General features: G+C 44.9%; 1 protein-coding gene across 1 annotated transcript; it reads left to right on the forward strand.

Moving 5' to 3' along the window:
* Positions 1-27,820: 27,820 nt before the first annotated feature.
* LOC144756001 (keratin, type I cytoskeletal 20-like) lies at positions 27,821-101,025 on the forward strand. Its single transcript, XM_078645475.1, has 8 exons — positions 27,821-28,491; positions 62,203-62,285; positions 72,264-72,420; positions 80,049-80,210; positions 81,066-81,191; positions 84,700-84,917; positions 88,424-88,467; positions 100,754-101,025. The coding sequence occupies exons 1-8, from the start codon at positions 28,120-28,122 to the stop codon at positions 100,849-100,851; spliced, it is 1,260 nt and encodes a 419-aa protein (XP_078501601.1). The 5' UTR covers positions 27,821-28,119; the 3' UTR covers positions 100,852-101,025.
* The last annotated feature ends 43,154 nt before the right edge of the window (positions 101,026-144,179 follow it).

Raw genomic sequence — 144,179 nt, forward strand, 5'->3', positions numbered from 1 at the left:
CAAATATTTTGCCTGTTGATATTCCAGCCGATCTCCAAAATCAGCCTTCTGTTAAGGAAAAGGTGTTGTTGCTGAGAAAGGTACACAAGGGGGTGCAGGTGCATTTGAACAAAGCTAAGGAGGTATACAAGAAATGGGAAGACCGTCGCAGGGTAGAGAGTCGCCAATTTGCGGTGGGTGACAAAGTGTGGCTATCGACCAAGAACATTCGTTTTAAGCTGCGCAGTGTTTTCCACCCCAGATACATTGGCCCTTATTCCATTGTGAAACAAGTGAATCCTGTGGCCTACAAGCTGCGGCTGCCGGGTTCGCTGCGTATACACCCGGTGTTTCATGTACAGTTGTTGAAGCCCGCTCTAACATCCCGTAGGGCGGCTCCTCCTCCAGTGGTGTGTGATGGGGGGCTGGAATATGAGGCCAAGTGCATTCGTGACTCTAAGTGGCGCAGGGGAGTGCTCATGTACTTGGTGTCTTGGAAAGGTTACACCGCGGAGGACGATTCTTGGGAGGTTTGTTCTGATGTACATGCTCCCAGTGCGGTGCAGTCTTTTAACAGGAGGTTTCCTGCTAAGCCTGGTCCTAGGAGGCGCTAGGGACGGGGACATACTGTCAGGGTTGCCAGGGCGCCTACCTAATAGGGTTAATGACTACATCTCCCAGAAGTCCTGGATGTGGGAGTATCACTATTTAAAGATGGGTGGGACTGATTATCACTGTTCGTGATTTTGTAACTGACAGTGAGTTGAACTTTGCCACTCGTTCCTGTGAAGCGCTTTTCAGTAGTTCCGTGTGAAGCGCTAGCTGTTTTGGCAATTACTTTCGGCGTGTGGAGGAGCCACGCCTTTGCCCTAATCTGTGTAGGTTTCCATTACTACGGCCGGCAGACTCGGTGCTTCCGGGTCGCGGCAGGGATTCCGGAGCGTCTCTGAAGCTGCAGCGGCTTGCAGCGTGTCCGGGCTGGTGCTGCTTGGTAAAGCGGCTGGAGGAGACATAAGCCTAGGAAAAACGCTTATCCTTGGGAGTGGATCTTTCAGAGAACATCCTAAAGTTCCTGCAAGTTACAGGGAGTGCGTGATTTAACGCGCTGCCTGAGTATTCTCTTGCTGCATTATCAAAGTGTAAAAGAGACAGTTCTCTTAGTATTTTGACATTCACGGCTGTGTTAGTTGTATCGTGTTATTTGGCCATAGAGAGCGGAGCGTAGTGGGGGGGATTCCCTACACGTTACCGCTACAAAGTAAGTCACTAGTGACACTGGATATTAAGTGCCAAAGCGGAAGGTAGTGGGAATCTACACCTTGCCGTGTTTGGAATCAGATCACTTGGGAACCTGTTGTTATTGGCCTAAAGAGCGGAAGACAGTAGTAGGAGGCTACGTCTTGCCGTGTCTGGATTGGAACATTTTTGTTTACTTTAAAGAGACACAGTGCCCATCACCTTTAGTTTTCTTTGGAATCACTTGGGATCTTGGTGTGCAAAAGATTCAACTTATGAATACTACCTGAAACAAGGAGGGGTGCGTTACAGAAGAAAAGATTGAATTCTCATATGTGTTTAAAAGTGTTTCAAGAGTATAACCTGCTTTTTGTATTATTTAGGGACCAGAGGTTCGGATATCTTCTATATGTTACAGGGAAGAGGTGGATCTCACTTGATACATAAAGGTGATTCTTAAGGTTCTATTTAGCGAGAATGAAATGAGTGTAGGTTTACATTGTGGATGTCTTTAACCTGGTGTGTTTTTTTTTTATCTTTCAGCTATCCCTTCCCTGCAGTCCCCTTCCGTCCCCTCCCTTGTTTCTTTATTTTCCCTCACCCTATCACTCGAACACACTGTGTTATATACAACAGTGTGTTGGTGAGGTCGGGTGGTGGAGCCCTATTGCTACAACCGGATCCTGCAGCGTGGAACCTGACAGAAATAGCCATCACATTTGTTTGGGTACCAAGGGTGAATGATCAGAAGGCAAATGAGTCCATCAGTACCAGTACAGATTTAAACTGTTGGAAGAAAGCTATTATATGCAATCCCGTAATAGGAAAGAAAGGAAAACAACTACATAACAATAAGTAAAAACCCTCTGCCTCTACCCCGTTCCTACCCACCCACCTTCCGTGTTCCAAGTCCACCGCCTATCTACATCCAAGCCCACATCACCGCTACTCTGGTTTTGGCTGATCTGTGTCAGAGAGGCGCAATAACCGGAGATATCGAGGACAAGTGACCTCGCGAAATTCTGAGGCCAGCAGGGACAAGAAGGGTTGCCACAGCTCAGCATACTTAGCTCCCTCCCCGGCCATTGTCAGCGATAGCTTCTCCATACCTAGCACTAGCCATAGGTGATGAAGCCAGCCAGTGAATGTAGGGATGTGTGCGGTGTGCCAATGTGTGAGTATATTCTGCATCCCCGAGCCCAACGCAATTGCGATCAAGCGACCTCTGCGAGAGAGTAGCGGGTATGTTAAGGGATTTGGTAGGCCCAACAGGATGTATGAGAGGAAACGTGGGACCTCTGTGTCAAAATGTGCATCCAGCTCATCCAGTATTTGTTTCCAGTAGGCCTGAAGATGGGCGCAATCTGAAAGCAAATGTACTAGCGTGCCCACCTGCCCACAGCCTCGCCAGCATGTTGCCTCCCTGGTGTAATCCATCTCGTGGAAACGTTCGGGGGTATAGTACCAATAGGTCGCAACCTTGGTGAGCGTGTCGGTGAGTCCCATGTGATAGGCAGAATGCCTAGCTCTATAATAAATCCCTTCCCAGTCCCGGTGGCTAAGTGTCCTGCCTAGTTCCCTCTCCCATCTCACCTTACCAGCACTATAAACGTGTGTGTATTTGACCTGCAACATCCTGTATAAATCCGATATTGGTTTTTTATCTGTTTGGCGCGTAATTAACCAATGTTCATAGGGTAAAATATGTCTATCTGCCGTGGGGCGGACTTGCCCGCTAAGCTCTCAGTGTCGCGCTTGCAAGTATCGAAGCCTCTCTGATTCTGGCATCCCATATTCTTGCTTAAAATGAGAGAAGGGGATTATTCCTTCCGCTGTGTACAGATGAAACAGGTAGCAGCACCCCACGGGCCTCCATCTCACGTAGGCCGCCACATCCATTCCGGGAGTAAAACAGAATTGTCCATGATAGGAGTAAGAGGGGACGGGAAGGTGGTGAGTTCATGGTTAACGTTGGTTTGGTCCCAAACTTCCAGGGCGACCCTAGTAATATATGAGGCGTATAAGTTGGGGTGTCTGTGCTGCTTGCGAAGAAATGGAACCTCCTGCAGAGGCCTACCAGCATCAGCCTGATCATGAAATAACCAATGCTTCTCAGACGCCCATCTACTCCACTCCACCAGGAGACGTAGCTGAGCAGCCTGAAAGTAGAGCATCAGGTCCGGAAGACCAATTCCTCCACCCTTCGGGGGAAGCACCTCAATGCAATCAAGAGGAACGCAAGCTTCAGACGTGGTTTGCACCCGTTCCAGATAGGACATGATGCCTTTAAATGCATTGATATGATACATGACCTAATGTCAATGTTGTCTTTATATTAATCTGATCATGGGCATTGATGTCTCCACCACTCAAGACCAACCTATGAACTCCCAAACTCGCTAGACCATTGACGACCCCACTGGCAAAGGCTCAAAAGGTCTTCTGGTAACACATACCCTGATCCAGCAACAATTGCACTTGAAAAACAAGCGGTGCTGGAATCGCTGCCTGGAGAACATGCCAAAACGGAGATCCCCTGAGACTGCTGCGCACACCACAATGGACATCAGCTTTGCAATGGCGGGACCGGGCGGGGGATTTAAAACCACAGAACAGACCCACTCTCTTCGAGCTCCAAAGCACCTTTAAGTTAAACTATCGGTATTGGACTTGCTGCTCTCATCTCTACTGTTGTTAATTCTCTTTTTTGTGTTTCTACTTGGGGAAAGTACTCAATATTGTTACTGGTACATCTTGGATTAGGCATGTTTTCATGGGGGTTGGGAGGGTCCTGGGAGAATGGCAGAACTCTCACAACCAGGACAGTGCCCATTATTATACTTCTCTTATATCGTACACCAATGTAGCCCAGACAAATGTCTGAATTCTCACATGGAATGTAAAGGGCCTTAACAACCCGGTTAGGCACAGAACAGTACTATCCTATCTAGAACAAACAAAAGTAGACATCTGCATGCTCCAGGAGATTCACTTCTTAACGACTGACTGTCATCGGCTCTGATCACGAACTTTCCCCATCAGTTCTTTTCCTTGGCCTCTTCTAAATCAACAGCTGTGGCCATATCAGTAACCCACTCCTTCAAAAGTAGAATAGGGTCTAGTAGCAGAAATAAAAGGCAGGCTCCTAGCTTACAATGTGACCATTGGGGACTGCTGCTTCATAGTTGGTGCCCTTTACACCCACAATAAGGGACAGGAAACCTTCCTGCGAAAAGCTGTGGTAGAGGTCATGTCTACACAAGAGCAGCGGGTTCTTCTGGCAGGTGACCTCAACTTAGTATTCAATATTGACATGTGTAGAACTGCACACAGACATGGCCAAGCACGGATGCTGTCCCTGGGGATCATCAGTGGTTAAGGGAATTGGGACTGCAGGATAAATGGAGGGATCTTCACCCACACACGCTTTTCTCTCACGCCCTAAGACATATGCTCTGCAGATTACTTCCTAGGGACGAAAGATAAATGTACACTGATGGCTGCGTTAGAGATAGAGACCCCTGCTCTTTCAGACCATGCAACGGTCTCTCCTACTTTAAAGCTCTCTCCAATGGAACGTCTCAACCAATTGTGGCAATTACGAGCGAACCTCTCACACCGCCCAGTAGTAGTGAAACAGATTCACCAACCCTTAACCACATACCTAGAATTCAATGAGACTCTAGACGTCTTTATCAGCACACCATTGGAGGCCTTGAAAACAGTCATAAGGGGAGAGATGAAAGCCATTTCAGCTGCGAATAACAAAATTCACAAGGAGATGAGAGATCGCCTATCTCGCCAGGTTAAAGAGTTAGAAAGGATTCATCAACGTACCGGGCCCAAGGAGTTTGCCGCCAATTAACGTCTGTCTGCTCACAGTTAGCGAGTATAGGCTTGGATGGGGCAGAATGAGCTGCACTCCGACTAAAACACTCCTATTATGTAGAGGGGGACAGATGAGGGTGCCTCCTGGCTAATAAGCTCTACGTACAAAGACAAGTAAATGGGGTCCACTCCTTGCGATCAGTGTTTGCAACTATCTGTTTGTCAGTATAACAAATACATAGCATCTACTTTTAGACATAACTACATGGAGCTTTACATTGGGCAAATTCTTGATCCTGTTCACCGCGTTACATATCTTCAAGCGGCAAACATGACACAAATCTCTCTGGCACATGTGACCTTTCTGGATAGTCCTATCCGTCCATAAGAAGCCATCTCGGCTATCGCCCACCAGCAAGCCTTGGGTTCCCAGCTTCCCTCTACAAGACCTTTTGGTAGGTTCTAGCTCCGATTCTAACCAGACTATTTAACTCATTTGCAAGGCCCGGATCAGTACCTGCCTCGATGCTGACAGCAACTATAGTGGTTATCCCTAAGCCAGAAAAATATAAACAGCACTGCAGCTTTTACCCTCCGATATCCCTCTTAAACATAGAAATAAAACTCTTTACTAGCATATTCACCACCAGATTGAGCCCTCATATGTCGCGCATTATCGAACAAGATCAAGCAGGGTTAATTCCCCAAAGACAATGCAGCGACTACACTGAGCACATATTGCAAATCATTGACAAAGCTAATCGCTTTACCAGGAAGATTATGTTGCTGACGATCGATGCCCAGCAGACCTTTGATCGAGTGCACTGGCCATAACTTGAAGCAAATGTAACCAACTTTGGGTTCGGAGAGAGATTCAGAAACTAGACACTGTTGGAGGGGGTGTGGCTCTCATGGCACACTATTGCACATATTGTAGGACTGCCCCAAACCATCGGAGTACTGGACTCAAATACTGGATGAAATAGATTTGCAGCATCTCAACACATAACTCCACAGATTCCTCACTTATATGATCTTGGGGCTACCCAATTCCCTCACTTTCCCATTGTAATCCAGACACAGGAGACAGATAGGATTATCCCTGGGAGCTGCTCTCCAGAATATCCCTACTTACTGGGGAACAAGCCTCATTCCAACACTCCTGGGCTTGCTCCCCCGCCTATGGCACATATTGGTAATGGAAGAGGTCACGCTCTCACTTACGAATCATACCATCTCGTCTGAAGGGCTCTGAAGCCCATTCATTACTCTGCTGTTTAAGGAATTTCAGGAGATCATTTGCCCCAAATATCTATGCATTCTCTACTTGACTGAACCTACGCCCCTAATTCCGTGGACAGATATAACGTAGAGATTCAATATCAGAGTTTCCTCTTTCTTAACATTTGTCTTGTCTTTTACTGAGTACGAGGGTGTGTGGGCGCGGGAGGGAGGTCTTTGTTTGCAAGGGACTGTTGTGTTATAACCTTATGCTAATATATACGACACACCTAATGAGCGCTGCCACGCCGTTGTGTTGCTATACGTTGCATTCAAATTCGAATAAAAAGATTTGAATCATAGAATCTATTTTATGTTGCTTCAGTAACGAAGCACGCAAATAAAAGCATCAACATGTGTTAAACTGTGCTTGGTTACTGCGTCGCATCAGGAAACGACAGGCAAAATGTTCCACAGAAATTTGAGTCCATTGTCAAATGTAATATTTGCCGCTTTTATACATGCCCAAGCTCTGTTGCACTCATGGTCTGCCAAAACTGCCTCTGTACAAGTTTATTTTGTGTTTTTGTGCTGAGCACCCCTGGCCCGCCCTCTTCCAACCCCCGTAATTTAACTCTACATCCCCACCACCCTCCGATGAATGCACCACCCTCTTCCCTCATGTTGTTCACAAAATGCTTTTCGAAGAAAGGGTAAATTGAATGTTGCATGTTTTTTTCATGTTTTTTTTTTCTTCACAGGATTGCACTTCCCCAGGACCTGGCCGCACAATTGAATGATTGTACCAGCATCCCAGATCAGTGTTTTAGGGGTGTTCTCTCACCTGTCAGTCAAATGGGTACCATTGAATTGGATAACTTCGAACAGCTGTTATATTGTGCCAAAAGGGTCTATTGTGGTGAACATGATGGGGCATATTACCAAGGGGGGCGATAGACAATTATCTCCAATTTAGCGGCCGTATTCGGCCGCTAAGCGGCGATAATTCTATCGCCCTATCAGCAAGCTGTCGCTAACTGATGTTAGGGACAGCTTTTAGCCGATAGCGAGCGGTTTGGGGCCCGCTTTGCATGCCAGCGATGTTTATCGCTAATGACATGTAAAGTGGGCGTACCCAACCCGTTAGCGACTGAAAGCAGTCGATAACGTTGCTATCGCCTATTAACAAGGCAGGCGTAGCGTTGGAAATATTCGCGCTAAGCGCGAATATCTCCAAAAACTAACGCCTGCTCAGACCAGTTCTTAGCCATGTTATCCAATGGGAGGTGGATAACACGGCTAAGAGCATTTTGTCACTAATGCGTGAATATCGCTGTATTCTCAGCGATATTCACGCTATCGCCGGAAAATGTATCGCTTTGGAGATAAACGTTGCTAATAGTACGTTCTCAGCGATAATTTCCGGCGATGCTTAGCGATAACAAATTTGTTGCTAAGCCTAGTTAGCCATAAATATCGCTAATCGTTGGTAATATGCCCCGATATTTTTTTATACAATTGCAAAGGTTCTGTTTAAAACCTAATAGGTCGTATTGAACTGTGTTGTATTTTGGTCTCGTTGTAGGCATGCTACTACATTTCAAAAGCTGCGTCTGTCACATCTTTAGCTGTGATCAACTTACATTTTGGTACCCAAAGCTCTGTCATGTTAAATAGTGGCATGAAAGTGGCACGGTAAACCAGTCTGTTACAGCTGATGCTTGTACTTGTGGTTTGCACAGTCCTGTTCTGGTTTCACGCCTCTCTTTTGGAATTTGGTTTCTTTCCCGTCAAAGGTGTTGTGAAAAACAAAAGCGGTTTATCAACTGTGCCTGCGAGAGCTGCAATCTGAGCCTCGCACACCTCGCCACATGCAATTTCCCAGATTCCTTCCTTTTAGATGCATTGTAAAACACACAATAGCCATTACATACATCCATTTCACTCCAAAACCAAGAAGTAAAAAACATTTACATTACAGCGCCAATAGCTTTAATGTAAACAATTGCGAGACCTATTGCGTTGCAAATGAACAAAACTGCCAGCAGAGTGTTCGAGGAGCATCGAGATCGAGCCGGAATGTACGTCTGATCATAGTCTTCATATAGCATGGCTCTTTGGGCCATATGTATCAACATACCCTTTTGCAATTTCTTAATAGCGAATATTAAGGAATCGCTATTTAGAAATCGCAAAATGGTATGTATGTAGAAAATCGCTTTTTTTTTGCGATTCTTAAAATTCCTTAATTGCAATTAGCAAATTGCTAATCGCAATTCAGGAATAATTTCCCATTCATTTCTGTGGGCCAGGAGGCCCATAGGAATGAATGTGAAATTAATCTCAATTTGCGATTCGCAATTTGCTAATCGCAAATTGAGAATAATTTCAAGGGTGCAGGGGTGTCTCAAGAACACCCTGCTGCACCCCTGAAAATGACATGTGTGCGCATATGGCGCACATACATGCCCTAAGGACATGTATGAGCGTCACATGGCACCTTTGGATTTAAAAAAAAATGCTTTTTTAAGAGAATTCGCAACTTACCACCAACTAGAAGTTGGTGGTAATTTGCGATTCCTTAAGGGCATTTTGGAATGTTTTTTCCTTGATACATTGCTTTTAAGGAATCACAAAATTTGAGATTCCTTAAATGCAATCACAAAATAAGGAATGGCAATTTTTGCGATTCCTTATTTTGCACCCAAATTGTTTCATACATACCATTTTGCGAAAATGGGTTGGCAAACGCCGAAATTCTGCGAATTTTGGCATTTGCAAACCCATTTGGCCTTGATACGTATGTCCCTTTCTGGCGAAGGACCCTGTGAGTCAGCGTGAGTCCTTTAAACAGGACTCTCTCCTTGATGGGGAGCTAATGCAGGTCTTTCAGATGCTGCTGGATAGGACTCCTTGTTGGCACTTTCAAAATAAGCCGAGCTTCGGCATTCTGAACTAACTGCTTGCCTTCTTTCTTGTGAATTTTATGCTTCCCAGTGCATTTATTTGTATTTTAAAAAGGGAATAGAGTCATGTAAGAGGTAAAATGGAAAGAGGTGGGAGGTGCCAGAAGGAAAGGGGGAAACAGCAGGAAACAAAAGTAGATTGAGGAGAGAAGAGGAACGTAGGAAAGAAGGAGGTGGTGGCCATTGAGGCTGATCAAAGATACAGATGATGATGAGGAAGATGTGATGTTGGAGAAAGGAAGGACGGAGTAAGAAGGACGGAAATCTGGGTCAAGTGGGGGGGAGAGATCAGGAATGCAATACTGGTGGAAGGGAGATGCAGGTAATGGTAGAAATTAAGATGTTGGTGGAAGGAAAGACATGTTGAGAGAGATAAAGTATACAATTTTGGGACAAATATTTAGCAAAAGCCAGAATGGGGGTGTGAGTAGTGTAAAAGCAATGGAAGATACACCCCCCTACAATGAACTGGTACTTCCCTCCTACACCTATGTACGGTAAGGCAATGGAAGCCTTCCTCCCAGAGAAATGTCTGTGCACTGCTGCTCAGGGGAAGTGCTGAGAATGCGTCCAACTTCTGATTATCCACTTACAGGGGTTTGCTGCTGCTGCTGAGATGGCTGCAAGCGTTTGGAGAGAAAGAATTGGGTCTGCAGAACTTTGAGAGTTGTAGAGAGAAATGATGTGGACAATATTAGCTAGGTGAAGCAAACAAGTTTAGATAATTAGTATTATTGCTTCCTGTGATGTCCCTTCTTGTAATATCGCTTTGGGTCTATGGTGGACATGGGACAGTAAGGGACGGGGGCAAGCAAACTGTACCTTCCTCTAGTGCAGCAAAATCCCAGCACCATTGGTGAAAGAAACTAGTACAGAGCAAATCAAAGATCGTGATGGTGCAAATTCGTGTTTGTAAGGTTTTCTCCAATGTTAAGCGAACACTAGGAAACATTCAATTCAATCCTCAATGGCATTTCCCTGTAAGCTGGTAGTCATATGCAGATGGAAAAAAATGTTTTTTCCCAGCATTGCCACTACCTTTCTTTGAGAGGGCGACCCTGTTGTCTGTCTAGGTGCCCCCTGGCACTCTCTCCTCTGGCTTGAAGGTGACAAGCTTTTTAACCCCCTTTATTAATGATTAATGATGCAAGGAAGTATCGTTAAGATGAGCTTTAGTTAAACTGCAAAAATATAATAGGTTCCATTCAGTTAATTCTCCACTATGTGAAGTGGGGTTTCTTACACAACTGCTTTCAAATGATGTATGGAAAGACCACTGATTACAAATGGTATATAGAAGGACATCTGCTTACAAACGGTATATGGAAGGACCACTGCTTACAAATGGTATATGGAAGGACCTCTGCCTTCAAACAGTATATGAAAAGACCTCTGCTTACAAACGGTATATGAACGACATCTGCTTACAAATGGTATATGAAAGGACATCTGCTTACAAATGGTATATGAAAGGACCTCTGCTTACAAACGGTCTATGAAAGGACCTCTGCTTACAAACGGTATATGAACGACATCTGCTTACAAACTGTATATGAAAGGACCTCTGCTTACAAATGGTCTATGGAAGGACTCTGATTATAAATGGTATATGAAAGGACCTCTGCTTACAAACGGTATATGAAAGGACCTCTGCTTACAAGGTATATGGAAGGACCGCCGCTTACATATGGTATATGAAAGGACTTCTGCTTACAAACGGTCTATGGAAGGACTCTGATTATAAATAGTATATGGAAGGACTTCTGCTTACAAACGGTATATGAAAGGACTTCTGCTTACAAACGGTATATGGAAGGACCACTGCTTACAAACGGTCTATGGAAGGTCCACTGCTTACATACGGTCTATGGAAGGACCACTGCTTATAAACGGTATATGGAAGGACCTCTGTTAAAAAATGGTATATGGAAGTACCTCTGCCTACAAACAGTATATGAAAAGACCTCTGCTTACAAACGGTATATGAACGACATCTGCTTACAAACGGTATATGAAAGGACCTCTGCTTACAAACGGTCTATGGAAGGACTCTGATTATAAATGGTATATGGAAGGATCTTTGCTTACAAACGGTCTATGGAAGGACTCTGATTATAAATGGTATATGAAAGGACTTCCGCTTGCAAACGGTCTATGAAAGGACCTCTGCTTACAAACGGTATATGAAAGGACCTCTGCTTACAAGGTATAAGGAAGGACCACCGCTTATAAATGGTATATGAAAGGACCTCTGCTTACAAATGGTCTATGGAAGGACTCTGATTATAAATGGTATATGGAAGGTCCACTGCTTACAAATGGTCTATCGAAGGACCTCTGCTTGCAAACGATATATGAAAGGACTTCTGCTTACAAACGGTCTATGAAAGGACCTCTGCTTACAAACGGTATATAAAAGGACCTCTGCTTACAAACGGTATATGGAAGGACCGCCGCTTACAAATGGTATATGAGAGGACCTCTGCTTACAAATGGTATATGGAAGGACCTCCACTTACATATGGTATATGAAAGGACCTCCACTTACAAACGGTATATGGAACGACCATTGATTACAATCAGTATATGGAAGAACCTCTGCTTACAAAGGGTATATTGAAGGACCTCTGCATACAAACGTTTTATGGAAGGACAACTGCATCCATATGATATATAAAAGGATAACTGTTCCCAAATAGTATATGGAAGGCACAAAACAATCCGATAACAGAAGTTTCACTTATCATATCTGCTCTTGAAACCTTTGGACGGCTGGAGTACATGTTCTCCTTATTTACGTCCCACTTTTATGTGGTGCTTTACAACTCTGACCATATCAATGAAATATAAAGGACCCATTATTTACTTTGATGGCCACACTGATTTTATGTCTGTCTGTATTAAGATCAAATTCAATAGTTTATTTTGTCACAATCTGGATGACTGAGCTCTACGAAAGCACAGCACTGGATGTAGCGAAACTCAACGACCAAGGAGCAGATATGGAGCCCGTACTTTCTGAAAAAGAAGCAAGGCTCACGCTACATCTAAATACCCATGAATATGGCCTTGAAGAATCCACTGAGCTCTGTCATTTGGGTATAATGTAGCACAATTGAAGAATTCCATCATACATGACCATGAGATGTTAATACATTTGCTGGAAAAGTACCTTCTGACATATATATTTTTTAATTGGCACCCAAATATTGCATCATGCCGGTCACCAAACAGATATTCAAGTCACTCAGTAACAGTTCCAACTATACATTTCTTTAATCAGTGCAGCATGACATAGTCATTTGTAACCTGTCCGAATCAGTATTACACTCTGCAATAAACTATGGGGCACATGCAACAAGCATCTTACCGGTCGCAAATTACCCGATTCACAGAATTGGCCCGTTTGCGACTGGAAAAATGCCTTTTCCGATGCATGTACCTTTTTGCATTCGCAATATAGGTAATTGCAATTTTTTGCGATTACCTAATTTGCAAATGCATTTAGGGAATCGCAATTTGCGATTCCCTATTTGAGATGCATGTAGCATTTCCTAAATGTAAGTTTGCATTTAGAAAAACGCTAATTACCATCAACTTCTAGTTGATGGTAATTTGTGCATGCATTAAAAAATGAACAAAAAATGCACTTTTCAATGCGCTAACTTGTGCACATGTGCATACAAACCTTTTTTAGGGGGTGCCTCAAGGGGGCTTTGACCCCCAGGCACCCTAGGATTTGCATTCACAAATTGCGATTACCAATTTGGTAATCGCAAATTGTGAATGCATTCCCATTCATTCCTATGGGCCTTTAGGCTTTTAGCAATGAATGGGAATGCATTCCCTAATAACAATTCGCAATTTGCGAATCGCTATTAGGGAATGTTAAGGATTCGCAAGAATATATGTGAATCCTTCATGCATGGGCATTTGCGATTACCAAATAGCAAATCCTTAAAATTCGCTATTTGGTAATCGCAAATGATTACCTTGATGCATGTGCCCCAATATGTCTCAAAATTCCATGTCGCTATTATTCAGTCGCCATCAATAACACACAACACAAACGTGAGCTATAAAAGAAACAGGGAGAGAAAGCAAACCTTGAGCCAAATATCCGAATAAACAGAAACCAGTTTGTTCGGAAGCACTGTGTATAATACCCATCACTGAAGAAACGCAGGAAGAAGAAGACAAACTCCACTGTCATGGGCAGGATGTGACGTTGCTCTCTCGAGTGTCCTTCGAGAGTGCCCAAGAAAGGGCATTTCTTCACAGATGACCTGGTGCCACGCTGCACAGAATAATATATGTGGAGGTGAGAAATGTCTCCTTTAAAGGTCACAAACTTACTAGGGTAAAAAACTGTCTTTGGCAACCTGGGTGGATTTTGATTGATGATAAAGATTGCACTGGTGAAATTAGCAAGGTACCAAACTTCTCTTGACAACAACAGGTGGGAGACTAGAGCCAAGCATGATAATATGTCCAGAGTAGATGATCCATACAGAAGTTTAGCCAAAATCTACTGGAGGAAAAATAGTAACAAAATAGCAAATGCTACAATAGAACACACACAAAGGAAAATTCACAAGACATGATACAAATCTGCTTAAAAAAAACTAGGATAAAAATGAAAATCAAGGGGTAGCGAGCATGACAAATAAATCAAAGAATGAAATGCATTGCAATGTAGCATCCCTCTCCTGCTTCGAAATGGGAGCGTTGTTTCCTTCCTTACACCGGAGCACAGCATTTCTTTCGCTTGACACTTTTTTCCAAAATTCAAAAAAATGTATCCATGTACTCCAGGACATTGAAATATTTCACTTATTTACGAGGGTACATCACACGTCAGATGTAATGTATTAAACTGCTTCTCATGCCTCAGATATGCTCATCCAAGCCGTTTTCTGGGCACGCCAGAAAACATAAAACAACTTCAAAAGTGAATCATGTACTCTCAATGCAATTCAAACGCAGATTAGTTCTTCTTCAAGGGTCTCACTATAAATGAAAAAACAAGTATTGATAAATTGTCTCTCCAGACCGCTAAAACGCACATTGTGCATTTGAAATCCATACCATATCTTACACCTAAACCTCTCGCAGAGTTTTCCCTCCAGAACCGTAACTATGCCGCTGACCGAGTGACCCGCAGGGGAACATGGGCGGGGTAGCGCTTTAGTCCCACCCGGCAAAACTCCAGCCGACACTGGTGAGGCGCCCCGCCCCGCGTCCACCATTCACAGGCCAGGGGAGGGCCTACATGTGGGAGGGGCGAACCAGCTATATCTACCGCGGTGGCCAAGGCTCGGCCTCTCTCCACCCCAGTCCTCCCGCGGCTCAAGCGTTGTTCGTCGCAGCGTATTCTCCTGCTAACAGCCAGGTATGTGCTGCTCTCTTCCCTCCCCCCCAGCCTTGTCCCTGGGCATGACCAGGTTGCACGAGACCCCGGTGGCGAACACACGGGGGAGGAAGAGGTGGCCACGCTAGTGTGCGTGCGGGCGGGCGCACCTTAGATGAGCTCGAGATCGGGGCGGCGGGGAGAGGTTCAGCCGTCCCGGCCAAGCATGCACGGCGTCGCACATGATCGGGGTGATCGAGTTCCTGACGGGAAAACGAAAGGACACAGCTTGTTATCTGGTCACAGGTACTTAAGAGAGGCATGCCTTTGATTTTGTTCACTCCATATATAAGTGCAGACACTGTAAGAATGCCAGTTGTCTTTGTCTGTCCCGGTACTTACCCAAATAACAATTTAAATAGCACTAATTTATTTCTTTATAGCACCACGCATCCCAATGCAGGATGGCAGAGCGCTTTTAGGTTTCATGCACATTATACATGGACAATACATTGTGTAAGTGGGTAAATAAAGCAGTATGCATGATGTGTTACATGGGACAGCGGGGGTTACAAGGTACGGAGTCCCATATCCTTCATAGTCCACAGTGGTAGATCAGAAGGATCCCAGTTTGTGAGCTGCAAGTAACAAGCTACAATATACGAATCAGTCATCTGCATGCTACATGATGTGCTTTTCACTGAAGGCATTAACCTTATGCCAGCTACATTCTTAACATTGTGTGAGGTCCGATTGTGCTAGCACAATGCATGTAAAATAGCCATCGTGTCAATCAGCTTTCGGTTGGCGTCCACAGGAAGTGGGGTAACCATAGGCATGTTGCACTATCACGACTGTAGAAACTGTGCCCATCTATTTTCTCCCAGATCCGTGTTTACCAATATCCTGCTAGCACCATAATGATCTTGCAGTGATTTGCCAGGACATTCATTGTCATAATTATTACAGCTACTGTGCTCACGCAGCAAGTAAATAATTCTGTCTACAGGATAACTTTCATAATCCCATCACTTTGCTTTCTTGGACAAGGTAGAGTTAAGTAAACATTTTAGAGCCAGAAAGCGATTTTATGAGTGTTAAATTTCAAACCGGGGTAACCAGAAATACTGACAACCCCTGGAGTAACTGGACCCCAATTATTTGGGGGTAGGCGAAGGGTATGACAGGTTAAAATCCACTCAAACACGCAAAGGTGCAATTTGATCCTGTTTAGACGAGAGCGACATGTAAGATACTGATCACCTGGTGGTGAATTACAGTTAAAACCCTGACAGAAAGGCCATAAGTTATTTCCTATGCACGGTCGCCGAGCTCGACTTTCTGTAAGCTTAAGGAATGGGGATGGTAACTAGTCCTGCGAGAATTGAGACCTGCCCTTGTAGCATAATCAAGGGCATGCAGTGGTTCAGAAGGCCTGGGTTTCATTAGGCAAGTACCAATACGAGAGGAAAACTGAAGGGTACTATGATAAAGACAGGGAACACTTGTCTAGATTGGGAGTGGACACATTCCTCCTGGACGTACAAGATCACGAAACAGCGACGGGAACTAGCTAGGTGGGTGGGGGGCTCTGTCATCGACGGGGGCCTCCTCCAGAGCTGTGGCGGAGTACAGGGCGATCTGGAAGCAGACGGGTACAGTAAGGGTACCTCTGCGGCAGAAGGGTACAGTAAGGGTACCTCTGCCTGGCACAGTAAGGGCGCCCCGTTAGTCCTTCGGGCGGTCGGGAGGCCTGAACCGACCGGGGGTGTGCCACACCAATCCGCCCCGACAGGGGGGGCGGGAGTATAACGAAGTTGGTAATGTGCTGCACCGTCAGAGCATTGACTCGCCGTGCAAGATGGCTCCTTAGGCATGCGGGACAGCGAGGGGCTGCCTGCTTTGGATCACCCGTAAGATGACCCACCTTAAAACGTCATACGTGTGTTGTATGAAATAAACCTGCAGCAGTTCTTTCCCATAAATATGTCTCCAGAGTTTCATTGGGGAGGAATTGTGTATATGTACAGGCGGGTGGGAGTGAATGGCGGTGTGGGCACTATGCCGCTGACCGCGTGACCCGCAGGGGAACATGGGCGGGGTAGCGCTTTAGTCCCACCCGGTAAAACTCCAGCCGACACTGGTGGGGCGCCCCGCCCCGCGTCCACCATTCACAGGCCAGGGGAGGGCCTACATGTGGGAGGGGCGAACCCGCTATATCTACCGCGGTGGCCAAGGCTCGGCCTCTCTCCACCCCAGTCCTCCCGCGGCTCAAGCGCTGTTCCCACCCTGAACCCTGACCCAGCAGCTTGAGCGGCGGCGCGAAGTAATAGAATGTTGTAATGTTCTTCTTTGTATTGCAGGCGGAGTTACAGGGCGATCTGGAAGCAGACGGGCACAGTAAGGGTACCTCTGCGGCAGAAGGGTACAGTAAGGGTACCTCTGCCTGGCACAGTAAGGGTGCCTGAGCCAAGGACCAGGACCCGAAGGAGGTTCCGGGAAACCGCTACGGCGCCCTGTTAGTCCTTTGGGCGGTCGGGGGGCCTGAACCGACCGGGGGTGTGCCACACCGCTCCGCCCCGACAGGGGGGGCGGGAGTATAATGAAGTTGGTAATGTGCTGCACCGTCAGAGCATCGACTCGCCGTGCAAGATGGCTCCTTAGGCATGCGGGACAGCGAGGGGCTGCATGCTTTGGATCGCCCGTAAGATGACCCACCTTAAAACGTCATACGTGTGTTGTATGAAATAAACCTGCAGCAGTTCTTTCCCATAAATATGTCTCCAGAGTTTCATTGGGGAGGAATTGTGTATATGTACAGACGGGCGGGAGTGAATGGCGGTGTGGGCACTATGTGTTACCAACAAAATTGCCTGGATACCCCTTGGTCCGAATCCTTCACCCTACCGCTTCTATGCGGTTGCTTACACCCGCATCAGTTTCAACCCACACTCCTCTCCTGCTACCCGCTGCCTAGACTCCAATTACCATTCTCATATTCACATACCTTCGTATTTCTTTCCATCTGGATGCTTCCACCTGCACATTTCCTATTAAGGCAACGGTCTTCCTGATTTTTCCTTTCTTATAGATTGAGTTACTAGACCCCTCCTCTCTCGTTAGACTAATCATGTTCGACCAACCATTAAACTATCGTCACGGTGACTACACCCCCCACAATTCAATGTGTTCAATATCGCTCTAACACGAAAACCGTAGTTAAATTTGGAAGTCATTATTGAATTGTGTGATGCAGCAAGCAGGTAAGGGTATTTTTTATTTGTATTTGTCCCCTCCGTCCCCTCCTAAATCACCCCTCCCACCCTGCCACTCTGTCAACAGACCGGCCACTACTGTCAGCACATCTTTGCTGTGCCAGGCTTGCTTTGGGTCTTGAACCAATAGCCCTAATGAGGGAAACATTTAAGCTGAGGAGACACCTTGGCTGGGCCTCAGAGACGGAAGAACGGGGATGAATCAAGATGAGGGGGTACTTGATTTTAACAAATGGACGAGGAGCCTGCCTTCTTTGCATGGCAATAGCTATCAGTAGTGAAATAGGTGAAGTGGTACTAGTGCTATGGAGTGTGAGATGACCAGTGCATCACAATTATGATTGTCTTACTCTACGAAGGGGGCTCATTATCCATGCTAGCATCAGGCCAGAGGGCACCCTTGCTGCAAATATTTAGCAACAATTGAGAGCTCCTTTTCTTGAACAGGACAGAAAGCTTGTTTCAGGACTGGAGTCATGCCAGGTATGGTGGGTAAGGAGTGAAAGAGGCCGATTTGACAGGATCCTACTCAGGCTGCAGCTATCATTAGTGGAGTAGGTGCAATTGCATTGAGGCCCAGGCGAGTGATTGGCACGCAGCACCCCAATTATGGAGAGTAGTATTTTTTGGTCTATTTCTATTTTTGTTTTATATATTTGCTCTTTTATAAGTCTCACATTTAGGCAGTGATTCTGAGTTTGGCGGACCGAGCGCCAGATCACCTTTGCAGTGGTCAGAAGTATGCCAGCAAGCCAGTGGCATCCCAATTGCTGCATTACAAGAAAACCACTGGGCTGGCAGTGTTACAGTGGTGGTGCCATGGCGGCAGCATGCTTCAGCTCATAGAGAGCCTCTAGCACATGCTGCCATGTGGCTCCGCCTCTTGCACATCAGTGCACTGTGTACCATGCACCATGTTGTTAATTTTGGTAGTAATAGCTCTCATTCTGTGCACATTGCTGTTAGATGAATTTCTGGTTATTTATTCATTATATTACACCCAGTGGCATAGCCAAGGGGTGTGGGGGAACTGCCCCAGGCAGTACAAGTTTTGGGGTGATGGCGGCAACCCCCAGGCTCTTACCTGCGCTTGTGGGGGGCAGCAAACGATAGGACTGCCACGGGCGGCAAAAGGTCTAGGTACGCTACTAATTTCACCCCATTCATGCGAAAAACATATTTATTTATTTATAAAGTTTTATATAGCGCAAACTTGATCCCGAAGGATATCAGAGCACTTTACAATTTGACGGAAAGGAAGGTAGCCGTTCAGTACATGAGTCAAATGGGAAATCTACATAGGCATTGAATCAAATAGGGCTCACATAGGGCAGACCGTTTACAAACCTGGAGTAAGGGAAGAATGGGCTAGTTGATGAAACATAATGACATAAGGGGAGAAAATACAATAATAATATACAAGATTAACAACAAATTCTGGAGTAAGTCCAATGCGATTAGAGCTGACAGTCGCACATCTTATTAAGGTAAGAACTTATTCATGAGGTCGATTTTAGGAGTGTGTTTCGGGGGAGAAATGAGGAGGAATTCTGTTTTGGAGGTGTTTATCAGGCCGTGGTTTTCAGGTAACCAGTTTGAGTAGTCAGTTGGGTGGAGTTGAGTGAAGTGATGTTATCCGGGGAGGAGATTTTCAGATAGAGTTGGGTGTCGTCTGCATACATATGGAAGAGAATGTCCATGGATTTTAGTACATTAGATAATGGTTCCAGGAACAGATTGACGAGAATGGGAGATAAAGAGGAACCTGGGGGAATGCCCGTGGTGACAGGGGATGTCTGGGAGAGTGAGTGGTTTGCCTTAACTCTTTGGGACCTGTGCTGGAGGAAGGACGAGAACCAATGCAGCACCTTACCAGAGAGGCCCATACTTTGCTCCAGAATGACTAGGAGGTTGTCATGATTGACAGTGTCAAATGCAGAGGAAAGGTCAAGTAGAATAAGGAGGCAGGACTCATTTCGAACAAGCATTATTAAAATGTCATCCATCACGTGAGTTAGAGCCAATTCAGTGCTGGGCCCACTACGAAAGCCAGATTGGTGTTGGTCCAGGAGATGGACATTTTTTGATGTGCGCACATAGTTGTAACTGGACGCATTTTTTAAGGCGTTTGGCAAGTGTGGGGATGCTGGAGATAAGGCGGAAGTTGTTAAGATCTGCACTGTCTGCGGTAGTTTTTTTAAATATATGTGTTACCTGAGCCACTTTTAGGCATTCTGGGATCGTGCCTTGTGACAAGGTTGCATTGGCGATCTTTGTCCAGATGGGAGAGATGGCATCCTTAATTACTTTGAAGATGGAGGGTGGTAACGGGTCACTGAAGTGATTAGATGGGTTGATACTCTGAAGAACCTTTTTGATATCACTGAGGGGGTAAAGGTGTCCCAGGAAGCATTGTTCTTGATACCCCAGCTACTTGGTTCAACCTTGTCTAGTAAGGCCAGGGGGGGTGCAGGTCCATTGGGTAGCAATAGAGCCCACCTGGTTTCTATATCAATGTTAATGAGTCTAGTTTTCTCAGTAAAAAAAGCAGCCAGATCATCACATTAGGGAGGGCTGACTTCTGAAACTGATCTGTTAGGGGCTTCCACCGATTGTTGTTTAACCAGTTCAAACAGTATCATGGGGCGATTTGCTGCTTGGTTAAGTTGGGATCTGAAATATTCCGCCTTAGCTGTCTTGATTTGTTTGTTATGAGAGCTTCTTGCTGATCTAAGGATTTTTAGCTGGTCCGCAGATGGAGTGGATCTCCAGGAACATTCGATGGCCCTTAAAATTGCGATGTTCCGAGTTTTGGTTGCCATTGAACCAAGGTTTGGATATTTTTGTAGGTGCATTTTTTTGTTGGAGTGGAGCCATAAAATCCATGATGCTAGAAATAGAAGAGTTGTAGAAGTCTGTGAGCGCATGGACTTTGTGCATGTCCACTAAGGAGGAGAGGGCACATTTACAGCGGGTTGCTAGGTCAACTGCATTGATATCTCTGAGGTCCCTTTTCCAAATCTTTGGTTTAGTTGTTTGAGCCTGAGTCAGAGACACCTCAGAGTTGATATGGAAGGAAATGATGTGATGGTCCAACCAATCGCAGGGTATGATGGAGTCCATTGTAATGGTGTGTCCTTTGGAGATGATGAGGTCTAGTCTTTCCCCTTTAATATGGGTAGGCTGGTCACAATGTTGAATCAATTCGTGATCATTCACGAAAGAATTGAGGCATGATACTGCTTGTTCATTAGGGTTCGACCAGTGAAGGTTAAAGTCCCCAAGGTAGATGTGGGACTGCACTGAATCCACATTGCCAGAGATGATTCCCATTAATTGTTCGATGAAGGAGAGATTGTCCCCTGAGGGGTGATAGAATGTGTGTAGTTTGCAAACCAGATGATTGTTAGAAGAAATGTTGAGACAAAGGTATTCACACGTTACTGGCGAAGAGGACTCTAAGAGGGGGACCCCGAGCATGCTCCGATGTATATAAGCTAGGCCACCTCCCAGCTTCTTAACTCTGTCTAGACGAATTATGTCATGGGTGCGGGGCACCAAGAGGTCTAGAATAGGAGTGGATGAAGAGTTGAGCCAAGTTTCTGTGAGGATAACGATATCTATCTCATTATGTTGTATGAGGTCGAAGATATCGAAGGCGTGTTTGTTGGCAGACCTACAATTGAGTAGTATGCATTTGTGTGGAGCCGGAGTATGGGGGGGAGGAGTCTGAATGATGTTCACTCTCGTGAGGTTGTCGTTGTTTACGACTCTGAGGTTTTGGTGGGGTTCTTGACATTGATGGTACAAAAAATCTGTTTTTAGGTCAAGCCTAGAGTCAGCGCACATGCAAGACTTGCTGTATTCCTTCTGTGGAGATTGAACAACGCCCACACACGCCTACCATTTTTTTTATTGGTTGCTTCGTCTGCCTTTTCAAATTGCATTGCTCTCATTTGTAAATAGTATATATTTGTCCCGCTTTGTTGTTGGTTTGGTCCTGCTCTGGCTACTGGCCCTGCTACATGATCCTTTCATTAGTAGCTATATGTTTTGCTAGAGAGCGCTACTTTTTTTTTAGCCCTCTTCTCGCTGTTCGCTGGCGCACAACTCTGCTTTCAGTTCACTTAATCCCCTAGTGCCTCCCCCCCACAACACCTCCCACTCTTTGCAGCTTCTTTTCGTAGCCCTCTGGTCGACAGCGCACGGTGATGACTTCACTTAATCTGCCTCCCACCGCCCACAACACCTCCCACCCCTCGCAGCTCCCGCCAATCTAACCCAACAAATAAAACCTCACTGACGCTCCAGATGCTTTTGCCTCAAACTGCAGGCAGAATAACAGTGTTTTGTTGATAAACGGCAGTCTGAGCTGCAGAATTGATTATTCAGCAAGCAGAGGTGAGCGTTGAACTGGAATCCAGCACCTACGGATCAGGAAGTCTGCTTCGAAGTGGGTAAATGTGAGGGAGGGAGGGACAGTCCGACCTTACATTTTCTGAAGGGCGAACCTCCATTGCGCCCTGGGATCTTGCTCTAGTAAGCACTTAGGCTGCAGCCGTGTCGGCCTTCCGGAGAGATCCCGGAAGCCCTCTGGAGAAGAGAGCAGCAGATGTAAGACTGCCGCCAAGCAGGCGCTCCTGCACCAACCACAACCCAACATGGAGACCCTACATCCAGGGCTTTAAGTGGGATGAAAAAATGGGGGGGTCTCTCGTAGGAGCATGGCAGATGAAATTATGGGCGTGGCTTAAAACACTTAAGCTAAAAATCTGTGCTTAGCATAGTGTGCTGCCCCACTGTTATTGTGCTTCTTTATTAGTCATTGCCTCCAGATATATAAAATAAGTGACATTACACCTACAACAAGCCAGGATTATAGGCTTTGTCAATGGTTGTAAGTTGCATAAGATAAATAGGAACCAATTATGTTTTTGTTATATATAATACTGAAAATGCTGCAGTTTTTATGAGCGAGGACGTGGTGTAAGGCTACAGGTGCCAACTTTCTAGCTAAATAAGCAGGTTCGAGCCTTACATTGGCTCAACATTCTATGATTCACATAATGAAAATGTGATTGTGTAATGTAAATGGGATTGTGTAAAGCGCTCAAAGGTTTCACTGTATAAAACTGAAACATGAGTCTCTTTGAAGTTACATCAAAAGCACTGACCGGTGCTACTATTGCAGGGTTACTTTTTTTTCCCTCTGAGGGGAAAAATAGAGAGCCCGATAGGGACCCTTCTCGGCACCTGCTTAAGAACAGCCGGTGTTGAGCAACGGAAAGACCTGGCCCACCTAAAGCTCTGCCTACAGCTGTATTCCTAGGAGACCCAAGGAACCTGGGGAGGTGCTCCTTTCCTTCTCGAATCAAGTACCAGGAACCTTCCACTGCAGGTAACTCAGCTGTCTTACCTACGCCTAGGACTTCCTCAGAGCAGAGATCACGCAAGGACTTGCTGGCTTTACATGTCACACTCAAAGCCACTAACAGACACGTCACTATGCAGAAAGATACAACGCTATGAGGCTACACAAATATTGCCACATGAAAATGGAATCCCACAGAGTTGTCTTTTATGGTCTCCAGCTTTACTCTTGTTTTCTCTCGAACAATCACTGTTTTATGGAGTCACTTGGCGCTTAATAGAGTATCTTGACGCTATACTATTGATCCTAATTGTCAGTGGGTGACATACACTGCTTGAGCAAGTGCTTTCACTTTTTCCAAAGCTTGGTTTACAGTTCAACATAATTGGTCCAGTACCACATTACAGTGGATGTTTTGTTTGCCAATTCCTGATAGTGTGGTCTTGGTATTATATCATTGCTACTTCCTACGCTGATTATCTAATCATGCTACAAGTACTACGTGTCTCGAAATTCATTGGTAATTCAGACCAGATTTAGATGGCTACTGTTTATACAGGTTACGCAGTGTGAAGCAATTATATAGGTCTTCCATTCCAGATGGCACAGCACCCAGGATAATGTGCTGATAGCTAAACACATAAGGTTCCAAATGCGTTACCGAGTGGCTGTGCCAATGCTTGTTATATCCTATGGTATCTGAATTTGGCAGATGGGATACTTGTTACCATTGTGGCGCAGTAACTCATCTGCCAAGATATAAATCAGGCCCTTTGTCATGTGCTATTGCCTTTATCAAGGGTGTGTTTTTTAAAATCTGATCCTGTTGGGTGGTCGGGGGTTTCTAACTGTTGTGGTGATGGGGGGTCACTTGAATGATTCCCTATTTGGTGGCTATTTTTACCGACTGTGGCCGACTATAGGCACAATCTTTGGTCAGACTGCAGTGTAGTCACCCGGCTTTAGGCTGATGTTGCCTCCTTATATACGGAGCATTGCGGACGTGCAGTGGACACATGCAGCGTGTGTGTGCCGCCGGTGCACCCATCTGTGTCTGGATCGCGGATAGCGCCAGCCATGCTGCCTGGGTTCATATTCCTAGTCCGACTCGCTTTAGTGTATTCGGGCCAATAATTGATTGATATTCCTAGTCTGATTACTATTATTCGGGCCAGGAATTGATTGATATTCCTAGTCTGACTACTAGGCTCTCTCTTAGTCTTTCTCACAGAGACTCCCCGAGCTACAATGGTTCCATGCAGTGAAACAAATCCTCTTTAAAAGTTTAGGTATATGTGCCTGGGTCATTGTTAAGACCAGTTCTGTATTTCTCTTGCCTCGTTTCACCCTTCACAGACCTTTCCATTTTCTTTGCCTCACTTCCACACATCTGCTCAAGATACCCCCTATCAGGTGGTTTCAAGTAGGTGCAAGCTTTTTTATTTCTCACAACAAAGAGAATAAACACCGCTTGCTTTCATTCTGCAGCCAAACCTAGCCCTGATTATATTACAGGTAATTAAAGGTTGTAGTGTGACATTTTATGTCGTGAACTATTCTGTTCTTCTCCTTTATTTGCTGCCTAGAGCCAATATAATATCCAAGGTTGCTGTCACACTACATTTATCCAATGTGTATATATGTCAATCATGCGATACTTGTATAGCACGGTTTATCACCCGTGAAGGTATCCAGGTGCTATGTATGTATTTATGTATGTACAGGTCATTTCTATAGTGCAAACCTAAGCAAAAGGCAGCTGAGCACTGTACATGGTCAAAGAGGAGCCTAAAGTCAGTGTGTAACAGGAGGTGAAGCTGAGTTGTGGACGGTTTACCATTGTGAAGACTTATCTTTAAAGAGATAAGTCTTCAACTGTTTCCTAAATTGGAGCACCACTGAGGTCCTCCTGATGGATACATGGATGTTGTTCCAGATCCTGGGAGCATAGATTGAAAAGGTCTGCTGTCTTTTTTCTTCTTTTTTTTACACTTTTTAGTCTACATTCTAATAGGATCCTGGCTATACTGGAACTAATTAGAGATGGTGAGTTTTTCTGCAAGATAAGCATGGGTGCTGGTTGTAATGGCTTTGCAAACCATGCAGCTGGTTTTGGAGATGGTGCAGTCTGGCACTGGGTTGATGGATGGCATTTGTCAATGTGGGGGTAATGTGTTCATAATGCTTCAGGCCCTGGATGAGACATGCTGAGGTGTGTCAGATGCCCCTTAGGGGTGCCAGAGTGGTACCTGGGAGGCCATGGAGTACGGCATTACCACCATTCAGATGCAAGAGTAAAAGGTCTTTAACATCACTTATTTACTTTATTGAAGAAACTGTTTGACTTTCTTTAGAAGAGAGAGCTGGTACCAGGCATTTTTTTTTTTTTGGCAATATGTTCCTTGAGCACACAGTTGGTGTTCAGGGTGAATCCTAGTGATTAGGTATCAGGTGAGAAGTAGAGTTTGAAGCCATCAAGGTTCATGTCGTTGAGGCAGGTTTGTACTGTATCTTGCTTGTTTGTCTGATCAAATAATAGGAATTCTGCCTTGGTCGTGTTGAGTTTCATGTAGGCGCTGGACATCCAGGTCTGGAAATGAGCAAGCGGTGCTTGAGGCACTGGACTCCTAAAGTAGGGGAGACTTTCAATTAGAGCTGTGTATCATTGGCATACGGGTGGATCTTGATGCTGTTATCTGTGAGTAGAATATCAGGTGAGTCCCCGTAGAGTGGGAAGATGACAGGTGACAATATGGAACCCTGGGGGACTCCACATGTGATAGGGATCTTTTGTGACCTGGTGGACCTCACATGAACAATTTGGTGTGATTGGAATGGCAGGAGGAGATGTGAATACACTCATTAACTCATTCAAGCTCATTAGAGGGACACCTAACAGTTCGCAATGGTTTGATCACGTAGCAGAAAAAGTCTTCACAAGAGAATAAGATTAATTTTATAGAACATCAAGTGAGACCAAGTTCAACAAAAGGTAAGGGGAGTTTAATACAGTAATTGCTGTCACAAGGCCTCCCTTTAGCTATGTCAACACCCCAACCATGTTTCCTCTGCAGCATAGGAACACCTGCTGTCTACTGCGTCCCACACACAAAGAAAGCTTTTGTTGCCGGGAACAAGAGAATTGGTCGTCGCCTAAAGCCACTTATTCAACGTAGAAATCTGCCTTAATCCCTGTATAACCCCTGAGCTTCAGTCGAGTTATTTTAATCTAGCTGCATAGATGATGCATGTGACAAAGTCTCAATGTACAGTAAATATTCAGTGCCTTGGGCTAGTGATGGTTTATGTCTGCAGAGCACACAGCTGCCAAATGCTCAGAAGGGTCTTTTATGAGATGCAAAACAAATGTGAGTAGACCACGGGCTAGTGGCGCAAAGCAGCACAATGCATTATACAGTATGCAAAGCTGGGAACGACTTATTTTCATATGTTCACTAGCAGCACCTGTGAACAATAATAATTTGGATATGCAGTGCTTAATTTGTAAATAAAAATGGGCTGGTGCCCAAAACTCTCCTCTGAAACATGTGGCTGCTGTAATTAAATGTACGAGCACCGAATACTTAGGCAACGTAATCCTGAAGCCATCTCAGGCCTGTGAAATGCATTTACAGCCCCTTCAGCTGAATCTTGTAGCGTTATGCTTTCTCCCTTTGTGACGCTTTTCCATCTTTCCCTTCCTCCGTCTTTCAAGATGTGTCTTTTGCTCATAGTAAATACCTGGGGCCTCATTTCTGAAAGCCTTGCGCCACCGATGCGCCACTTTTTCTCATGTTAAAAGTGACGCACTGGCGGCGCAAGGCCTTCATAAATAAGGCCCCTGATGTAGAAAAGTATGTGCCGGCCCGCAAAGATAAGTGCCGGTGCCCTCTACCGGCAACCACCGGCTCGAATTAAGCACAGTATTAGTGCTTTAGTTTGGTTTGATCACACAGGTGCACTATTTGCACTCTGCATTCTGCTATCTTAGAACCACTACTTAGGAACCTCAGCTGGGACGTCCACGGCTACCAGGCACTTGACTTCTATTTTCTTTAAAAACATTAGTGCATAATGCCTCCTCGTTTCGAAAATGGACACGAGGACCCATTTCGCAATAAAATATACCTCTAAATGCCAGTATTTAATTTCTGATCATTATATTTTAGAATCCTTTTTCTAATATTTCACTCAATATCATAAATGCAAATAGCACAATTTTGCACACGCCTGTTTAACAGGAGATAGTATAAAGTGTATTGCTGCACCACACACTGATGATTCACAGTTTGGCAGGGACACTTTCTGCATGCCCTAAGTACGAATCAGTATCCATTCACAAATCAGTTTGAGGATTTCTTCTAAAGTGGCTTTAGTACATTCAAGAAAGCTTTTGAACAATCGCAAACACCGAATGGGAGCATTTGCAACGGATAAATGCTCAGTAGATCTGGCCCAATGTTACCTGCCAGGAAAACTGGCCAGGTTTGTTCTTTACTAAACCATGACATGAAACAGAATTAATCAATAGAGCCATTCATAAACATTAACCAGAAGCGCTATTGATCTATTCTGTTTCCTGGTAAACATCTCCCGCGCCGTGTTTGGCCGGTGAGCTATCCACCTGCTTCATTTTAATGGGTCCATACAGCTTCCACTCCATTGCACCTGTATGTGCCCTGCCTTGCAGGTCATAGGTCAGTTTCACTATGCTCCCTTATCACTTGTACCAGGAAAAGATAATAAAGTGTGGAAATCATACTGGGTGGGGCTGGCTGTAACCAAGCCTGCCCTCTGATATATAAAAACCACAGGTAGCAGTTGTTTCCGTGCATTTCCCTCTCCAGCCAGTACACTCCATCGCTGATCTAGAGTCCACTGCACACCATCGCGATGTCAAACAGGGTAGTCATCAAAAGAAGCATCTCTTCAACCTCGGGCCGGCCCCTTAATCTGACCCCCAGTGTTTATGGGGGTGCTGGGGGCTATGGGACTAAAGTTTCTTCAAGTATGGGCTATGCACCACTCAAGTTCAGCGTCAATCAGTACAGCTCAGGTGACAACTTCTTGATGACGGGCAACGAGAAGATGACCATGCAGAACCTCAACGACCGCCTGGCCACCTACCTTGAGAAGGTGCGATCTCTGGAGAGTGCCAACTCCCAGCTCGAGTTCAAAATCAAGGAGCACTACGGCAAGGTCTCTCCCGCCACTGGCCGCGACTTCAGCAAATACTACCAGACAATCCAGGACCTACAGGGTCAGGTAAGGATGCATGGGCATATGTATGGCTGGTTGCTTCATGAGCAAAGCAATATAGGTCTGTGCACTGGCCATCAACAGGTTAATTGCACAGAAACAGACCACATTGTTTTTTGACTTTCTGTTATTCACAGGAGATAGTCAATGGGTGTAACCACGCATACGGAGGTAGGTTTCTAGAATCCACCAGGGCCATTAAGAAATACTAATATACTACTCCAATGCTACATGACCAAGAGTCTATCAGTAGGGGTGGGTTAGAGAGAATTGCTCCACCATTTCAGAAAATGGGACATTTTAAATTATTTTGTCATCCTGAAAAAGGTGACAGTTTGTTATTGACTGGAATCTGTGTGTCCATTGTCAGAGAATTTTCCATCATCACATAAAAACTGTGAGAGTCGTTGTGCCAACAAACCCCATCATTATGCATGGATATCTTTAACTGTGGCAAAATAAATCAGCATTACACCAAAAATTCTGTGCTTGAGCTAAATATACAATGCCTTTGTCAACAGTTATGCCAGAATATCTCACCTGTGTGCCAGACACATTGTAGAATGGTCACAATTCTAGAATGTTCTATCAGTTCTACAAGAATGGTGCACAAATAACCTGTTGATGTGCCCGAGTATCTGGTCACTACTCTTGCTCTCTCCTACCGTTGTTCTTGCAGTCTATCAACCCATTGTTTAAGACTGTTTGAAAATTTGGTGAGTATATAAAAAACTCTTCAAACAGTGTAGCCTTCCTGCTTACCTGTGGTATTGTAGAAATGGCGGTCAGATTGTGTTGCTTTTCATAATCAAAGGTGCCATGCAGCATTGATAATCCAAGCTTTTTGAATTAGATAAGTCAAAATTAAGAAAAAACCGGTGCATGTGCTATCTTCGGTTCTCCATTACATATGTACTCCATCGACAAGGCTGAGCTTCGAAATGTGAATATATTGCAAAACGGGTTCATAGCCCAGGTGACTTAAGTATGTACATACATACACGCGTGTAAACATACATGCATGCATGCAGGAAAATTTGCCATTTTTAACATATCTGCGGTGTGTGGTCCAGTGGTCAGGACACTGAAACCGAGACCATGAGTTCTAGACACATGTACAAACGGACATGCTATTTTGCTCTTCACTCTCAGAGCATCTGCGAAATTCTTTGTTGTGGAGTAAAATTTCCTGAAAACTAGAAGATATAGGTCAATAAAACCTATGTGTGGGCCACCCCAATGCACAGAAGAGTAAAAAGATCATTAATTATCTGGTACACAAAAAACATTTGCAAACATCCCACACCATTTAAAATATCAGACATCAAATAAAACTATACCTTATGGTTAAAGAGGACATCTGGGGAGTGATGTCACAATGGATCCCAAAATTCATGCAGATGTCATCAAACACAGTGCTGAGTATTGTTGACTGTTGGTGATGAAGAATCGTTAAAGAGAGCGCCTTTCTTCTTTGCTCTGCATGACCCCTTTAATGTAATGTCAGACACAACACTGGGGACATTGGACCTCAACTGTTAAGTCATAATAGGTTCTGATGTTTTTGAGTAAATTGGATTAATGAAGATTATCATGAGTTTAATGACTGATCTTAATATTTGGGTAGATGCAGGTACAGACCTCTCTCCCCCTTTCATTTAAGGCGCTCTTGTGTTACAAAAAGTTAGTTAAAGGGGCTTTGCATACTATAGATCTTACATAGAATGGATATCTATCAGCAGTATTGATGTCCAGAACATTGTTCCCACCTTTGTCATTAATCAATTTCCTTGTCTCTTCTATGGAGCCACATTTACGCATCATTTTATAGAACCACGGCCGGGCATTGGGCTTCTCTTCTGATTCTGTGCAGGATCCGATACATCCTAGAAATGTTTGTGACATGGGCCCATCCGATCCCAATGAATTAACTGCTTTAATATAAGGCCCATAAGCCGATCTCTGGGAGGATGCAGGACTCAATTCAAGATCTTACCTCGTTTCGGGTTTATTAACACTGTGTCCTCCGAATAACTGTCAGAGAACGATCCACCTTTTATCTATTATAAGGCAGAACTATCATAACGTTATGTTATGTTATTTAGTTTTATATATCGCTTGTGTACCCATCTACCAATTGTACCCTGATTTACCAATTGAATAAGGTAACTATTTTCCAAAAGGCTCATATTTTAGCCTCCACCTATGTGTATTATGAACAAATCAGTAGTTTAAGATAAAGCCTTTATTTTTATGCCATCCCACCTGGTGGCGCATAAGATATAGTAATCATAGCCAGGATCTCCGATTACATGGGTAGAATAATGTGTCCTAATAGTTGAATTGCCCCCTTTTTAGGATAAGACAAGACAACATGACATGTGATCCTAGATCATGCGCTCCTTCACCTTCCATAGAGTGCCAAGTTGCAACTTTTAATACCAGACCATATAAGGAGGCCATGTTCAGCTGGTTCTCAAATTGCATGAGCATTATCCAGTCCTTTGAACAATACACCTCATCTGTCATTCCTTGGCGTGACCCAGAGAAGCCCTTCCTGATACCTGCAGTATCTAATCTACACTCCTGGGTTCTGCCCAGGCGTCAGCACTGAAGGCTCAATGATAGAGCATGTTTGGTGCCATGACTACCCAGCAGCAAATGGACTGCAGGGTTTTGCTTCTCCTGCTGTGGCTAGGCATGCAATGTTTACCAGAGCATTAGCGAGCACTCTATGATCCACTTCAATCTTTGGCCATTGTCTACATTGTTCTATCATTCGTTTACTTTCCCATTTCCTCGTAGTTCAGCACAAGCATATCGCATCCGGGTGGGCCTTGCTGCGCCAAAATTGAGAGGAGCAACTCCATTGGTGCAAATTGGGCTACAGTTATGGTTTTTTACTTATTAAGGGCACTGCAGAGGTTTCTTGTGCAAATGTTCACGTAGGCTACACTGTTGAAGACTAGTGTTTTAGATAAAAAGTTGTTTTTTAGATATTTTCTAGAAAGTGGTAGAGAGGATTGTTCTAGAGCTCAAGGGAGCATTCAGGATCCAGATTTACCACGCACTCACGCAGGGCAGTGCAGCAGCCACAAATGCTGTGCTGAACTGCGTGAGAAGGAGAAGGCAGGAGAGTGCCACATTTACTGAAATACGGCTCTCTCCTCCCCTTGCCCTATCACCGGTGATGAAATCAGCTGCCATGCGCCACAGAGACACCTTTGCGCCACACTGCAAGGGTGTCTCCATAATCCTAGCACAGCTTTTGTACTGGAAGAGTACCATTCCAGTACTAAATACTATGCATAGACTGACTTTAATCCTTTTCCCTCTTTGCAGGGTGCTATACAGTGCAGCTCATGTACAAAGTTGAAAAAGGAAGGCGAAATTAAAGCATTTCTCCTTCCCTGCACCTCTTTTAAATGGGCATTGTTTTCTGAACCTAAATCCTGTCTAATTTATTTACTAAATTGGGATTAGCATCAGGAACCTCAGGTGGTTGCATGAGAATGCCCACAGTACACCCCCTTGGTTCTTAGTTAGGCAAAGCAGCGCTATGTGCTGTTTTGCGTTACTATCACATTATTTCCAGCGTTGTTTAGCACTGGAAAGTAAATCAGAAAAAAAGATTTTGCCCCAATTTGCATCACTTTTGTGACAGAAACTTGGTGTAAAATATTAGTAAATCTCCCCCTCAGTGCTTAATGTGAGTCAGTGGTTGAATATGAGGCACAACTGTACTTATGTTTTGGGGACTGGGAGTTATTTCTCCTCAATAGACTTTGATCCAGTGCAAGACAGAGAAAAACACAACAGTAGAAACGAAGGAGAAAGTGTTAGATGGGAAAAATTGACACAGTAATAAAGCAGGGATGAAAAAGAACCTACAAGTGTGAGATACTAAGGAAGGACATAGCTATCACTAAGGCATTAGACCACATTGCCCCAAAACAACAAACCAAATGTCCTAATACTAGGTCTCCCTGGTTTACTCCTGAGTTGAAACTTGCCAAACAGGCTGCCAGGAGCGCAGAGCGCAAATGGCGTAAAACTAATGACTTTACTGATAAACAAAAATACAAGTCCGCACATAAAGAATACATGTGCCAGATAGCTGCAGCAAAAAAAAAGTTACCTGGGAAATAGAATTGAAAAAGCAGGCAATTCCCATAAAGAGCTTTATTCCATACTAAAAGAATTCACCAACCCTACTTCCTGCCAACCTCCCACCATTGAGTCCCAGGAGTGGGCTGACAGGCTCTCAAGCTACTTTAAAGACAAAATAGATATCATACACGAAACCTTTCCTAAAGAAACTCAACTCACTGACGCTAAGGAAAAAAACATCAGTACATCCAAACTGCCTGCCGCCCAATTAACATCTCTGCCTATATCCCTCTCAGAATTTAATACCTTTACAGAGGAAGAAGTTAATGATAAACTTAGGAAAATGAAATCAGGTTCCCCAAGTGATCCAGCATCGGCCCAGATCCTTGCAAAAGTCTCACCTGTCATGACAACTCAAATCACAGAAATCTTTAATCTGTCGATTACCCAAGCCATCTTCCCTGCAACATGGAAAAAAGCAACAGTGAAACCCATCCTTAAAAAGAATAATGCAGATCCTAAACTGTCTATTAACTACCGCCCTATTTCCCTTTTACCATTTTTTGGCAAAGTAATGGAGTCCTTAATAAATAACCAACTGACTAAATATCTAGAAGACAACATGATCTTAGACACCTCCCAATCGGGCTTTAGAGCCTGCCACAGCACTGACACCGCGCTTTTAGAGGTGGTAGACAACATCCGGCTGGCCCTGGATGCCAAACAATCGGCCATCCTGATCCTATTGGATCTGTCAGCGGCCTTCGACACCATTTCCCATAGCGTCTTGTTGAGACGGCTGGCGGAGATCGGTGTCGGAGGCCGCGCACACAGTTGGATCCAGAGCTATCTTGCCGGAAGACAATCTCAGATTAAGATCGGTCCATTCTCGTCTCCCTTTGTGGAAAATGATAAAGGAGTACCGCAGGGCTCCATATTGAGCCCCACTCTATTTAATGTTTATCTATCCCCACTAGCAAAGGTAATCAAAGCACACGGCTTTGATACGATATCCTATGCTGATGACACTCAGATTCTGATAACCTTAGGCCCCAATCCGGCAGATGCCAAAATCAGATTTCAACAGTGCATGATCGACATTCAAAAATGGATGAACAACAATTATTTAATGCTGAATGCTGCAAAAACAGAGATCATGCTATTTGGCATGGCCATAAAATCTGGTCCGACGAATGGTGGCCTACGGCCTTAGGCCCCTGCCCTGTCCCTAAAAACACAGTCAGAAATCTGGGAGTCATCATTGATGATAAACTATCCCTGACCCCACACATAAACAAAATTGTCCATTCAAGTATCGGATTAATGAGAAGTCTTAGAAAAAATTTTAAGTGGCTCCCACTTGCTTCTCGAAAACCCCTCATTCAAGGCCTCATAATCAGTCGTCTTGATTATGGAAATGCGCTATTGGCCGATGTGAACGACAGTGCCCTCACCAAACTCCAGACACTGCAGAATTCAGCGGCAAGGCTGACTCTAGACCTCCCACCCGCACACCTTCAGCCCCCTGTCTGAAGGCGCTCCATTGGCTCCCCATAAGAAAACGTATTTCATTTAAAATCTGCTGCTTGGTGCATAAATCCATCAACGGACACGGACCAAAATACCTGCAGCGGAAACTCCAAGGTTACTGTCCCGGGAGAACCCTGCGCTCTTCTACTAAACATCTTTTAAAGGTCCCCAAGGTCAGGACCGTAAGAAACGGAGACAGGAGCTTCTCCAAAATAGGCCCCACCATCTGGAACACACTACCACTAACCATCAGACTGGACCCCAACCTTAAAACTTTCCGCAAAAACCTTAAAACATGGCTTTTTAGTCGGTAATTAATCCCCTTTGGGTTCTCTTCTCTCCAGTTGTCTCGCAAGCGCTCTGAGACCTATTGGTGAATTATGCGCTATATAAAAATAAATACATAGACATAGACACAAGGGGATGGATTGTCTGTTGGTGGATTAAAAAGGCACCAGGTGGAGTTAAGACCGCCAGCCTGCACGCTTCTGGACAAAGCTTCGTTTCCCGGCACTTATTCTTTTACAAATTAAGCCACAAGAGCATTCCAAAATATCAAAAATGCTTGATTTCCAAAGCTGGCAATTTCGATTTGTGTTACAAAAGATATTTTTTCTAGCTCAAACAGGTTATAAGTTATAAAAAATGTGGTAACGTGCTGCTGCACAGCGGAAGGCTCTTTGCAAAGGTTGACTATCCAGTTTCTGTTGCTTTTTGCTGTATGTGCATGTCAAACTGGTTCAAATGATGTAAATCCTTTGCCCACATAGTGATATACAAGTATAAAAACGACCAAAAAGCTATCTAAAAAATGTGTACATTATGCCATATAATGATCATTTTCTTGCAGCATAATTTTATCAATTATGGTGCATAGTTTGGACCTCTCCTGCTGCATAATTCCAGTGGACCGACTCGCAAATTTCTTCATATGAGAGCCAGTGGAGGTTTTCAGAAACCCTTTCTTCCTTCACTCTCTGGTCCCCTAGAAAGTATTACTAAATAACTTGATGTATTTGTGTTGCCAGATACCTTATAAAAAATTCCCTTCGGTGCAGTCTCTCAATTTCTCCTGCTGCACCAAATAAAACCATAGTTTTTTGTGTGTGTTTCCTATCAGAGCATCCTGGCACTGCATCCCAAAATGGCTGCTCACATCGGCTTCTCCTCTCCATTGCCACTCTACTTCTGACATCCTTTCTCTATTGCATTCCCTATTTGTCCTCCCTCCAGGAAAGAACTTGTTTTCCCTCTCACAGCCTAGGCCTTCCTCCAACCCGGGATACTCAAACCTCGTATGAATTCTCTGGATGGTACCACACTCCTCAGTTCTTCACCCTTCTACCACCTGCTAGCGACTCAGGGACATAGCTTTGGGGGATCTGCACCCCCTCAATAAATGTCTTGTCTGGTAAATATTTGGGTACAGGTTTTTGAGTCAGGTATTGTGAGGTGTCTGTCGGATTTCACCAGGAATTTTTACATACACACAGACAAGAACGCATTCACACTGTCTCCCTCTCTGTTTTTAAAGTCTTCAAAAATGTTGGTAATTTTGCAAAATATTGTGTTTTCTCTCACTTAGTATTTCCATCAATCCACATTTGTCCCCCTTTCCACTGCCCCTTTAGCCCTTCTCTTCTGCCCTGCCTTTTTAGAATGTATTTTAACATTATAGTCGAGCGTGATTGTTTGAAAATCTGAAGCTCACCCGCCCCAGTCTTACTGACTGTTAGAAATGGGATCTCTGGTTGGCTAAGTCTTGCGCCAAAGCCATGCAGAGACCACCACTCTAGTCAGGGCAAGGGAGTCACACGCCAAAGATAACCCCTGCTCACCCCCTTGGTAGCTTGGCAGGAGAAGTCAGGCTTATACCGGAGGCCATGTGTAAAGCATTTGCGCATGCACACAGCAACAACATCCCAGGCACACTACAAAAGGAACTCCACTCAAGGTTATATAAAAATAGCCTTTGTATTCTCATAACACATTAGAAAAGTAAACACATAATATACTGGGTCATATCTACAAGGGATTATATACACCTGACAGGGCCCACTGGACCACTGTCAGAACCATCACAAAGCGAACTTAGTAAAAGTAAAACATAGCATAAACGTGCTGCATGTAACATAAACTACATTAAGCACAATATCACATTAGGCGCAAATTACATTCTGAGCCAACCTCACCCGCATAAACACATTATGCATTCTTCTCATAAGTCTAAACGCATTAGACCCTCACCTCCTAAGCATTACTCACATTAGGGGCGTAAATCACAGTGGAACACAATCTCACTAGCATAAACCATGATATGCATAACAACCTCATAAGAAAAACCACATTTAGAGGTATAATACAGGGTGCGTAAGTCATGCTACATGAATCACATTTCCTAGCACCACATAATCACATTTAGCACCTAGTCTCCTTCAAAGACCATAGTAGAGGCGTTACTCACATTAGTGCCTTGACTTTCTGATTGCACTGTGCTGTGTATTGTCTCAATTTCTGTTTTTTCCAGTGTTCATTTCCGCTTTTTTTCGCAAGCCAGACATCCCCACACCCCCTTTTTCCTCTGTACCCCTGGTTTTACCGCCACTTCCTCCTGAGGCCACGCCCCCTCGCCGCCCCGCTCTTGCCTCCCAGCTGCTCCACTCTCCCTCTCCGCCTCAAAAGGTGCTTGCTGCCGGACGGTCAGGGTGACTTCTGACCTGCTTGCAGGCCGAGCCGCCTCCCCGACCGCCACTCAGCTCCACCTGCTAACGCCTCGCCGCTGCCCCAGCGCGAGTTTGCTTCCACAGTGGCTGCTGCTGCTGCTCTTTTGCCGCTTCTAAAGTTGACTTTCTGATTGCACTGTGCTGTGTATTGTATCAATTTCTGTTTTTTCCAGTGTTCATTTCTGCTTTTTTTGGCAAGCCCGACACCCCCCACCCCTCTTTTTCCTTCTGTACACCTGGTTTTTCCCGCCACCTCCTCCTGAGGCCACGCCCCCTCGCCGCCCCACCTCCCAGCTGCTCTTGCCTCCTTCTCCGCCTTAAATGGCGATCGCAGCCCGGACGCGCAATGGACGTGCGCAGCGGGCGAGCTGGTTGTGGGCCAACGGTGCACCAAAGGCAAGCCTGTCTGTGCCCGTCCGCGCCTGGACCGCGCCCAGTGCCAGAACCCCTGGACCTCGCACATGCCACAACGCCAAACTCCGATACGATGCCAACACCCTCCATGCCCTCAACACTGGCCGAGACCGCCGCTGCTTCCAAACCACCCCGAAACGCACCCACGGACCCTTCTCCTGCCTCACCTGCAACTCCGCATGCGACAGAACCGCCAAACCTCCAAGGACTGGACCCAATCACCTTCGATGCATACTCTTCAACACCCGCTCCGCACGCAAACATGCTGTCGAGCTCTGGGACCTGCTCGACACCTCTGCCCCAGACGTGGCCTTCCTCACCGAGACATGGTGGAATGACTCCTTGGCACCAGACATCACCACAGCCATCCCTAATGGCTACAAGATCTCCCGCAAAGACCGCACCAATGGAATCAGAGGAGGAATACCCATCGTCCACAAGTCCACCCTCCAGGTCCACACCTGTGCAGACGACTCCCTCAACTCCGCCGAACACCTCCACTTCCGGATCCACACCGATCCCAACACCACCCTCAGAGGAACACTTGTCTACAGACCTCCCAGGCCCTGTTCAGCGACTCCATCACCGACCTCACCAGCACCCACGCACTCGCCTCCACGGACGACATCCTCCTCGGGGATATGAACTTCCACCTCGAGAACACCAACAAGGCCAACTCCGCCACCCTGATCGACAACCTCGCCAACCTCAGCCTCCGACAACTCATCACCGAACCCACCCATGCCACCGGCCACACGCTCGACCCCGTCCTCTCCACAAGCACCCACGACGCCTTCAACAACACCACCGAACTCCACTGGACCGACCACCATTGCATCCACTTCACTTTCAAGAAACCAACCACGCACCACCGCACCCAACAGCTGCCTCGCCGCTGCTGGAGCAAAGTCACCGAGGACCAGCTGACCTCCACCCTTGCCCAGAACCCGCCCACCGACCCCACCGACCCAGACGCCGCCACCCGTAACCTTAGACAGTGGATCGAATACTGCACCAACACTCTCGCCCGCTAAAGAAACCCTCCATCAACCACCCCAGCAAGAAAGCCGCCTGGTTCACTGAAGAACTCCAGACCTCCAAACACACATGCCGGAAGCTGGAGAAGAAATGGCTCCACGACCGCACGCCAGACAGCCACGCAGCCCACAAGGACGCCATCCACAGACACCATCACCTAATCAGAACAACCAAGCGATCTTCCTTCAAAGCCCGGATAACAACACACACAACAGCAAAGAGCTTTTCAGCATAGTAAAGGAACTCTCCAACCCCAGCGCCAACACCAACGACATCCCGCCCTCGCAAAGACTGTGCGACTCACTGGCCACCTTCTTCCATCGTAAGATCGCCGACATCCATGACAGTTTCAACACCCCGTCTGCCCTGACCACGAAAGACCCCACCCCGAACACCACCTGCACCAACCAGCTGACCTCTTGGACCCACGTCAACAACGACAAGACACGCAAGATCATGAACTCCATCCGCTCAGGATCGCCAGCAGATCCCTGCCCGCACCACTTGTTCAACAAAGCAGACGCTACCATCGCACCCCAACTACGGAAGGTCATCAACATCTCCTTCGACACAGCAACATTCCTGGAAAGCTGGAAGCACGCCGAAATCAACGCCCTCCTCAAAAAGACCAAGGCTGACCCCAAGGACCTCAAGAACTTCCGGCCCATCTCCCTGCTCCCCTTCCCGGTGAATGTCATCGAGAAAATCGCCTACACTCAGCTGACCCGCCATCTTGAGGACAACAACATCCTAGACCCATCGCACTCCGGATTCAGATGGAACCACAGCACCAGCACCGAGACAGCCCTCATCGCCGCCACAGACGACATCTGGCGCCAACTAGACAACGGCGAAACTTCAACCCTCATCCTCCTGAACCTGTCAGCCGCCTTCGACACGGTCTGGCACCGCAAACTAACAAACACGCCTCCAAAAAGCCAGAATCCAGGAGAAGGCCCTAGACTGGACCACGTCCTTCCTCTCTGACAGAACCCAGAGAGTCCGCCTCCCCCCTACCGATCCGAAGCTACTGACCTCATCTGCTGCGTACCCCAGGGCTCATCCCTCAGCCCGACCCTGTTCAACGTCTACATGGCCCCCCTCGCACAAGTGGCCCGCCAGCACGACCTGAACATCATCTCCTATGCCGACGACACCCAGTTCATCCTCTCCCTCACCAAGTACCCGCACACCGCCAAACCACCACAAGGGAATGAAGGCCGTAGCCGAGTGGATGAGGAGCAGCCGCCTGAAGCTAGACTCGGACAAGACAGAAGTCCTCATCCTATGCCCCACCCCTTCGGCCTGGGACAACTCCAGGTGGCCGACCACACTAGGAACAGCACCGACACTCACGGACAACGCACGCAAACAAGGATTCATCCTCGACTCCTCCCTCTCCATGTCGAAGCAGGTCAACGCTGTCTACTCCTCTTGCTACAACACCCTCCGCATGCTCCGCAGGATCTACAAGTGGATCCCAAACGAATCCAGAAGAACGGTGACCCTAAGCCTTCGTCAGCAGCAGGCTGGACTACGGCAACGCACTCTACGCAGGAATCCTGACCAAACACCTACAGCGACTGCAACACATCCAGAACGCCTCTGCCCACCTGATCCTCAACATCTCTCGATGCAGCCACATTACCTCCCACCTAAGAGACCTGCACTGGCTCCCCGTCAACAAGAGGATCACCTTCAAGCTCCTCACCCACGCACACAAAGCACTCCACAACACCAGACCAGACTACTTCAACAAAAGACTCAACTTCTACAACCCCGCCCGCCAGCTCTGCTCCGCCAGCCTCACCCTCGCCGTCGTACCGCGCATCCACGAACAACCTCCGGCGGCAGATCCTTCTCCTTCCTCGCTGCCAAGACCTGGAACACCCTCCCCACCCACCTGAGGCAGACCCAGGATCTGCTCACTTTCGGGAAGCCCCTCAAGACCTGGCTCTTCGAGCAGTAGCAGCAGCCCCTCCCCTCAGCGCCTTGAGACCCTCACGGGTAAGTAGTGCGCTTTACAAATTCTTGATTGACTGATTGATTAATTGATTCCCTCCCAACCAGCTGCAGCTCAGCGCTGCAGTGAAACGTAAAATAAAGCGCTTCCAGAATAAAAAAAGCGCTCTCAAGGCCCCAGTACAGCAAAAGGTCCAGTAGGAAAAGGAGTAAATCCAGCAGAACGTTCCTGTAGAGAGTTAAGTGCAATGCAGGGCCCAGCGAGGCATGCCCTCCTGGCAGCCCCCCCTAGGCTGCACGCCGGGTCAGGAACAAATGCAGAACACTGCCTGATCAAAATCAGTTTTTCCACCAGTTTTTAGATAGAAGATATTACTTCAAGATATTAAATTGTAAACATTTATTGACAAATTTAGTAGTGTTTACACCACTTCTATGTAGTCTCTCTTCACTACACAGGGCCGGACTGGCAGTAGAGGGTATCAGGCATTTCCCCAGGAGGCTGTAAGAGTGAAGGCAAGTTTTGCAGTGGTGGGGAGGGTTTTGTTACTGGAGGCCGTGGTGTTGTAATATCGGTCCCCAGTAACAAAAGCAGCAGTATTTCACACTTGCACGCCCCCTTCCACTCCAAGAGGTTGTCTGACAAAATTGGCAGGGCTGCTTTGGATTCCCAGTGCGGCCCTGGGCATACACCACCAGAAAATCCTTGGAAATGTATGGATGCTGGGAATTTCATGATAGTTTTTACACAAGGATAGCATCATTAACTGCTCAACACTTCGGAGCACAAATAGGTGGCTAGTATCCCCTCATAAAGGGGTTTTCCTGTTCTTCAAAACATGACTCCTGGTGTAACCCCCACCACACTATAGTTACTAGTCTAGAAAACATCTTAGGCAACTGCACGTGTCATGTCATCTCCAGCACTCTGCAGGGCATGAAAGACATATAACAGAAGTTTCCTAAGAGGACAGTGCTTCCAAAAGGATGGGCATGCGGGCACAGTGCCACATGCATGGCGAGCTTAAATGTCAAATTCCTGACTTTGTATAGGCCCTCAGGTCTCTGACACAGTCGAATATGCACATTTTCCAAATCCCATAGGTCACTGGGCTCCTAGGGAAAGGGAACCACAACTCCATTATGTGGGACTCATCACCTCTCTGTTCTGGTTCCAAGCACAAAACAGTAATAAGCCAGTTCTCCTGGGTGTATAGAACATATTTGCAAGGATGGTAACTTTGCTGCTGCTCATAGAAATGCTGTATTCTGTGGATTTAAAGAAAACCTTTTTCTATCATGTATGCTACTATCATCTAAAGCTTCCTGTATTAAAGTTGTACAGATTGACTGGACATAGTTGGAATGGTTAGTAAAGACAGCCACAGAAAAAGTTACAGGTACTATCTTCAGCTTGGTTTGCCTACAGTAGATTTTTTTCCAGGCAGGTTAGACTTTTGAACCGGATGGCCAAAGAATTTTGGGCCAGATGTATTAAGATCAAGAATTGCGGTTCCCAAATTGTGATTCTAACCAAATCGCAATTTGGACATTGCAATTCCTAATGTATTAAAGTTTTATTTTTTTAAAAGTGATTCCCAGTGGTGAAAAAATCGACCTACCTCATGAATATTGAGGTAGGTCGCAATTTGCAACCCACAAGGAGTCGTAGTCTTCACAGGGGTGGTGGCCTCCTGGGGTCAGCAGACAACAATGTCTGCAACTGCTCTTAATAAAAGAGTCTTTTTAGGTTTCGCCTGGGGCACGGAGCTTTAGCTCCGCCCCCAGGAGAAATCTGTAGTCTTCAGTAAGGGACACTTGAATCCGCCCTCTGTTCCATTGGCTAGCTCCATAAATGGAGGCTAGCCATTGGAACAGAGATCTGTCCGTCAAGGCCGGACCAGATTCCGGGGCGTTCCCGAGAATTTTTCGCTCTCCACCCTTTTTGCATCGTCATTGGGCGGTGGGCGGAGTTTCGTTTTTTTTTATTGGGTGTTTGTTTTCCTCATTTCATGCTGACCACGGCCGCTGGAAGAAGTTCAGGTGAGTGCGTCCCCCCCCTCCCGCTGTCTGTGTCTTTCCCGCCCCCCCCCCGTGTCTTTCCCACCGGTCATGTAAACCTTTATGGTTTCTGACGCTGTGGAAAAAGTGGCGTTAATATTTAATTTCAAAATCTTCCCCTTATTTCATTTATGGCCTCCACAGCTCCGCGCGTGTCAGTTTAACGGCGTGAAAGATATTCCTCTGGAGCCAGTAGACCTGTGGACTGCATTAGGTGCCTCCGGTGAATAGTCAAACTGAAGACTGTGATCCAGGCCTTGAAGGCGGAGCAATTATGGTGTTCTATTTAGGGGACACAGGCGGCATCTAAGGTTCAGTGATCTAATGATTTAAACTCTGCATGAGGCAGGAAACGTGCCCACTCTCCTTTAACCCCTTGCCCTCCCACAGACTGCAGCCCACGGGGACAGACGACCCGGGGTCTGACCCAAGCAGCACCAGCGAAAGGCCACGAAGAAACGAACAAAAATACCCATCTCGCCTGTCCATGAGGAATCAAGGGCTGAACAGAGAAAATGTATTATACCGCCCTCCCCAGCCCCAGAGTGAGAGAGCCGTGAATCGGGGTGAGTCAGTAGCAGGCTTTTCAAAAGCAGGCTGCTGGGCTCGATTGCTATTCAAGGCACAGGGCCCCTCTCCCCACACCATCAATGCATGGGAGAGGTGCCTGCTCAGAAAAGCAAACAAGGAATTCGAGGGAAAGGGATTTCTTTTACCAGATTCTGAAAGGGGGTAGGAACCATTCTTCCCTGAACTGTAACAACCTCCTCCTGCCAAACTGGCGACTTTAGACGTTAAAAGAGCGTATTGCATACAGTATTATTACTCCCGCTGTCCTATGCTACTGCCCATGCCACACATGTCCTGCGCGTGAGAAACCTGTGCAGCGTGTGTTCTGTCTGCAGACCGTACACTGCCCCTTCTGTGTGTGACGGAAGCTTGTTTTTCTGTTTTTGTTGCACGCTTCTCCTTGGCAGGGGAGCGAGGAGGTGGGAGGGGCTGAGCTGTAAATCCACACTCGCTGCGAGTCACAGGGTCTTAGACATCAAAGGGTAGGGTGGTCAGATGCAGGAAATGGATATTAAGGGGACAGAAAGAGTTTGGAGTGACTTTCTAAAAACACAATGGCAGACTGTGCAGTTCGGCAAACCATTGGAGAGAACAACTCGCTGAGGCTGGTCCGTGTGAGGTAAAGGACAGGGAGTGGGGACCCGGCGGGCCCGCTTTAACCTATTATTGGAGAGGGTGCTGACCACAGCGAGCAGCACTGCCGGGTGAGAGGCACGCAGCTTGCCATTTATTCGAGAGACAGGGACATTGTAGCCGCCCACTGCATGCAATATAGGGAATAGCGTTACTGAAAGGCGGTTGCACCCCCTTGCCCCGCCCCTTCACAACAGCGACCTTCCTCCAGCTCCCTGCTATGGATGCTTTAAGTCAGAACTGCATTTAAACAAACGAGCAGGGCTCTTATTTAATAAGTAACTCGCTCAGTTGTAGCCTGCAGCTGCCGCCCTTCACACACACAGCTCGTCACCCCTGCAGCCATTTCACGCAGACATGCACACCGATTCAGATCTTTAGGTAAACAACTTGCACATTCCTACAGTCGATTGTAAGCACCATTGCACATCCGTTTCCACAGCCCTTTGCCCAAAGTCAAGACGATAGGTATAGCCATGTCCAACTGGGTTGCGCACTCCTACAGCCTTTTGCACAAATTTTTTGAGCCCTTTGGTACACTTATTAACATTTCTTAAGCCCCTTACACACACTTATAATAATCTATTAATTAACCCTTTACTCAAAAAGACATGCACTTCTACATTGTTTCACACACCTTAGTCCTTAATCGCGTACCCCTAGCCATTTGCTCACGCATGCACATCTAAGCCACCACCTCCCCGTAGGTATATACACATGCTCTTTACTTTTAAACAGTGGCAGCTGTACACTGGCATACCTACTACCCTCCCTTAACCCACCTTTCTCGTTTTCGCTCGCAGCTTTTCTCCCCTACATTACTTACGTTTCTGTAAAACCCCAGTTCTTGCCCCCCCACACCCTTCCTTCCCGATGTCCCATCTCCCGCACTCGCGCACCCATCAATCATGTACCATCCACACCCCTCCTATGCACGCACATCCTTCATCCCTGCTGCCAAGGCATTCCATCACACAGCAGGGAGCAGCACTTAGACCTCTCAGGTGGTGCAGGACCCTCTGCAAACCCCCGAGCACAGGAGTTATGTACCCCTCGCAACTGCCCCCAACTACAGAAGAAACAGACAACGTATACTTTCTCACACAGCACAGTGTTGCCTCAAGGTTCCTAACAGCAACACAAATGCTGTACCAGAGTCCTTTGCACAGGATAAGCTCGTGGACACAATGTATCTCCTAGTATGGCACGTACAGACCCCAAGTTACAGGGCTCACTGCTTCCCATAAGCAATCCACTGACACACAATGGAGGCACAAGCACTAATCTGCTCCAAGACAGTAAATTGATATTTGTGCACAACACCCTCTGTTAACCGTGTTCCCCACATTTTATATATGCTGTGGTCTCTTGGCACATGCCCAGCAGTCCTGTCCCGAATGTACACACAGGCACCACACTGATCGCTGTGCAGTACTCACCCTTTAGGTTACAAGCTTACAACAGTTCGCCACCATGTACTGTATGTACAGATCACACGCCTCCGCAGCTGCCCTCCTTTCTGTAAATTAGGTGTCAGTGCCGGCTACTCCAACACTTTCCCTGAATGTTCCACGCAAAAAAGCCACGGTGGTACACAGCCTATGGGTTACACCATGTATACGCACATGCAGTGCTACGTTCTACATGTTTGCATACAATACCCTCACAGTTTAACTGTTCTTCTAGATGTATGCTACATTAAATCGTGGTGTGCACTCCATATTTCTGTGTAAAGTAAAACACATCAACGTTTTACACATAATTCAAAGAAGTTAGAAAAGACCATTTGTCAAAAGCAATACCAAAAACTCAAACTTTAACAAAGGCGAAACCATTGCATTGTAAATGCTTGTTTTCTAAATGCTGCCTGCAGCTCGTTTTCCATCAAGAAAATGGGAATGCGTTTAAAAATAAAAGTGTCTTTCTTTTGTTTTTTGTTTGCATAAGAAGACACCGAGCTTCCACTAAACCCAACACTTTTTGAACATTCACAGAGGGGAAGGTGTCCTTTTGGGACCCTTTCCTGTTTGCTAATGCATTAGCACTACACTGCTACACTCCGTAAACTACTAATGTTTTGTGAAAGAACTCGGTTGGAAAACATTTAGGGCCATATGTATCAACATTCCGTTTTGCGATTCCTAAATAGCGATTTTTAAGGAATCGCTATTTAGAAATCGCAAAATGGTATGTATGTAGAATTTGGCTTCTTTTTAGCGATTTCTTAAAATTCCTTAATTGCGATTAAAAAATTGCTAATCGCAATTAAAGAATAATTTCCCATTCATTTCTATGGGCCAGGAGGCCCATAGGAATGAAGGGGAAATGTGCGAATCGCAATTTGCTAATCGCAAATTGTGAATATTTTCAAGGGTGCAGGGGTGTCCAAAGGACACCTTGTTGCACCCCTGAAATCTGCAAGGGTGCACATGTGGTGCACATACATGCCCTAAGGGCATGTATGTGCGTCACATGGCACTTTGAAAAATGAAAAAATATGCATTTTGAAAGGAATTCTCAACTTACCACCAACTAGAAGTTGGTGGTAATTTGCGATTCCTTGAGGCCAATTTGCTATTTTTTATAGCTTCTTACATTGCATTTAAGGAATCGCAAAATTTGCGATTCCTTAAATGCAATCGCAAGATAAGGAATCGCATATTTTGCGATTCCTTATTTCTCAAGCAGATTTCCTTGATGCATACATTAGTCCAAATTGCATTCGCAAACGCCGAAATTCTGCGAATTTCGGCGTTTGCGAAGTCAATTTGGCTTGATACATATGGCCCTTAGACATAACACTGCAATTCGCTATTTGGAAGAGACGCCCTAAGCACGCTGTTTCGAAATACCGAATTACAAACCCAAATTGTGATTCCGTAACTTGTTACGAAATTGCAATTTGGTATTTGTACATTGGTAAAAGCTGTTTTTCTATCACATACGGCCTGATTCACAAATTCTTTGTGCATTGGGTCTTTAATCTCCTCTTGTTATTGCAATGTGCAAACTTCAGCTGGTCCAAATGTCATAGTATGGCTAGCCAGAGGGTGGATGGGCCACATTTTTAGTATGTTGGGTTGGTGGTCCACTGTACAGGACTGTGCAAAGGGTATTTTCGCCCATTAGTTTTAAAATTCGATGTTCCTTGACCCTTGAAAACTGTGCAAAGTTTTAATTTTACCATCGCCATCACTCATGCCATCCTTTCCATTCCAATAAAGCTCAGACAACATGGAACTGTATGTAGAATTTGTCTCTACAAGTTAAAACTGAGCAACGCTTTTGTATTTAAAAAGGCAATTCTCAGAAGAACATTGGGGCATATTATCAAGAACGGCATTGAAAATTATTGCCGGTTTAGCGCCAGAAAACTGCAGCTAAAGTGGCGATAATGGGCTTGATGATATATGCCCTTGACAATTCCAATAGAAGTCCATGTTCTAGTGTGAACATAAGGTTCTATTGGAATTCTCCAGGGCATACTATCAAGCCCATTATTGCCGCTTTAACTGCAGTTTTCTGCCACTAAACCAGCGATAATTTTAACATCCTTCTTGATAATATGCCCCACTATTTTTATTTTTATAAAGTGTAAGATATTCAGAAGCATTTTTAAGTTAAATGTGGCTACAGGAATTACTGTCCCACAAAGAAATTGGTCGAAAAGTAATGATTTTCACGTCGATGTGTAAAGTGAAAAGCTTGTAAAAATCTGTTAACGTGTAAAATACTCCGTAAGTCTATGCACGTTACAAAGAAACAGCTGCTTACACACCTCGGCTACTAGATGCATATGGCTTCTAAAATTCATAGTCGTATTCTCGTCAAATTACTACAATCAGTAAAGGTGATGTCTATTTATTTTGCTGTTTACAAAATTGGGCACAGAAAATAACTGCTTAAATCTATTCATTAATTTACTCAATCATTTATTCTCTCATTCATTTATTCAAGAGGCATATTTTTATGCTATGGTTCTCCAATGCCATGGTTTTTTAAATAATTGAGTTCTAGCCTAGAAATAAGCCTTCTGTTTTTAAATGAACCCATAATAATAATAATACATACAAATATACATACTTAGAAGGATTTTTGGCCAGCCTTCTTCATCCATTGGCCTGTTTAGATTTCATTCACATTTTCCTTCATGCCACAACAGTTTACAGCCAATGGCAGTGTTTTTTCCCATCTTCGTCTACGACTGCATTTTGGCTCATGGCAACTGCATAGCAGCATGAGACTCTTTACATATTTTTCTTTGCAAATATAGGCCTATCACCTTTTGACAGCAGCATTTTTTACTTTCACATTTTTTATTTCTATTTCAAATGATTGGAACAAGGAACTAAATAAATTAGACATGGCACACTTCCGAAGGCGATACTTATTGGCTTTGCCAATGCATGTTTTATCACTGGTGCTAATCGTTGATGGAGTGTTATCAGCAATGTAGGTAAATGGTTACCCGGGGAGCGCTGTAAATGTTTTTACCAGTGCGTGCACACCACAGTGAACTTTGAAAGACAAACAGTGGATACAGTTGTAAAATGTCGGACTCACACAGTACTTATGTGATGGGCAAGACAAGGTCAGGTGTTTACGAGCATGTGACAAATTCTCTGGGTGTCGTGTGCGATGTACACTGAAGGGCAAAGAGATATCTTTTTCAAGAGAAATGGTACAGGCTCGTAAAAGAAGCATTATAGGGATGGGCTGGTTAATGATTGCATCAGTCTTCTTCATTCAGGCTGTGGTGTCGTGGGAGAATGGCCTGACTACTTACGGTAATCTTCATTAGTCCAGGTTCTACTTGTGTCATTGTTACCCTGTGAATGCCAGTTTCGCCCTGGAGACAGACAACTCTTTTGCTAACCCAGAACTAAAAGTTTTACCTCCAAAGTCAAACAAGTCACACAGTGCAATGAAGGAGGACGAAAATGAATGCAGGAGGAGTGAAGGAATGAGGTGAGGAAGAACCTGGTAGAGGAATAATGAAGTTTATAATCAAATAGTTGGGCCATTCCACTCACTTCATTTTTCCTCACCCTCACTTTCTGAGGATGTCAGCAGAAACCAGAAATCATGAAGCAGAAAGCACAGGCATCCCAAATCATCTAAAGTAAAAGTACGGAAGAGAGATCCCAAGGAGGGTTGACCAACCAAACCCCAAACAGGTCAAGGAGAAGCCACAGGAGCGAATTACACCTGGTAAAATCACAGGGGTGCCTGAACAAACTTTACGCAACCCAGTGCTGTATAGACTAGACGCTGACCAATGGAGTGGGAATAGACTCCAAGCTGACCGGTGGGAATGGAGGAGCAGTAGAAGCAAAAAAGCAGCTGGGAAGGATGACACTATGGCCCAGAACAAACTGCAAGGCTAGGTGATCAAAGAACTGTTGCTTTATGACACATGCAAGAAAACCCCAAAGAAGAAAGAAGTCAAAAAATCATCAAGATGGAGGGATGGACCCAACACAGATCACAACCGGGATCAGATGACGGCACAGCTGAATGGTGAACTTCTAAGTGACTGAATTACCCCACCATAAATCACACGAGACCCCAGTAAAAAAAATACCCCAAGGAGCCACATTAATGGCCATTACAAGCACCAGGTTGACACATGTGCCCTAAAATGTAGGGAGGCCGGTGGACTGACCCAGGGCCGGACTGGGAACCAAAACAGGCCTTGGCAAAGTGCTCGGCCAGCCCCCCCACTCCCTCTCCCCCAGGGGTTGGGGGTGCCGCCGAGCTCTTTGCCAGGGCCGGTTTTAAGCCGATTTTGTTACAGGGATGATTTTGCAACTATGCTGCAAAAACGGCCCTGTAACATAAACAGCCCCCAGGGGCCCAACACCGGCCCCCCACCCGTGCGGCGCACCGGGGGATTGCCCGATGCCCGCAACGGCCAGTCCGGCTCTGGACCGACCTCAAAGCAGATCAATGGTTGAAGGACAGCGGAGATGAACGGCCTCTAGCATTGGCACGCTTCAGCTACCCAGTGCCAAGCTGACAAAGAGAAGAGGGGGTGGGGGGAGGTGGCTAAAATGCAAAAAGATGAGTCAGAGGCCCAAAAGTCATAGACTGCAAGAGGTGTTCTTAAGGAGGGGCACTCCCCCAGGAATTAGGCAGTGGATGAAATGGGGCCAAGGCCCCCCGACATGGGAAAAACGCCAAAGAAGCTGAAGGAGGCATGGAGGTGATGGTGCCCAAACTCACCCTCAACACCACCAGCCCAGCCAAGCAGCCACGAGACATGTCAGCAAGAGGAGTGAACCACTAACATGGGCCCTCCAGCCCAGGCTCAGGCAGGGCCAGACTGGGAACCAAAACAGGCCCTGGCAAAGTGTTCGGCCGCCCCCCGAGGGGTTGGGGGAGCAGCCGATCTATTTGCCTGGGCCGGTCTAGGCCGATTTTGTTACAGGGGCGATATTGCAGCTACGCTGCAAAAACGGCCCCCAGGGGCCCTAAACCGGCCCCACCCTTACGGCCCACTAGAGAAATGCCCGGTGGTCGCTGCGGCCAGCCTGGCCCTGAGCTAAGGGCTTGCAAAATACTGGCCCCTGAGCAGCCACAACAGTGCAGGGCAAGTCACAGCTCTGGAAGGGCATGCTAACAGTCCTGCATAAGGAACCCAAAACACAAGGAGAAAGGTGCATCTTTAAGGCCAAGAGACTTCTTGAAATCAAGGTACACCAAGCACCAGCTAGAACCAAGCTAAGCCAAGACAGAACAAGTGCAGGCTAGAACCAAGCTAAGCCCAGACAGAGCAAGCGTATGCTCGAGCCAAGGTAAGCCAAGACAGAAAAAGTGCAGGCTAGGGCCTAGCTAAGCCAAAATAGAGCAAGCACAGGCTCAAGCCAAGGTAAGTCAACAGAGAACAAGCGCAGGCTAGGGCCAAACTAAGCCAACACAGAGCAAACACAGGCTAGAGCCAAGCTAAGCCAAGAATGAACAAGCGCAGGCAAGAACCAATCTAAGTCAAAACAGAACAAGCGCAAGCTATGGCCGAGCTAAGCCAAAACAGAGCAAGCGCAGACTCCAGTCAAGGTAAGCCAAGACAACAAGCGCAGGCTAGAACTAAGCTAAGCCAACACAGAACAAGTGAAGGCTAGAACCAAGCTAAGCCCAGACAGAACAAGCGCAGGCTCGAGCCAAGGTAAGCCAAGACAGAACATGTGCACGCTAGGGCCAAACTAAGCAAACACAGAGCAAACGCAGGCGAGAGCCACACTAAGCCAAGACAGTGCAAGTGCAGGCTAGAGCCAAGCTAAGCCAGCACAGGGCAAGTGCAGGTTAGAGCCAAGCTCAGCCAAGACAGAACAAGCACATGCCAGAGTCAAGCTAAGCCCAAATAGAACAAGCAGAGGCCAGAGTCAAGCCATGGAGCTTCAAGGACACCCTTAGGCAGGTACGCCTGCCAGCTGCAGCAGGGTCATATGAAAGGTAAGAAAACACCTACCGTAGAAACTGACATACCATACCATGAGAAGAAGTAGCTTGCCTTCAAATGTAGATAGCCACAGCAGGATGTGCTGGGGTGTAGTGCCCGTATGTAGCAGAGGCGCAAAGAATAAAATATTTTATGGGGGATTGTAAAGTATGGGTATGCCACTCAGATGACATTCTGGTTCATAAACTAAGAAATAGGATGGGAATGAAGTCAAAGGTAAAGAGGGATTCATCCATTAAGAAACTTTTGGAAACAATGGGCCAAATAGTGTAGTTATCAGCAGAATTTTCTATATGTAAGTTGGGGTGGGTGAAATGTAAATAATTAGCTTTTTTTTAGTTATGCAAAAATTCAACAAAATTAGGAGAAATTGCACAAAATGCAAATCCTTATTCTAGCACTATATTTTAGCGTTAAATGGACCCTACCATCAATTTTTGACGCTGGCATGCATTTTACACAAAAAAGTGCAAACTAATGGTGTGTTCGCAGTGAATTTTGACTACGAATAGGGCAAAATTCTGCAAAGTGCGTGAAGTGGTGTAATAGCATAATCTGGGGCATTTCACATAACACAAAATTTCCCAAATTATAATCTATATTTCGCTATGACTTAATATTAATGCCATATGCCTGGAAAAGGTGCATATACTGGGAAAACATCCCAAGTATAAAAGCTATACACTTGAAGCCCTGCATCACATTTGCGCCGCAATTTTGTCACTTTTTGTGATGCTGCGGCGGTTTAAATAATGTGCCACGTTGCTTCATATTCATGAAGTGACGCATCCAGGTAGATGCATCACTTCGTAAACCCCTGCGCTACATTAAACCTGCGTCAGGTATAACACAAATATTTATATCGACATTTTGTATCAGGATATAAATGGGAGGATCATGTACATAACAACGTGTTACAATAACAATTAACTGAAGTGTCATTAATCCACTATAAAGTATAAAGCATGTAAAGTTAATCAGTAACAAAGCGGTACAAAAGGGGGTGGTGATGGACGGAGCATCTGAACCAATCAAACACTCACACCCAGTCAACAGATCTGGGTTTAATCCATCACCATTCTTTAGCCCACTCTGCCACCCCAGTTCAGACATGGCCATATGCAAATCAGTCTGACCCTGTGCCTCATGGGAACAGTCCAGCCCGAACTGCCAAGCCATGCCTTTCCTGGACCGGAAACAAGCTTCCTAGGACCGGTTTCTGGCATTACAGCCGTCTTCAGCCAGGCTTGCTTGAATCCAGTGGCAAAGTGAGCAAGGGACTCACGTCTGAGTATACCCTGCCGACTTATGGCGAAGAAAGAGGTACAAAAGGGGGTGGTGATGGTGATGGTGATAAATCAGTAACTGCAGAGTCCATATTACCACAATCTGTATATCCCACCACATAGCAGCTATGTTCAAATCAATCTGTTGTTGGATCAGGATTCAGAATAGACTCTAAGCAAATCTCCTGGAAGTCTGCCCTTCTCTTCCATATCTTAGGATGTTTCGGAGTGCAGCCCCGAGCAGCAAAGATAAGTATCTCCAGCCCCATGGAGAAATCCAGGCCCTTTTTCCAAACCCCAAGAGAGGGTGGGGAGGTGCCTTCCAGGCTTTTGCAATGTCTCGCTTTGCGAGTGGTAGGCCCAACAACAGTAGGTGGCATTTGTAGATGTTCTCCCCAATTAGATCAGTCCTATGGATGAGGGTCAGTCTGGGTGAGTGAGGGACGTCCCAACCCAAAATTGGCGTCAGACCTATAATAATGCCATGCTAGAACTTTGAAAGTGAAATACATGACCACACTGTGTGGAAGAAGCTACCTTCGGCCACACTGCATCTCAATGAAATCTATAAGATTTTAGTGCGCCACTTCTAGAACGCAGGCCCTTGAACATGAGGGTTGCCCCATGTGAAAGACACATTGCTGGAGTAGCGTCTGTTTTCAGACACACCCCAGCAATGTGTCACTTTTACGCCTTCAGGTACGTCAGTAATACTGACGTATCTGTTACTCCTTGCCACATGATGCGCTGTACACTTCTCATAAATATGGCCCATTGCATTGAGCAGCACCATTTAGGCATGTGGAAATCCCCATGCTTTATAGACCTTTCTGTGGGGGAGGGGGGGGAGGTAATGATGATATATTCTAATGTTCACGTGTCTGCTAAAGTATCCAAACTTCTCTGCAGCGAGAAATGAGGAATGTGCCCAGGGTCGGATTGGGACAGAAGATAGGCCAAGGCACCATAATAAAAGTGTCCTCATTACTGAATTATACAGTACAAAAAGTGTCCCTAGTTTGTAATTTGGGGCAGTTTTGAACTTTAAAGACATGCTTTATAAGTGCTTTGCAAGGTATGGAGAATTCACAGATTTTATCTTGCTGCAGACAATGTTTGGTTTAATATCAGGCAAATCAACAGTAAAAAATGGCCCTGAAGAGCATAAAACAGACCCACCAAAAGCCAAAAAAATGACCCACATAGTGAACAGTCAGACCAGCCCCGCCGGCACTGCCTGATTGCCCAATAGGACAGTCCGACCCTTGAGCGTGTCTATGAGAAGCATGCAGAATTGGGAAAAAACTGGATTAAAGTATTTCAGCACTTTTAGAAGAGTTCCTATTATAAGCCAATACAAAGAGATCGAGAACTATTTTAAAATCCAGTCAGATCAAACCACAATGATTGACCCTATGCCAGACAAAACCCATTAAAATTTCAATGCCAAACATGAAGCACATTACAAACTGGCACTGTCACATGCCACTTTGCTGCCATCTTATGCCCTTTACGTGCAGTTTTATCCAGGTTTTCTAGTGTGATTATTTAATTACACTGTGACCTGTCAGTGTTGCTGCTGAAATGTGCATCAGTTTCCCTTAATATGCCAGTCCACCGCAGGTGGTTGTTAATGCTTGCATAGGTTGCTCATTGTGCCAAGGGGTTTCTCACTGTGCGAGGGCTAATGGTCTGGTTGTTAGGAATGGTAAACATTACTTACCACTTCAGATTACTAAAACTATGGGGGCAGGCGTGACTTAATTGAATTAGCCTAATTTCTACAGCTAATACCATTATATACACTCACATTTCCTGGGGGCTCATTTACTAAACTTTCACGCAACACACGGCATCAAGCAAAGTTGCTGTGCTGAATTGTGTGAAAGGGAGAGAGCAGAAATGCTCCACATTTACAAAGATATGGAGGAAATGTTCTGCTCTACTGTTGCGCTGGCACATTGTGTTCTGCCTTGCGCCAATGCAGGCCCCCTTGCATGGTAGTGCAAGGGTGAATGCCTTACAGGCGCAATTGTTTTTGTGCAGGAAGGGCAACTTCCTGCAGAAAACAATCCGTAGAGCCATTTTCCTCTTTTCCTGTTCACTGCAGAATGCAGTACATGTCGAAAGAGGAAATAACGAAGAGAAATACAGATTTACACCTTGTTGCACCTTATTTGGGAAAGCATTTAGGGCGAAGGAGCGTTGCCCCGCCTGCTGCTACATTATTAAGTTGTGCGTGACACTGACCAGTATGAAGGTAGGGCTGGGTGGCTCTCTGATCAGCAGAGCAGCAGCAGGGTTGACACGTAAAGTGCGGAGTGCACATGTAGGATTGGCTGGCTTTCTGCCGATGACCAGCCCGACATGCGCACAGTGCCCCACACTTATCCAGCAGCTGTATTAATCAACAGCAAGGGACTGCACAGGTCTCCAGTTTCAAAAGGAGTGCTGGGTTAGGCTACTCCATCCAATCCTGATGCTGCTCTCATGCTGTTTTCAGCTGCAGGACTGGTTAGATTTGCATTGGCCTGAGCCAGAAGTTTCATCTGACCATGACCAGGCTGCAGCCACGGAGGCCAGGTAGAACCGTTGTTGGAAAGCATAGCATTTTGATGCATTCCCAGGTTCACAAATCTTTAAAAATCTGGGAGTTCAATTAGATCCATGGGTGGATGCATGGGAACAAGCATGCTCCACCAATGGAATGCCTCCCTAGTTGAATTGTAACATAACTCAGCGCAAGCAGCTGCCTTGCGTTACAATGCTTTACAACGCCATGCAAATCAGGCCTTGCATGGCTTTGTAAATATTACTGAAGCCTTTGCGTTTTCGTTGCATCGCCTGTATGACACAAGGACAACATAAAGTTTTCATAAGTAAGGGCCTGGGTATCTAAAGCACACATTGGGATGCCTGATATCATAGGCATGTATGTACATGGTTATTTATTAAGGGCTAAACTAGCCAAAAGGCAGTGGAGGGATGTACAGTGCCAATCAATCAATCAATCAATTTGTAAAGCGCGCTACTCACCCGTGAGGGCCTCAATGCGCTGAAGGGAGGGGGGGGTGCTGCTACTGCTCGAATAGCCAGGTCTTGAGGTGTTTCCTGAAGGTGAGATGACCCTGGTCAGTCGTAGGTGTGCGGGGAGGGAGTTCCATGTCTTGGCTGCCAGGTAGGAGAATGATCTTCCTCCCGTGGTGGTTCTCCGAATCCGAGGGACGGTGGCGAGGGCGAGGCTGGTGGAGCGGAGCTGGCGGGTGGGAGTGTAGAACAACAGGCGGTTGTTGAGGTATTCGGGGCCCGAGTCGTGGAGCGCTTTGTGTGTGTGGGTGAGCAGCCTGAATGTGATCCTCTTGCTGACGTGGAGCCAGTGCAGGTTTCTCAGGTGGGCAGATATGTGGCTGTGGCGTGGGATGTCGAGGATGAGTCGTGCAGAGGCGTTCTGTATGCGTTGAAGGCGTTTCTGAAGTTTGGCTGTGGTTCCTGCGTACAGGGCGTATCTTTGGCCAAAAGCCAACGATACCAGATTGTCGTCCAGTATGCAGATCCCAATTGCTAAGAACTATCCTGCCACCCCCACCCAACATGTAAAATACCATTGCCATGTAGTAATCCACGTTGACACCCAAGTGAATCCCAATTGCCAGGGAAGTGTGTACATGTGTTTACCAGCATGCAAAGGACAACTGTTCTGCAGTTATCTTCATTGCCCACCCCTTTTCACAAATGTCTCTTTGCCACTAGTCGCATTCGCAGTTGAGCCATGGTGAGGTAAGCAGATACAACTAGGTCAAGAGGATGCTGGGGGTTGCCTGTGTCTCAGGTGGACTCTCCAGCTGTCTCCAGCCCTCCATAATGCTGAACGCCATGCACAACCATTTGCAATCACTCAGCACTTCTACTGCTTGTCAACGTTCTCACGTGCATGCACTGCAGAGGAATCAGCTTTGTTTCATGCTGTTTGTGTGAACCGCAGCTGCTTGACACACTGCAGCCCTGGTGCATGGACTGAAGGTGCACCACCATGGAGCGGGTATCAGGTTCCCTCCAATGACATCCGGCAATGAACCAAAGGCCATGCCTTATGTAGTGCTTTTTCTCAAAGCAGGGGTGTATCTGAGGGTCATCAAGGAATGGAAATATGACCCCTGGATCTCAGTGTTAAATTATCCTTCCTTTGCTTTTCTGTCCACTCCTGATACCAGATGGTTTGGTTGCACATAATTACACTCTATGTGATGGCATTGGCTAGTCAAAGAAAGTTTAAGGTCACTTCCACTTCCGCCGTAAATTTGGTGAAATGAAGCCAGTGGACAGATAGTGTGGCTTTTAATGGCTCGGTTATGGTTCATTAATGCTCTGGATGCTGCAAGGGACTGGGTGCTTGTGTACGTTCACCAGTTGTGAGTATACTCTTCCTTCTTACATTGTACTTGCATCCTCGACAAAATCTCCCTTTCACCCATACTCTACATTTCTCTCCATTTCCTTGTCTAACAATGGAAAGTGCAAGAAATGCCCCATATTATATTCCCTATTAAATAAAGTAAAGCATTTAAAAGATATTTTTGCCGCAAAACAAATGTATTTACTTATATATCTTAGAAGCCAAAAATGTGAAGTGGTATTCCAATAGGGCATTTTAGCTCAATCGATTAATTTCCATGTAAGTGTACGCTAAATTAAACAAATATGTATAGCTGCTAATCCGATCAGTTGAAGGCTTGTAATTGCTCCTACTCTACAGGAAAAAAAAACTAGGACTTAACAGATGGAAATTAATTAACATGTTATCACAAAAAATGTAGACCAAAACACGGTGGGGTTTAAACACCAACACACATGGCACACACGCCTTCCCAGGTACCAACATCAATTTCTTAAAGACCATTTTGACATAACACCACCCCATGCATCTACACCACCCCATGCCTTGAGACCCTCCGGATGAGTAGTGCGCTATACAAATGTTCTGATTGATTGATTGACTCAAAGCTTTACTATTAAACCCTACTACAAATTACTACACTTCTCCCTCTTTCTGCTATCGAAGAGACAAGACATGCCGTTGATGCTGCAGCGAGAAGGATACAGATCTGCAGAAACACACTTTGCAGATGAATTTGTCCATTTGTGTACACTGATCTTCAGTTTTTCACTGTTATTGCATATAGATGCAATGGAAGCCCTAGGAACTTGCAGAAACCAACAGCAGAAATCCCCTCAAAAGGAACCCCGGGCATAGTGTGCGTAGCGGGGCTGCGAGGAGGTTCACAGAATTGAAAACAAACACCGTGGAACTCTGCTGCGCCACCCGCCTCCACCCCCCAATTATAAAAAGTAATTAAACATGATTAAAAAATAAATTAAAACCCACTTACCTGGCATGCGGCGTCCCTGGGTTGCCCTCCTCCTCTTCTTTGCCGTCTCGCTACTCCTTGTGAGAAATGCGCATGCGCGGGCATGCGCGCATGCGCAGTTTTCACAAGGATTACCGATAGGGTGAAAAAGAGGAGGAGGTCAGTCTGGGGACGCCGCATGCCTGGTAGGTGGTTTTTAAGTTAATTTTTAATCACGTATAATTACTTTTTATAATTGGAGGGTGGAGGCAGGTGCTGGCCAACTCCGCTCCGCTGCTGAGTGTCCTCTTATTCACCTTCTCCGCAGAACGCGGAGAGGGCAAATCTCTGCACACTCCACGGACGAAGCGGAGGTCTCTGCCCAGGGTTACTTAAAATGTTAATTTAGCTTTATCACATGACTAAAAAAATGCAAATAGTCAAGGGATGTAAATAGCTGTATCCCACACAAACAGAAACATCTTAACAAATATTGGTGAAAATAGTAAAATGTGAAAAGGGATAAGAGATAAAGATAATTAGAGAAAAATCTGGGCAAACAAAAAGAATCTGAAAAATAAGAACAAAAACGAAGAATTAAGAACTAGACATACAAATAATTAATCTCAATATTCTAGTTGTAAATTGCGACCAGTAAATAATTATATGAAACAACATAGGTACTATGAGGTTAGTTCCTGAAATTGCAAATTGTAGTGGATTTTAATATAACCTAAATCATGAATAATAACGAGGTGGTAGCAAATTGTGACACACTGTGACTGGAGCCCATGACACTAATGGTGGCCTGCTGGGTCAGCTTACCACCATATCTGTAATCTCTTTTAAATAAAGCATTTTTTTTCCCTAAATGAAGTCCATTTCCATATAGGCGGCAGGGCTGGGTTTATAGGAACGTTTTTTCATATTTGTTTGAGAGTTTGCAACTGGTCCCTTGGCCCGCTGCCTATTCCAAAAACAACTCTTTTTTTAAATTTGGATTAAAAACTTTTAAGGCCACCCCATTAGTTTTCAAATGGGTTTCCACCTCCTTTCAGGCCTCAGTTACTTTTCAATTTTTTGTGACTAAATTTCAGTCATAAAACATTGACTCATTGTAGATTTCTCTTCCCTCGATGCCCCCATCTCCGAAACAGAAATTCTTACGGCTCTTTCTCTTCTCCCTAAAGATAAGACGCCTGGCCCAGATGGCTTTACGGTACGGTTCTTTCTCCACTTCAAAACTGTTTTGGTTCCTTATTTGCTCCAATTAATTAATCATTTTCTTGCTACCGGTGAATCTAAAGGCTCTTTTACGCAAGCTATGCTTGTCCTTCTCCCCAAAAAATATAAGGATCCTTCCCTGTGTAAAAATTATAGGCCAATCTCCTTTATCAACACCGATTGTAAGATATATGCCAAACTATTAGCTCTACGCATCAACTCCGTTGTTCCTGATTTAGTCAATATTTATCAGTCCGGTTTTGTCAAAGGTAGATCTATCACTGATAACTCGAGGACCCTTCTCAATATTATGCACCTTTCTGCTAAAATGGATACTCCAATAGCGGCTATTACCCTTGATGCTGAGAAAACTTTCGATCGTGTTAATTGGGATTTTATGTTTGGTGCACTTCGTTGGCACGGTTTTAGCCCCACTATCCTCAAATACATTAAATTGCTCTATTCTGTTCCCACTACTTCCATTTGGGTTAACGGTTCTCAATCTCCTTATTTTCCCCTCCACAGAGGCACTAGACAAGGTTGTCCGCTGTCCCCTCTCTTTTTTATTTTGGCATTGGAACCTTTTTTGGAGAAAATTCGACAATCCCCTGCCTATTCCGGTTTAATTTACAAAGATGTAGAAATCAAATACACGGCTTACGCAGATGATATCTTGCTTTATATTTCAAATCCTATTGTTGCCCTTCCCGCTTTTTTTTCTTTACTACGGGATTACTCTTCGGTCTCCAGTTATAAGTTAAATATCGATAAGTCAGAGGTCCTTCCTCTTAACAAACACTGTCTTCCTCATATGTTTCATGGCTCAGGCTTTGAGTGGAATCCCGGATATATTAAATGTCTTGGTGTCTTATATGCTAGTACCATTAGAGAAACCATTAAACTGAACCATTCTGATGTTCTTAAGAAACTCTCCTCACTCATTGTTTGTTGGTCCCCTGTCTTCCTTTCATGGTGGGGTCGTCTTTCCACCATCAAAATGATGCTCCTTCCTATAGTTAACTTCTGCCTTTCCATGCTTCCTGTCTCCCTTCCCCATTTCTTCTTTAAATCTATCAATGGACTCTTCTCTAAATTCCTCTGGAACAAGCGCAAAGCCAGGGTATCTCTACTTCGCCTCCAACAACCTAAACATCTTGGTGGTGTTAACTTCCCCAATATCTCCCGCTTTCACTCTGCCTTTTCCCTCAAAAAGATTTGGCCCTTTCTCCAAGACTCTTCTCCCCCACCTACCATGGCTTGGAGCTCTTTGGAATTGGCTCAACTTCTACCCTTCTCGTTTTTCACTGCTACCAATCTTACCCAGCCACCTCAGAAGTCTGTATCTCCTATCTTTAAACACTCTAAAGCTTTGACTCTTGCTCTCTTTCGTTCTTTCTCTTCATCTTCTGACCTTCATTTCAACACTCCACTCTGGTACAACAAATCTCTTAAACTCCGCAATCGGGCACTTTTCTGGAAGGAATGGATCGATAAAGGAATTCTCACTTATAGACATCTCCTTTTTAATAGCTCTTTACTAACCTTTCAGGAACTCCAGGATTCCTTTGGTATTTCCACTAAATATCTCTCGTCCTTTAATACACTTCTTCCCTCATTATTCTCTCTTATTCTTCAGGATGTCCCATCATTCCCTTCTCCCCCTTTACTTGCCTCCCCACCAAACTTCCATATCCCTTTTAAGGCCTCGGCCATCTACAAGTTATTATCTCCCTCTCCCACAGATAGGCCCAAAACCCGCCTTGAACGTAGATAGGAATCAGACCTCGGCCACACCTTTTCCACGCTCACCTGGGACTCCATTTGGTCTAAAATTCACTCTGTATCTCGCTCTGCCAGCACCACACAGACCTTTTACTTTTTGTACAATCGACTCTATTATACCCCTAATGACCTGTACAAATTCAAATTAATTGACTCCAGAAAATGTTGGTCTTGTTCTTGTTCTACTAGTGATTTGTTTCACATGTTTTTTCTCTGCCCTACAGTTAAATTATTGTGGTCCAGGGTTTGGTCCACACTAACAAAGTTCTGTCCACTGTTGTTCCTTTCGATATTGTTACCATTTTTTTGGGTGGCTTAGCCCCAGTTTGGAATGTTCCGCAGCATACACGCAAATTCATTGACCTTTCTATTGCCACTTCTCTTCAAGTTATCACTGCTAATTGGAAAGACACTACTAATGTTGCTTATAATGCTTGGTGGAATCTACTCTGTCACCATCATAGATTGGACCGTGCATGTGGATGTATGACGGTACGACGCGTACCGTCACAACGCATCCCTTTACACCGCGTCCCTTACAACGCAAGTCGTTACCACGACTTGCGTTGGGGGCGCGGATTTTGAATAGTATAATTTACTATTCTAACACCAGTCCCCGTGGACACTAGGGAAGGTGTTGGGATAGTAAATTTACTATTTTTAATCCTTTCGCGCCCTCCAGCGCAAGTCGTGGTAACGACTTGCGTTGTAAGGGATGCGTTGTAAAGGCCACGCGGAGTAAAATCAGCGTGGTAAAGGTTGTTTCCTGTGCATGTGCTCCGTCAATTCCACTATTGATAAAACGTGATTTATTATGGTCTCCTTTAACAGAATTTTTGTCCAGACACTCCTCATGATCATCCGCAGTTGTTATTTCTCTTATTTTTTTGCTATTGTTTTTCGCCTAATTATTGCTATGAAATGATGTTTTCCCTTTGCACCTCTCCCCCCTCCTTTCCCCTTAATCCCTCTTTTCTTTTTTGTTTTTCCTCATCCCCCCTAAAATTGAAAAGTTATAAAAGCATTTCTTATTGGTACATTTTTTAACTTTTCTTGGGGTTTATTATTCCATTTGCAATGTTTTCGATCATTTTTAATTTATCTTATGTTGTTTCCTTCCTTGCTATTGTACTCATGTTTTACATTGTTTTAATCTAATCAATAAAGCTTTTCAAACTTAAAAAAAAACATTGACTCATCACACACTGATTTGGTATTTGAAAGGGACGCCAACAGCACATTACTTACAGATAAGCTTTCTGACTCCTAAAATTTGTTTAGTGCATTTAAAAAAAAATGTATGTCATAAATAGCAAATCGGAGAGTTTGAGGTTTTATTTGACTTACTTCTTGTTTGGATAACATTAAAAAAAAAAGAAAGGACAACTTTACATTAGACGGAAGCAACCAAAAATTAGTTTTTAAATATCAGAGGTGCAGGGAAATAGGATCCCAGATCCTTTTTATAATCTTTCATTGTGTTTTACTCTGATATACTCACAACAATTCTACCATTTTATAATCTTTCATTGTGTTTTACTCTGATATACTCACAACAATTTTACCATTTTGATCTACAGATCCAGAATGCTACGCAAGAAAATGGCCGACTTTTGCTGCAGGTGGACAATGCAAGACTGGCAGCTGATGACTTTAGGATGAAGTAAGTTTTGCTGTAGGAGCCACAGTTGATGTTCTAGAGCCTACCATGAATGTTCAAATGTACAGATCAATGGTCAAGAACAAAGGTCCATGAGGACGAATTAAAAAACTCGATTTTTAGCATATCAGCTATGTGAATGATTTAAATCACTGTTAACCTGACTGTATTTGCTGTAGCAGGTAAACACTTATGCTGTATGAAAAAAGTATTCATTGGGTGCTGTAAACATTTTCAAATCTGAGTTTTTCCTAGTGGAAATGAAGAATTGCATGTAGAATTTGGTGCCAATTTTGGTCTCGGAACTTACCATGCATTCTTGGCCTAAAAAAATTCACCAATTGTGTAGGGTGCTGTTATCGTACAACTCACAATTCATAATTATGATTCCTGCATAAGCAGAAGTTTGTACACAGATCAGAACTGAAAAGCATATCAATAGCTTGAGCCTGTATGTACATTTATCTTACGTAGGTATGCTGAAAGTCTGGCATGGATCCAGCCCTCGTAAATGATCTCCCCAGGCATAGAACTTAGCTAATGATATTCCTCAGCATGCAGTTAGGTGCATTTTGCACTGGAGTGGGAAACACTGTAATACATATCAATTATGCTCAAAGTTAGCTGTACATTCTAAGTGAGGAAGAGGAATGTATTCATGTAGTGTTTCTTTATGGGGTATATAGCAAGATGAGGATGAATCACATTGTTAAGTCTGGATTTGTTCTGCTAATGTTCCTATTTACTATTTCTTCATACAAATATCTCATGCCGCTGTATCAAAGGTGACTTTTTCCCAAAGGTTTCATGGCGCTGCTCTGTTATCTAGACAAGTGTTCTTTATACAACTGTTGGAAAATGCAGATTGTACAAAAACGAATTAAGTTTGTATGACATCAGTAAGCCTCAATATATAAATATTGAACCAGCTCATCAACCCAATTATATAGTTTCCATATTAAACGATGTAAATTAAAGATGTGAAAATGAAGACAATGATTTAATGTGTTGTTAAATAACTATTTCTAACAATGTATGTGGACCCCAAGAGCCACATACATAGTGGCTGTTTCCAGGTACTCTCTGTGTTCATCTAGGTGCCACTTACTGGACATATCTCCTTTCATGCAATGCCAATCTGCCTATATAAATAGGAATACACCTAAGCAGAAGTAACCCTCTAACATTAAATTACTGGTACTGGCTCATCTAAACACATAGAGGACTATTTATAAAGGTAAACTTAGATGTTATCAAATCTAAACAAGTCATTTACTCTTTTGCTTTGTGGTAAATGTATTACTTTTCATTATTCACTATTTAGAAGTGTAAATGTACTACATAGTGTAGGTTTACATGTGCTCAACACCTGAAAACAGGGAGTGAGCCTAATTTATGAGTACAAAGTTACTACAGGGAACCTTTCTCACATAGACGCATACCTATGCTACCGGTATAGAGATCTCCCTATCCTACAGTAGAGGGAAAAATGTTAAAGTTTATCAAACGTAAAAAAATACTAAAAATATTTTAGATTAAATATTAATGTAAATGAATGTAATATATTTATTTTAAATGTAGAGCAAAATAAAAAGTTACACAACACTATTATCTTAACTTTGAAATAAATGTTTAACCATATTAAATATACTAATTTCATTGAAATTGATTTGAGGTTTTTTACATGTGCTCAACACCTGAAAACAGGGAGTGAGCCTAATTTATGAGTACAAAGTTACTACAGGGAACCTTTCTCACATAGACGCATACCTATGCTACCGGTATAGAGATCTCCCTATCCTACAGTAGAGGGAAAAATGTTAAAGTTTATCAAACGTAAAAAAAGACTAAAAATATTTTAGATTAAATATTAATGTAAATGAATGTAATATATTTATTTTAAATGTAGAGCAAAATAAAAAGTTACACAACACTATTTTCTTAACTTTGACATAAAAGTTTAACCATATTAAATATACTAATTTCATTGAAATTGATTTGAGGTTTTATTAAAAAACACCTAAAGTAAAATGCTCATTTGTTATTATGTAGTAAAAAGTTATGTGCAGTTAATTTAAATTAATGTAAGTATTTTTTACAAACATTACATTTCTGTTTTCTTTTAAATTAAAAAAAATCTAGTAACTTTAGACTTGAAGTTTGTGAATACCAACGGGCACATTTATTTTGAGTGGGTGAATGTTCCACCCCAAACCTCTCCCCTCCCTAGCCCTTCTTTAATTCTTCCTTACCCCTCCCTCATCCCCGCCCGCTTAGTAGTAAGTAGTCCACGTTTTCAAGCCACTGCGCCCTGTCCCTCCCATAATTACTACAGTTACTCCTAAAATGTATGCACAAGTGTGTAGATATCTCTGCAGTCAGGGCAGTGATTTCTTTTCAGAAAAGTTGGGAGAGGTGGAAATCTTCACATGTAGGTTTGTGAATATCATTTTGGAGTATGTGAGTGGAACTATTGTAGCACTACTAAAGTTTATACAAAATTCAGTTTGTGAAAAGGACCGAAATATATGATTTAAATTCACCCTCCATTGTAAACTTCTTTCTGTCTTTATAATTCATTAAGATTTTTTCTTCAGATATTACAAGAAAAATTGAAAATTTTTTAGAAACATCCCAGTAAAATCTCCCTATATTTAGACCACATATTCCCTGGACATTCCCCTCCAGGATTTCAACTGCATCTCATACATGTGTATTTATTTATAAAAAAATAAAACACATCTAACATCTTGCTTTGTCTTAACTGAACACACCTGTTTATATTTCCCAGTTGTCTAATTGGGTATCAATTCTAGTTTGCATAGATTCAATTTAGAAATGAGGTATAGTAGCCTTTAAAAGGCATGAATTCATTTCTACACAATATATTCATACCTGATGAAATAATTTAGTTACTTTCTGTCTGTACCTATCATTCTGGTTCATCTACAGTATCACAATAATAATGTAATCACCATATAGCACTTTATGTTGGAATACTTAATGTATGATCTTTTTCTAATCAAGTTTTCTATGCTATCTCTAATTGTAACTAACCTTTTGGTTTATTTGCTGCAAATCTTGTTCATCAGCTTGAGGTGTCAAACTGACTGTGAAACAAGCCAACTGGAGTCCATTATAATTAATTTGCTCTCCTGCCCTCCTTTCTCCACAATACACTTGTCCTCTTCTGGTACAGTGCTGTTAGAACTGGGGGTCTCTAGTTGGCAGAGGTAGGTACCACTGTCCAAATAGGGACCCTTGCTTCTAGTCAGGGTAAGGAGGAAACACTCTTCAAATAGCCCCTGCTCACCCCCTTGGTAGCTTGGCACGAGCAGTCAGGCTTATTGAAGGCAATGTGCAAAGTATTTGTACGAACACCACAAACTGACTCCACAACAGTTTAGAAAAATAAAGGTATTTAATCTAAATTACACAAGACCAAAACGACAAAAATCCAACATACACAGTTCAAGAATATGGTTTCAAAAGAGTTCTTAAGGTTGCGTTAAAATAATCCACAGTTGTGTCACGTGTTAGCCAACGTTTAGATGCGACAAAAGTTCAAAGTGAAAGCTGTAGCGTTGAAAAACAAGCGATGCGTCACTCCTGAGACCCTGGGGAGGCGATGCAACAACCCCACTGGACGCAGCGGGCGTGTTGCGGTGACTCCGGTCTGTATGGGGAGGGATACGATACCTTGCATGGATTCCGTTGCACAGGTTTCGGTGGAAGCAGCTCGCAAAAGGCATGATGCGACGATCTTCGGAGAGACGACGATCTCCGGTTGCGGCGACGATGCGCGGCTCAGCGTCGATCTTCTCCTCTCGCGGCCCCTCGATGCGATGGCTCTGCTATGGATCTCGCAGCGACGTGATGCAGTCCACAAGCAAGCGGTGCGACGATCCCACTCAGTGACGACAGGCTCTGCGACGATACTCGCAGTGACGGTAATCTTCCTGCACCGGTCTGGTGCGTCCCGCAAGCGAAGAATGCGATGACTCTGGCAGCGGCAACAGGCGCTGTGACGATCTCGGTCATCGCGGCTACGGGAATTTCCTCGCACTGACGGGGATGCGCTCCGCAAGCGAGCGATGCATTAAAACTTGCAGAAAGTATTTAAAATCTTGGTTTCCAGTTTCCCAACACAGGTACAACTTCCAGAGGCACCACAACTGGCCCAAGCACTCTAGGAAGGACAGAACTCTCTCAGTAGAGTTCAGGGAAGCTGGGGGAGAATTACCTTTGTTCCTGGGACTTCTTAACAGGCAGCCAGCTCTTCTTCAGGCCCTTGGAGATTCCTTCCAGCAAGGGGACACAGCACATAGCAAAGTCCTTTCCCTCTCCTTGGCAGCAAAGCAACTGCAGGTCAGTCCAGCAAAACAACAGCAGGACAGTCTTCCTTCTTCAGTCTTCCAGCTCTCTCCTTGGCAGAGGTTCCTTCTTGATTCCAGGATGATCTACTTTTCTGTAGTCTGGGGTCCTGTACTTATACCCATAAAAGTCTTTGTTCCCTTTGTGCAGGAGGGCTCTGAGCCTGGTCTGAACCAGTTCTGGGTGTTCCTTGAGCACTTTGTTTTCCTGGCCTCTCCTTTCCTTTTAGACAGAGGGGCAGGGTCGTCAGCCGCCCACCAGGAGGTGGAGCCAGTATTGTGGAAGGCAGGCACAGCCCTATTCAGGACCAGGTGCTACCCCTTCCCACCACTCTAGATGCAGAAGGAGCTATTCGGCCCAGGGATGGCCCACTCAGCCTCTGGGAGCCACCCAGCCCCTGTCACTCACAAACCAGTCAGTCAATTCACAAACAGGCCAAGGCACACAGAAAGGTCATTTAAGAGAACAGCCACTTTCTAAAAGTGCTGTTCTCAAACACAGGATTTAAAAACAACCTTTCCTAAAGGATGTGTTATTAAATTCTGAGTTCAGGGATACCAGACTTGTATGTCCTACCTTGCTCCTATGGGAAGATATGCTGAAGCCAGCATTCCCCATGATAGCCTATGGGCAAGGTAGCCTTACAATAGTGAAAAACTAAAATGGCTGTCATTCACTACCAGAGCATGTCACCTGCACTAGTACATGCTCTATCTTTCACATACACTGCACCCTGACCAAGGGGGTACCTTGGGCCTTCCATAGGGGTGACCAAGGTGTACAGAAAGGGAAGGGTTGCGCCTGGTCAGTGGGGACACTGACCATGGCAGTTAAAGGACTGCACACAGGCACTGCGGTGGCAGGCCTGAGACACCATTTTAGGGCTACTCATGTGGGTGGCACAATCAGTGCTGCAGGCCCACTAGTAGCATTTGTATCACCAGCCCTGGCACACTCAGTGCACTTTACTAGGGACTTCTTGGTGATACAAATATGCCAATCATGGATAACCAATTACAATAACAATTTACACAGGGAGCACTTGCACTTTGACACTGATCAGCAGTGGCAAAGTGCCCAAAGCATCTAAACCAGCAAAAACGAAATCCAGCATAGCGTCAAAAATACAGGAGGCAGAGGCAAAAAGATAGGGAAAACCACGCCAAAGATGCCAGGTCTAACAAGTGCCGTACGGAGATAGCTTTACTGTCTCTGACTGTTTCCAGCATATCAATCAGCATGTCGTTTCAACAAAATGCTCTGCTGTTACATTCCTCAGCTGCCCACAGACCAGCTGATGAGCTCACACACTCATTTTCTGCAATGGCTTTGGCAAATTCCAGTCCAGTTCACTTCTGACCGGTCAGCTGGTTCGTGCAAAAAGTAAGCCTTCATCAGTGTTTCATCTCACTGAGGCTGCAGAAGGCCACATGCTCCGACCCTTGAGAATCCCCTCCAGTCCCTGGATTCAAGCCAGAGCAGGTCCAGGCCTAACTTCCTTTCCAGATACACACCGCAGCAGAGTCTTCATCTTCTGTTGTTCCCAAGCCCAGTTTTATTCTGAAGCGCTTGTGGTGGGAAGCCATCATTATTGAGGTCACTGGCAAGTGATTGGTAAAAACTCTTGTTCCCTTTCAAAGAAATGGTTCTCCCAGCCCTCTTTTGCATTGGTTCCTGTCTGGTTTACTGGAAACAATTCCAGAAAATGTTGCTCTGCTTTCAAGAGGACAGGACTCCTATGTTAGTGTGTGAAGCTCAGCATCTTCCCCCGCTGGCTGCCCAAATCACATGATTGAACTTCACTGGAAACCAAAGGTTGCTAGCTCAGAGGTCCGGTGTCCCTGTTCTTCAAAGAGACTGATTGGCTGGAAGTGGATCAGCTTCTAAGGCACCATGACTCTATAGCACTATTTACTATAAGACATACAAAGATATAGAAGTCTTTACCACTGAACATCTTTCTGTTGAAGGTTCCTGACAGTTCTTTGAGAGGGCAATATCCTTTTCCTGCCAACTCCCTTCTCCCCATTGCAAGTTACTCAACCAGTACTTACTCCTGCATATCAGCAGGTCCAGACATATTGTTCTCTCCCAGGAAATGTATTTCAGAACCCTTCAAGAGTTAATTAGTGCCACTGAAGAAGATAGAACCTGCTCAGAATTTAACTAGTTATTGCCATAGATTCTGAACAAGGAAAATCAACTTTTAATAAAGTCAGCCTTGCTGCAAATGTCACAAAAGCCTATGTTCACCACTAAATCATAATACAACAATGCATCTATTTCCTATTCTCATGTGTGGCAAAATATAAAACTTCTTAACAAGTATGCATTTACCGTAGGAAAATGACCAGACAGTGACAAATACCTTATTTGGATATTTTCATGCAGGAATATAGCAGTCTAAATATTAGGAATATCCTGCGTTTTAGACATTATTCACCCAGGCATTCTGTACTTCAAGGCACTATTTATATTTGACTTAGTCAATGTCAAAATGTATGTTACGTTATATGGACTTGTAGAGCACTCTTATGATCAGAGGGGTATCCAGGCACTGCGTAGGGGAGTAGGCCGATCAGGCTCCTAGTGGAATAGCCAGGTCTACAGTATCTTGCGGAATTCGAGAAGGGATGGGGAGGTCCTGATGAGCTGAGGAAGGTTGTTCAAGGATTATTAAAAGTAGCTTTCTGCTGAAAATGTTTTCCTTTGACATGTCCCTCACAGAACATCAGCTTAGATATGCAATGGCAGGCCTGAAATCATTATTATCGAGTGACTTATTGGGTGGTGTAAATCCAAATGGTACGCCATGTCACTTCTGACTTTTATGCCACTACTGCACTGCATGTGCCACATTACTTTGAGCTAATATAAAAGTTAAATATGCCAAACTTTCACTATATTTTCTAGTGCCAAGAATCAACATAGGCCAATAATTTCAGTTCCATAAGGGCAACAAAATCTAAGACATGCAATGTGATTTTTCTCACTCCCTCATCTTTTTGGGGGAGAACCCTAGACGTATTCTTCTACACTACCCATCTCTTTAAGAGTTCATTCATGATGAGCAACCCTAACATCTGGGAATATGGTCTTTTTAAGAACCTTGTAAAGTAATCACTGTTAACATCAATAAACATGTCTGTTACCCAAATAGTAAGGCCATTTACAGACACTCATGGCTATAGCCTCAGCCTCACTTTCCCAGTAATCCCAGGACTCAAAATTTCTGACATGCAATCCCTCTGTTGGTCTGAAAATGCAGTAGTCACCTTCACAATTGAAGATAATCCAAGCTGGGAACCAATACCATTGCACAACAGTACTCACAGTTCATGCAGCCCTTCATGACTGTGCCTATATGAATACTGAACTTCTAATAGCCCTCAAACAATAGCACCCTGAAACCCTTCCACATGTATTACTAATTTAGGAAACCAAGAGTCAGAAAAGCAGACAAAGAGGCACTTCCATACCACATCAAACAAAGCACACTTTGACACCTGGGTAACAAATGGAGATAGTTCCTCCAAAGATCTACGGCTGGCTTTCATTAAGTTGAAAAAGTACAACTCATACCAACTCAACCTTCTGTACTTCGTCAGTGACAAGCACAGCACTAACAGAGCAATCATGCCATCACCTCTTCCACACCATGGATCTTCGCACAAGGAAAGACAGCAATGATAGCCAGCATACCAAGAATTCTGCATGATTCAGCACAATGATATCAAGAAACTATTTTTTTTTTCAAAACGTCTTTTCACCTACTGAAATATGCAATACAAAGACAATCAATATAGGACTGGCCACATCTGTCCCCTTTATCACTTATATCATCAAACAATCTCTCATGCAAAGCAAAAGTTTTGGAATCCATGCATGAACCTCTTGGACTTCTTGAATCCAGAAAACAATTGTTTGTTGGCCAGGATTTCAACTGGGATATGAATGCAAAACCACACGTTGCCATCAAATAAGAGCATTTCTCTGTGAGAAGAAATGTCATCTCTTCAGATCAAGGGCAAGCCTATGTTCCACCTCTTAGAAGGGACTGACAAAACTGATCATAAAGTGCCAATCAATATTTTGCATCATACACTGTATTTGCGGGGCTTCCCTATCTAAGCGCTTTCAATACTATCTGCCAACCAGACATCTTAGATCAGCCACATAACACAATCTCATCACCCAGTCACAAAGATGTGGAGTCAGATCCCTTCTTGTACATGACCGCCCACTCTGGAATGAGTCCCTTAATATCTAATACTTAAAACCACAAATTCTGTAACAGATCTTTTTATATTAGCCTTTAGTTATATGGCTCTTTGCCACGCTGGTACATCACTCCTCCTAGCACCTTGATATAGCAAACCCTCACATCTTTATACAATGTTGACTAATGAAATGCCCAAGACTGGTGGTCAGTCTCATCCACAGACCTGAGGACCTGAGGACCTGTGTACCCGCAGCAGGTGGAGTTTTATTTTCCTCCACAGTGTCTAGCAAAGTCACAAAACTTTGTTATTCAAGAAAACTAGCAAAAATGTTCGATTTTGGCTGATTTCAACCAAGGTGAAGTCTGCCTTGAGCTGTCCGAATGACGTGCCATTTTCCTTACAATGTATATCATATCCGTGAAGGATTGAACCTCTAGCAGTAGGGAATCGATGAGTTTGAACCTTAGGTACACAGGCTTTTGAGAATCGGGGTTACTTTGAAAGTGTTTCCTGTGTGAGGCCAGAAGGGTCAAGGCTTGCTTCACATTGGCATTCTCTTGAAGCTTTTCGTGACCCTTCCGAGCAATTGAAATGACCTTAGGCAATCGCAAAGAGCAGCTAAAGCTGGCTCTTATTATTTGTAAAATCTGAAAACATTGCAGTCACTGAAGCTTGCAAAAGTTTTTATACTATGATAATTTCTGAGTCAGCCGACATCGCAACTTTGCCCATCTCTTTTGTGACTAGTCTACAAATTGGCATTCTCATTGAGGATTAGACCTGGAATGCATCCATGTCTTTCTAGTCATATCTAACCTACTGATCAACTTCCAAACCTGCCAGTGAGGCATCAAATAGAGCTGCAGCACCACCTTTCACTGTCAGATCCCAAATCATATTAGACATAACAACTGCATCAGATGTATTCATATGTAACCCCATCCCTCCCAAAGCAAGCAATGGCATCTCCTGATGTTTTCAACGTATGATATAGAGATAAAAATAAATGATACCTTTATAAGAGATGGCTCCCTGATTGATCTCAAAAGTCCATATTTTACAGCTCGATGTTTATCAGATTTTCATTCTCTAAGTTCAACACATGAACCTCAAGCATAATTCACTATATTTAACAAACTCCTAAAACTTGTGTGCCCAACACCAATAACACCTCAATGTAAGTCTCTACACCCATAAGACCCCATTTTGAGAAATATGATGTATACTTACAAAACAACGTGGGTTTGTGCATTACATCATTTTGGCGGTAAATGAGCAATTTTTTATGAGTGGAATATTTTAACAGATAAGTAGTACTCACTTATCATTTATCTGACACGTCTCAAAAAGTGACTCTAATTTAATCATCTCTTTCTTGTTGTAGGTTTGAAACAGAGCTCTCTATCCGACAGAACGTGGAAGGAGACATCGCCGGACTACGTAGACTCCTGGATGACCTGACGATGAAGAGAACTGATCTGGAGCTACAGATTGAACAACTGCAAGAGGAGCTGGTTTACCTCAAGAAGAACCACAGTGCTGTAAGACAATTTACACTTTTTTATTGTAAAATAAAATTAAATCATGGCGATTGGAAGATATTTTCTCTTGTATCACTAACATATTTACCCTCTAGAAAAGAGGCGATAGAGATCTGTACCTTTTAAGTCTTCTGCAAGTTACCTAGAAGAGCCACCAGTTACCATGCAGCAGGCATGCGATGACCAGACCAATGCATATTGGTTAATGGGTCAGCTGTTTGGCTACTAAAAACACACTCACATCATGCATCTCAACAACAAATTTATGATTAGTCAATCCCTGCAGTTCAGGCTAGGCAATTCAACACTGGCAATTCAACACTAGCAATTCAACCAAAGCAACTTAAGCCAAGCAAATCAACAATAACAATTCAAGCCAAGCAAGGGGGGGCTTTGCTTGACCGCCGCCGAGCATGGACACCTGAGCCCCGAGCTCCGGGCTGATCTCGGCGTTTATCCTGGTTAAAGAACTCCCCTGGTGGCGCAAACGACCCTGCGTGGTGCCTCAGAGCAGTAGAGCGCCTGAGCGGCGATTGAGAGCGGGGAGAGGATCCCGGTGGCGGCGAGCGCGGAGAACAACGGGACTCCGTCTACGGCGACCGGCCATCTTGCCTGCGGCCCGGAGAGGCCTACTAATCCCTGGTCTCAAGTGGCCGCTGGGGTGATTGAGCCGCCGCGGACGAACGGAGGCCGGTACTTGCACACGGACTGCACCTTGCCTTACACTAGACCGGGCCCCCGGAGGAGGAGGCGCCCACGGATATTAGCGGCAGCGGGGACGGAAGCTGATGGGGATTCGAAGGTGGGGCCCGGTGAGCTGTGCCACGGCCCCATCGCCCCTGATTCTCAGCAGCGGTGCGGTCGCCGGTGGGGGGCGGCGCCCTGGTGCGGACCTAACTCGACATCGCCCTACGCGAGGAACGGTGCTGTCTGGGGGCCTAGCTGGCTGTTGCATCTGTGGTGCAGCACTACCGGTGGCCTTTGGGTGGACCCCGGCCCCGAGGGGATAGCTGGAGCGCCCGAGGCGGTAAGAGGCACACCGCTTATTGAGGGAAGCTGAGCCGGTGGGCCGCCATATGGGCGGTTAGTGCGCCCGCAAAGTGTGCTGGACCCGGCCGGGGGCACCCCATTCATGAACTGGCAGTGGCGATGGAGGAGGTGCCTTGATTCCTGAGGGAAGCAGTCCCGGGCGCATGGTGGCTCCTGGAGGACCTTTAGTGGCAGAGCTGGCCTGCGGACACCGAGTTGCCCCCGCATCCTGCTGTCTGAAGAGAATGAAGACCTGGGGCTACGACGGACCCCCACCGGGTACGGGGGCACTCGGCCGGATTGCCCCGTGTACCGCGAGGTGCTGCGGATATTGTGCACCCCTGGTGGCTCTGGTCGGAGGGTGCTGAGGCTGGCAAGAGGTGCTCCCACCGGATCGGTGAGTGCCTGTGGGTCTGCGGCATCGCTCTGGAGAGGGGGCTGGTGCCTGGGCCTTCTCACGCAGGTGGCTGGCCTGGCTTCAGTCCTGGTAGATTGACCAGACAGAACGGCGAGGGGCACGACCCTTACTCCAACCAGGGGCGCCTCGAGGAGTTGGATCTTTGCTATTAGCGGGATTAGCGGTGCCCAGAGCTGCACCATGGTGAAGCCGCGAAAAGGAATGGGGACGGCGCCGGCCGACCAGGCTGAGGACTTGCCGGAGGCTCAGGGACAGAGTTCAACTGAGGGCCAGAGTGCGGGGCTGCAACAGCAGCAGATGGACCAGATTCTCAAGGCCATAATGGACACGAGAGACGCGTTGTGGCAAGACATTGCGCAGGTATCGACAGGCCTAGGCTTGCTGAGGGCGGATCACGACAAGCTCGCTGATCGGGTCAAGACTGCGGAGTTGGTGTTGGAAACGCTGGAACCGGCACAAAAGGCAACAGATGCCACGATGGAGGACTTATTGCGTAGAGTGCGTCAACTGGAAAGGAGGGTGGAGGATGCAGAAGGGCGCAATAGGCGCAATAACGTCCGAGTGGTAGGATTGGCGGAAAATATTGAAGGGAGTGACATGGTCTCCTTCCTGGAAAAGTGGCTGCGGGATGTGGTGGTCCCTGAGGGCCTAACGCACTTCTACACGCTGGAGAGAGCTCATAAGGTCCCGGTCAGGCCCCGGCGCCGGGCCGCACCTCCCCGACCGGTGGCTGCGCGCCTGCTGCATTTTAGAGACCGGGACATCATCCTACGACAGGCCAGGACGGCTGGTCCGTATAAGGTGGACAACGCCTCGGTCTCTCTCTTCCCCGACTACTCTCAGGAGGTCCAACGCAGTCGGTTCTCCTTCCTGGCAGTTAAGAGGGCCCTCCACGACGAGGGAGTGCAGTACTCCTTATTGTTCCCGGCACGCTTGAAAGTGATGGTGGACGGAGTAGCGACCTTTTGTGATACACCGGAGGACGCCTGGCAGTGGCTGGAATGATACCGGGCGGTCAAGGACGGCGCTAGCAACTGGGCTGAGGCGGCGGCCGATGGCCTGCTGGACGAATGATCCTCCTGGATGCTGAGCGAAGTACAGTAAGGGGGCATGGTCGACCTGTGACATTGAACCTGTGGGAGACACTGGGGAACAGTTTATTGGGACGCTGGGAGGAGCGCTTTCTTCTGTATTGGGGAGGATTGCTGGGGAGTAGGAGGGCCCTGGAGGACTGGGGATGCGCATGGGGTAAGGCGCTGGGGTGAGGAGGTTAACATGTACGAGATCGGCATATCATGGTGTGATGGGTCGCTTGCTGTCCGGCTTGGTTGGTGTAGGGTCACCCCCTTTACCTCACATAACTTGTGAGTCTCTGGTGGTTACCAGAGTTTCCCAGTTGACGGGGATCGGGTTTGGATGGGGAACAACTGTTTGGCGCCTGTTCTGGGGGAGGGTGGGTTGGGGGTTGGTTGGGGTTGTTTCAAGTTACAGGGGTTTGTCAGTGTGCCTTTAAGGTTGTGTGGGGTCGGATCCACCTGCATGCCTACCTATGGCGGTTAGACTTGAATTAAAATGTATTACTTGGAATGTGCGGGGACTCAACTCAATGAGTAAGCGATATAAGGTACATGCATATTTGGTCCGTAGGGGGGTCCAGGTGGCCTTTTTACAGGAAACACACATAACTCAAGCGGAAGGGCAGGCACTGCAGCGGCGATGGAGAGGGCAACTCTTCTATACCACTTATTCCGCTTATGCTAGGGGGGCATTGATCTGGGTGCGCGCAGGGGTCCCCTTTCAACCCATGACAACGATGGTGGACTCGGACAGGAGGTTCGTAGCTGTGTTAGGACGTCTAGATGGCCGGGATGTTACGTTTTGCAGTGTCTATGTCCCGAATTCCGATCAGGCCGCGTTCTTTTAGACACTCTCGGGGAGGCTGGTGTCCCTATTGGTGGGCACTGTGTTTATGGGGGGGGACTTCAATTCGGTGGTGGACGTGGAGATGGATCGTTCCCATCCTCCATTGGCACAATCGGTAGTGCGTAGGGTGGCCACCGTGCGGAGGAACTGGCAGGAAGAATGGGGCCTTATTGATGCCTGGTGGACGCACCACCCCGCAGATAGGGATTATTCGTTTTACTCTGCACCTCACGACCTTCATGTGCGCCTTGACACTGTTCTTTGCACGCCTGGGGCCCAGGAACTCACACATCGCAGCGAATACCTGGCAAGAACCATCTCGGATCATAACCCTTGCTTGCTCACGGTCCTCTGGTCGCGACAACGGCAGACGGTTCCTACATGGAGACTGAACCCGTTGGCGCTGGAGGATCCGGTGTTTAGCACGGAGGTAAGGGAGGGCATTGAGCATTACTTTCAGGAGAACAGGGGGTCAGCGACTACTAGGGCGCATGAGCGGGATGCCTTCAAAGTGGTAATACGAGGTGTGTGCCTCTCATCCACAGCGGAGGCGCGTCGGACATTGTTAGGCGATATAGAACGGGAGGAGACCTGCCTGCGGCAGGCAGAGAAAGCTAGTCATGTTGCTGGGGGCAGTAAGGAGGAAGTGCTAGCGGCACGGGAACGGGTGGCCACTCATGTTGAGAGGCTTCGCTGTCTAGATTACAAAGAGTACATGGTTCGGGCGCATGCGGAGAGAGATCGGGTGGGAACACTGTTGGCGTGGCTGGCCAACCCACACACTAGGGGCACTCCGATATTGTCACTGGCTACGCCCACGGGGGGCCTGGTTCACTCGCAGAAAGAGATTAAAGACCAGTTTCTGGATTATTACACGAACCTCTACCGGAGCAGGTTGACGGTGCCACCGGCTGGCTTAGATGCCTTCTTAGAGGAGGCGCAGTTACCACAATTAGAATCGGAACAGGGTGACGCGTTGGGTGCTGCTATATCACATGGGGAGATTAGAGCAGCGATTAAGCACATGGCCAGGAAAAAGACTCCGGGGCGGACGGTTTGCCGGTGGAATTTTACGCCTTGTACATTGACCTCCTTGCGCCACAATTGCATCAGGTGTATGGTGAGGCCTGGGAACTGGGCAAGCTACCACCATCAGCCAGAGAGGCGATTATAGTGCAGTTATTAAAGAAGGAAGGGCTACCTACCGCAAGGACGGCTTATCATACGCTCTCAATGCTTACTGTCGATTATAAGGTGTTGAGTAGGATCTTGGCCACGCGGCTGTCAGTACACATGCGTACGCTGGTACACCCGGACCAGTCGGGCTTCATTCCCGCGCGAAACACCTCGACGTGCATACGGCGACTGACACGGGTCATGGAGGTCGAGGGGGAGGGTCCGTCGGGCGCAACGGTGCTATCGGTGGATATCGAAAAGGCATTCGATAGTGTGGAATGGTCGTATTTGTTCTGCGTGCTTCGTAGGTTCGGGTTGGGGAATGATTTCGTCCGTTGGACGCAGCTGTTGTACAACTCCGCTACCGCCAGGGTTCGCATGGGCCGGTCAGCATCAGCAGCATGTCCGGTGGAGAGAGGCACCGGACAAGGCTGCTCCCTGTCTCCGCTTCTCTTTGCCTTAGTGATCGAGCCCTTGGCGGCACGAGCTCGGCAGGGACGACACTATGAGGGGGTGCTGCTGCGCGGCGAACCACATTATATCTCTCTGTACGCTGATGACCTCTTACTCTATCTGGCCGACGTGGAGACTTCAGTGCGAGGGGCACGGACCCTCCTCCGGGAGTTCGGTGAGTTGTCGGGGCTGCAGGTTAACTGGTCCAAGACTTGTCTATTCCCACTGGCTCTGAATTGCGCCCGGCCCACGGCACTGGAGGGCCTGCGCTGGGAGTCAGAGTGCCTACCGTATCTTGGTGTCTATATTTATCATACCCACTCGCTCCTTTATGAAGGAAATGTAGGCAGGGCGTTGAGGGGCATCAGAGGCAGTATGCGGTTTTGGCGTACCCTTCCGCTGTCAGTGGCCGGACGAATAGCGTTGTTAAAGATGGTGGTTCTCCCACGGCTGCTTTACTTCTTTCGCACGCTACCGGTGTGGATTCCCACTTCCTTCTTCAGGATGCTACGGTCGATGGTAATAGGGTTCATCTGGGGCTCCGGCAGGCGACGTGTGGCATTGAACACCCTGCTCAGACCGCAGGAGGAAGGAGGACTGGCAGTACCAGATTTCGAGTGGTACTACCTGGCGGCGCAGCTGCAATGGCTCACGCAGGCGGTGGCACGGGAATTTACAGGCCCAGACGGTCCGCAGGGCAGAATTATTAAGCGCCATGTCCTGTCCTTTATAGTGCTCCAGCAGAAGCTTCGGCTGGACCAGCTCACTCTCGAGGAGCGCACCATTCGTCAATGCTGGCTGCGTAGCCAGAAGCGGGTGGGAATCACCATCCCATATGCCCCAGAGATCCCTCTGGGCATGTGCACTGCCCTCCCGCATGGCGGGGATTGGTCGGCACTGGCCGGCTGGGAGGAACGTGGAGTCCACATGATAGGGGACCTGCATAGGGATGGCATTTTGCTGCCGTTTCACGAGCTGCAGAGCACCTTTAATTTGCCGAGGAGTGACTTTTTATTGCATACAGCTTTAGTGTCTGGAATCCAGAAACATTGGAAGATGGGCCTGGTGGAACCCCCCACGTCATTAGGTTGCCAATACGTCACGATGGCCGCTGGCACTTTCAAGGCTATCACCTGTTTGTCCAGGAGAATGGCATTGGAGGGACTACCATCCCTGGATGGGCTGAAGGCGCGCTGGGAGGAGGACCTCGGCCAGTCGATACCGGAGGCGACCTGGCCACAGCTCGTGCGGAGGGCCTGGAAGGGCACACGCAATGTCAGATTTCAGTTGGTCCAATATTGTACGCTGCACAGGGCTTATTTGACGCCGGTCAAAATTCAACAGGTCTTCGGGGGAGCACATTCAATGTGCCCTCGATGTAACACGGAAGGAGCTGACTTTGGCCATATGTTTTGGTCCTGCGCAGGGCTAGGTGCATACTGGACCGATGTTATGACATGTCTGAATGGGGTCACAGGCCGTCAGATTGAAGTAAGCATGGGGACTTGCCTTTTACTTTGGTTTCCGCACACGCCTGCCACAAAAATCACAAGCAAATTCTTCGACCTGGGGCTGATTATGGCCAAAAGAGAGCTCACCATGCACTTCTAATGACAAAGCGCTGGATGCGGCCAGGGCGTTGGGCGCGCTGGTGGCGGACCTTCAGTTACCAGTAGAGGCTGATAAGGGAGATGGGGCGGATGCGCCGGCGAGTCAGGCACTAGAGACTGTGGTGGGGAACACGGGGGAACAAACGGGAGATGGGGCCAACTAGAACCTAGAAACCCACCGCACGTGCTGGTTTCCGCGTTTTGGGCCGGAAGGGAACGAAGAACCCGATAGGGAAACACGGAATGCCTTGCACAATTACTGGGGGTTGCCTGACTCCTGAGGGGTGTAAATGTGTATGTCCTCGGAAGGAGTTGGGTGTTGCAGCACAAGGGTTTATACCAATCCATAGGAGGGATAGTGGAAGGCACACCGACATGGGGGGGTGGGGGTAGAGGGGGAGGTGGGAGGGGACTCGAATAGGGACGTGGGATACGGCATACTGTTGATTTTCATCCTGGAACAACGGAACCACGGTGATGGTGGTCCTCTTATGCTGCATGTTTTTAGGATGATTGACGAAAAGTTAATAAAAATCTGTTTAAAAAACAAAACAAAAAAACAATTCAAGCCAAGCAATACAACTATAGCAATGCAACCCAAGCAATTCAACAACAGCAATTTAACCCAAGCAATTCAACAATAGCAATTTAACAATAGCAATTCAACTGAAGCAATTCAACAATAGCAATTCAAACCAAGTAATTCAAAGCAAGGAATTCAACAATAGCAATTCACCCCAAGCAATTCAACCCAAACAATTCAACAATAGCAATTCAAGTCAAGCAATTCAAAACAGCAATTCAACAATAGCAATTCAGGCCAAGCAATGTCCAAGCGCATACAGACAAAGTTTGGAACAAAAATTCAATGATTAGAACCTGAATAAGTTAAATGGGTGATAACAGATATCCAAGATTCTCCTGATCGTAAAGGACATCTGGTCTGGGCCATTGTGAAAAGTAAGAAGTGCTACGACTTGCCATCTAATGTAAACAGTGTATTCTGTTTTTCTTTACAGGAAGTAGAGGAATTCAGTAAGCAGCTTGGTGGCTCAGTCAGTGTTGAGGTTGACGCTGCACCCTCTGTTGACCTGGGTAAGATGATGGCCGACATGAGAGCTCAATATGATGACCTTGCTCAAAAGAATCGAGACGAGGCCAAACAACGCTTTGAAAAAGAGGTAAAGCCTTATTTTGAATGTAAAGAAATATTCACATCTAGTTTCTTCAGAGTGCTCCTTACCATGTTGCTAAAAACACAATTCTGACAGACAAGGAAATCAGAGGGAAATACATTGATTTGCCTGGAAGCAAATATCTGTGTTTATTATTGATCCTTCTGTCTGGTTTCACCCAAGGACCCCAATTTCCTAAGGTAAAGTAGATGCTTAGTTTCTACAAATCATGGGCCATTTCACACAAGTTGTTAATAATCCTGCCTTTTATTGTATAGTTCTGCTATTTTTTAAACCATCTGGATGAGTGATGTTAGTAGGAAAATTACCTAAAGATGTTGAATGTACAAAATTTGCTTTTAAGTCCTTAAAATTCCCATGAATGTTTTTGCAACAGTTTTGATTGCTCAAGAAAAAATCTTTGATCCCTCTTCCTTCTTTAGTTTAACGAGCTCTAATCATTGTACGTTCCTAATGGAAGGATACTACTGTGTTATTAGGTTCTCTATTGTATGACACTTGCCATGTTTCCTACTGAGGCTTCCAATGTTGCTTTGCTTTTTGTTGGTTACTGGCAGAGCAATGCTGAGTGGCTTTGTTGCCTGTTTACTGATATAAGAGGCTTGCTTTTTTGCCAGCTTCCTATTGGCTATTGGAAGAGGTTTGCAATATTCAATCAATCAATTAATCAGAACTTGTTAATCGCGGCTACTCACTAGTGAGAATCTCAAGGCCCATATTACTATACTTCCTGGTGGATGACGCTCACCATGTTTCTTATTCACTGTTGGATGAGGCTTGCTATGTTGGTGCACAACCTAAGGCAGCAGCCTTACCTCTTGTACTGTAAACCTGTTTCAGAGCCAGCAGCTGATTATGGAGGTCACCGTTAGCAGCGAAGAGCTGGGCACCAAGAAGAGCGAGATCACCGAAGTGAGACGAAAGGTTCAGGGATTGGAGATTGAGCTGCAGTCCCAGCTCAGCATGGTAAGTGCTACACGGGCTGATCCTGGGCTCACATTGGAAACACTGAAGCCCCCTCAACGAGTTTAGACCTCAGATGGCTGCCCCTAAAGTCCTCAAGTGGGAGGCGTGGCCAAAGAAAGAACATGGGGGCAGGAAAGAAAGTTAGGAAATTAACTTTATCCCTACCTAGAAATCCCAAACACAAACCTCATAGTAGTGTCAGATTTACATATTATGAAAGCAGAGGGGTCTTTCCTTGACTTCTACAGTTGCACTTTAATGATTTTAATGATCTGAATGGATTTGAATGATCAAACAATATTGGCAACCACAGAGACAGAATTGAGTAGATGAGAGACATCTAAAATGGAGGTTCACAAGGAGGTCAATTTAAGTTTTGGACAGTTACCATTTTAGAAGCAAGATAAATGCAAGCTTATGATGGAGGAGAGTTGCTGCTCAATGGCCTGTAACCATATTTGGGTTTTTGTACAGTGTTTTACTGCCAACCAAAATTCTCTTCAAGATGCTATTATGTAAGTGAAGGAGTAGGGGAGGGAAGTTTGGAAGAGGGACGAGAACGAGAATGTGAAAAGAGAATTAGTGAGGGAGAGAAGAATGAGTGGAGTAGTGTTGAAAGGAAGAAAGAGGAGAAAGAAAGAGGTACATGTATGAGGGAAAGATGGCATGGGGAGAGAGAGAGAGCAAGGAATATGCCACATTAAGTTTGTCTTAACTCTGCAATTTCCATTTGCAAAACACGCACACCACTACCTTTGTTGTCTGTTTCCACATAGGTGAAGGTATATTTACTGATTTGAGGAGACTCATTTCATGGGAAGTTGAAAGGCTGAAATGGCTTTGCTTGACTGGAAGTATGCCCAGACAGGAAGATGTCAGCTTCCTTATTATGTGAAACACAGAAAATGAGGTCAACTGCAAAGGGCTACTGACTATTTTGCCTTTCCATCTTCAAAGTGACAAGGACAGGGAGATTGTTGAACATCTTTTTTCTCCTTTTTACACTTTTCTCTAATCTAAAATATCAATCATTCCAGTGCAAGCCAATTGGCAGGCAGAATCCTATTTTTTCTTCATGAAGCTCTGCCTTTGAACATTCCCAAATGTTGAAACTCTCCCTTTGAACATTCCCAAATTTTGGACTATATAAAAGCCCCATCTACTCAACATGTCTCTCAACTCAGCTGTTGTCAGGGCGTCTCCTGTGATGAAACCCTTGTGGCCTGGTAGTCAGAAGGCTTGAAGTCCTAAGAGGTAGTAGGCAGCCAACAAAAGACATAGTAGTTTGGTGGTTATTATATAGCTGGAATGCCTTCCCACTGCCACGATAAAGAGACAGACAGAAACAGTGTGATGGAAGATTTTAACAAAGAATTGAAAGCGAGGAGGAGGAAGTGGGAAAGAGAGGCAGTACAGACTTTTCTGAAATACATATTTGGGTAAGAGGGCTGGCAAGTAGCTATATAAGGGGTGTGATTATAGTTAACCATTGGGCCATCCTATATGGAGGAGGTGTTAGTTAGATGATAAAGCCAGTGTCTATTGCAAGGGATCAAAATACACGGCTCAGCAGCAGAACAGCGAATAAAACAAGAACGTATATACTGGGATATTTCCTTAGAAGACCTAGCTCTTAAACTACTTAGAAGGATTAAGACCAGTGGTGTAATATATGCCCCCACAGCCTCTACGGTGTGGGGGAGTCCCTCAGCAAAAGAGGTAAATGGTGGGCCGGAGAGGGGGAGCCCCATCCGTGCACTTTGTAGGGGGCCCTCTCAAGTTTGTGAGGTCAGAGTCAATAGGAGAACAATAGGAATGTACATTATATGAGGAGTGAAGTTTTCATGGGTGGGATAATAATAATAATAATAATATCCACATTTGTAAAGCGCACAATCACCCGTTAGGGTCTCTAGGCGCTGGGGGCCGTCGGGAAGATTAAGCAAGCTATTGCCCAGAGTCACATGGTGCTGGGCTAATCTGCCGCCGGTGCCGGGGATCGAACCGTGATCCCCAGATTCCGGAGTCAGTCGCCCTGGCCGCGGCGCCACACCTCTTCCTGGGAGAATCTAGTTCCTTTCAGCGGAGTCTTTTGATTTCTTGTGTGGTATGGATCAGGGTTCTCCAAAGTTGGTCCTGGAAGGCAGGGTCCATGCTAGATTTGTGAGACAATTACATTTCTCTAAATGGGGATATGCTAAATATCTGGCATGGATCCGGCCCTCCAGGACCTACTTAGGAGAACCCTTCCCAAGATGTCTGAAGGTAAAATGTGTTGGGGCTTTACACACAGCCTGACGGTACATGCACCTTGGCTCAATACAGCATGCCCGCAGAGCAGCGCATGCACTGCCAAGACACAACCTCAAAAACTGATACGGGGAGGTGACAGGCCAAACCTGTGTAAGGCCTTTTGAGAAAGGCAGAGAAGTTTAAACATGCACCTTTTCCTAACTTGGAGCCAAGGTAAGGAGCTAAGCACTGGGATTATTTTAGTGTCTATTGGTAGGTGGCATACCACCTGGGCTACCGACTTTGGACCAATCAAGGTGGTCAGCTAGCAGTTATACTCATAAACACACGTTTAACCCCTGAATCATTGTTTTAGTTAAATAAATTTCTTCTGACAAATACGCATTAACCCGTGCCAAGGTATAAAACATATATGCAGCTGCGCAGGGAGTAATATTCCATTTATTGACATTGTTGGGTGTCACGAGAGGCAAAACCACCTCAGGAATTGCACCCACTATCTTCGATTTCACAAGCTCTTGAAAACTACACTCTTCTAATTCCTTCCCCGCCACTCTTAGCATTCCCGCAGCATGAAGATACCCTTTTGGGGGTGATTTGGGCCCTATACAAGACTCTAAATAAATAAATAAATAAAGTGAAGCACAAGCCCGGGACTGCAATGGGTAATAAGATGTAACCCTGGGAGCCAGTATCTCCCCCTCTTGGAATCCATTAGGTCATGTTCAAGGGCCTGTTGAGGGCTACATGCGTTCTATTGAGGTCTGCAGAACTGAAGGTCCTAATCCCATAACTTGGATTTGGTAGTCTGAATCATGGCCTATGCCCCTGAAAAGTAGTGCAGCAACCAAACTCTTGCTGCTTTCGGTGCCATCTCACTTCAGTCCTTTTGGGAGGTCTTTATTCTGCAAGCTGCAGCTTGCGGAGGAAGTGATCTCAGATCAGAAAACTAAGTACCCAACTAAACGAACACCGTCAGGTTCATTTATAAAAACAGCTGTTTATTAAATGTCTAGACACAATTCAGTTCTTAAGGTGCAATAAAATGTGTATACTATCTTAATATGATTTCATTCTAAATACTGCACTGTCCTTCCTGCCTCATGATGATGCCTGGAGCTGGTGGCAAAATGGTAAAATATGTCCTATTTTATAGATACATTTTTTATTGAAAATATCTCGAAAATGAAAACAAATCTCTGTTGCAATCAGAAACATTGAGTTATCTCTGCTGCTGTTTTTCTTTGACTGCTAGAAAGCCGCCTTGGAGGGCACACTGGCAGACACGGAAGCTCGCTATGGCGCCCAGGTCGCCCAGATACAAGCCCAAATCAATAACCTCATGGCGCAGCTGAGCCAAATCCGTGCGGACATGGAACAGCAGCGCACCGACTACAGCATGCTGCTGAACATCAAGCTCCGACTGGAGATGGAGATCGCGGAGTATCGCCGCCTGCTCGAAGGAGAGGAAGTGTAAGGCATCCTATTGGCTGCATCGCTTGAATGTTTTGGGAAATGTAATGATTCCATATCTTGAAATGTATATGATTCCAAGGCTCTTGGGGAGCCTTTTACCAAGAAACATGTAACCCAATGATGTGCAGCTCATGCTAATAGCCCACAGTTCCAAGGGGACCACCCTGCCTCCCAATACACCCCTTCTCTTTCCTGTAGGAATCATTTCTTCCCAGTAGAAGACCTATCTTAGCAAAGACCATAGCTTCTCTCAATAGTTCCCATCCCTTCCCAAGAGAAGGCATATTAATCTATTTTAGTATGCTTTCTCTTAATAGACCACAAAACTCACAGTAGAGTACATCTCCTCCCAAAGATCACACCTTCTCATTATAAAACACAGCTTCTATATAAAGACAACATATGTTAAAACAAGACACATCTATCTAAGAACCATCCAACACACCTTTAATCTATATCTCTATCCAGTAGAGACTGCTACCTATAGAGCACATCAGCTTGGTAGAACACGATTACTTCCAAAAATACCACTTTTTTTCTTAGTAGACCGCATCATCTCATGATACTTCACACCTCCTATCAATGGACAATTCCATAATACGCCCCACCAACCAAACAGACCACATCTTCTACTTAAAGACAACACCGTCTCACAATTAAACACAACTTCTCTCAATAGGCCACAAACACTCCTAAGTGAAAGCATGGTATTTAATATTTAAAAGAACATGACCTTTTAAATAATAAATCTCATTGAACCAGTCAGTAGACACAATCAGGCGTGATACGTTTTAACACACAGCACAATTCATGTCCCACCTTATTGCTTTTTGAATACATTCATTTGGTAGAATCTTTTAATGTACACTGGTTGATCAGAGAATAATTTTACTTCAAGGAAAGATTTGCAAGAAGCACATCAAATGTTGTCGTCACAAATTACAATGTATAATAATGCTAAATGTATTGCTGTGAGGAATATAGAAAAAATACTGTATATTCTATTATATTCAAGTTGAAAACTAAGCGGTGAACTCAGATTGTTGTTCACTGTAGCCAAGCCCAAGCCGTCAGGGCCCCTGGGGGCCGATTTTGTTACAGGGGCCGTTTTTGCAGCATAGCTGCAAAATCGGTCCTGCAACAAAATCGGCCGAAAACCGGCCCTAGCAAAGCGCGCGGCGGCACCTCCAACCCCCGAGCACTTTGCCAGGGCCGGTTTTGGTTCCCAGTCCGGCCCTGAAAGCATTCCATTTAGCATGCAGAAAATGGCAATGATTTGCCAAAACAGCAGGAAAGTAGGTGGCTTTCATTCACATGGTGGCAAATTCACTACTCAAATACTAATTCTTTGACGAGAAGAAAACTCAAGATCAGGAATGGATATTTTACATCCTCGAAAACAAAAAAGTGTCGAATTCTTGCCCTTTTCTGGAGCATATGTAGTGTTTACTCATTTATTTTGGTTCATGGTCAAACAAGAACACAAAATAAAATATGCAATTTTTTATTTCCCTTTTTTTAATGATTAGATTATTAAAATGTTTGCATGGTTAGTTTAATTTTTACAATAGTCCGCTAATATTTTTCAACAACTGTAATAATGTTCGTTAAGTACAAATTTGAGTTCTTAAAAGTTAGGCTTTTACAAGTGCATATTTTGAAAAAGTTCTTTGTTATTTTAAAATTACAAGGATAAACTTGTAATTGTTTGCTAAACTGTTCTAAAAGTAAATTAATACTTTTCAACCAACAATTCTCTACTTTTCTTATTGCAAGACTTCATTTTTATACGTTTTTCTTTTTTTTCCCTTGAGTGCCTTGAGGACGAGTATCGGGAATCTCGTCCACTGTTAGGGGATTATTTTGAATTCGGCAGAAAGGGTACTGTGTCCTAATAGTCGGATAGACCTTAAGAATTTCAGCGACAGAGACAACTCTGTTTCTGTCACTGACATATTCCTCTAACAATCCGACAAAGTAATGGCCGTCGGAAGGTTGGCTTTTCCACAGCCCGCCTGATTTTGAGTGAGCAGTCGAATGGCCAGTTTTTAGTTTCTATTACCGCTGTGAAAAACATTTCGGTAAGGGACAGTACAACAATTCAAATGACCACCACAACAAATTCCTATGAGGTAGTGGTCATTCCTTTTTGTTTATTCAAAAACAAAATCCACCTTTGGTATTTGGTTTTTGGAGAAACCAAAACAGGTAAAAAGTTTGCGAACTGTACCGTCATTTTAATGCTACCCTTCAGCAAACTTTTAGCACATTGACAGGAACTGCTTTGACGACGTATCCTGTCAATGAGACTAGCGATACCTGCTGGGCCAATGGACTTCTCTATCTTCAGAATAAAGGTACTCCGTCAAGGTGACAGAGTATTTTACTCCTTCGCTCTGATAGAGTAAATATCATACTCCAATGACTAAATAAGGCGCTGAATTAAGATACATCAATATCTGCACTTCTGGGTATTCTGGGGATGCACAGTAGAATGAACTCACTATGTAAAAGTATAGAGTTATGAAAAGCCTCCCAGAAATAGAACTGCTGGGAATATAGTAGGGGACTGTGATCATTTAAGATTCAGGTTGACCCAGGAAAATTGTTCAAGCTTCAGAAGTACTTGCCGTAGACAAGGTGCTGGGCTCTTAAGGACGTTATACAGAAGAATTGTTATATCACTGAACGTTTGAGGCCAAGCAATAATGATAAACAAGGTGATAAGGCTTCCCCTGAGACATACGTATGTTTATTAAGAATTGTTCAGAGACGGAAGGCCCCATCCCTTCTCCACTTTCAAAAAGAACAGGAGACTCATCTTCTCTAGCAACATCCTGAGAAGCTCCTCCCCCTACCTCTACTACCTTCTCTAATGACCTCTTCTTCCATACAGCATCCTGCATCCACCCGTCCACTTATATTATCTACTTCTCTTCTGTACAACACTCAGTTGCTTTGTAACTTGGTTTATTCATAGAAATCACATACATACATTCAATAAGAACTGACTACCAGTACTGCTTTTACACAGAATAGTATTTTTGGGCACGGTCCCTTCATAAGTAAACTGCTCTGCTTCAATTACAAGGCCAGTGAATTGTTGGTTTATTGGTATGTTATGCTCTCAGATGGCTGACAAATATGCACTGTAGAAACTGAGGTAGAGGGATTATATGCTACCCTTTTGTGACCCATGTGAATTAAAATACATAATTGGTGAGTGTATCTAAAGAGGCTCTGTGTATATGGAGACATTCCTCTTTCAAAACACAAATAGGCAGTCTTTAATTGAGAAGAATAAAATGGTCACTTGTGACAAAGGCCTAACGCTGCTTTGAGACCAATCACAAAGAAGACACAGGTCTTCAAAATCCAAAAACAGACCAATGATGTAACATATCATTAAAAGGCACTTCCATAGCTCTTTATGCAAGTGCATACATTCTTAAAATGTGAGTTTTCATGTTGTTTAATCTGTTGCACTGTCTGTATTTTTACAGAAGCTGGGAACTGGAGAAACAGAGACTAGAAGAAGCAGCGAGAGGTAAGCTCACCCTCTGATGTGAAGAGGAATCTATAGCGGAAACAGGAGATAAAAAAGCCATGAATAGGTGACTGTTCCTAATAGCTGTCACAGCCTTCTTGGGCTCTCTCCATACAATGATATGCATATGTTAGGACCTCATTTATTAGTGTAATGTGATTTAAACATCACTACATTAAACTGAGCCCAACGCCTTGGTATTGTTGCAAACCATTGAATGTGTTACTGTAAAGAGAAAATGAAGGTGTGTTCTATGAATTAATGAACCAATGAATGCATGCATATTAAGCTAAGTTTGTTTTAATGATGTGTACAAAGTTTACATGTAACATGTCTGTGTGAGGGTAGCAATGTAACCAATTCACCCTTGTTACAGATCCAGCGGTAATTTCACAGTAATTTCTCAATGCAAAACCTCATTTACCTCTAGTTTGCCGCTTGAGGTGATGGACATTTGCCACCGTGTATCACTTCCAGGAGACTTTACATAAACATTAAGAATCAAAATGTAATTAATATTCAAGACAATAAAGAGGATTGTGAGTCTTTTAAAGGGTTTTATTTTCTAGTTAAAAGTTAAGGATCTCTGACCCTTTTTCATTAGTCAAATATCAATCAGGTTACAGAATTGAAAATAGGAAAATAGAATTAATACAGAACATATTATAGGTTGCATACGAAGCATTCCATAAAGTAAGGGAGTGCGGTATCATATGTCAGTCAGAATTCTTGAAAGAGTTCAGGAAAAATATAATTCAAAAGTGCGTTTTGCATGGCTAATCAATAATTAATAATTGGCAAAAATCACCCATAAAGAGAAATAAATGCATAAGACAAATACATCTTTTCAAAACGAGTTAATTAGTCGAAGCATAAACTTTTAGCATCTAAATGTAAACCTGTTCCATCAGCTGCCCTCTCTCTGCCCTGGTCTGTTCAATCTGTCTCTCTCCCTCTCTATTGTCTGAAAGAAAGACCGCAACTTGAAAATGCCCCTCCTTCACAGAGGAATGTGATCTGCCTTGCCAAAAATATGACGTGCAAGGCTGGCCTATGCCTCTCTGCACCCTCCTCCCTCTGTCTCTCCTCGGACTCAATCTCCACCAATGCTGCATCCGCGACGTTCACGTACCAAACCATTATGATGTCTGGTCAGAATCTGCTCCCCTCCCTTCTCTCTTCTAAGCCAAAGGCTCAAGGTTGACACGCCCCCTATGGAGTCATTTTTTATACTATATTTCTTGGCTGATAATACTAATAATGTTGCAGTTTCAGTAGAAACTTGCACTGTGAATGGTTAGCATAGATGACATGAGGGTCTCATCATCGTGTTCTCATTGCAAATCCAACGCATACCGATTCTGACAATAGGGGCTTAATGCTAAGAACAATATATATAACATGTATCAGTAAGAACATTTCTTCACTCAATTTCCTGTCTCTCTTTCAAATCGCACACAGAGATGACACTTGCCCACAAATACTGGTTGTTGGACCTAGATTACCCAAGCCTACATATGGTAGCTTGGCACAGTAGTGGTCTACAGCTAACTCAAGGCGTTGGCTAAGTACTTACAAGTCTCACTCACAGTAACTCAGTAATGAACCACTAAAATAAAGACACAACACCTCTGTTTGGAAAAATACCGTTACCTTTTATAAAAATAATATGTTTTTCTGTTATGCTATTTAGTCAGGGATGAAAGTCAATCAAATTACACCTTTTACATGGAATGCAAATCACACTTCAATATTTTTCCTGTTCAGAATTTAAGAATCAAAGGTACATTTAAGGTTTAGAATTATTCAGGACACAATACACTTCACTAGAACTTTACAGAAAGGAAAATGCAGCCTGACAGTGCAATATGTATTTAAAGACTCATTAGCAGGTACATTACCCCACAGCTCTAAAGCACTGCTCAACTCACAGAATGACCTGGATGTAGTTCTTCACTGCATAACCAACCCGCAATGTGACTAAAAAGGGGAGACACAATAATATTAGCCAAGTTCCACTCACTCTAATTTAAAGGCTCAATTTGCTAAAAGGAGATCTATTCCTCCAATTTACCAAGAAACTACAAGGGTTTCTCCCCCAGGAACCCTGTAATTCCCTACACCGCTTCCTCCTCTTTGCTCCAATTACTTTTGGGACACTGTAGTTATTATTAGGCTGAACACAAGCCCGTTTTCTTCACTTGGGCTTCCTGGTGCAGTTCAGTCTAAGTCTCAGTTGTAGCCCCACTGTCTTGTCTCCTTTCCCTGGTGCTGCTGCCTCCCTTTCCCACACTACCAGCTTACTTGTAGGCTTCTGGGTGTGATGCGAGGGCTCTCCCCGCTCGCGCTGAAACCTGGCAGCAATCGGCGGTCGAGGAAGGTTGAGGAAGGCTTCCCTGGCCCCCAGGCTCCTTGCTGTGACGTCCGCTGTGGCGCTTCTGCCTCCTCCGGACGGGGAAACGGCTACCGGTGCTCCGACGCGATCGGCTCTCCTCAGTCGGCACTGCTCAGCTGGGCATGCGCGATCGCGCTCACTCTCCTTCCGCTTCTGCGCGCTGGCTCCCAGGGAGGACGTCGTTCGCCAAGCAGACGCTGCTCTGTCTCCTCCGGGCCTGCTCGAACCTAGGCCCCTCCTGCCTCCACAAAAAGCGTTTACACGCCGGACATGCGCGGAAGCGCCTACCTCCTCACTTGACGCGGCCGGTGCCCCCGGGGTCCCGATGCCGATCGGAGCAGCGCCGCTGCTTCCCTCCAGACACTTCTCACTGTGGCCTCACAGGAAGGATGTCCACACACGGCGCCCTTGCTCCTCAGGTCGCCAGGGTGTCACAGACACTCGCCTACACTTCAGCTGCTCCACCACACCGGTAAGCACAGCGCCGGATAGGGCAGCCAGGAATATCTTCAGATAAGGATATCCTGAGAGGATTTTTCATGTAGCTCCCAGATAGGAGGGACTGCTTCCTCAAGTAGCTCGATTTCTGTGTCAGTAGTTGTTGTCTTTGGGAGAGGGATCGGTCAAAGGCTGAAGGGGGAACAATCTTCTGAAGTAACTGTCAGCCTCAATGACAAACTAGCTGCTCTCAGTGTGTCCACCTCCTCTCACCACTGCCTCACTCCTCTACTCTGGGGTCAGCACAAAATGGCTGCTGGTCACTGGCCTTATATAGGGTGGCCTGAGACCTGCAGAATTCTCTAGGGTATTCTAGAAAGTTCCCTAATGTTAACCTATGGACCTGTCCTCCAGTGGTGTCCGTTATGGCAGTTGGTGGACACCATCTTAGGTCTCTGGAGATCCCTAGATTTTCAAGGGGGCTGACTAGGCCTCACAGGTTATGAGGGAAAAATGGCGTCATCGCCAAGGAACACCTAGCCCCCTGACAGCATTAAAAAATTCCTGATGGACATATGTAAAAATAAAAATAGAAACTCTGGGAGGCTTAGGGGGGGACAAAAATAAATAATAATGGTTAGAGTCTCTCCAGAAGCAGACAGGTCTAACACGCGTCCCCCCCAGCTGAAAGTGGGGAGAACTACCCAACCCCTTGGGAGTCCTCATCACTAAGGCGGAAATACCTGGATAGACCGTCTGCGTTGGCATGGTCCGCCCCAGGTCGGTGTTCCACCCTAAAGTCCATTCCCTGCAGGGAGATGGACCACCTTAACAACTTGGGATTCTCCCCCTTCATTTGCATCAGCCAACGAAGGGGGCGATGGTCAGTCTGAACTAGGAAGTGCGAACCAAACAGGTATGGTCGCAGCTTCTTCAGAGCCCAAACCACCGCAAAGGCTTCTCTCTCAATTGTACTCCACCTCCTTTCCCTGGGGAGTAGCCTTCTGGACAGGAAGACCACGGGTTGATCCAAGCCCTCATCATTTAGCTGCGATAACACTGCCCCAATGCCATGTTCTGACGCATCTGTTTGGACAATGAATTCTCTAGCAAAATTAGGGGCCTTGAGAATGGGAGCGGAACACAATGCTTGTTTCAAGGTCATGAAGGCTCGCTGGCAAGCCTCTGTCCAGACTACCCGTCGGGGTTGCTTCTTGGAAGTAAGTTCAGTGAGGGGGGCCACGATAGTGCCATACCCCTTCACGAAGCGACGGTAGTATCCAGTGAGGCCCAGGAAGGCTCGGACTTCGGTTTGAGTCTTGGGGGGCTCCCAGGCGATAATGGTCTCAATCTTTGCCTGGAGGGGCTGCACCGTCCCTCTGCCCACCAAGTGACCTAGGTACACCACCGACCCTTGTCCGATCTGACACTTGCTGGCCTTGATGGTCAAGCCAGCCTGTTGCAGGGCATGAAGAACAGCTTGCAGGTGCTGCAAATGGTCCTCCCAGCTGCTGCTGAAGACAGCAATATCGTCCAGGTATGCAGCAGAAAAAGCTTCCATTCCCGAAAGGACCCTGTTCACCAGCCTCTGAAAAGTGGCAGGGGCATTCTTGAGCCCAAAGGGCATCACACGAAATTGGTAGTGTCCCTCAGGTGTAGAGAAGGCTGACCTTTCCTTCGCCTCCTCAGTAAGGGAAATCTGCCAGTACCCTGAAGTTAGGTCAAAGGTACTTAAGTATTGGGCAGCTCCCAGCCGGTCAATAAGCTCATCCGCCCGTGGGATAGAATGTGCATCAGTTTTAGTCACGGAGTTCAAGCCTCGGTAGTCCACACAGAATCTCAATTCAGGTGTGGTGCCTGGTGGGGCAGCTTTTGGTACCAAAACCACCGGGCTAGACCAAGGGCTACCAGAAGGTTCAATCACCCCTAGCTCCAGCATCTTGGCGACTTCACTTTTGATGTTGGCCTTCACCTTGTCCGACAGCCGGTAGATTTTAGATTTCACAGGTGGGCTGTCTCCTGTGTCCACGTCATGGGTACACAGGTGGGTCCTACCTGGGACAAGGGAGAACAGGGGAGAAAATTGCTCCAGGATCTGGCGGCAATCGCTTTGCTGTTCAGAAGTCAGGGATGGCGAGAGAATCACTCCCTCCACTGATCCATCTTTTTCTTTGTACGAGAGAAGATCAGGGAGAGGTTCACTTTCTTCTTCCTCTGCTCCATCGGTCACCAGCATTAAGACAACCTCGGGCCTCTCATGATGTGGCTTGAGGCGATTGGCATGCAGCACCCTGAGGGGCTGCCTCGGGGTCTTAAGATCCACCAAATAGGTAGACTTCCCCTTTTTCTCTAAAACCTCAAAGGGGCCTGTCCAACGGTCCTGGAGGGCATTTAGCTCTCCAGGTTCCATTACCCACACTTTCTGTCCAGGCTCCAGTTCCACTGGGTGAGCGTTGTGGTCATACCACTCTTTCATAACTGCTTGGCTGGCCTCCAAGTTGTCTGAAGCCTGCTTCCACAACTTAGCCATTTGGCTCCGGAAGGCCAGCATGTAGCTCACCACGTCCTGGGGAAGCTTCCTGGGAGTCTGTTCCCATCCGTCTTTCACCAGGCTGAGAGGTCCCCTTACAGGGTGCCCATACAAAAGTTCGAAGGGGCTGAAGCCCACTCCCTTCTGTGGCACTTCCCTGTAGGAAAACAAGAGACAGGGTAGGAGAATGTCCCATTTCTTTCGCAAGCTCTCAGGAAGGCTCCGTATCATACCTTTCAAGGTTTTGTTAAACCTTTCCACAAGACCATTGGTTTGTGGGTGATAGGGAGTAGTAAACCGATAGGTAACGCCGCACTCCTTCCACATGGCCCGCATGTATGCTGAAAGGAAGTTAGTCCCCCTGTCGGAAATGACCTCCTTGGGGAAACCCACTCTGGTGAAAATCCCCATCAGGGCCCTTGCCACTGCAGGTGCAGTGATGGTCCTCAGAGGTATTGCCTCTGGGTACCGGGTGGCATGATCCACCAAAACCAGTATGAACCGATGTCCAGCTGAAGTTGGTGGATCCAATGGCCCTACAATGTCGATGCCCACCCTCTCAAAGGGGGTGCTAACGACGGGTAGTGGTTCCAGGGGAGCTTTTAGCTTCACCCCAGTTTTCCCACTGGCTTGGCAAGACACACACGTCCGACAATATGTATCCGACGCCACTTTCATTCGAGGCCAGTAGAAATGGGGGACAAGCCGGGCAAAGGTCTTGTCCTGTCCCAGGTGTCCTGCCAATGGTATCTCATGAGCCAGTTCCAGTAGAAAGGCTCTAAAGCATTGAGGGACCACCAAGGCTCTGGCTGAACCGTGACCAGGTGTCTTGGGCTCACTGTAGAGGAGTCCATCCTCCCAGTAAATCTGGTAGCTCCCTTCAATGTTTCCCGCTGCCTGGGCGTTGGCCTGTTGCCGCAGCCCCTCGAGAGTAGGACACTCTTTCTGAGCTTTGCAGAACTCTTCCCGGGAAGGACCTCCCTCCACATGCCATTCAGTTGGGATGGGTAGGTTTTCCAGGGAAGCAACATTCTCCCCGGTGGACTCCAGATCCACCTCCGCAGGTGGTCCAGTTGTCTCACGAGGTGGAGATGTCGAGGCCGGGTCCTCCGGCCTCCTGTCCTTCTCCTCTCTGGCAGTCGGCTGGGCCATTGTTCCAGGCTCCAGCGTCAATGAACTCCCCCTTCGGGCAGTCGCGGACCTTGTGCTGACACAAGTCCAGTCAGGGGGTCCCAGCATCTCAGAGTGAGTCTGGTACTCCACCCTCCTCCAAGCATTGTGCTCCATATCATTCCCTAACAGGCAGTCAACAGGCACGGCAGGGCTTACGGCAACTCGAAGTGGACCTGCAACCCCTCCCCACTCAAAGGGAACCTCAGCCACAGGATAGTGGCCCACTCTGCCGTCAGCCATTACGGCGGGATGGAGTACATCTGGGATGACCTGCTCTGGAGACACCAGCTGACTCCTTACCATAGTCATGCTGGCTCCTGTGTCTCTCAGAGCCTCCCCTCTACGGCCATTGATGGTGACCCACTGCTCATACTTAGTAGTATTAGAGGGCAGCTGGGTCTTGGGAACCATCTCCTTATCTCCTAGGGACACTAAGGTGACACCCGCCCGCTCCCCCCCATTAACCAAAGGCATCTCCTCCCCGAGCACTACACTAGTGATTCCCGGGGCTTTTCCTCCAGTGGGAGGGGGTGGTCTTTTTGGGCACCTCACATCTCCTTTATAGTGTCCCACACCACCACACTCAAAACAATGAACAACCCTTGGCTGCTGGCTTTGGCCAGGGGTAGGGTTGCGAGGGGGGTTACTCTTGGGGATGAATCCTCTGCCCCTTCCTTGCGAAGTATTTTGTGGCCCTTTTGAGAACTCCCTCTTAGTTTCCCCTCCCTCTTTCCTCTGGGGGGCGCCCTGTCCTTGCTTCTGGGAATTCCCTCCAGTCCCCTTAGTCGACACCCGGGTACTAACCCAGATGTCCGCCTCCTCAGCAAGCTTCCTGGGGCTGGTCAGCTTGCTGTCCACCAGATGCTGTCTTAGTTCGGGAAGACACTTCTCGAGTAGGTGTTCCTTGAGTATGAGGTCATATAGTCCCTCATAGTCTCCTACTTCGCTGCCTCTTACCCAACCCTCCAGGGCCTTCCTGGCGTAGTCCAAGAAATCTACCCAGTTTTGCGTGCCCAGCTTGTAGCTACCCCGGAACTTTTGCCTATATTTCTCAGGGGTCAACCCAAACTTCTTGAGCAGCGCTGATTTCATAGCCGGATAGTAGGTCTGTTCACTCTGGTCAAGAGCCAACAAAGTATCCCTGCCAGTGGGGGGCATGTATTTGTACAACCCACCTCCCCAGTGGACTTCCAGAATCCCATGGGCCCTTAGCGAGACCTCGTAGGCGGCTAGCCACTTAGCAATGTCGTCACTGGGTACATAACAAGCCATAATATCTTTTGGTAGGTACGGTCTAGGTTCTTTGATGTTGGTCTGGGTATCGCTGCCACCATTCTCTGATTTGGGGGATCCTCGGTTTAGGGCTTGTAAATCCATCTCTTTGATGGTTCGCTCATGTGCCAACCTCCTATCCTCCCTTTCCATGTCCATCCTGGCTAGTTCTATTTTCAACCTCCTCTCCTCCCTCCTATCCTCCAGCTCGGCTTCGGTTAAGCCCCTGTCTGAAACACTGCTGCTTGCCCTTGAAGGTAGCCTGGGACCTGTCAGAAGATTCCCTCTCCCCATTTGATTCAGCAATGCAGCCTCAGTAACAGTGTCCCCATCACCCACTTCCATTTCTGGTTCCTCCCTTAGGCGAGCTTCTAACCATGCCCTTATGCTTGTCAGCAACTCTCCTTTCTTGGCACCTTTATTGAAAAATACCCCGTTCTGCTGACACCAATCCCTGAGTTGGGCCACAGTATTGGCTTCCAACTCTTTAAGATTCACCTCCAGCTTTGCCATGGTATAAAATTACTCACAGGAGAAACCCACGAAGTGACTTGAGGTTAACCTCCACCCACCACCAGAAGTAAATTTAGAAAAATCAAAAATATAAATTAGGAGGGCCGCAGGGAGAAAACTCCAGGTGAGGTCTTGTGGTTAGCACTGCGTTACTAATAAGTGAGTGTAAGTACAAATCCGTGATCCCACCGCTGAAACACCAATTATGTTGGACCTAGATTACCCAAGCCTACATATGGTAGCTTGGCACAGTAGTGGTCTACAGCTAACTCAAGGTGTTGGCTAAGTACTTACAAGTCTCACTCACAGTAACTCAGTAATGAACCACTAAAATAAAGACACAACACCTCTGTTTGGAAAAATACCGTTACCTTTTATAAAAATAATATGTTTTTCTGTTATGCTATTTAGTCAGGGATGAAAGTCAATCAAATTACACCTTTTACATGGAATGCAAATCACACTTCAATATTTTTCCTGTTCAGAATTTAAGAATCAAAGGTACATTTAAGGTTTAGAATTATTCAGGACACAATACACTTCACTAGAACTTTACAGAAAGGAAAATGCAGCCTGACAGTGCAATATGTATTTAAAGACTCATTAGCAGGTACATTACCCCACAGCTCTAAAGCACTGCTCAACTCACAGAATGACCTGGATGTAGTTCTTCACTGCATAACCAACCCGCAATGTGACTAAAAAGGGGAGACACAATAATATTAGCCAAGTTCCACTCACTCTAATTTAAAGGCTCAATTTGCTAAAAGGAGATCTATTCCTCCAATTTACCAAGAAACTACAAGGGTTTCTCCCCCAGGAACCCTGTAATTCCCTACACCGCTTCCTCCTCTTTGCTCCAATTACTTTTGGGACACTGTAGTTATTATTAGGCTGAACACAAGCCCGTTTTCTTCACTTGGGCTTCCTGGTGCAGTTCAGTCTAAGTCTCAGTTGTAGCCCCACTGTCTTGTCTCCTTTCCCTGGTGCTGCTGCCTCCCTTTCCCACACTACCAGCTTACTTGTAGGCTTCTGGGTGTGATGCGAGGGCTCTCCCCGCTCGCGCTGAAACCTGGCAGCAATCGGCGGTCGAGGAAGGTTGAGGAAGGCTTCCCTGGCCCCCAGGCTCCTTGCTGTGACGTCCGCTGTGGCGCTTCTGCCTCCTCCGGACGGGGAAACGGCTACCGGTGCTCCGACGCGATCGGCTCTCCTCAGTCGGCACTGCTCAGCTGGGCATGCGCGATCGCGCTCACTCTCCTTCCGCTTCTGCGCGCTGGCTCCCAGGGAGGACGTCGTTCGCCAAGCAGACGCTGCTCTGTCTCCTCCGGGCCTGCTCGAACCTAGGCCCCTCCTGCCTCCACAAAAAGCGTTTACACGCCGGACATGCGCGGAAGCGCCTACCTCCTCACTTGACGCGGCCGGTGCCCCCGGGGTCCCGATGCCGATCGGAGCAGCGCCGCTGCTTCCCTCCAGACACTTCTCACTGTGGCCTCACAGGAAGGATGTCCACACACGGCGCCCTTGCTCCTCAGGTCGCCAGGGTGTCACAGACACTCGCCTACACTTCAGCTGCTCCACCACACCGGTAAGCACAGCGCCGGATAGGGCAGCCAGGAATATCTTCAGATAAGGATATCCTGAGAGGATTTTTCATGTAGCTCCCAGATAGGAGGGACTGCTTCCTCAAGTAGCTCGATTTCTGTGTCAGTAGTTGTTGTCTTTGGGAGAGGGATCGGTCAAAGGCTGAAGGGGGAACAATCTTCTGAAGTAACTGTCAGCCTCAATGACAAACTAGCTGCTCTCAGTGTGTCCACCTCCTCTCACCACTGCCTCACTCCTCTACTCTGGGGTCAGCACAAAATGGCTGCTGGTCACTGGCCTTATATAGGGTGGCCTGAGACCTGCAGAATTCTCTAGGGTATTCTAGAAAGTTCCCTAATGTTAACCTATGGACCTGTCCTCCAGTGGTGTCCGTTATGGCAGTTGGTGGACACCATCTTAGGTCTCTGGAGATCCCTAGATTTTCAAGGGGGCTGACTAGGCCTCACAGGTTATGAGGGAAAAATGGCGTCATCGCCAAGGAACACCTAGCCCCCTGACAGCATTAAAAAATTCCTGATGGACATATGTAAAAATAAAAATAGAAACTCTGGGAGGCTAAGGGGGACAAAAATAAATAATAATGGTTAGAGTCTCTCCAGAAGCAGACAGGTCTAACACTGGTAAATTGGCACGATGACAGGAGTATACAGTTCACTGAGGCCTTGACCCATGTGTCCTCACTTGAAGCACTTGGCAGTTCATGCAGCTGGCACAATCTTCTATCTGTGCATGCGTCTCTCATTCAACACACTTCTAACAATTCTCAGAAATGCAGAATTCTTAGGCATTCATTTTATTTTAGGCCCAAAGACAAAACAATCACAAAACTCATTATGTTTACCTCCCCCCATACTAGTACTCTTTATTAGTTATTACCTAGCAAAAGCTGTTAGTTTAAAGCAGCTTCTCTATCATTTGTACACAACATGCAAAAATGTGCAATGTACAACATAGCATAAACATGCACCAGTGCAAATTTTCAAAGCGCACACAGTTAATACATACTCATAGCAACATGTTCTAATGTTTTAGATAGGTTTTTATGCAAAATGTGTTTGTCCCACATGTAGTGCTGGTGCATGGTTAATTAATTAATATATATTATAAGGAAGATGTATTATGAACTGAATATGCATTGTCTAAATATGCAACAAAGCCAAAGTCTCTTGAGACGGGAACAGGGAGTGTAGATTACAAGGAAAAGGAGCTGGGAGGAGAGAACACACATTCCATGCTTATCTTCAAAGCTAAAGAGGCCACTGAAATCACGAGTTTTCAACACTGCAAAAACACGTTAATTCAGCACAATTATTTGCTACTTTAAAAGTAAAAAAAAAACATTCTCTAAATTAAATTTACATTCTATAGTGAGGTTAAATCTAAAATCAACACATTAGTATCCATGATTAATTAATAAAGCATGGTTTTAAATTAAAGCATTTCAGACTGAAAGCATTTTGGCCAGGCCTCATTTCATGTCTTTCACTTTGCATGCACCAAAAGTGCCACTTTTAAAAAGCATTTAACAAGGCCTCATTTCATGTCTTTCACTTTGCATGCACCAAAAGTGCCACTTTTAAAAAGCATTTGACTAGGCCTCATTTCATGCTTCATGAGCCATGTGTTTTCACTTGCACCAAAATCTGCGTGCTAATTTAAATGCAGTCTGTCTGAAACACAAAACAGAGCGATGCTTAATCTTGATGAAATCTAGCTCTATCATTAATCTATTTTGGACAAACTATGTTACTCACCTTGCAAAGGGTTGTTTATATAAGTCATGAAGCTCCAGACCCATATATGTGAACTCTGCTATGAAAATTACTTAAATAATTAAATTCTTATAGTAAAGGTTTTCAACAAACCACTGTCTCTCTGATGGACAGGCAGGTCTCAGGTAGAACTAGAGATGTAACAAGTGATCCTTTGGAGAATAGAGGTATTTTTATTGCATCAAGACATTTAAGGAGCTATCAAAAAGAACTGGATGGAATTGCTGTAACTGCTTCTTAGCCTTGTAAATTCCCTTGGATGGTATTCAATTCTATTGAATGCTACATTGACAACTGTCCTACCGAGAGAGAACTAACTTTATGTGAAGAATCTACCTCCATTAAAGATACATTAAGGTCAAGACCTGATAGACCATGTCCCTTCTGAAATGGAAAGCAAAAAACTCATACGTTTATACTACCTATTGGGCCTAATCAGTGAATTTAAATCTAGATATATGCCTCCTATGTTCCTTCACTGAATGTTACATTCTCAGGATGCAGCGCTGATGCTGAGTCAAACAGTAGCACATGCATCTACGTCATGAAGCACAATACAATACTAACACTCTGTGTACTTTCCAATCTTAGAGCAAGATAAACAACGCAAGATAAAGACCATTGTGGAGGAGGTGGTGGATGGAAAAGTTGTCTCATCTAAAGTCAATGAAATTGTTGAGAAGATGTAAGATACTGTGCTCTTCGAAGTTCGTTGCCGAAAACAAGACGTGCAAGAAGCATGACCTGAAGAAACATAACTTATGTAGAACTTCACAGTCTTATCCTATTCAGAGCTAAGGTCCAACCCATCATAAACAGCAACTGTGAACACTGGTTGATAATAAAACATTTATTGCAACATAGTAACGAGTATGAATTTTTTAAAATAAACCTGTCCACTTTACATCTCTTATGGATGCAATTTCATAGGGTCAAAGATGGGATTTCAAAATATTACTTTATTAATCAATCGAAATTCTAATGAATTGACTGATACTTTGTTGACATGTATGAGTCCAGTGATGGGATAGTGATTGAGACAATATTGATGTCAAGGGGCCACAGATTTTATGGCGACTGAGACTTCATAGGAAAATATGAGGCCAGTGATCAGACCATGGCTGAGACTTTAGTGAAGAGTCTGAGCCACTTACGAAATGATGCCTTTGGCTTTTTTGGAATGTATGAGTCAAGTGAAAAGATGATGATTGAGACTTCATTCAAGATGGTTATGCCACTGGTGATATGAAGACTCAGGCATTATAGAACAGTATACATCCAGCAATGTGATTTTTACTGTGACTCAGGTTTAAATGGTCACTTCTCCGTCTCTGTGTTGGAAACAACTGGGTCTTTTCTGTCAAACTTCTTACATACTGGAAGTGCTTCCCCGCACTTCATTTTTTATTAAGAAATGTCTTGCCTCATCCACCTCAGTAAGGAAATATTAAGACTCCCATCAATTAACTTTAATATGAAATATATAAACACTATTGAAGAAGGGACAGCCAAGTTCTTCAATTCAGGGATCAAAGATCTCTTGTGTGGCTTTTTCAGGGTATATGAGTAGGTCTGGAAAGATGGAAAATATTAAACTAGCGAGTAACTCAATGCTTTGCATCTCCCTTGCCTTAGCCAGGAGCCTTTCCTTCAAAAGAATGCTTGGGAGGAAGATGAAAATAATGATCGTTCATGCCCCACTTTGGAGAGACAATGGAACTCAGTGAGCAGGGACAATTACAACCAGTCTTGAAGGAAATTCTTGTGCTTGTCTATAGGGAATACAATTTTCTCTGAGTAGTTCAGCCATCCATTTATTCATTTGTTTCCTGTGTCTGGACTCTCTCGTAGTTCCTTCTTCTCTCTCGGGAACCTCAAATTGCAAGAGATTGATTCTTTTAGAGTGATTCTCCAAATCTTCAATTCTGTGTTTGAGGGTTTTACATCTAGTATCTTGCTTGAAGCCACATGTGTAGAAAGAAGCTGCCATGGCAGTGACACATTCTTCTGTGCACTGCAGTAGTTGGGGATCATAACTATTTTCTTTTACAGCGAGTCAACAATCTCTGTTAGTACTTATTTGAAATTGCTACTAAATTAATGAATTTCAATAAGACTTTACCAGATGAAGGATAAGCCCTTGATGCTGTAAATATTGTAGCTACACCTGAATGTACCTCAGAGTATTGCCCCTTCTGTGCTTAGTGTTAACTCTTTCTAATTGGCCATGTCGGCATGTGTATCCAAGCTATATTCTTTTAGAATGCTTGTGCATTTGAAGATTTTTGAGGGTTTCAATGGTCAGAATTGGGAGTACCGATGCAGCATATAAGTGACTTTGGGCTTGATTTAGAGTTTGGAAGATGTGATACTCCACAACAAATGTGATTGCTGTCCTGTGCGCCTTTTGCAAGTGTCATAGGTTATATTAGACTTATGATATAGCACACAGATTATCCGTCATGTTTGTGATAGATTTTTACATTCACCAAGCTGTAAGCAGTACTTGCAAGCCAAGGAAAGGGCGTATTTTGGTCTTGTGAGGCTCTATTTTCCCTATGTGCAACCTCAAATTCCAGGTTAATAAACGGGCTTTCTAATGTTAGGGTAGGCTGCACCAGCTATGTTTCATAAATGAGGAACGCCTCATACCTTCTTGTTGTACCCTGCACATAGTGACACTGGTAGCCTTGTAGTATTATTTTAAGTCTTTTTTATTGGTTCCAGTTCAGGGTAGTATCAATCTCAGTTCAGCCATGTACCAGCTCCTACATCCCCTACACCTGCCCCACCAGGAGCAGCCTGCCTTGCTGCTCAGCCCATCTTCAACTGTCACCTCTCATCCACACAGGCACCCAGGCATTCCACGCATCACAGCCACACCAACATTCCGTTACCATCTCTCATTCTGGCTGAGCAGCTAGGAGGACCTAGGCTGATTACATGTAAATGTAATACTTAGGATATAACATTATCCCTTTCCTTTTAAAATGAAAACAAACATTACAATTACTAAGAAGAAAACTAAACAATTACAAAATGCAAAGAAGTAAATTATACACAAGAAAGCAGTAATGTTCATAACTCAGAGATGCAAATAAAAGCAAATCAAGAAAAGATGGGCAAAAATTGATTTTTGGAGTAAAAAAGCGAAAAATGTCTTGATGGAAATGATTAAATGTAGTATCCTGTCAGTGAATGCCAATGGGGTTTTGAATAAACAGAAATATGGTGCTCTCATTAAGTGGGCAGTATCCCAAAACCCACATGTTTTAATGCTCCAAGAGACCCACCTAAAGTCCAATACCCCTAATCTATTCCTCCCAAGATATTTCTCGCATGCATTTTTTGCATCAGCTGGAGTAGCACAGAGAGGTGTTGCTATCTTCTTGTCAAGAAGAATTCCTTGGGAAGAAGTGAAGATTAGAAGGGATCCCAGGGGGAGGTGGCTCTGGGTGTGTGTTAAAATTCAGTCAAAAGTATTGAACTTTGTTAACTACTATGGTCAGGTTGTGGATGAGGTATCTAGTATTCTTGAAATCAATGACCTTTTGAGGGGGGCTCCCGGGCAGATCATTATGGGAGGTGACTTTAACTATATACAAGACATAAAAAGAGACACCTCCAATAAGAACAAAAAACAGTTAAAACCTAATACTAAAAAGGCCCTGGGCTCCTTCATTGCTGAATACCAACTAATAGATCCGTGGCGTATGTTGAATCCAGAAAGCGAAGTTTACACTTGCTTTTCACATCGCTTCCAAACAGCATCCAGGATCGATTTTTTTTTATTTCAAGATCCATCCAGAATTTGGCCTCTTCGATAGGAGGAAACCCCTTCTCAGACCATGGGAAGATAGAACTTGTGGTGGGCTTGGGAATAGCGAGCAGGGATCAGTCTAGGTGGCAGCTGGACCGTACCCTGCTCCAGAATCAAAACTGGGTAACAGCTTTTAGAGAGTGGATTACGGACTATTTTAAAATCAATGAGGGTACAGCTGAACCTTTCTCAGTTTGGGAAGGATTCAAGGCGGCAGCTCGAGGCCAAATAATATCCTATACCTCGGTCGTGGCCAGGGAGAGGAGACAGAAAATAACAACATTGCAAAGGGCGGTTGACAAAGAATATGTTTTACAACTACAGCTATGCCTGAATCAATTGGTCCAAGCAAAGGCGGAACTAAGGGATTTTTTTCTTCTCGAGGAAATTAATAGCTCCACAATTTATCAACAAAAAGTCTATGAGGACAGCCAATTGGTTGGGAAGCTCTTGGCAAATTCCGTAAGAAAACGCCAGGAATCTGCCTCAATAATTAAAATAAAAGATCCCCTAAATGGCCAAGAAATTGTAAAGAGCGATTTAATTCAAAGGGCCTTCTTGGACCACTATAAACGAATATACTCCACTGAATATCTTTCAGGGCTAGATCAAATACAGGAGTACTTTGAGGATATAGAAATTCCAAAGATTTCAGCCGATCGGGTTGAGCAAATGGGACGTGTAATAACTATAGAGGAAATCGCACTGGCTATTAATTCAATGGCTGGGGCGAAGGCCTGTGGCCAAGATGGGTTTCCAATCGAATTTTATAAATTGTTTCTAAAATATCTCTTAATTCCCTTAAAGAATTTATACGATCATATAAAACTAGGAGGATTGGTACCCTCAGCATTCAAAGAAGCCACAATTATATCCTTTGCCAAAAAAGATAAAAATCCTGAGGACATTAATTCCTACCGACCGATTAGCCTGCTAAATTCTGACTATAAAATCCTTATGAAAATGTGGGCTCTCCGTTTTGTGTGCGCTGCACAAGAAGTTATCCACAACGACCAGTCAGGATTTATAGCAGGCCGCTCAATGGCTTCAAATACGGAATTTTTGATTCAGGCTTTGGATTATTTTAACATAAATTCAACCCCTGCATGTATTTTAATGGTTGACGCGGAAAAAGCGTTCAACCTTGTCAACTGGGCAACGCTATTCCACTCCTTGGTTATGTTCGGGTTTCCGGAGCAGGTAATTGTAATGTTGCAGAATATCTATCAAAATGCCTCAGCACAGGTAATAATAAACTCAAGTAAGGCAGGCTCAATCAAAATTAATCGTAGGACGAGACAAGGCTGCCCGCTGTCTCCGTTACTTTTTACTTTCTTTATTGAACCCCTTGTGATCAAGATTAGAAACAACCCTGTTATCACCCCCCCCATTCCAGGGATGGCGAAACTCAAACTTTTCGCAGATGATATCATCCTATATCTGAAACCAGATAAAGGAAATATAGAAAATATTCTAAGGGAATTTAAAGCGTATGAACAAATAGGAGGGTATAAAATAAATGCCAAGAAAACAGAGGTTCTTGCTTTGAATACCAGCCTTAGTTCTTTTCCATCTTGGCTACGTGTACAGGCCTCAAAGCAAGATCCTGTAAGGTATTTAGGCATATATGTTACCAGTGATCTCCATCAGCTTTTCCTGCTAAACTATGAGAGGATGAAAAATAAAATTAAGAATCTCCTTGCCCAATGGGTTCTTCTTCCCCTCACAGTGATTGGCAGAGTCTCACTGATAAAAATGTCAATTTTACCCTTATTATTATTTTTGTTTAGTAACGTTCCAATTAAACTTAATTCCCGCTTTTTTAAAGAAATTGAATCTTTGATTAGGAGTTTCATCTGGGGTGGGAAAGCTTCGAGGGTCAAATTATCTGTAATTCAACTATCAGCTGAACAGGGGGGTCTTGCTCTTCCACATATAAAAACATACTATGAAGCGGCCTTTCTTGACATAGTGGCAGGCCTGATAGGATCAAAGAATAATCATGATAGCTTCTTTTTGGAAAAAATGGTACAGGAGGCTGACTCACAAGTCCAGGTATTTTTAAAGGTGGCAAAGCTACCGAAAAGGACAAGATACAAGACTATTAAAGATTATGTATTTAGACTACAGTCTTTTTTTTAAAAAAATCTTAGCTCCTCAGCTTCTCAGTTTCTAAGCATTCGAGAATGTGGCGGTTTGGGCCTCCAAATTAGCAGTAGCCACATAATGAACTGGGAAAGAATGGGATTTCGGGAGATAAGGCACTTCTTTGTCCAGGATAGAATAATCACATGGCAAGAAGTTCTGGGTAGAGCAAGTACTCCCGGGTCTTCGCTGCTTCTTGAATATCTACAAATTGCACATTTTCTACGGAATAATATAGGTGATCATTTAGATTCAACAAACGGGATGATGAAATTGTTGTATGAAGCCAAAAGTTGTGGGATAGGAAACTGGTACAAGAAGCTTTCATGTGAAGGACAACTCCCAATTATAGATAGCCATTTAGATAAAATTAATGACCTAACACAATGCAACCTAACACGTAAAGATTGGGAAACGATTAGTCGGCTGGGTAATAGGTCATTGCGTGCCGCTAATTTTAAGAGAATGTCCTTTTTGTCTCGTTGGCTAGCATATTGGACTCCGGAAGCGTTGGGAAAGAGGTTTCCTGAGTTAGGGAATAAGTGTTTTAGATGTCTAGCTGACGGCCAGGGTGGCTGGCTCCATATTTTTTACACCTGCCCCCACTTGAAGCGTTTCTGGGAGACGGTCTTTTTAGACATTGAGGCTGCGTTGGGGAAAGCACTTTTGCCCTCAGCCGAAATGGCCCTTTTTGGGATTTGTCATAATAGAGGGTGGCTCAAGGATGATGAGGAAACCTTCATTTTTATTTCCTGCACAGTTGCACGATCATTAATCCTACAAAATTGGAAATCTAAAGAAGCCCCATCACACCAGAAATGGCTTAACAAAATGAGAAGGGCACGAAATTTTGAGAAAGCATATTCAAGCAGAGTAGGGGCTATTAGGAGATTTGAAAGGAATTGGCACTATTTGGAGAATTTGGAGGATGCAAGGGGGTCTTAATTGCGAGCTTAAACCAGGAGTATTAAATAGTCTCGAGGCTGGGGCAAGCTGAATATAATGGGTGGGTATGCACTAGCACTTTGGGCTATAGAGCACTTTAGGGTTCTTCAGCATTTGCACTTTAGGACTGTTAAATTAGTATAGTACTGTATTATATTTGCAGGTTTAAATAGCAGAGGTTTAGTTGAATCCGACGGTCTGTACTGTATTGTATTGCATTAGCACTGTAGTAATTGAAAATGAATGTATGGTTTTTCCACATGCACTTTAGAATCGAAAAGTAATTTATGGGTTGTGTATATATGTTTGGTATGTGAATTAACAGCTATATTGATTGCTCTTGGTGTTAAAAGGAGGCTGCTTTTTACTCATCCTGCAACTTTCTTTTATTGGATAGACTGTATTATACTGTATTATACTTGCACTTTAGAAAGTGAAAAACGTATTAATGGTTTGTATACTTGCACTTTAGATTGCAAAAGCAAAATATGGACTTTGCATCTGTTTTTTTTCTACGGAGTAATAGCTATATGGAATGCCTGACTGTTTGTGTTTTTTTTTGTTTTTGTTTTTTTTTGTTTTTTTTAGAAGAAGCTGTATTTTTCTTTTGATTTCTTCTCCATTTTTGTAAAGATTGGTTTTTATCCGTCCTGTACCTGGTTTCTGTTCCGCTCAATAAACATTTTCTAAAAAAAAAAAAAGAAAAGATGGGCAAAATATGACATAAAAAGTGCATCAATATCCCCCATCTTCACTCCTGAAAATTATTAAGACATTTAGTTATTAAACCACAAACAATGTTAAAAAGCAGATAAGCAAACTAACACTGCATACTTTTGGACAGGAATCAAATTTGTCAAGAAATGATAAATAAATATCAGGAATAATAATTGTCAAGAAAATATAAATATCAAGCTAGCAATAAACCCATCCTTTCCAAACAAACCTTAGAAAATAATGTAGTAAAGTGTGGACACACCCCACGACTAACACCCAAGGCCAAAAACAGACAACAAGGGTGAACCAACACCAAAATACATGTTTACCACAATATGGACCACATAGAGGGGACACACAGTGAGGCGTAGGGCGACTTACACAAAACAACATCTGAAGCACGGGCGACTTACACCGAACAACACTAACCAGTAATGCACAGGGCGACTTACACACAACAACACCCGAAGTGCAGAGTGACTTACACAGGACAACACGTGAGGCGCAGGGCGACTTACACACATATGTGACCAAATGTGCAACACAAGACGACTTAGACACATTTATCACGACACCAAACCACATATGTAACAGAACCAGAACACAGCGAGGTGGAAAACTACCCACCAAGATCAGAACAGCCCTCATGTAAGGGATAAACTGTGATTTCCACCCACCAGGAGACTAGGACGTCCCAAACAATTAAACAGCTTAAAACGGTGGCATCATGTAATATGACACTTTTGATAAACTAATACAATTACATCTACAATAGAACACTAGTGACCTGTGCCCCACGCCGGTGAGCGATCTCTCACCCGAGTAGTGCTTCACAATAGGGACACATTACAGTGTATGCCACCTTAAATACATACTTGGTACAGAAAGAACCTGTAGAGCAAAAGCTTGAACAATGAGAATGCAAATAATACACATTTCAATGTTAGAAGCAGAGACCATAAGTTCGCACCAAGTGAATCTTGACGAAAAAAATGTACCATAACTTATGAAACGATTCATTAACCATGGTCTTTGCGAAATGTATGCTTTAACATACACTAGACCAAATATTTAGCTAACAATTAACTGGACAATACGGAACCAAATGTAGCATAGATTCCGACATACATGAAACGGAACAGGCCACCGAAACCCCACAGAAGTGTGTAGAAACAAACATGTGGAAGATGTCAGAGAAAAGTGGGTAGTATCAATCTCAGTTCAGCCATGTACAAGCTCCTACATCTCCTACACCAGCCCCACCAGGAGCAGCCTGCTTAGCTGCTTAGCCCATCTCCAACTGTCACCACTCATCCACACAGGCACCCAGGCATTCCACGCATCACAGTCACACCAACATTCTGTTACCATCTCTCATTCTGGCTGAGCAGCTAGGAGGACCTAGGCTGATTACATGTAAATGTAATACTTAGGATATAACACTTCTACCATCACTTATGATTTCCAAGTTGCCTCGGCTTCTACAGGTTCTTCTTGCCTGGCCTTTCTGTGCGGTGGTTTCCTGTTTTCAAGACTTGTAGATACAAGAGTGAGGCCCACGTTGCAAGTCTGTGCCACTTCTGTGGTAAAAAACTTAGTAGGAGTCATCTAATTTTCTGTTTCAGACTTCTCATCTTGTTACTGAAGCTGAGCCTTCTTCTCTGCCTGTATGTGTACCATTGAGTCTTTAACTTCAAATCGGGCAGTCTCTTGCCACTTTGCACTAGAGCAAGTTCCAACCCGTTCCAGAGGAGAGGAGGAATTTATGTGAATTCATGTGAGGAATGGAAATGGGCATTCTAGAGTTCAGCTATTAACTTTACTTTTGCCCCAGTTTTCATTTTACATCCTCTTACTTTTCTGCAAATGTATTTACACAGCCTCTTCAGGTTTATTGAAAAAGCATCAGCCTGGAGAGCCAGCACAATACTTTCAAATCTTTCCAGACTCTACCACTGTTGATGGGGGTCTGTGAATTAAGCCACAGTCTGCATCACGCTCATGATCTTGTAGCGCCCTTCCCTGAGCATTCCCCCTAAAAGTTTCTAGTTCCAACTTGAAGACACCAAATAACATTGCTTCAGGTCTGGTTTAAATTGCATTTATATTGCGCTTACCACCCCTGAGGAAGCGTCCATGTGCTTTACGGCGAGAAGCACGCTACCCGTGAGCTCAAATTTAGTGGTTACTTCATTCATTTTTGGGGTTAGTTTTGCATGCTCAATCTAGGCTTTAATGCCAGTTTCTTTGTGGTACATTATTGACACAGGTGTGGTCAGTAGAGGGGGCTATGTGAGAAGCAATTGCTTGCTCAAGAGTTCAACACGGATAGGCATGAGATTTTGAGAAACGTGTATACAAAAGAGGCAGTAAGATGGAAGAAGGGAAACAGTGGTGCACTTAAAATAAAAAGGGTATGAAAATAAGTAACAATAACAAAAGTTTGATAGAATATCAGTTTTTAATGCAGTAATTTAAGGAAAATAGCCGGCTGAGAATATTTGCATGTAATTTGTGGATGTAAACCTGTTGAAAATAAATATTTTTACATTCTGCTTCCAAGAAATTTAGCTTACACAATCTTTCCAGAGGCAGCTTAGAGGTGCCACAGATAACAGTGAAAAGGAAGCCTTGTGCTTTTGAGATCACGTCCCTGTCAAGCAGTGTAACAAATAAGCACATTCTGTTACCTGTAATTACGATGAAAAGAGCCCAGAGAGACCTGTTGCTATACCTACTCCAGCAGAATATTTAATGCTGTAAAGAATAGTTATGATTTATACAAATCATATGCACATACATAAACTTTACATACCATATTAAAACATAAGTTAAGTACACACTCATCAACTTAAAAATATAACAAGGCAACAGTTAAATACATTACAGCAATCATTAGTACAACTGTTCTATGATTGTGAATCATTGAATACCTGGTTCAGAAGGTATTGCCCACTTCATTCACCTGACCTGAAGAGCCCCCTCTCCGATCACACACCACGTCCAGCACAATGGATGTATCCAAGGTCACCTTGACCTTCCAGCATGTACCCTGCCTGACCGTAGCTGCCAATGTTTTTATATGTTTGAACGCGAGAAGGGGTTTCACTGTCAGAGGGCTAGACATTTTCACAAAGTGCGCCATGGATTGCGGGATGAGGGCTATCTTTCATTCAGAACAGGCAATTTCTCTAAGATGCTTCTTCAATACTAAGCATTAGGCTTGAGCAAGGACATGGTTACCTTAGTCTACTTTGCCCTTTTAGTCTATAATGACAAATTACTTTTGTCATGTCTCGCTCTTGTGAAGCATTGAATTTAATCAGTCTCTATAGTACAGTTTTTTCATTGCACTGAATTGTTGGTAGGTAAGGTTAGGAAAGCGTATTATGGCCTTTGGTCTGGCAGGGAGAGCACAAGGAGTCCATGTGTCTAAAGGTCTGTACTGCAGCTGTCAAGCAGTATGCAGCGGTCAGACATTTCTGAGCTATCATCAGGTAATCTCCCCTCTCCAGACTCTCTATTTGGTCCCACTGGTCAATTCAGGTTACGCCAGCGCCATATGTTCGTATTTGATGCTGCAGCTTAACTTGAGAAAATTTGCAAATAAAGAGGTGCTGGAACATTTGATCTAAACCTCCTCACTGTTGGGTTGAGCTTTGTTCATGCACTCACTTTCCACTCTTGTCATCGAGGACTGTTGAGTTTTTATCCCGGACAACTTGCTTCGGGAACTGCTGGGTCCGACTCCAGAAGTTCCTCATCAGCACTGGCTACTGTCTTCTGGGCCAGTTCTGGAAAAGAGGAGGGCAGGAAGAGGTGTAGCATGATAAAGCTAACCCACCATCACTCAGGGGTCTTTTGACTTCCAGGATTGGGTCCCGACACCACAGCAGCTGCTTTCCAATTCCCAGCCTCTTCTGGTGGTGCAGAGATACAGAGTGAGAACCTCAGCAGCAGTAAGCAAGGGCAGAACAGGATCAGAGAGGCAGGGTACATGGGAGCACAGGTCACACAAGGCATTTGGGAGTCCCACCCGGCGGCTATCATTTACCTAGATGGTGACTCTGACTTCTTGGATATTGATGATTATGAAGTCAGTGATGAGATAGCGATTCATACTTTAGTGAGGTATATGAGGTGAGCTAGGTAGCCATTAGCACAGCTCTTTTAAAGGTGTATCTCAGGTGTCAAAACTGCACCTTTGCAGTTACTGTTCTTGCTGTGGTGTGAGTGGCTTTGGAAAGAAGTCTCCAAAGCCCCCTTACCTCCTCGCTTCCTGACATCCAGATACCCATTTGTGCTGCATCAATTTTCAGAGTGAGGATCCTGCAAACGCTATCTGATCACTGAAATCATAATAGCTGTGAAACAACTGAGTATTACTGAAGTAACAAATGAGAAACATTTATATGCTGGAGGTTCTCTCTTTGTGTATATGTAGAGAGGAGGAAGTGTTTTAGACAAGGGCAGCAACCACTCGGCCATAACAGGATGCCAAGTGTAAGCTTTCATCGAGCATCTAATGTGCAATTTAATGCACAGCAGTCAAATGGGCTCATGCACCTACTGCACAGATCCCAAAATATCTTCAGCCTTTGAAAGGTCTACCAATCCAGGAGGACATATGTTCATCAAAAAGCATTATATATATATATATATATATATATATATATATATATATATATATATATATATATATATATATATATATATATATATATATATACTAGCAGCCCATCCCGACCTTGTCCGGGAGCAGTCAGGCTTCCCCTACCCCTGCCTCCCCCGACATTGCCCAGCAGCCCGTGCCCCCGTCCGCCCCGTCCCCCGCTGTCTGTTGTGTTGTAACTCCACGTCCCCCGCCTGGCCCGACACCCACCTGCCCCGACATTGTCCCCGGAGCCTTACCTCATCCGCCGCTCCTCCGTTCACCGCTCCTGGCTGCTCTGTGTTGTAATTCCCCGTCCCCCGCCTGGCCCGACACCCGCCTGCCCCGACATTAACTACCCGTCCCCTGCCTGGCCCGAAACCCGCCTGCCCCGACATTGTCCCCGGAGCCTTACCTCATCCACCGCTCCTCAGTTCACCGCTCCTGGCCGCTCTGCTCCTCACCGTCTGTCCGCCACCACTCCTCCCCCGCGCCATGTCCGCCTCTCCGCTGCTCGCACCGCCGCTTGCCTGTCTGCAGCTCCTCACGTCACCGATCCTCCTCCGCGCCATGTCCACCGCTCCTAGGACACCGCTCCTCCCCGTGCTCCTGACGTGAGCACGCACGTCGCGGCCGGCACTACTTTGGAGGGACTACTTTTTTTTAATTATACATTTTTTAAATAACGTTTATTTTTTATATTTATATAGCCTATAACCATCTACACACCCTGACGATTTCAACGGTGTATCGGGTGTGTAGATTGGCGCCGTGGTTCCCGAGTTTACCCGCCTCAAAGCCTGAAAGTTCTTACTTTATTATAGTAGTATAGATATATATTTATATATATATATATATATATATATATATATATATATATATATATATATATATATATATGACACTTGGCTCCCTTTCCCCTCGGTAGGCGCTACTTGGCTTGGTCGCGTTACCCCTGCGGATGAGCCAGCCGCTCGTAAATTGCAACAGTTTTCCCCGATGCCGGGGAGGGTGGGGTCGCTGAACAAACGGAGTGACAATCGCTGTTTTTAAGTTCTTGTTCTTTTATTCATAATCCATAGGGGGTTCAAAAAAACAAAACAACCGACGCGTTTCGGCAGCGTCCGCTGCCTTGGTCACGGTCCTGTGACCAAGGCAGCGGACGCTGCCGAAACGCGTCGGTTGTTTTGTTTTTTTGAACCCCCTATGGATTATGAATAAAAGAACAAGAACTTAAAAACAGCGATTGTCACTCCGTTTGTTCAGCGACCCCACCCTCCCCGGCATCGGGGAAAACTGTTGCAATATATATATATATATATATATATATATATATATATATATATATATGAAAACTGCACTCGTCCGTCAAGAACCGGAACCCTAGTGTCTCAGGGCACCACCGATCCAGCAAGAAACGAAAGCCGACCCAGCCATCAGGTGAAAAAGTTGTTTTATTGAATAAAGTGCATCGCCACCCGCATAACGCTTCGGCCTACCCAGAGGCCTTGGTCACATGACGCTAGGGATGAGACAACCCATTTTTAAAGTGCTAGTGCAAATTTACGGGAACAAGTGATTGGTTCTCCACATAGGTCAAACAATAGAAATAAACGACCTGTTCAAATTTAAACACACAGTCTATCACATTAGTAGTTACTAATGTAAAACACAATACATTAATGTGAAACCACCACAATTAAACACCAATGTGTAGCCACAGAATGGAATATATATAATGACATAATTTCCAAGCGAACTGCACAAAAAGGTATTGAATCATATTTGGTGCGTAAACAAGAGTGTATAAGAGGAAGGAGAACATAGTGAATCACGGAAAATTAACACAGTGTTAAAGTAATCCCGTTTTCCTCCACCTCAAAATATGCAAACTCTCTTATCTTGGTGGTAAAAAACACAAATAATACCCTAGTGGGTTAATCGAACATATTCTTGACCTATGTGGTATATATATATAGCAGCCAGTAGATTCAGCAAACAAACGAGCAAGATTCCATCCATACCCACTGGTAGAGCGTCGGTGCGCTGGGTCGGAGGACGCGGCGACTACCGGGAGTCTCCCAGGTAAGCGGAACGGTATGTGAAAGTGAAACGTAATATGTCGGAGTAAGGTCATTAATTGAATGTTTACCATATTAAGACAACCTTGGAACGAAACCTTTTCTAATTCCAAGTAAGACCTCGCTTGTTGGAACAAATAACACTGTTGTCTCTTAAACAACCCGTTAAGGGAATTGATGAATGACTTTTCTAACGAATGTTGTGAAAAGCTGCCCGAAACTTACATTCAATTACTTAGTTTGAGAGCTAACACCACGTAATCTATTCACGGATCTCCTCCTTGAACTAGCCGCCATGGAGGAACGTGCCGCCAAAAGACAAACAGCTGCAGAAAGCCTGTTTGAAACAAGCACCGAAAAACGGGATCGAGGGAGAGAGGAAACAAGAAAAGAATCGCAACCCACAACAGTTACAGCTAAACAGTTGTTCATGCAACTAGAAAAAGTAATGCGAAAGGAAATATCGAGGTCCTGGGAAATAATCACCCTGGAAAAATACATTGAACATAAAATGGTTCCTAGAGGCTTGCGAATATTCACTCTTCCTAATCATCCAGACACCAAACCGGAGATGTTAGAAGAATGGGGCATCAATAATATGGATTGCTCACGTAACATGATGTTGATCATCATTAAATATGCAAGAAAGGACGTAGATGAGTTCCATCAGAAAATAAGGGACATTGAAAACCAAATCAGTGCCCTTAAAGAAGAGAGTGGAAATGTTAAAAAACTGCGCATTGACATGGATAAAAATCTAGACAAACATGAGGAGGAGGTCCAATTGAGAAAACAAAGAAAATTCCGCAGAGACCAAGTCGATTATGACTTTGGCACAGTACTCACATTTGCCAAGAAATATGATATTTACAAACAACAATGGAAACCACACGGTGAACCAACAACAACACCATCATCCAGTGAACCTGAATCTGAGGTCAGCGAGGGAGAACAATGAACCAATAGAAACATCAGAAAGTTTTCTTTTTTAGACGAATTAACTCTGGTCTACCAGGAACAACAAGCCCCAAGAGGAAGAACCAGAAAGAGAAATTACCAACCAATGAGACAAATGGGAAGGGGTACCTATCCATCAAAAGGACAAAACACAAGACAAGGAGAGGAAGGAGCAAAAACAAGCGGATACAACCTGTGGGACCGCAAACCTCCCAGAAAATAAGCAACAAAGGCTATAGAAAACCACCCAATTTAATTACAAACCTTTCCAAATATACACTCACTGAAGACGAATGCAGATTGCTGAATAAAGGCCTATCATTCTGCCCTGAGACTCATCAAGATATCGTGGAAACGAAAATAGACCTTTACAAATACATAAGGAAACTTAAACTACAGAAACACTTCAGTAAGTTTCCACAACAAAAAAAGCTGATACCACCCATACCCTCTTCCCAACAAACTCAGGACTCCGCAGATACAGCCAGTGACATCATGTCAAACGAAATTCCATGCCTACGTACAGCATATGAATTAGCCAACCAAATAGAAGCCACTGACATGACAGACACGCAACTATTACAAGAAATGGATGTGACAACAGGCAAAAGAAGACCAACTGAATTCAAAAACATATCCAAGTTTTGCCCAATTATGAATCCTGGCAACAAAATTGATACCTTTTATGAATTAGTGCTGGCAGACTTAGAACAAATGGAACAAACCAGAAGAGAAAATTTATCACAATCAGAACGTTTGGCAATTAAAACCTTGAAGGAAAACCCTATGATAGAGATCAAACCAGCCGATAAGGGTGGCAACATAGTAATTATGGACAAAGTAGACTATGTTGAGGAGGCCATGCGACAATTATGTAACACAAAAAATTATGCCTGCACAACACAAGATCCGACACCCAGACTCAAAAATGAGCTAGGAATCAAATTACAAACTTGGAGGGAAGAAGGATTAATAACGGAAGAAGAAAAGAGATTTCTGATGGTGGAACATCCCATAACACCAATCATCTACTTCCTTCCCAAAATTCACAAGAGTCTTAACAAACCCCCGGGTAGACCAATCATTTCCAGCTGTGGAAGCCTATATGAACATTTGTCTGAATATGTTGACCATTTTCTTGCCCCAATAGTACCCACTTTGAGCTCGTACATTAAAGATACTGGAGACTTTTTGCATGTCATAATGGATACACAGTGGCAACCTACATACATGCTAGCAACCATTGATGTCATCTCTCTTTATACATCTATAGAACATGAGACAGGCATCCAAGCAATACAATATTTCCTCATGCAGCGACCAATCAAGGAACGAGATCATTCCAAAATGGTGATTGAGATGATAAGACTATGTTTATACAACAATGTATTCCTCTTCAATAAGAAGGTCTACATGCAAAAGTGCGGAACAGCTATGGGAGTTTCCTTCTCTCCAAGCTATGCTAACCTCATGATGGGGTGGTGGGAGAGGAGCATAGCTTGGAGAGAAGAAAATGACCAATACATGGCCAATGTGGCGTTATGGTTACGCTACATCGACGACCTCTTTGTGCTGTGGAAAGGAACAAAAGCAGAGTTCTTAAGTTTCTTTGAAGAACTGAACAATAACACTGTTGGTCTAAAATTCACATACAAAATCAGCAATAAAGAAGTTGAATTTTTGGACACCAAAGTTTATGTATGTAACAACAAAATACAAACAACAACCTTCAGAAAAAAAACTGCCACTAACAGTATCTTGCATGGACAAAGTTTCCATCCTGACAAATTGAAAAAAAGCATTCCATATGGTGAACTATTAAGAATGCGAAGAAATTGTTCTGAAGACACAGAAATGGAAAAGAACTTCGAAGAGACCAAAGAGAGATTCCTACAACGTGAATATCAACATCAAGATATTATCCAGGGAGAAAGAAAAGCCAGAAACAAAACCAGATCCGACACACTCTTACCAAAATCAACAGCTTCTAATAGCAATAAACAAACAAAGATGGAACCACCAAGGATGATCATCTCTTACAATAAAGAATGTTACAAAATACAAAAGATACTCAACAAATACTGGCATTTGATCCAAAAAGACCCAGACATAGGCAAACATGTAGGTGAAAGACCTTTGATGACATATAGAAGAGCCCCAAATCTCTCGGATCATCTAGTACACAGCCACTATGAGAACAAAAAAGCCAAGGACTGGCTAACAGAAACCAAGAAAGGATTCGTCAAATGCAGTGTGTGCAAGGCCTGTCAGATAGGAAAAAACACAAAGACATTAACTGACCCAAAAGGAAAAACGTACAGTATCAGAGAATACATAACATGCGAAACCAGCTTCGTGGTTTACATGCTACAATGGTACTGTGGTAAACAATATATTGGCAGTACTACTTGTGCTCTAAAGAAAAGGATCTTGGAGCACATACGAGCCATTCAAAATAAAGACTCAACTTATGCAATGGCTAAACACATGACAACACACATGAACAAGACATGGAAGGACATTCAATTCTTTGGCTTAGCCATGATTCGTCAGCATGAGCGAGGTGGTAACAGAAAATTAAACCTAAGAAGATTGGAATCGAAACTGATCATGCGTTTTAAAACCAAGCAACCAACAGGGTTGAATGGGGACGAAGAACTGTACTTTCATCTCTGAACATTTGTACTTTGAAACATGCAATTGTAAAATGAATGTTCTTATGAACAGTGTTAAACTATGGACAACCCAAAGACTATATGCTCTCTTATGAATAAGTTAAACGTCAGGTGTCTGAACGTAGGCAGTGGCAAGGGCACTCAGCCCTAGTAACAGAAACTGAAAAGCACAGCCGAATCAATGACCAACGTCATGGCCATGAGAATGGATGAACAGTTTCCTGCAATGTGCTCAGTTATACACTGCCTAGACACCAAACAAAAGTGCTAGCTGGACAATCATGAGGCACTCAGCCATGTATATATGTAAAAATACAAACGTTATGAATTAAATAACAAATTTAATACTGCATGTCCCATAATGCACTATTAAACTTACAAGTATATAAATAGTTGAAAGTGAAATAGGACAACTTTGTAACACTGCCGTGAGAAGGAACCATCTGGTTCGAAACGCGTAGGCTACAACAGTGTTTTGAATAAAATATAACTGCATCCAACAAGCGGAGTGCTGGTTTTCCTTTTGAGCAAAAATCAACACGGGACCCGGCCCTGGTCCCGAACCTAGCACCGACTTGCAAAGCTGTTCCCTCTGCGACAGGACCGCTCGTGAGCAATATATATATATATATATCCACTCCACAGCTTCCCAGTGCCTGGACGCACTTACACAGGAACACGGACTCGGTAATATGCCAAAATCAGATTTTATTTTTTATTGCTTTCAATAAAAGGAACGGTGCATGCCTCAAGACGCATTTTGGACACGAGGCTGTGTCCTTGCTCACTTGACAAACGGTGAGGCTGAATAGTGCAATTTAAAACACCCAATGGCGCCAAACACAGTAGCATGAAAATGGAAAGTGGACAAGTACTTCAAGTGCAGCAACTAATGTCTAGTGCCTCCATCTTTTAGTGGCTACAGTCCATATTGCTGGCACTGGCACTGACTATTCGCTACATTCTGACATATGATATGTATGTTATGACCGTAACAATGTTAAAAAGTGTCATTAATAAAGGTTAAATATTATATCAATTCATACAATGATGTTATATGCTCCCCTTTTTTCCCCTTAAAAACGTAGATATATGTTTTAACAGTAACACAACAACTTCTAATTAATGTTCCAATACATTTGATTACTGCTCCCAATTCGTTATGTGCATACTGATTGTTATGTTAAAATGCAAATTAACCTAAATTCATATATTTACATATTTATATGTACAGTTCTGTGTACTTTATACAAAAAATGGGGAATGACATGATAAAAATAATTTGACTATAGTTACCTTTCATACTAGATCAAACAAAAAATGTCATTGTTATGCTGCAGCAGGTGTTAACAATAGAATATACAAATAGATGTCGTTGATGTGTTACAGGGTTGGCTTAACCTTCTTTCAATATAATTGTCCAGTACATATCGAAATACATAATGTTATACAATAAAATATTTTTATCTGTGCAAATACGCAAATTATAAAGTAAAAACTTCTGGCTTTATAATACTTGTATATCCCATTGGCCTTCCTCATGTAACACAACTTTATGGTAACAGATTGTGTCACTCGCCGCTATGCTATTATTGTGGCGTTGCCATGGAAAATCCCCCTATAGTGCTATAAAGTGTTGTATATAACTGTCTATTGTGTATGTGCTCAGAAAGCCTAAATTCTATTCATAAAACAGCAATCAGCCGATTACTATTGTCTCCTAATACCTATAGTGGTGCAGGGGAAAACGACCTCAGTTGCACTGACAGAAGTGGGAAACTAAATCCATTTATATGTGCCTGAAAATGTTCCTGATAGATAAGAGCATAGGAGATAAGAAAGGACCAGAAGCTCTACTAACCTGCTGGTGAATACTGAGACTTATTACTGAAATTCCAGAAACTGCATATGACCAAACCAATGTTCCTAGCCTATTATAAACAATTGTTTAAAGGAAATTACAAAAAATTATTATAAACAAAGATTCTTGAGAAGAAAATCTCTGTTATAAGAAAGTGTAAAGATCGTCCCCGTTATTTAGGCCTGTAGGTGCCTTGCTGTTTAAATTCACTATGTATCTTGACTCCAGTTGTCTGAGATTCTTTTCTCTATTACCACCCTTCTTATTGAGTGCTATTGCATCAATAACGAAATATTGTAGATGACTCAAATCGTTATTGTGGGTGATCTTAAAGTGCCGGGCCACCGGATATGCCGGGTTCGAATTCACTATTGCCCGTAGATGTTGCAATATTCTCATATGTACTTGCAGTTTTGTGCTGCCTACATAATACAAGTCGCAGCTACATCTTAGGACGTACACAGCAAATTCTGTGCGGCAGGTGTAATGAGCTCTAAGAGGTACCGGAGTGGTGCAAAAGGGGGTCAAGTACGATGTGGTGTTTACACCAAATTTACATGCCCTGCAAGAGCTACACTTAAAGAAACCCTTGCGTGGGGTCAACCAGTTACATGTTTGTTTGGTTTCTGGACTGCTAGTCACCAGTTCATTGTGCATGGAATAGGCTCTTCTGAACGTGATTGTCGTGGTCTTAGGTATCACTTCTTTAAGAACCTGATCTGTTAGGATAATGGGCCATTCTTTTTTCACTATTCTGGTTATTGCCTTAGCTTGTCTGCTATAGCCAGTGATTAGTCTGATTTCATCTGTCCCCGTTTGTCTCCCCATGGTGGTAATGGAGTCCCTATGAGGATCCAATAGAGATGAGCGATCTAAGGCATTGGCTTTAGCCATTGCGGAATCTAAACGACCCGAGGAATAGCCTCTTGCCATCAGCCTATTTTTGGCCTCCTGTTGGTGATGCTGTCTTGCCTCAATGGTGCTACACGACCTATGTATCCTTAGAAATTCCCCATAGGGTATGCTGGCTATAGTATGCTGGGGATGAAAGCTACCGGCATGAAGGATAGTGTTCCCTGAGGTGCTCTTCCTATGGAGGCTAGTCTCAATTTTACCTTCCCGAATTTGTACTTGGACATCCAGGAAATTTGTTGTCACGGCATCAATGTTGGCAGTGAAATGAAGATTTAATTCATTTACATTGATGTTATTTACAAAATCTCTAGCTTGTTGTACATCTCCCCGTCAGATGATGAATACATCATCTATATACCTCCAGTATTTTACAATGTGGTTGTCCCAAGCTGTCACATGTCTTGCTTTGAGGACATGTTCTTCTCACCAGCCAACGTGGAGCCCCGCGTAGCTGGGGGAAAAACATGCCCCCATTGCCACCCCTCTGAGTTGTTTATAGACAGAGTTGTCAAAAGTAAATATGTTGTTATGTAGACACCTGTCTATCTTTTTCATAAGCATCTGATTATGGCGATGCATTTTAATGGGTCTTTTGTTTAAATAAAAATTGACAGCTCTCATACCATCATAATGGGCAATAGTTGTATATAAGCTGGATATATCCATAGTTAAGAACAACAGATTGTCAGACCATTCGCAATTATTTAACAGATATAAAAACTCAGTGGTATCTTTTAAGTATGCCGGTAGTGCAGTCACCAATTCTTGAAGGAACAAATCTATGTATTTAGAGGTATTCTCAAAGGTGCTACCGATAGATGAAACAATTGGCCGTCCTGGTACGGGGATCTCATTTTTATGCACCTTTGGAATAAAGTAGATATTTGAGAGAATGGGATATTCATTATTAAGAAACTTATGTTCATCTTTGGAGATGAGTCCTTCACCTCGCCATTCATTAAGATCGTCTCTTTAGTGTTTCTGTATAATGGACACCGCTTCATGTCTATTTTCCTATAACATTGCTTATCTCCCAAGTGCCGTTGAGCTTCGGGGATATATGCCCTCTATTATATATAGTGGTATATTGCATTGTGTTTCACTGTTATGTTTTTTAATGAACAGATGTCCTCCTGGAATGTTTGTCCTTTCATAGGTATATAGATATATATATGTATTTATTACCTACTGGCGGTCGCCAGTAGGTAGTTATAGTTAGGACCTAGTTTCCATAGGAAATCCGCAACATTCTATTGGGAATAACTTTGGCGTTGAATTTCTCCAAGAAAATGGCCAGCTCCGCTCCGCTCCTTCCCTGAAAGTTTGGGGGGGATTCGTCAAGCGGGGGCCGAGATAAAAGGGGGGTACCAAAACGTGTTTTCCCCATGTTAATTTCCATAGGGCGGTTGGACTCACTTTTAGCCCGAACGGCTGAATGGATTTCCACCAAACTTGGCAAAATTGTAGGGACTGGTAGCCCGATGTGCCTTTGCTATGTCTCAAGATATGTGCTCCAGTGGATTTTGAGTAATTTAGGTTAAAAAATATATATATCTATAAGCGCGCCCCGGTACGCGCACCGGGGCGCGTACCAGCGCGCTACGCGAGTTCGCGAGCGGAAAGCTGATTGGCTCTCGGTGTCTGTCAACATTCCAAACAGTCCGGAGCGGCCGCCATCTTGTGTCTCGGTAGGATCGAGACACAGGAGGTGGCAAAAACAAAGGGGGAAATGACCAAAAGGGGGCAGGGTAGACCCCCCTGACCCTCTAGGTTTGATGTGGGGGCCATAAAAGGGCCCCGCGGGGCAATTTTTTTTTTTTCTATTTTCGCGGGGGAGCGCCCGGTACACGCACCGGGGAGCGACAGTTTTTAAAAAATGTAGCATTTTTTTATAAATTGGAGGTAGTTCTAAAAAGAACAGTTTTTTTATTCTTTTTGTTGTTTTATATTTTTTTTATTTTTTTTTGAACATTTTTTACTTTTTTTGGCTTTATGAACAATTTTATATTTTTTTTGTAATTTTTATAGGGACAAACAAAAAACAGGGAATTGTAAACGGCTCAACTGGAGCAAAAAAAATCCGAAAAAAATTAAGGTTCCTTTCTGCAGTTGTGGTTGTCTCCAGCACGGTTGATCAATTTAATACTTTGCTCTCCATAGGAAATTGTAGTCCCGCAAAATATACAAACTATTTTAAAACCTCCAAACTGGGGTTGGATATTTGGGACCATCTCCCTTGTCTCTGGACCCGATGGAGTGGGTTGTTTGCTTTTGGAGGTGCTGGGAGAAGATTGGGGAGGGTTTTGTGTCAGTTCTCTGACCTCTGCCGCAGAATAGTTGTTTGGATGCCTGCGTTGCATGTGGCGAATCATGGTATTATTGCCAAAAGAATACTTTTTTGCAGGGTTCCCCCTGGAAAGTACAGTGCCACAGATCAGACATGTCACTTTTGGCGCATTGACTTTCTTTAGTCCCTTTGGGATTTTAAAAAACTCCCACACAATGTGCTCCTTCGGTTTATAGGGGGGATTATCTTCAGGCAGGAACTGCCTCTCCTCCTCCTCCTCCTCCTCCTCTTCTTCTTCACCACGACTGTGGTGTTGTGGTGGTCCTTGTGGTGGTGGTGGTGGTGGTGGTTGAGGTGCTCCTGCTGCTGCTGCTACTGTAGCCATTTCTCACTTACTAGAAACAGGTCTTCCTCAGTCAAACAACAAAGTGAGAATGAGGAAAAAAGGTGGGGGCTTTCATCATTTGGAAAAAAAACTGTTCTGAACCAATGAAAAGTGTTATTTTCAGGTCACATGACCCGACACTCTTACGCTACGCGCCCCGATGTCACTGACCATGTCATGAGTGATGTAATATGTGACGTCATCAGCAGTGCATTGCAGGCGCGCAAGTTATAGTGAGTCCAACTAACTATAACGTGGGAATTTCAATGGTTTTATGTCAGTAAAATTTCCAGCTAACTATAACTGGTGTGAAACCTATGGTTTTATCAGTGAATATATATATATATATATATATATATATATATATATATATATATATATAGATAGAGAGAGAGAGAGAGAGAGAAATAGAGGTGAGATATATAGATATATATATATCTATATATATATTAGTCACCAGATTCAGAAGTTGAAAGAAACAAAGCAGCTAAGAGTGGAGATCAATGGCATGATATCCCTTAATCCATGGGTTTGTTCTGTAGAGCAACAATATTAGTAAGATAATATATAATTTTGTTAAACATTTAATTTTAAATCATAAACTGTACACTTCTTGATTGTTTTTTACAATATAAACACTTTAGGGCTTTTTACAAGCCCTGTGCGCTGCCAAAGCATCACTTTTTTTGACGCTTCAGTAGCACACAGTGCAAACCCATATATATGAGGCCACGTAATGCCACCATGCATGGCTTTTCATGGCTTCGTAGATATGGTGTAAGCTAACACAGCTCAACTTGCTGCGTTCCTTCACACTGTGTCAGGAAGGCATGCCATGGGTTTTGAGGTGGGTGTTCCGCACGCATCACCCATGGCTTTTGACGCATTCCCAGATCCACAACATACCATAAATCTAGGAATGCGTCAATACCGTGCACCTTCCAAAGGTGGCCTAATGAGGACAAATTACTTTATCCCTCCTCGTTTTCTTTTGCTTTCTATGCGTGCTGAATTCTGCAGCACACAGAGAAAGAGGAAAGCGCCTCCATTGATTGTTTTCTGTGCATGAAGCTGTCCCTTCCTGCACAAAAACAATCATTCCTACAAAGCAAACCCACTTGCACCGTGGTTTCAAGGGTACCTGCATTGGCGGAAGGCAGCCATTTGTGCACAAGCAGAGTGAAAGACGACAGGAATACGCTGGGTCTCATGGATATGGTGCGGCACTGCCCTGAGCCAAAATGTTGAAAATGAGGCCCTTTGTTCGCATCATATTCCTGCATTAAGATGCCTAATAAGACTACTTTTTAAATATTTTTCAGAAAGAGAGCTAGGAAATGATAGGTAATATTTGAGAATGATAAGTCACCTTTCAAACTCTCCAGTATCCAGCTAGGATATATTTGAAGTTTAAAATGCCATCAGATAGACAAATGTGAAGATAGATCTTCAAAATAGAAGAATATGAAGTGGTTATTGAAGCTGTTTTCTCTGTGCTCTCCTTATTTAAGAGTGAATGCATAGAACAGTGAATGATGCATGTAACAAGCCATTCAGAAAGTGACATCACTGTCTATTATCCTTCTGCAGAAAGTCTGGGAGTGCTGCAGCACCTGATGCACATGGCCTTCCAGCGCCACCGCCCTATAACCTGCCCTAACCAACATCTTCTCAGTGACTGTTGTCTTTCTGTTTGGTCACCTTTCTGTGCTTGGTCTATCCGTCTCTCTTCTCATAGTCTTTTTCTGTCCTTTTCTACTCTGCTGCCTGCGTACATTTTCCATGCGGACCTGACTGCTCCTCGTGTGTGTGTCCTTCTTACGTCTGTATTCCTATCCTTCAGCCATTTTTATTTCCCTACAACTGCCTGGCGCATCTGCATTGAACTGGGCCACGGGTTCTCATTTCTACATGGTTTATCAAATTCTTTGTCAAATTCACCATGCTAATTAATGAAGAGATTTTCCCAAGCCAAAAAGCCTCTTTCATCTTCCACCGGTCCTTTCGCTGCAAATTCCAGTTATTATAAATTATCATTAAAGACGCGCTTAGCCACTTCCAATCTCTAGCCTTACAATCTCCCACAACTCCATCTAATATGTTCTCTTCTCGGTACATTTCCTAAAGCCTTGGTTACTTACCGGCTCTTACAGCAACCATCTGTAGGCTGACCAAAACTGACATCTGATTGGCATGCGATATAGATGTAACTTGGCCGTATCCACTTGGAAGAAAATTTGGTCTAAACTTCAGAAAACCTCACATGTCGCAAATACAACCCAAACTCTACTTTATATTTATAACAGACTTTTCTTTTGTCCTTCCACTCTTCATCACTTATCACATATACCCTGACTTTTCTGACGTGCCACTCACCACATGCAGACCTATCTCATCTATTCCTATTTTTTTTAATATCTTTATTTTCAGTTTTTTCATTTCTACAAATAAATGAAATTGTCGTAAAGCAAACAACCAAGAGGCTCCATCACCCACACTACAGCAGCCACAGGCTGTCCTGCCTGCAGGACTGGTACATGGCCACTTAAGCAGAATACAGTTGGATGCGAAACATTAACACCCAGGTCATAGAGTTTAGGGAGAAACAGCTGCCGCCTCGACAGGGTACTGTATGTCATAGTGTTTCAACCAGCTTCCCCAGACCTTGAAGAACTTGTGTGGACAGCCTCTACTCGTATACATCACCCTTTCCGCCGCCATGTAGAGGTCTGTCCTCGACCTCCATTTTCCCACAGTTGGAAGCTGGGGCGCCTGACTGCCTCATTATATCACGCTTGGCCACTACAATCCCCAGATTGCAAAAGAGTAGCTTTGCCCCTGGGAATGTCCACGTATCCTGGGTGCCTCAGCAGAATATATTTGGGGTAAAGGGGTATGCACTCCCCCAACACTCCATTGAACTCCCCAATCACCTATGACCAGTATACCTGGATGGCCGGGCAGCTCCTCATCATATGAACAAATGTGCGCTGGGACCAGTGGCAGATGGTGGCTTTTGAAAGTGGTGAGCATAAAGGTCACCTTCGACTGTCACCGAGTAGGCAAAGCCAGTGACACCAACAGACCCAAGAGCGTTTCAGGATAAAATACACTGTCTCCAACAATCAGCAGGCAGGCACATGTATGCAGATGGGCTTTACATTAACATAATCCCAAAACATGGTTCTGAAGGGAGTAATAAGGCAAATTATAATCACTATGTTAAAACAAGTAAATGATGGATAGTATTTTGTCATAATTTACCCAGTTACTAGAGTGTACAACCCTAGATTGAAATGCAGAAAGGCTTTCCTGGTCTCTAAAAAGAGTAGAACACTTTATTTCATCTCACTTCCTTCAACATTAGGCACTTTTTTTTCTTTCTCCTGGCACCAAACATCTCATGTAAAGATAGAAATCCTGAAACAAGGCCAACTATAAACTTTTTGATATTGGTGTTGCACATTATTTTTGCTGCCTTTCGGTCATTCGCTCCATTACATGCCCAATTCTAATTCAGATTGCCATACAATAGATTAATTTTCCATGCATGAAGCAATTGGTGAAAAAATGTGAACATGTTGTGAAGAAATTTCTCATGAGACCAGTTTCACACACTGTTTTTTTTTTCTTAAAGGGCAGTCCAACTTAGCTCTTGCTTAACTGTTTGCAGCGAGCACACTCATCTCACATTTGAGCTATTCAGTCTGACAAAATAAGACCACTGTGTACTTCTCTGGTACGGCGGCCTGCAGGGTGTCACCTTGTAGAAGCATTTGAAGAAAAGCAAGCAAAGCCTGCACAGCACGGACAACTGTAGTCCATATCTTCCCACATCATGCCTAAACGAAGCCCAGAAGAGGATAATAAAACAAGCATTTGCAATGCAATAGGTCTCGCATTTGCGAGAGTTTAAGCTATTGGCACTGTAAATGACAATGCCTTTTATTTGTATGTTTTGATAACAGATAAATAAAAGGCATTGTCATGTACAATGCCAATAGGTCAAACTCTTGTAAATGCGACACCTTTGCAAAGAAGCAACCACCATTGTCCCGGCTGCCTAAAAAAGTGAAAGCACGTATGGCGCGCCGAATGTTGCAGGAAAGCATGTTGTGCCTGTAGTAGATGAAACTACTAAAAGAAAATAGTGCTTAGAGACTAAAAAAGATTCACCTTGTTAAGCGGCCAGTTCTCATGGGAGGTTAAAATGGCGGTGCTAAGGAGGGACTAACAAGCCTATTAACTAATCAGAAGCCAGCATTTACGAAGGTTAATGCCACAAGCCAATGACAAATATAGGTGTAGAGTTGGCAGGACTTTTATTCCATACTTCAATACAGCATGGCTCGCAGAGCAGCGCATGCGCTTCCCAGGCTCGACCTAAAAATACCAGAAAGCATTGTGTTTTTGGCAAAAAGTTCAGGACTCACTGAAAGTGTCCCACGTGACATAGGCCTCTCCGCAAGTCCATATGAAAACAGACTGCAACAACTTTCTTTTTGAGAAAGGTGGATTTCAAAACATAGGGTGAGAAAATCTCAACCGTACAAAAATAATCAAAAAAATACAGACTTTCCATTCATTCCTATCCTGTCAAACGCACGTCCCACATATCTTAGGGTGGGGTCAATTCATATTTCTAAGTATACTTTCGCATGTATGACTCATGCACCATGACACTTTCTTGTTTCAGCAAAATGTAATACTGCAATCACGTAAATACAACAAAATATCTATCTCTGTACTATGTAGACACCAACAAAGACACGTTTAGGTATGAGGGATGATTAGAAAAAAAATGTTTTCTTTTTGTCTTCCGCTGGAATCCGTATTGTGTATTTATCTTAAAGAATAGATAATGCTTTGAAAGAAGATTGCTCTTGACCACCACTTGGGTTAGTGGAAATGAAATTAACAGACAGCCATAAGATTGCGAGCAATTGATAAACAAGCTCGTTGTGGAAGGCCATTCCACATTTAAAAGGAGAAATTAACGCCTTTCCTTTAACATTGCAGTAAGAAAGTAACGATCCACGTGAAAGGCATCGAAGCAAGAGGCCTGTCTTCCGAGCAGTGCCACAAAAGTTAAAGGAAAGTTCACTGTGCAGATAAACAGAAAAACACCTTAGGTGGGCTCTCATCAGAAAAGAAAAAACATACAAAATATTGAACCTGCTAATGACCATCGACAGCAACAACTACAGAAATCATTGGCTCACACACATTCAATAAAATGTGTAGTTATGAGTTTATACAATGGTATAATTTATCAGAGTAAATAAACCACAAAAGACACCATTTCTCGCATGCACTCAATGGGGCCGATTCACAGAACTAACTTAAGACAAAATCCTAAACTTACTACTTTTAGTATTCACAGAAGTTAGGATTTTGTCTTAAGTTTGACTTAAGAGAAACAAGACAAACTTAAGACAGACTTAAGACAGACGTAAGACAGACTTAAGACCAACTTTAGACAGACTTAAGACAGACTTAAGACAAAATCCTAACTTAAGTCTGTCTTAAGTATGTCCTAAATCTGTCTTAAGTCTGACTTAAGTCTGTCTTAAGTTTGTCTTAAGACTGTCTTAAGTCTGTCTTAAGTCTGTCTTAAGTTTGTCTTAAGTCTTAGGGGGGCGTGGCCAACAGCATGGCCGGGTAAGACGTGCAGCTGCGGAGCTCCGGCGAGGCTGCCCAGTGATCCGACGATAATACTAATCCTGCACGCAACAAACGGATTCCAAACTGTGCCTAAAGGTGTCCGGCACCGACACGAAGGGAAAAAAGTGGAGGTTTCTGGCGCCAGAGTCGACGAAATTGCCCCGGACCGACTGGCTCGCCTGACCGGCTGCACCAACATGGCGGCCGTCGGTTCCTGAGGAGGCGGAAAGAAGTGACCGTTCACTCCAAGATCTTTCTTAGCTCCTGTGTGTGACGGCGGGGGACGTCCGACAAGCCGACTGGAACTCGCAGTGAGTCCCCATGCTGACACCCCCTCCCTCGCCACCCAGCTCGGCGGGAGGATGAACATCTGAAGGGGACCTTTAGCAATATGGCGCCCGGAGCTGTGTAGCCGAGCAGACATCGCCGAGAGCCGTAGACGGAGTATCCGGCTGGCCGAGGAAGGGAGGTGAGCGCAACGAAGGGCACGGACTGCCACAGCGGGAGTGCGGCAGACCAGCTGCGTGAGAAGTGAGAAACGCGGTGGTGGCGGGCCTGGCCCCCCCCCACCCCCCGCCCACTCGCCCCCTCCCCGTGGGACCGTGTGCCCTGGACTGTAGTTCCCGGCAAACGTGAAGGGTGCTAACCCGGCCCCGGGACCCCCCCTCCTCCACCCCCGCTCCCGTGGGGCATCATAACGGGAGCCTCTACCTGGTGGTGGGACATACGCGCCATTGAACCGGAGCACAGTGGTGACGACCTTCTCCCGCCTGGATCACAACCTCATAGGCGGGAGTGGCAAGGGCGCTCATATTCTGACCATCACTACCGATTCGGAGCCAGGAGCCGGGCAGAGGAAGAGAGCACGCCCTACTAGAGAGGGGACACCAGCACGCACCCGGGGGGGCACATGGCAGCGTAATTGTGGGTGACTCGCCATTTTTGCGCCACCGGCGAAGGAGGGGAGACCACAGGGGAGCACCGCACCGCAGTAACCGCGAAAGAAGGACGTGACACGGGGACGCAGAGCGGCGGTTGGCGATCCAGGGACAAGGAAGGGCGCGCGACCAAGGATACCTAAGACTGAAGGTCGGCATTAGCGCGGCCGCCCCTCGGCGTGGCAAGTGGACAGGCTGACGACCTCTGGGCAGGTGGAGAGATGAGGACAAGGTTACAGCGGGTCGGGATACGTCGCTGGACCCCAAGCCCTTACCCCGACGCGGTAAAGAATTAACGAGGAAGCTGCATGAGGAGGTGCCCGGCCGGGCAATTACAGAGGACAGTGGAGACGATCTTGGGCAGGAGGGGAACACCGGAAGGCCACATCTAACCACCCGGAATTTGTCCGACAGGGTCACATCGGCGGAAACGCGAATGGGAGAGGCCGAGGACTCGATCACGACTCTCCGAAGGGAAATGGCGGAACTGCAGGCCTCACACCGTCAGCTGGCCTGGAATGTGGACGACGCCGAAAATAGGTCGCGACGCAATAACCTGCGCTTTGTTGGATTTCGGAAAGGAATTGAACAGAATGATATGGTATCTTTCCTGCACACGTGGCTACGGGACACTTTTCCGCAAGCGCAATTCTCGCCGTGTTTCATCATAGAAAGGGCACACAGGGCCCTCCTTGCGAAACCTCCAGAAGGGGCTCGACCGCGACCGGTGATTGCACGTTTTTTGAATTATGCTGACAGAGACTTGATACTGAAGGAGGCGAGGAAGAAGGGGGAGATTCGGCTAGAAAACTCACATGTGATGATCTTCCCGGACTACAGCCAGGAGGTGCAAAAGCAGAGGCGGTCCTTCAACTCAGTTAAGGCGAAGCTGAGGGACTTGAAACTACCATACATGCTGCTGTTCCCGGCGAAACTAAAAGTGATCTTCAAAGACAAAACCCTTTTCTTCACACACCCGGAGGACGCATGGCAGTGGTTGGAGGAGCGCCCGATCCTCAACAGTAGAGAAACGGCTAGGCATGATGCGCTGAACAGGTCGCTGAGGACTGCGGCGCAATGGGAACTTCCGAAACCCCAAAGACCGAAATCCAGAAGATCCAAGAGACAAACACCGGCAACGCCGTATAGAGGCCGCGGTACGGGGCGAACGCGAAAGGGGCGCTCAGCCTCTCCAGGAGGTGCAACAGCACATGGGTCGAGATTTGCGGTGCTGCAAAACACGACACGCTCAGAAGGAGACGAGGAGGAAATGCTGGACAGCCACCCTTCGGCCGGGGAAGAAGAGGAAGAAGCAGGACAATCGGATCATCCATTGGTTAAAGAGATAAGGGGTCTGGAGCAAGACCTGTCGGGACAACACAGTACGCCTGAGTCGGAATCTCAAGACTCCAAATCCTAAAAGGTGCACGGCCTAAATGGTTATTAAACTAGATTTACAGTGTATTGGAGGAACTGATGGTGACTGAAGAACCAAGTGGACAGGCAGGACTGAATTGGCAGCCCGCTGCAGAGAAGCACGCAAGTTGTAACCACCCCCTTTTATTGTGTTTGTTTGACGAGTTTATAGGGTTGTGTGGTAGTGTTCCATAACCACATAGTGGGTGGGTGAGGGCGGGCGACAGACCGACTCCTACTGACAGCTCGGTCCTCGGAGGGGATGAGTCTGGAAGGGGAGGGAGGTGGGGAGGGGGGGGATCGCCGGGGGGGGAAAGTTACACAAGTTGGGGTTGGGGGGGGGAGGTGGGGAGGGGGACAGACACAATCGGGAGGGTTGCAGCACCACTACTGGCGTCCAGCGCCGACACCGACTGAACTTGAACACTATCCACTACCATGGCAGGTACACTGACCACACCACCGCAGGAAGGCAGGGGGGTGTCAATCCTCACATGGAATGTAAATGGCCTGGGATCTCGAATTAAAAGGGGACTAGTGAACGCATATATCAAGAGGGTGGCGCCAGACTTTGCCGTACTGCAGGAGACTCACCTCAGAAGCGGAAAATGTACATTCATAGCACGAGGGAGGTATGCGGTCCTAGCACATGCAGGGTACACCCAAGATTCAAGAGGAGTTGCCATACTGATAAATAAAGCATTTCCATTTACTATACTCCGTACATGGAGCGATCCACAGGGGACCTATGCCGGCGTACAGGGAGTGTGGAGGAGGCAAAGATACACAATACTCTCGGTCTATGCCCCGCCGAAACTGCAGGCAAACACACACAAGGCGATAGCTGCGATCCTCTTAGAGACTGCAGATACAATACAAATAGTGGGGGGTGACTTTAACGACGTTATGTCGGAAGAGCTAGACCGCACAGGACCAATGCGTAGAGGTGGGGCGAGGACGGCCCTGTCACAACACATGGCCAATCTGGGCCTTACTGATATATGGAGATGGCGACACCCTACCATAGAGGAATACTCCTTCTACTCCGGGGCCCATAGAGTGTTCTCGAGACTAGACTACATTTTCATGGCCAGGCAATACCTCACAACTGGAGACGAGGTGACATATAAAGCACGGGGAATCTCTGACCACTCACCGTTGTACGCGAAGGTTGGGGCAGGCAGGGGTAGGACGGGCGCAGAATGGCGACTGGCAGCCTGGGATCTCCAGAAACCAGAGATAATAAGAGGACTCCGGGCCGACGTCAAAGTCTATGTGGCAGAAAATGAAGGCACGGTTGACTCCGGAGTAACCTTCTGGGAGGCCATGAAAACGGTTCTGAGAGACAGGGCACAGAGTAGATTGCGAGAAGACCGTAGGAAACAACAGGCAGTGGTAGCGGAACTGGAGGCCACAGTATTGCAGTTAGAAGAGGAGTACCAGGCACGCAAAGACGAAGCTGTTTTGAGGCGCTTGCTAGACAAGCAGCGGGAATATAGAGAGGTAGCCTCGGATGAAGCGCGGACGCAATCATTGGCAACCCTGCACCGGCTATACGACGTGGGCGACAAATCTGGCAAGCTCCTAGCATGGTTAAGTAGGAAGGAAAGGGCAACGAGGTGGGTGGAGCGGATTAAACGGACCGATGACAACTTGGTATGCACCGAACAGGAGATAGCCGAAGCCTTTGCGTCCCACTATGAAGGCTTCTACGCGGCAAGAGACCTTGGGACGGTGGAGGACGCGCTACAATACATGGAGGGTGTAGATCTTCCTGTACTAGCGACTGAATTCAGCGTGGCACTGGAGGCCGACATCTCACTCGATGAGATCTCTGAGGCCATTAATAAACTTAAAACAGGGAAAACGCCAGGGCCCAACGGATTCCCGGCGGAATTTTTTAAACGTATGGCGGATCTATTGACGCGCCACCTGAAGGCCCTATATACTGAAGCATACCAGGCAAGAAGCCTTCCACCGGACCTCACTCTGGCCACCATCGTCCCGATTCACAAAAAGGGCAAACCCACAGACGATTGCGCTTCGTATCGCCCCATTTCACTCCTTAACATTGAGGTGAAGATATTGGCAACGGTGCTGGCGGCCCGCCTGAGGTCAGTGATTCCAGACCTCATACATGCAGACCAATCCAGATTCTTGCCAGACAGAGCAACTAAACTAAATCTGAGACGCACACACAACTGGCTGCAAAAAGTCAAGGATAGAGAGGAACCTCACTGGTTTCTATCCTTAGACGCCGAAAAAGCGTTTGACGCAGTGCACTGGCCGTTCCTTCTGGCGGCGTTACAACGGTTCGGCCTTGGCCCAAAATTCCAGGGGTGGATAGAGCTACTATACACAGCACCGACAGCCCGTGTTCGGGTAAACGGCGAGCTATCAAGAGAATTCCGGGTGTCCAGAGGCACGAGGCAGGGGTGCCCATTGTCCCCCCTACTATTCACGCCACGATAGAGGTCCTGGGGATTGGTGTCACTATAACGCTGATTTTTACAACGCATTCCGTTACATCGGAATTTTTACAACGCAGGATCCATTACATCGGATGCCATTACAACGCATGGCATTACATCGCAGATGCTATTACAACGCATGGCATTACATCGTAAGTATAGGTAAGTATACTTTTTAAAAAAAATGTAATTAAGTTAATTTAATTAATTTAATTTATTTAATTTAATTAAAATACATTTTAAAATAGTAAATAATTTAATTTAATACATTTAAATCTATTTATTTAATTTAATTTTAATAAAATTTTTAATTAATTTTAATTAATTAATATAATGAAATTATTTTAATTTAAATATGTTTAAAATTGTAATGAAATTAAATTAATTAAAATAATTTATTTAATTTAATTAATTTAATTAAAAATGTAATTAATATAATTTAATTAATTTAATTTAATAAATATATTTTAATTAATTTATAAATGGTAAATATAATTTAATTAGCCCTAAGCACAAACCCAACCCTGAACCCTAAAAACACCCCTGTACCCCAAAACCCAAACCCTACCCTAAAACCTAAAAACACCCCTGTACCTCAAAACCCAAACCCTACCCTGAAACCTAAAAACACCCCTGTACCCCAAAACCCAAACCCTACCCTGAAACCTAAAAACACCCCTGTACCCCAAAACCCAAACCCTACCCTAAAACCTAAAAACACCCCTGTACCCCAAAACCCAAACCCTACCCTGAAACCTAAAAACACCCCTGTATCCCAAAACCCAAACCCTACCCTGAAACCTAAAAACACCCCTGTACCCCAAAACCCAAACCCTACCCTGAAACCTAAAAACACCCCTGTACCCCAAAACCCAAACCCTACCCTGAAACCTAAAAACACCCCTGTACCCCAAAACCCAAACCCTACCCTGAAACCTAAAAACACCCCTGTACCCCAAAACCCAAACCTAGCCCTGAAACCTAAAAACACCCCTGTACCCCAAAACCCAAACCCTGCCCTAAAACATAATACCCAAACACCCCAAAACATATACCTCAGTACACCAAAACATATACTCCTATACTCATACTTATTTAAAAAATTACTTAAATTAATAAATTTAATTTATAATATTTAAAAACATAAATAAATATTTTTATTTATTTTTATTTATAATTAATAATTATTAAATCAATTATATAATATTAAATAAAATAAAAAAAATTATATACTTACCAATACTTACGATGTAATAGTATGCGTTGTAATAGCATCTGCGATGTAATGCCATGCGTTGTAATGGCATCCGATGTAATGGATCCTGCGTTGTAATAGCTGCGTTGTAACAGCATTACGACGTAAAAGTTGCGTTGTAAGTGATACACACCAGGTCCTGGCAGCCAAGATTAGACAAAATCCCGCCATACGTGGCTTCTCGGGGGAGACCCCTGGGGACACGCAGGAAAAAATTTTGTTATATGCGGATGATGTACTGTTATACATTACCGAATCAGAGGTTTCGGTCCCGGAGTTATTCAGGGAACTAGAGGGTTTTGGAGCAAGAGCGGGACACACCATCAACTGGAACAAATCTGTACTATATGATCCTCAAGGGGCTGACAAGTGGGGGACCCTGCCTGAGCAACTGCTCACCACTACCGAGGGGTTTCAGTATTTGGGGGTTTATGTTACACTAGATAGAGCACTCTCTTTCAATAGAAATGTAGAGCGAGTCATGACCGAAGCGATAGAGGACATGAATAGATGGAGGCAACTGCCGCTCACCCTGTTGGGCAGGGCGGCAATGTATAAAATGATTACCCTCCCAAAGTTCCTTTATGCACCCCAAAATGAGTACTACCCGCTCCCGGCTACTGCATTGCCTAAGGTTCACGCAGACCTCCGTTCCTATCTATGGCTGGGGAAACAGCCACGTATTGCCCTGCAGACACTCCAACGACACCAGTACAACGGGGGGATTTCCCTACCCAATCTAGAAGCGTACTATTGGGCGGAACACCTGACGCCCATAAACGACTGGATCCATGCCCCGGCCGACCACCCGACATTTGCACTGGAGAGACAGAAGATGTCCCCACACAGTGTGCATCACTATTTATATGGAGGAAAGATACGTAGGTCGCTCTTACCTGCGACATTGATCACGCTACGAGCATGGGTACGAGCGACAAAACGTATGGGATGGCACGGGAGACCAACTAGACAGACGCCGCTGTGGCAGTGCCATTGGCTGACGGAATTAAAAAAATTGAAGGGTTTCCAAAGATGGGACGACATAGGCATCTCACATATTGGAGATGTCATATATAAAGGGGAATTGAAGTTGTTTCACAGGCTACAAGAGGAATTTGGTCTACACCGGTCGCAACTTTTCAAACATACACAATTGACGCATGCATGGAGAGCTCAACTTATCACACTTACGGACCTGCCGGAATACGCGCCGCTGGAAGGTAGACTCCTGCAGGAACAGTTAACACATCAGGCGGTCTCCCTCACATACAAGACGCTAACCAATAATATGCTGGGGGACTTAACGAAATTGAGGAGGTTGTGGGAGGCAGACGTGGGCGAAATGGAAAATTTAGATTGGGAGATAGTCCTGATGCACCCACGCGAGGTAGCGATTAAATCTAGGCTTAGACTCATTCAACTGAACGTGCTCCACAGGACGTACTTTGATAGGGTGCGCCTCCTTAGAACAGGGAAAATAACAGACCCCAGGTGTCTCAGATGTAAACATCAATTAGGAGACTTTTATCACACTATCTGGTCATGCGATAAAATACAACTATATTGGACACACATTTTTACGGAACTAGGGGAAGTCTTAGAGATAGAATTAGAGCGGGATCCAAAATTGGCATTGTTGGGCATGACGAATGAAGTAGACCTACCACGCAACCAACTAATATTTCTAGTGCTAGCACTGGTAGTGGCGAAGAGGGACATAGCAAAACACTGGGGGGCAGTAGAGACACCGGACATAGAGGAATGGAGAAGGGGCCTAGATCTCTACATGGTGGCAGAAAGGGTAACATACAAGGCGAGAGGGTGCCCCAAAAAGTTCCGGAGAGTCTGAGCGAAGTGGAGGCAATACCATGGTCTTGAGGGAGGGCAGTGAGGTGGGATGGGTTGAGTACGGAGGGTCAGTCACTGGAGTGAGACCAATTGTGACATGATGAGGTCGTGAGGAGACAGGTGTACAACGCGAGGAGGAATTCTAAAAATACAAGACTGGAAAGGCAATGTTCGGTGGGGAGGTGCTGGGAGGGGGGAAGTGGTGGGGGGGGAAACGATGACCACAGGGCAGATGACACGAATACCGTGGAGCGCAATGGACTGGATGTGGCAATGTACATGTTGGGGAATGTTATCTTAGTTACAACGGACACAGTGGGGGGGGGGGAGGGTGCGGTATACACAAAAAGCAGGTCACCGATTGGATATGGAAAGCCCGAAATGACAATGACTCTATACTGCTGGCTGATTAAATGACACTGCGCCGCCCGGCCTCAGGGATATGGGCTGATGGGCCGTGATAACAATTGTGATTTATATTAATGTTAAATCGGCAGATTTGTCATGCAGCTTGTGGGCTGACGAGATCCGTGTATACCCTGCAAAAAAAAAAAAAAAGTATTAAAAAAAAAAAGTTTGTCTTAAGTCAAACTTAAGACAAAATCCTAACTTTACTACTACTAGATGCCTTCTGTGAATACCAAAAGTAGTAAGTTTAGGATTTTGTCTTAAGTTAGTTCTGTGAATCGGGCCCACAGTCACCCATCTTCTGAAGGAAAATCTGTGAATACCGGTAAGTCTTGTAGCACCACAATGTGGCCCGTTGCCTACTATTCAAACCAAAGTAAACTGTAAAATACATATTTCCCCGAAGGTGGCAATTTACAGGTACTCAGTAGAGAGACTGGCTGCGCTCTTTAACCCCTATACTGCGTGTGTTCTCTTCCACCTTTATTAATGTGTTCGCGATCTACTAAAAAGCAATCAACACTCAAACTGGAAATACTTCATCAAGAAATGGAATGATTTGCTTACACTCCACCCAGTTGATAGAAACCCTGGGAGGAGCATCACATGACTGAGCTTGATGAATGGGGCATCAAAACCCCAGGACCCGGGCATCATCACCCTAAGAGGTATTTACAAATGGGTGGGGGCAAAAGCATTCACAAGAAAGGAAGCATCAGTCTCCCACGTAAAGGTATTGCTGCTAGCAGACATTTGTTGGCCAGTGAATGTTGGTCCCATATAAGAATGCCTGCATCGTCCAAACAGTTGGTTAGGTAGTCTCTGCCAGGGACTCTGTATTTGGTGCAGTGTGTGAGGTTTCTCTCTGGCAGGTAATGGGATGGGTGCTTTGCCGAAGATGATCGTGGACGCAATGTTCACACCTGTGAATCGCATGTCTGCTACTGTAGCCTGGACAGTCCAGGGAGGGGAATGCACAACGATAAGCATCCCGCCATGTATTGTCTGCCTCCTCCCAAGGGTAGCAACAACCTACACAAGATCAGCATCAGTACATAGGTCATTCCACTGCTTAAAAATTTTGTGGTGCACCCCACCATCCGCTCCTGGTAAGATGCCACGAATTGGAACTTGGACACGTGCTTGACAACCCGCTGCAGCCTCTTCCAGACAGAATCCATGATCCCGGTTATGCAGGGCCGCAGCGGAGAAGAGAAACGTGAAAACTCTAGAATTACATGAGCAACAAGGTGTTAGTACTGCCAAAGCTTAGAAGGGATCGGGTACAAAAACTGCTTGGTGAGGGGCAGCTCCCGGTACGAGCTGCTACAGGATGAGCATGCGCAGTTGGTCCTTCATGACTTTTCCCTTCAGCCCCATGGCTCAGCAACCTATCCGGTCCCACTAGGCGTCTCTACTAGCGTCATTGTTAACATAGACATCAAAGAAGGACTAAAACGGCAAATCATATGCTGCTCTCAAATAGTGGCATGTGATGCCAGCGTTCACTTTCTAATTGAAATGTAATTATAGATTTGAGGTCAACTAAACGTCTCTGGCGTATGATGTTGCAGAACTGAAGTTTTTTTGTAGTTCTAGTCCTTGCATATAACAAATATTGTTTATACATATGTTATGAATTATGTCATCTATAATATTCTGTTGTCTGCAAGGATGTGTACGTTTCATGTACTGCAGGGCAGAATTAATTGTTAGACCTCGTGAGAAAGCAATTGAGTTAACACAGATTATACTGTATTTAAAAGTTGAATTTAACAGGCCCCAACCACAGGATATCACACTTTTATGATATGTTAACTATCGTGAAATCTGCACTTTGATAAAAGTCCATTGATTGTTTTTACAAAAGTACCCACAAAAGTTAACAAGCGCGTGTCTGCCTTGTGGAGACGCCATGCGTGTGCACATCGCCTGTCCAGGCGCGCATATGTTTTGTCCCCTTCGCGCACCAAACCGAAAACAACTGCCTCGCCAAGTCGAAGCACCGCAAGTGCTACGTTCGCTAGGCGAGACCTAAAAACTGGCCAATCGTTGTGCTCTTTAAAGTAAAGTGGGGCCATAATTGGCCATGTTGTGCACACTTCCCACCCAGTACTGTCTGACTCTTCTGTGCCCATGCTTGGAGGCTCCTGTGTGCCAATGCCGACGTAACTGTTATTATATTTATTGTATGAAATAACATGAGAGCTACGCCCGGATTGTATGAACAAGGCAACACAGTGCCACACCAAAGAACGGAGGGCTGCGTTAGCTGGCCTTGCCCCTGCCTTCTAGGCAGAGTGGATTTAGAGCAAAGAAGGCTGAAATGCACGTCAGGCTTGCAGAGTCCATCGACCGTCCAGCCTGTCATGCACACTTTAGGTAGAGCATGCTTCATTGCAACAACCACGCCTCCCCTTCCTTCGTGAATGGATTTCCATGCAAGTCATTGCAGCCAACCCTGCCTCAGTACGAGGCCCCAAAAAAGTTTTTTAAAGCATGAAAAATTAGAATTCACAGCTGAGATTGTTACATTTTTATTTCCACGGAGGGGGGTTCTGAATGAAAGCAGTGGGCCAACGCCCTTCTGCTCTTGAAAGGAGCCTCTGCTGCTCATGTAATTTCCAGGAAATTATTGCACACTCCCATTAGCAGGAGACAAAGGTTAGAGACGCCGGAACCGAAACCGGATGCAAATAAGCCATTGAGTAATATTTAAAAGTCCCTGCGAAAGAAGAGTCAACTTGTTCTCCCTGATTCCGGGGATGGTCGAAAGTGTCTTGTCCTACACACAGGCATGCAATCTGCCCAAAGCAAAATTCGGCACAAGCAAGATGAGAGCTTTAGAAACCTAAAAGCAAAAGATCCTTTAATTTCCTGAAGCGTTCTAATATGTGGGAAATAAAAAAATGTGTGCATGAATGTTCCTCCTACAAAAGAACGACAAATAACAATTATAAATAGCAATTGTCCAGTCGCTTTCATATATTGTACTACATCAGGTCTTAAACGACGTCTGTACAGTTTCCGCGAACTTGCTTTTTTTATTGAATTCCAGGCCTCAGAAAAACAACTCTCATTCAGTCCGACCCTAAAAATGCATGGCGGTGTTCATGATGTATTCTTTATTTACTAGCCCCCAGATGCATCAAGAACACATTTTTCTATTTCTTAATAGCGAAAAATAATGATTCGCAATTAAGGAATAGCAAAATGCAATGCATGAAGAAATCACTAAAAAAATATCGATTTCTTAAAATTCATTAATTGCGACTCGCAAATTGCGACTCGCAATTAAGGAATAGCTCCCTATTCATTCCTATGGGCCTAGAGGCCCATAGGAATGAATGGGAAGACATTCTCAATTTGCGAATCGCAATTAGCGATTCGCAAATTGAGAATGGGATTTCAAGGGTGCCAGGGTGTCAAAAGGACACCCTGTTGCACCCCTGACATTGATGCATTAGGGCATGTGTGTGCGCAACATGAAACTTTGAAAAATGCAATTTAGTGCATTTTTCAAAGTTTTTGCAAATTACCATGAAGTTCAATGTCATGGTAATTTGCGAGCCCTATTAGCGAAATCGCTATTTTTTCAACTTTAATGCATTGCATTTAAGGAATCTCAATTTGAGATTCCATAATTGCAAGTAATCGCAATTTAGCGATTTCTTAATTTGCGATTTTTGCATTTGGGATGATGCATCCCAAATGCAAAAATACAGGTCGCAAAGGGGCAGATTCTGAGAATCTGCCCCTTTGCGAGCGGATTCGACCTTGATGCATCTATGCCTAGGCACTTGCTCTGAATCCGTTCTCCAAAGGCATAAAACTGCATTGTTTTACTGCCCATTGTCTGCCCCAGCCTTGTGGGATTAATTCTGCCTTTTCAGCATCGTTCCACCCTACACGGGGGGGGGATGAATAACTCGCCCCAATCTAAAGTTCATGCGGCAGGGAGAGGCGGGATTCCAGGACGTTTTGGCTTCTAGGCTCTTAATGCAACTGACATAATGACCGATTAATTGATTGGTTCAGAAGACTTTCCTGCTTCTTTTTACTACATTATTTGAATTATGATCTTTAACAGATTTAACAGATCACCTCTACACCCACAGGAGCGGGGGGAGGGGGTGGAGAAAGCAGTGTTGTGATTGGTCTGATAGCTGTGGATCGGTGCTCAGAATGGGAATGGAAGGCTTTGCATGTTCCTCGCCAGGCTGTGTAAAGCAAGCCCGGTGGGGAAGATGCAAAGTGCGCAGGACTGTTTGGTCAGCCCTAGAGGGCCGGCAAAGCAGTCATGCACACTTAAGGAGTTTAAACCCCTCCACTACCTGATCTAGCCAGCCCCGCCCGAGAGCCACTGACTCATTTTATTTTTCCTTTTGAGCAGTGGGGCAAAGCTCTCCGCCTTAGCATTCCCACAATGCAGACAGTCTGGTGAAGTGGCATTCTCCATGAGGTGCAGACGGTTCCTGTCATAATATACCCAGTGAAGCACTTTGAGTTGGACCAAGCGTAGACAAGATCTGATGGCAACCTCCCTTGGGGTTATCAGGTCAGCTTCCCCGTCTACGTCTTCAAATCCCTACCCCCCAGGTCCTCCTCCCAGTGAGCCCTCAGCCTAACCAGGTAATTTGGCATACTATTGTTGAAAGTTGTGCATAAACAAGAGATGGCCTTCGAGGATATCTCCTCAAGAAGCAGTGGCCCTTGAGAGGGTTGTATTCGGGTAGGTCCATATCTCCCATGCTCTCGACCTGCCAGGCGTGGCACAACTGGGTGTATTTCAGGTATTGGGTGGAACTCATACTATGTTCTCTTTGAAGGGAGGAGAAGAGCATCAGACCACCTTTCTCCAGGAGGTTCACCACCCGGGAGAGTCCCAGCAAGTTCTATGAACAGAACCCCCCGAGTTTCCCTAATTCACACAGCCATGCCCCCTCCCAGAGCGTAGTCACCCCGGTCAGCGTTCTGTATCAACCCATCTATCTAGTGGCCTTGCTTAAGGCCTGTAACACCACCTGTATCACCGGTAGTAGTGTCAGGTCACCTTCGCCATCATACAAGTAGTAGAGGTGTGACCAATTGGCAATTGACCAATCATTGATAGCCACCTAGTGGGACGCCCAGTAGTATGCCCTTACAGCAGGGAGTGCAATTGCACTATTGTACGGATTAGGCTCATATGATCCCACTCTCTCAACATAATTTCCTAAGCAGACGACACCCAACTCATCCTCTCACTGACCGTCTACCCCACCACAACCAGAACCAACTTCTACAGATGCATGACAAATGTCACTGACTGGATGAAGAACAACTGTCTGCAGATGAACACAAACAAGACATAAGTACTGATCTTTGTCAATAGTAGCAACACATAGAATTAATTTTGATGGGCATCAGACCTAAGACCTGAACCCACTCTCTCCGACCACACCAGAAACCTCAAAATCATCATTGACAACAAGCTCACCATGAAATCACAGATCAGCACTATCTTCTCCACCTGCTTCATCACCCTGCACATGCTATGCAAAATCTTTAAGTGCCTACCCCTACACACGTGACGCACCGCGACACAGACCACTCATCACCGTCCGACTGGACTACGGAAACAACCTCTAAATAAGAATCACCGCACACCTTCTACAGAGACTTCAAACCATACAGAATGCTGCAGCCAGACTCATCCTCGGCCTTCCTCTACGAACCCACATCGCACCTCACCTCAGGCAACAACACTTGCCCCCCGTACAGAAGAGATGTGACTCACACACACCAGGCTCTACACAAACAAGGACCTGCGTACATTAACCACTGCCTAAAACTTCAACCAACCATAGAGAAGACTATGCTCCACCTCCCTTTCACTTGCACATACTTCCTGCATCCAACAAAGCAGAAGTGGAGGACGCTCCTTCTCCCACTTCCAGCTAAAACCTGGAACAGACTCCCCACGCACCTCTGGACCATTCACCTCCCTTCCAGAATTCCAAATGGCCCTCAAAAACTGGCTGTTCAAATAAGTCTCTGGGACCTGCAAGCTCCTGGATTCCCTATTGTGTGATTAGCAACACTTTATAAATCCTGATTGATTGATTGAGGGAGAAGGTGTGGGTATATGAAATAAAATTAATTTGTTTTTATATGAAGTGGCATGGCATTAGGTGTGACAAGTTGAGGACAGAACAAAGAAAGTACAGAATTAAAAATGTCAGGAGAAGGTAGATTTACAGCTAGGATTAATGCCAGGAAACAACAGAAAACATCAATCATTACTTGAATGCAGATCAGATTACTTGAGATATTGGTTGAATAAATAGGTTTTGAGACTCTTTCAGAAGCTATTCAGATTTTCTGAATGTTGCACATAGACAGAGAGGGAGTTGGTCCTGAGGAGGTTTGAGTTGCAGATTTAGTTTTTCTGTATTTTTGAGTCTGAACCTAAAAAAACGCTAAGGCTTCTTAGTTTTAAATTTGAGCTTTGGGTCATAATGCAAGATCTGACATATTCGGATTGCTGTAAGTGGACCACATCAAGATAAGCAAGACAGGCCAATTAAAAACTTATG

Source organism: Lissotriton helveticus, chromosome 5_1 (genome assembly GCF_964261635.1).
Source record: "Lissotriton helveticus chromosome 5_1, aLisHel1.1, whole genome shotgun sequence".
Lineage (NCBI taxonomy): Eukaryota > Metazoa > Chordata > Amphibia > Caudata > Salamandridae > Lissotriton > Lissotriton helveticus.

Coding starts and splice junctions, on each gene's coding strand:
- LOC144756001 (XM_078645475.1), top strand. CDS start 28,120: ATGTCAAACAGGGTAGTCATCAAAAGAAGCATCTCTTCAACCTCGGGC. Junction 84,918..88,423: donor CTGCTCGAAGGAGAGGAAGT/GTAAGGCATCCT, acceptor GTATTTTTACAG/AAGCTGGGAACTGGAGAAAC. Junction 88,468..100,753: donor ACTAGAAGAAGCAGCGAGAG/GTAAGCTCACCC, acceptor TTCCAATCTTAG/AGCAAGATAAACAACGCAAG.